The 117,500-nt window shown below is 43.6% G+C and overlaps 8 protein-coding genes, 2 long non-coding RNA genes and 2 other non-coding genes across 19 annotated transcripts; 5 read left to right on the top strand and 7 right to left on the bottom strand.

The window, feature by feature from the left end:
- Positions 1 to 625: 625 nt before the first annotated feature.
- On the bottom strand, positions 626 to 2,528 carry LOC130369665 (G2/M phase-specific E3 ubiquitin-protein ligase-like). Its single transcript, XM_056575175.1, has 4 exons — positions 2,496 to 2,528; positions 2,036 to 2,208; positions 1,597 to 1,814; positions 626 to 920 (listed from the first exon to the last, which is right to left on the bottom strand). The coding sequence occupies exons 2-4, from the start codon at positions 2,167 to 2,169 to the stop codon at positions 670 to 672; spliced, it is 603 nt and encodes a 200-aa protein (XP_056431150.1). The 5' UTR covers positions 2,170 to 2,208; positions 2,496 to 2,528; the 3' UTR covers positions 626 to 669.
- Positions 2,529 to 3,109: 581 nt separating this feature from the next.
- LOC130369656 (histone-lysine N-methyltransferase PRDM9-like) lies at positions 3,110 to 28,987 on the bottom strand. 5 transcript variants are annotated; one of them, XM_056575162.1, is made up of 11 exons: positions 27,630 to 28,987; positions 27,018 to 27,159; positions 22,787 to 22,846; positions 16,898 to 17,048; positions 12,358 to 12,437; positions 6,404 to 6,811; positions 6,104 to 6,238; positions 5,362 to 5,505; positions 5,201 to 5,265; positions 4,820 to 5,010; positions 3,110 to 4,401 (listed from the first exon to the last, which is right to left on the bottom strand). In XM_056575162.1, exons 6-11 carry the CDS (start codon positions 6,458 to 6,460, stop codon positions 4,097 to 4,099), a joined length of 897 nt encoding a protein of 298 aa, XP_056431137.1. In that variant the 5' UTR covers positions 6,461 to 6,811; positions 12,358 to 12,437; positions 16,898 to 17,048; positions 22,787 to 22,846; positions 27,018 to 27,159; positions 27,630 to 28,987; the 3' UTR covers positions 3,110 to 4,096. The 5 variants fall into 5 exon arrangements, with proteins under 5 accessions (XP_056431137.1, XP_056431135.1, XP_056431134.1 ...); XM_056575160.1 differs by lacking the exons at positions 22,787 to 22,846; positions 27,018 to 27,159; positions 27,630 to 28,987 and adding an exon at positions 17,268 to 17,318 and having other exon boundaries at positions 6,404 to 6,517; positions 6,685 to 6,811; XM_056575159.1 differs by lacking the exons at positions 22,787 to 22,846; positions 27,018 to 27,159; positions 27,630 to 28,987 and adding an exon at positions 17,268 to 17,318.
- On the bottom strand, positions 7,094 to 11,362 carry LOC130369644 (uncharacterized). 2 transcript variants are annotated; one of them, XM_056575135.1, is made up of 8 exons: positions 10,433 to 11,362; positions 9,657 to 9,771; positions 9,194 to 9,496; positions 8,922 to 9,085; positions 8,600 to 8,743; positions 8,268 to 8,502; positions 7,855 to 8,153; positions 7,094 to 7,733 (listed from the first exon to the last, which is right to left on the bottom strand). In XM_056575135.1, the coding sequence occupies exons 1-8, from the start codon at positions 11,180 to 11,182 to the stop codon at positions 7,377 to 7,379; spliced, it is 2,367 nt and encodes a 788-aa protein (XP_056431110.1). In that variant the 5' UTR covers positions 11,183 to 11,362; the 3' UTR covers positions 7,094 to 7,376. The 2 variants fall into 2 exon arrangements, with proteins under 2 accessions (XP_056431110.1, XP_056431111.1); XM_056575136.1 differs by lacking the exon at positions 10,433 to 11,362 and having other exon boundaries at positions 9,657 to 9,840.
- On the top strand, positions 18,795 to 19,755 carry LOC130369689 (uncharacterized). Its single transcript, XR_008892879.1, has 3 exons — positions 18,795 to 19,082; positions 19,518 to 19,606; positions 19,727 to 19,755. It is a non-coding gene; the product is annotated as an uncharacterized LOC130369689 (long non-coding RNA).
- LOC130369650 (uncharacterized) lies at positions 27,110 to 29,015 on the top strand. Its single transcript, XM_056575147.1, has 2 exons — positions 27,110 to 27,150; positions 27,572 to 29,015. The coding sequence occupies exon 2, from the start codon at positions 27,650 to 27,652 to the stop codon at positions 28,949 to 28,951; it is 1,302 nt and encodes a 433-aa protein (XP_056431122.1). The 5' UTR covers positions 27,110 to 27,150; positions 27,572 to 27,649; the 3' UTR covers positions 28,952 to 29,015.
- Positions 29,016 to 43,576: 14,561 nt separating this feature from the next.
- trnai-uau (transfer RNA isoleucine (anticodon UAU)) lies at positions 43,577 to 43,672 on the top strand. Its single transcript has 2 exons — positions 43,577 to 43,614; positions 43,637 to 43,672. It is a non-coding gene; the product is annotated as a tRNA-Ile (tRNA).
- Positions 43,673 to 52,398: 8,726 nt separating this feature from the next.
- On the top strand, positions 52,399 to 65,046 carry LOC130369651 (putative ATP-dependent DNA helicase Q1). 2 transcript variants are annotated; one of them, XM_056575148.1, is made up of 2 exons: positions 52,399 to 52,617; positions 63,438 to 65,046. In XM_056575148.1, the coding sequence occupies exons 1-2, from the start codon at positions 52,533 to 52,535 to the stop codon at positions 64,634 to 64,636; spliced, it is 1,284 nt and encodes a 427-aa protein (XP_056431123.1). In that variant the 5' UTR covers positions 52,399 to 52,532; the 3' UTR covers positions 64,637 to 65,046. The 2 variants fall into 2 exon arrangements, with proteins under 2 accessions (XP_056431123.1, XP_056431124.1); XM_056575149.1 differs by lacking the exon at positions 52,399 to 52,617 and adding an exon at positions 62,881 to 62,979.
- On the bottom strand, positions 63,864 to 69,682 carry LOC130369678 (uncharacterized). Its single transcript, XR_008892869.1, has 6 exons — positions 68,588 to 69,682; positions 68,371 to 68,447; positions 68,015 to 68,192; positions 67,772 to 67,846; positions 66,071 to 67,107; positions 63,864 to 65,944 (listed from the first exon to the last, which is right to left on the bottom strand). It is a non-coding gene; the product is annotated as an uncharacterized LOC130369678 (long non-coding RNA).
- A 205-nt stretch (positions 69,683 to 69,887) lies between these two features.
- Positions 69,888 to 70,007, top strand: LOC130370551 (5S ribosomal RNA). Its single transcript, XR_008893045.1, has one exon. It is a non-coding gene; the product is annotated as a 5S ribosomal RNA (ribosomal RNA).
- A 26,965-nt stretch (positions 70,008 to 96,972) lies between these two features.
- On the bottom strand, positions 96,973 to 98,283 carry LOC130369657 (zinc finger protein 239-like). Its single transcript, XM_056575164.1, has 2 exons — positions 98,233 to 98,283; positions 96,973 to 98,105 (listed from the first exon to the last, which is right to left on the bottom strand). The coding sequence occupies exon 2, from the start codon at positions 98,026 to 98,028 to the stop codon at positions 97,132 to 97,134; it is 897 nt and encodes a 298-aa protein (XP_056431139.1). The 5' UTR covers positions 98,029 to 98,105; positions 98,233 to 98,283; the 3' UTR covers positions 96,973 to 97,131.
- A 77-nt stretch (positions 98,284 to 98,360) lies between these two features.
- LOC130369663 (uncharacterized) lies at positions 98,361 to 102,520 on the bottom strand. 2 transcript variants are annotated; one of them, XM_056575172.1, is made up of 6 exons: positions 102,185 to 102,520; positions 101,282 to 101,342; positions 100,391 to 100,674; positions 99,433 to 99,499; positions 98,715 to 98,827; positions 98,361 to 98,435 (listed from the first exon to the last, which is right to left on the bottom strand). In XM_056575172.1, the coding sequence occupies exons 1-6, from the start codon at positions 102,347 to 102,349 to the stop codon at positions 98,364 to 98,366; spliced, it is 762 nt and encodes a 253-aa protein (XP_056431147.1). In that variant the 5' UTR covers positions 102,350 to 102,520; the 3' UTR covers positions 98,361 to 98,363. The 2 variants fall into 2 exon arrangements, with proteins under 2 accessions (XP_056431147.1, XP_056431148.1); XM_056575173.1 differs by having other exon boundaries at positions 99,433 to 99,496.
- Positions 102,521 to 115,789: 13,269 nt separating this feature from the next.
- Positions 115,790 to 117,476, bottom strand: LOC130369655 (uncharacterized). The gene is made up of 2 exons (XM_056575158.1): positions 116,771 to 117,476; positions 115,790 to 116,663 (listed from the first exon to the last, which is right to left on the bottom strand). The coding sequence occupies exons 1-2, from the start codon at positions 117,404 to 117,406 to the stop codon at positions 116,271 to 116,273; spliced, it is 1,029 nt and encodes a 342-aa protein (XP_056431133.1). The 5' UTR covers positions 117,407 to 117,476; the 3' UTR covers positions 115,790 to 116,270.
- Positions 117,477 to 117,500: the final 24 nt, after the last annotated feature.

Below are 117,500 nucleotides of genomic sequence, written 5' to 3'. Positions count from 1 at the left end.
CCAAGTCACTGAGAAGTCTGTCTGTAACATTTGGAAGATACAGTTCAACCATGTAGGACTTTTGTAATTCCCCATTGTACTTTACAGAGATAGAGCACTTTGTTGCAGTCAGACATTTGTTTTTGTTTACCTTTAACATAGTGAGCTGGAACACAATAGTTTGACCTGGCTTGGTGGAAAGCCCACTCACCACGTCACGGTGCAGGTCATGAGTGGGAAAAAAGGTGTGTGTGTGTGTGTGTGTGTGTGTGTGTGTGTGGGGGCACTCCAAGCGTCCTTCCCTGTGTGTGTGTGTGTGTGGGGGCACTCCAAGCGTCCTTCCCTGTGTGTGTGTGTGGGGCACTCCAAGCGTCCTTCCCTGTGTGTGTGTGGGGGCACTCCAAGCGTCCTTCCCTGTGTGTGTGTGTGTGTGTGTGTGTGGGGTACTCCAAGCGTCCTTCCCTGTGTGTGTGTGGGGCACTCCAAGCGTCCTTCCCTGTGTGTGTGTGGGGGCACTCCAAGCGTCCCTCCCTGTGTGTGTGTGGGGCACTCCAAGCGTCCTTCCCTGTGTGTGTGTGGGGCACCCCAAGCGTCCTTCCCTGTGTGTGTGTGTGTGTGTGTGTGTGTGTGTGTGTGTGTGTGTGTGTGTGGGGGCACTCCAAGCGTCCTTCCACGGGGTTGGGCACCAAATTAGGCCACGCCAAAGGTACTCCCACAGGAGGTTATTCCTTCCTCCATGGCCTCCTTAAATCGATTGTACTCCGGATACACCGGTAGCCTGAGGACCAGGGAACAGGTATTGGCCGTGGGGAAAAGGGCCGGTCCATCTTCCTCATGGAGGAATTCAAGCCGGGGTCCGATGGGAAAACCCACAGCAGGAATCCTTTTGAGGCCCGTGGCAAACGCCAGAACCGCCCCCAGGGTGAGACTCGTATCTCCATCTGTTAGTACATAAGAGATAACTTGTAAGAACGACCGCATGTGAACATTAACAGGAATTTTAAACTGCCTGACATGTGCCAATCTTTCGTCGTCCTTAGTTAAGATAAGATATACTTTATTAATCTCAGCAGAGAAATGTAGGTTATGTTTTATGTTGGTTTATGTTGCATTTCTCAGATCACAATAGAAATGTTCAAAAGTCCTTGTTTAACCCTAAGTGTGCACTAATAAATCAATGTGTCATTCTTTTGAAAAAAATATAAAATGTGATATGCTGGTTCTGTCACAATCGGTTCACTATAATTCCCTATGCAGTGCTGTATTTACAGGTATGCCTAGGTTCACAAATCAAATAGTAAATATTTTTCATGTGTGCATTTGTTCATTCATGCAGAGCTGTAAACAGTCTTGTATTTTTCCTTTGTGTATTGTGACCCATTATTGTTTGTGAAGACTTAACTTCTACAGGATGCCCCTTTTATATCCATTCATGATAATATCACCTGTTACCAGTTACTAATGTTGAAACAGTTGAACATTGTTGTTTTTTGAGCATTCTACAGCTTTCCTCTTTGGTGGTCCCCTGTTTTGAATTGTGCATCAAATTCAGAATAAGCATATATTAACAAAGAACAATTAGATAGATAAGGGTTGTAGATAGAAACACTTCCTTACCCTCCACCTCGATCAGCCAGTCCCTCCAATATATAAGGGTCCTGGCCTCCTTCCTCCTCCGATTGGAGCCCGGCTCAGACAGGTAGGACGTCATGAATGTGGACTCCAACCGGGAGGCCAGCAGCGGCTCAGGTGTGTCCATGAAGACCCCCTTGAGCTCCTCATGGTGGATCCTCAAAAGAGCTAGAATCCCGAAGGTCTCCAACCCTTCTTTGAATCTGTAAAATCAATGAGATAATAGATCATAGAAAATATAAGGTCTGTTGCTCTGAAGCCTGTTCTAGCCTACTCCATTGTACATAATGTGAAGATAAAAATCAATTAGACAAGGAATCCTTTCAATTAATATAAATTTAGATTATTTTGGAACACATGATAACTTTTCACTCCAACACAAAGGTCTCAGTCCATTAAATAGTCAATTCCCAGCTCCACTTACTGATTGAGAGCAGTCAAAATACGGCCCTCTGTGAGGAAGTTGAGGGCTGCCCCCAGCAGCTCATCCCTATGCGGGAGGCTCCGCACAAAGGAGAAGGAGCCCATGAGGGAGAGCTCGTCTGTGGCCTCCTCCATAGCCTCCCTGGCACCTTCCACATGTGTGGCATCTGCAATCTAATATCATACATTAGGAACAATAATCATTATTTGGGATTTCTAAGCACTTTCATGGCACAAATCAGTAAAGAATGCATTGACATATGTGTATGACATAAATCATACATTGAAATTCAACATCAGTACACTATAGAGCACACCACACAGTATCTTGACACAAAAACACTTCTCCAAAAAGTGGTTTCAATTAACATTAACCATTTACTTGCCTTTTGGAGCTTGGTCCTCAAATTGTAATCTGTCACCGCTTCCAAAGTGGCAGGAAGCGGTGACAGATTACAAACCTGTCTGTAGAGGCGCTGTGATAGGAATCTCGGAGAGACCTGCCCCTGCTCCAGGCAGAGGGCAATCATCTTCCCCACCAGCCTGTACTGTCCTTTCTGCAATGCTGTGATAAGGGGAAAAGCACAAGGTTATTAAAGTTTGTTGCTCATTTTAAATGCATGTTAAAAACTCTAAATTGCAACGCCCAATACCATCAATTAAATTCAAAGCTTACCAACACTGTTCAGGGCCAGGGTTGTGTTGCCCTCAGGACCTTCAGATATAAAGTTCTGTATTTGGTCGATGAGGAGGGTACAGAACTCTCTGGTCGGATTGTGGCCTTCTTGGCTTTCCATGGGCTACCTCCAGGTACCCCCTCCATGCCAGGGCGCCCTGAATTTATGTTTATTAACAGCTCCTCCACCGGGGTCAAGACAATTTGAGGGCCAGATCCAGTCTGCCGACTGTCGGCCTTTTCACGATTGGCTTAAAAAAATGGCTTATTTAAATTTAAACCAATACGATGGTGGGAAAAGCTTACCAGTTTGTATGTTTTTTATACTTATAATTTTTCGCAATTCTGGAACCCCCCCCCCCCCCCAAAAAAACAAAACTCTCCGGTTCTACACGATTCACGTGAATGACCAAATAGACCAAGAAAACGGCGATTGTCGCAGGAAAGCGACAAGTTTGCAGCTTTGTATATTGAAGTGAATATTTCACGGAGAGGCGGCGCCCTAGCGCCCTCTATTGACCCACCGCCACTGGTTGATATATCGATCATTTGTTCACTGTATTAGCCTACCAAATCACAGGCCTCTTCAACGGTTTAAATCAGACATCCTTTTTTTCTCACTTCCATTGAAGGACGGTGAATAGTAATTATTAATGGGAGATTGAAACATAATTATCAATAATTAATTCAAAATGTCACTGAATCCGGGGAAGGGGAACATCTTCGTGGAGCTGTGGTTCCCTCTGGTGGTCAGTAACGGGACCTCAGCTCATCCTTTGAATTCTACGTTATACATAACAGCATATCAAATATAATTCACCAACATGTCGGACTGCTTCTATTCTATCCAGACAAAACCAGACTTCTCCACACTGCATATCTGATTTTATTTGAATTTCTACAGGATAAATAAATAAATACATACAAATGAAATAAATATAACAATGACGTCAGAGAATAATTCAGTTAACATTATATCTCTCAAACTATTTTTCTTCTGAACATTTTTCGGGTAAAAACCTTCACTCATACAGACACAGAATATAAATAAATACATAAAGTTGATAAGATAAACAATTAACCGTTCATGTGCCCTTTTAACATATAACAGCAAGAACCATGTTCGATTAGATTTGAATAACAGATGTCTGGGAACCATTTAGTTTCTTCACATGGTTGTTTGGGTGGAGACTCCTCTGTGAAGTTGTGCGTGACTCTTGAGATGACCAGATTGACTAAATGTTTTCCCACACTGTTTACAGTGGTATGGTTTCTCTCCCGTGTGGATCCTCTGGTGACTCTTCAGACTACCAGATGTACTAAATGTTTTCCCACACTGTTGACAGTGGTATGGTTTCTCTCCCGTGTGGATGCGCTGGTGTACCTTCAGACTATGAGAGCGACTAAAGGTTTTACTGCACTTCTCACATCTGTGGCGCCGGCTCCTTCTGCTGGAATCTGGCTCGTGCTTTGGATGGTTCCCGGGGAGGCTCCGATTGGTTCTTGATAGGAGGCTGCGACGTATGGGAGGAGACTAGGCTCCACCTTGATTTCTCCACTCCTCAGCAGTCGGCCGTACAGGTCGCCGTGGCTCCTCTTCATGTGTTTGTGGAGGAAGATCTGAGACGTGTAGGAGTACGGACACTCGGGACAGGGGAAAGCCTGTGCTGGTGTCAGCTGGGATCTCCCTCCTAGGATAAGGAGGGAGTCATATGCATTTTATTTTGAGATTGCTGCTGATGGCTGGTTTAAGCAGCCTCACCTGGCCAGAGTCAGGTGCTTTAGGCTTTGGGGCTTGATAAGGCTGCACATCCTAATCAAGCATACCTGAATTTGTATGATTGGATGTTTTTTTTGAAACCTCCATGGTACTGTATATTTTGCATTTAGACATTTTTCCAAGTAAGAATATTTTTCTATTATGTTGTCATCTTTTGTTTATTATATTTAAATGTATGGTAAAACTTTACTATTTCCTGTATAATTTCTTAACTGCCTTGTTAATGTAGATGTTTATTGTCCAAGCTCTTTGAATTAAAATGAGAGATGTGGTCATGAAGTGCCGCATAGAAACCAAACCCTGACAGAAAGACAGACTTGAAGGCAGACCTTTAGTAGAGCTCTTGTTGTTCCACAGTCGATCAAATCCGATTCCCAGATGTCTGGCGTATTCGTCCCCATACCAGACCAAGAGCTCTGCTCCTGAAGTCACGAGGCCACAGGTGCGATAAGGAATTCCTCCTTTGTGCTGAAACGCTATTAGGTTCTGTTCCTCTTCATTACGAGCACAATTGACGTACCTAACACACAGACAGGTACGTCAACACACCTTTACAGTCTATCTTCTGCACATGTCATAGCAACACAGATGTGGATCTAATCAGATAACAGACATGGAGAAATATAAATGTTATCAATAAAGTAATGTAAGTAAGAAAATTGTGAACATTATTCATGCAGTAGATGGTATAAAAGTGAATAGGGTCCTACCTCATCCAGTTAGAAAGTGTCTCTCTCTTTGCATCAATGTAATCATTGTGTCTGCTCTTGTAGATCTGGAGAAATGTGTTAATCAGACTCTATGCCATCCAATAAACACACAAGCACACACACAAGACTAGATCAAAATAAATGAATACAAACACACTGACCTCCCAGGAGTATCCACTCTCCAGGGCTCCCTCTTCATCTGTCCTGTGTCCTTCGTAGGGTCCAAAGTGTGTTCCAATGGGAAGGCCACCGTCTCCACAGTAAAACACCCCTAGACCGGCCCCAGGGATCCCAGAATCTCTGATCTACCCCACATGAGACAGAGATGGAGAGAGGAGGAGAGTCGTAGAGTGAGAGGAATACATAGAGGGAGGGAGAGGTGGAGGAGGGAGGAGAGATAGAATACAAGAGAGGTAGAGGAGAGCGAGATGGAGACACATGGAGTAGAGAGATGTAGAGAGAATGAGGCAGGGAGAGACAAAGAGAGGTGAGAGGAATGGAGAGAGGAAGAGAGGTGGTGAGATGGAGGGGGGGAGAGGAAGATAAGATATGATAAGAAATTAATGGAGATGTGTAGTTGGTAAACAAGTGAGAAAGAGAGATTTAGACAGGAAGAGGGAGGGAGGAAAGGAAAGAGGGGGTTGGGACAGGGGGGGGGAGTTCAGAGAGGGAGTCACAAAGAGAGGCAGATAGAGGGAAATGGGGGGAGAGAGGGAGAGATAGACGAAAAGCACGATTCAGGAAGAAGAACCATTGGGGGAGAGATATATCCATCTGCTTTGGCAATATAACTGTTAACATTACTGTTTTTATATACATTAGCTGGGAAATGTATTAAACAATGAATGTTATACTGTCTCATTGGACGGGGAGAACTTTGTTGTGTTAAAGTACGACATCTACCTCAAACCCAGCGGGCAGCGTCTTCTTGGCTCGGTCTTTCTCTCTGACAGCAACGGGGCGATCGATCAGCCACGAAGACGATAGGACCGTGGACCTCGCACTCTTCGAGGAAGAAAGTCCTACACTCATCACAGACTGGAGAGAGTTCATTTATTTATAACGTCCAAGAGAGCTTCAGCTACAAATCTATATTAAATAGACAGAAACAGGAAGATTAAAAATTGGTTTGTGAATGAAAAAGAGGTGGGGAAAAAGAGGTGGGGAGAGAGAGACAGAGACAGAGACAGAGAGCCCTCTTACAGAAGTAGTCGTCATCCTTAGGTACTTCCGGTTCTTGGTAGTTAACTCTGAGAACATTTCTCAGGTTCGTCTCTCTTGAATAAACACTTGAGCCCTTCATATGTTCATGGATAACTGATTCACACACACACACACACACACACACACACACACACACACACACACACACACACACACACACACACACACACACACACACACACACACACACACACAGTTACAGACTATACGTGCACAAAAAGGTGTTATTGCAGGGAAGCAGTGGTGGGATCAGAGCTAACCCAATGAGACCTCCTCCTGGACTGCAGAGCCCCTCTCTACTCCTCCTCCGGAGGGGTCAATCTCTGGATGAGAAGGAGTGGGCCCTCCAGAGACCTCCTGGTCACTCCAGCCCCGCCCTGAGAGACTCTGACAGACAGAACGACTAGTTAGGAGTACTCACTGTTTTATTAATGTGGGTAGGTACTAGGGCTGTACGGTATGGACTAAAATGTATATCACGGTATGATTTGAGGAATAGACGGTAACGGTATTATATCACTGTATGTTAATTTTATCTTCTAATTTCGATATAAATGCCTCTGAAGGGGAAAAATACTGGAAAGGCAGCAAAACCACATCAAAAAAATTAAATTATTTTCTGAAGTTACTTCCATCTCTGAAAACACTAATGTTTAATAGTATCAGGGTTCCTACAGGTTTGTTCAAGTCAAATTCAAGTCTTTTTAAGTCCCTTTTAAGACCACTTATATAAAAAATTAATACCTATTTCACGGCCTATTTCACAGACCTACCGACAACGTTTGTTCAAAATTTGTTAATTTATTTCAACAAATGTGAAAATGTGGACTGTAAAGCATTATGGAATGATGGAACATTACAGCATAGTGGTGAGTACTTACGCCAACAGCACAGACTCCTGAACAATAAACAATGAAAATCAACTCAACAATAAATAAAATTATGATCACAGTCAACTCCTAAGTTCTGCACTCTTAGCAGCGATCTCTTTATCAAGGAGAGCCAGTTCTGCCAACTTCTCCTTATGGCCTCTCCGCAGGATGTTTGACCTGGTGATCAGGCCAGCCATCTTGCTCCCTGCCTTCGCTTCAGCCTCCTCAGCCATCCTGTCCGCATCCCTAGCCAGACCCTCAGATACCTCCTGTACACGTCTCCTCTTAACCTTCAGCTCCTCAAGACAGTCCTCTGCTTCCCTCCTCTTGAGAGCCTGCTCTTTTGCCTCCCTGTTCCTTCTTTTGGTCTCCAGATGGGTACGATACCATGTCCTTGCCCTTGCTACACTTTCCAGTAGTGGTTTACTGAGTGGAACCTGGGTATCGGGTTGGGGAAAGAGAACCAGATTCAGTGACAAACTCAAGAGACCAACTATGTTGATTCTATCAACTTTTAAGTCAACAGCATATTACTAGTCCAGAGAGGAGTCATCTTACCTTGGTAACACCTCCATGTTGTATGATGAAGTCACACACCAGTCTCCGTGTGACCACAGTATCCTCCTCCAAGTTATCAGACTCCACCTCTTTATTGATTGAGAATCCACGCTCAACTGTAGCTTGACCGTGGGAGAGGATGAGCAGCTTCTTGCAGAAGGCCCACAGCTCGGGATAAGGCTCCATGGCGCTGCTCAGGAAGATGTCCAGCCTCTTCTGCATGGGTTGAAAGGAGAGGAAGTCCTCACTCCGGCTCTCCAAGGACAGGAGACTGTCAAACTGCTGCAGTATGACATCCCCTACGACAAAACAAATGAGAAAATAGAGAAAAACATTGATAAATCATTGGGCATTACCAGCAAAGTAGATTGAGGATAAATTCATGTGTAGCCTATAATTTGCCTTATTCTTACCCAAAGAAGTATCAGTAAGCTGTTTGTCCTGGAGAAACCTTTGAACCAGCCCTTTCATGTGATTCCTGCCTCTATCTGGTTCTCTATACATTACTGACGGATCCAGGCACACCATCTGCCTAACAGTCAGATACTTGAGGGGGCTCTTGTCCTGCACTTTCTTGATCATGTTACTCAGTCCCTGCATGCACTCTCTCTTGAACTCGAGCACCCTGAGTTCTGCACCTTTGATTCTCTAGAGAGAGAAATTAGCCATGAATATAGAACATGTCTTCAATGACCTGGTTCACCCTAACCATTTGTAAAATGATCTTTTGAAAACATCACACTACCTTAAGGACTGACTCTGCACCTAGACCAATGCTGATGTCTTGTGGGCTGAGCCAGATGGTCTTGTCTGTGACATCCAGTTTGGTCAGCTGCAGGGCAGTGATATCGTGTAGTACTTCTCTTTTTATGAAGCGTCTGAGTAGACTCTGTCAACAGACAAACACAAAAATGTCTGGTGCGGAGCATTAATCACCAACATCAAATTATCTTATGATGATGCACAATGTAGCCACTATTTTTTACACATCCTAACCACAAACCCCATTTTGTCATAATGGATCAATTGAGCCCAATCAGGGGTTATAACGTTAAGTAAATTGTTACCATCATCAACTCGGTCAGGTCCTTGGGGAGGAATGGGAGCACAGGCTCATCCGTCTGATATTTTTTCAGGAAGGGATTGAAGGTCCTGGCAATTGCTGCGTAGAACTGCAATTTGGCCAAGACGAGTGGATCCTTTATGGCTGCTGCAAGTGTGTCATATGATGCTGAGAAAAAGACATACAGACAGTCAGACATTTCAACTATGACAAGGCCACACCACCACCAGGGTTAGGACACAGTCACAGACCTATTCACATTTAAGAAGGGCCTACCTGTTCCAGGGTTCGGGAGTCTCTTTGTTTTCACAGCTTCCATGTACAGGAGAAGTGATGGCCAGACTGCCAGGGCTCTCTCCACAACCGGAAGGTTTTCTACCCAACGATGGGCACAGAAAGATAGAGGGAACACACTGGACTTGGTTACGGTGATGTAATCCTCTCTCCTGGCAGGCGTATTGTGAAACAATGTGTGCATTGCTCTCAGCAATTTGTCCAGCTGCCATACAGTGAACCCACACTTGAAGGAGTTGTGTAGCGTGTGTAGGCCACAGCTCCCCACACAAACGAGCTGAAGACCTAAAGGTTTCAATGCAAACTTGATATTAGAAACCAAATTAGAACTTTGAAAGTGTTTATTCAATGTTAAGTGCACTACAAATAAAATACATTTTTATAATTACTAACGGATCAGAAACACTCACCCACACACACAGTAATAGCATTATAAACTCCTCACCTCCGTACTGCTCAGCTTGATCTTTCTGGAAAAGGTCGAAGAGTTTCCAATTCACATTGGGCCCATCCATTGAAATAGACACCAAGTTCCTGAGGTTCAGTTTGTCCATACATTCCTGAAAAAAGGGCTGCATTTCATTACTCAAAATAAGAGGACTAGGTGAGCATCACATATTGACACACACACACACACACACACCACACACACACACACACACACACACACACACACACACACACACACACACACACACACACACACACACACACACACACACACACACACACACACACACACACTTGATTCGGAACGGAACAACAGCTGTTCGCTTCCACAGGGAAAAACTAAGGAACTTCAACCTACTTAGGCCTACTAATTAACGGTAAAAAGCTATTAAATCTTCAACAAAATATGCAGATACTGTCATAATCGGTTCCAGGGAGTATATAGGGATTATTAATGTTATTTTTGGTGGTGTTTTTTTTCTGGAACGAGTATTCGATTAATCGCTCGGAAAAACCAACGAGTATCCGAAGCCTGAAAAATGGCATTCGGGCCAGCCCTAATGGTAATTAAACATTAAAACACCTGCGGCTTATAGTCCAGTGCGTCTTATATATGTACACATCATTCAATTTAGCTGCTGCGGTTTATACTCCGGTGCGCCTTACAGTGCGGAAAATACGGTATTTGCTTTGGACAAAAGCGTCTGCCAAGTACATAAACACATAAACAAACATTGTTAAGGAAAGTAGAGTAAAAAGGGTCATGCTTACTTTGAGATGTGACAGCAGGTCTTGTGCAGTGGAATGTCCCATAAACTGGGAGCCCAGATATCTGGACTGAACCTGTCCCTCGTTCCAGAAGCGGACATGCACATCCAGCTGTTTGTTTTTCGTAGTCTCGTTGAGACTCTCGTCGAACATCAGAACGAACAGCGATTTGTTGACTTGGGACACCAGTTCCTCTTTTATATAGACAGCTAAACCAAACTTGGCTATGTACGCCGTTTTGTCAGGACCACAAGTAAATGTGGTAGCGATGTCGGAATCTGGGAACATGCATTTGAACAGCTCTGAAATACTGTCATTACCATTGTAAGACTGGTGTTTGGAGATGGTATTAAGAGTCCACAACACCTCTGCCTTCATAGTGGGTGTGGACCCAAAAGATGTGCGCAGATCCACTCTAGTCGTCGTAACTGGAGGGGCTGCTGTATCACTGCTAGTGCTAGCAGTTGGCTGGTTATCTGCTTCTGCTTCTGATTCAGGCACAACAGCTGGCTGGCCAACGCTAGCAGAAAACACTCCGGCGATGGAAGGAGTTTGATATTTCCCTTTTATAGAAGAAATGTGCTTGGACGACTTGGCATGGGACTCTAAAGCCTTCAAGCCCATCGTACCAAGCTGAATAATTTTTTTGCATACGGTGCAAAAAGCCGCGAAAACATTTTTGTCCACCGGTTTCAACCAGTGGCAAAATGCCTGTTTATCTCGCCACGCGTCATTAAACTTACATTTCCCCATAACCCCAGCATAAAATGGGTCGCTAGATAACCTAAACAAACGTTAAAAAAAAAATTGCGCACTTCTGCTTGGCTTGTTGTTGGTGTACTGTAGCAAAGTGACGTGTGGGAAGCGGGAACCATGGAAATATAAATGGGACCCGCGGAAGCGTTGCATTCATTATTGGTTCCGGTGTTTTGACTTTTGAGGAGGAATGCGCTACGGAGAAGTTATACTGCCGATTTTTTAAGACCCAGATATCAAAATTCAAGACTTTTTCAAGTCTTTTTAAGGTATTAATTCCAAATTCATAAATTCAATGCTTTTAAGACTTTTTAAGACCCCGCGGGAACCCTGAGTATGGATTTGTTTCTCCACTTGCTTGCGGACCTTGCCGTATAGTTTTGGCATCTCAATTTGGCTGAAGTGTGTGTCGGCAGGAAACGCGTACCTGGGATCGAGTGTTTTGACCATCTCTTTAAAGCCCTTTCTATCGACATTTTGAAAGGGAACCATGTCCTTAGACAGGTAAACAGTGACAACGTTTGTCAGCTCGTTCCGCCACTGGCATTCAAAATGCCTGCGGAAGCAATGTCTGATTGCAGCGACGGCTTCACGCTTCCAGCGTCTGTCTCGTACGTTGTGGAATGAGAGCTCGTGAAGGGACTATTGCGCGAGCACGCAGGAGCGCTTGCTGCGTGCTTGCATACTGCCTTCTCAGGCAGTATGCAATAGCATACTGCCTGAGAAGGCAGTATCGCTGTCAATCTGTCCCTGGGAAAAGTAACGTGGTGCCGAATTGAAAAAGGAACTATGTTTCGTTACCTTATTTTCAGTAGTTGCTCGTAACTTTACTTTTTACATGAAAAAGTAGTTAGGGAACTGTATTAACGCATTACTTACTTTGTTACGCGTTACACACAACATTGTCTCCCGGTCACTCCGGTCTCACAGTAACGTCAAAATCTATACCGTAGCGCAAATTCACACCGGTATACCTTCAGCACCGTTTATACCGTACACCCCTAGTAGGTACCTTACCTCCTAGCAACAATACGTCTAAGGTTATACATCGTGCTGGTGTAATTAATACCCTTAATCCATGAGTCTGCTGTCACACGGACATGAAGCAGGTCTCGTACCATAGAGGACAGGACATGGTAAGGCTGCTGAAGGTGATGTGTGCTGTTTTATACCCGTAAAGAAACTGCATCTGACGTACTGGGCTGTTGTAGAGACCCCTGTCTGACTGTTGGTGGCTTCCACACTCGAGCACCTGCTGACATAACTGGCTTTAGGTTAGGATGTAACCTGCTAACTATTACCAACTGACTATATGAGTTAGGATGTGACCTATTAACTACAACAAACAGACCATATGTAAGGATGTACTATATTAACTGTGACTAACTGACTAAAAGGTAGCTTAGAAGCTATTAACAACCAAGTTACTATTAACTTACTATAAGTTAGTATTTAACTTTCTGACTTACGATCAATTAATATTTAACCAAATAACTACTTACTGAATCTAAGTAAGGAAGTATCCTACTGACTACTAACTGACTAAAAAGGTAGTATAAGCTACTAACAACCAATGAAGTATAAAACCTAACTTACATACTATATCTGACTAACTATAAGTAAGGATGTATGCTACTAACTCCTACTAACTGACAATAAAAGGGACACTTCTTGTTGCCATGGCGCTGTGGGAGACGGCTGCCTCTCCAGTAGCTCTCCCGTTTTTTAACTTCTTTCTACTTAGTGTGTGTTTAATATATACTGTACTATACTAAACTATATACTATATACTATAGATACTTCTATTCTATTTATTTTTTCTAAAAATGCAACCAAGAGCCAGCTCTCTCACTCAAGAGAGGAACTACTGGCTTTGCAAACAAACGGACTAACGGACAAAACAAACAACAAACAAACAAACAAACGGACGGGCTGGGATACGACAACCAATCCCAGCGGAGCTGAGGAGGAGACCCAGGGGCTGCAAGGCTGGAGCTAAGATAAAGGCTGAGCTTGCGGATAATCGTAGGCGCTACAAACCATCTATTCCCTCCGTAATCATGGGGAATGTGAACTCGCTGCCGAACAAGATCGACGAGCTGTCCGCGCTGAACAACCAACGGATCTACCGTGACAGCAGCTTGTTCATCTTTACGGAGACATGGCTTAACCACCTTGTACCGGATGCTAACGTGGACCTGCTGGGATTCACTGCCGTGAGAGCCGACAGAGACACTAAAGCGAGCGGAAAAAGCAAAGGTGGGGGTCTCATCATGTATGTCAACAACCGCTGGTGTAACCCAGGACATATCTTCATAAAGACAGTCTCATGTTGCCGGGACCTCGAGCTGCTAGCTGTTAGCCTGCGGCCATATTATCTGCCGAGGGATTTTAGTCATGTGATCACCGTCTGTGTTTACATTCCTCCGAGAGCGGACGCAGCCACTGCCTGTGAGAAGATACACTCCGTCACAGCAAGGCTGCAGACACAGCACCCTGAGGCATTTATGATCATCTCTGGGGACTTTAATCACGTAACTTTGGATTCTACTTTGGCAGTTTTTCACCAGGTTGTAGACTGTACTACCAGAAACAACAGGACAATTGATCTCCTCTATGCTAATGTGAGGGATGCATATAGAGCGACTCCCCTCCCCCCACTGGGGAAGTCTGATCACAACCTGGTTCACCTACAGCCACTGTACATCCCCCTGGTCCAAAGACAGCCGGTGACAACTCGCACCATCAGGAGGTGGTCCCCTGAGATGGAAAGTGCCCTGAGAGACTGTTTCGACACCACAGTATGGGATGTGTTGATCGACCCGCATGGTGAGGACATAGAGGGGATGACACACTGTCTGACGGAGTACCTCAACTTCTGCGCAGACGTGGTCTCCCCTGTCAGGACTGTCCGCTGCTACCCTAATAACAAGCCATGGGTAACGCGGGAAGTCAGGCTGTCCTCAACAAGAAGAAGGCTGCCTTCAGGAGCAGGGACAGGGAGGCCATGAAGGCAGCACAGAAGGAGGTTGAAACACTGTGTGAGGGAAGCTAAGGACAGCTATAGGAGAAAGGTGGAGCAGAAGCTGAGGGAGAACAACATGAGGGAGGTCTGGGAAGGTGTGAGGACCATCACAGGTCACAACACAAAGACCAGAGCTACAGGGGGGACAATGCAGACAACGGAGAGGGCGAACGAGCTGAATGACTTCTTCAACAGGTTCAACCAGCCCTCGTCCCCCCCACCACCACCACCACCATCACCACCACCACCCCCACCCTCACCACAGCCATCTCTCCTTCTTCCCTCTACACACCTCCCCCCAGACACCACAACATCCCCCTCCTCCCCCCCACCGCAACACAATCCCCGCCTCACATCCCCATAGACCAGGTCAGAGGACAGCTGAGGAAGCTCCAGCCCAGGAAAGCAGCAGGCCCAGACAAAGTGTGTCCGAGACTGCTGAAGACCTGCGCTGCAGAACTGGGAGAGCCGCTACAACGGATCTTCAACCTTAGCCTGCGGCTAGGGAGAGTGCCCACGATCTGGAAGACATCCTGCATCGTTCCGGTTCCGAAGAAGAACAGGACCAGCGAGCTGAATGACTTCCGACCGGTGGCACTCACTTCACACCTGATGAAGACGTTGGAGCGGCTCTTCCTCAACCTCCTCAGACCCCAGGTACAACACGCCCAGGACCGCATGCAGTTCGCGTACCAGCCAGATGTTGGTGTGGAGGATGCCATCCTCTACATGCTACACCGAGTCCACTCCCATCTGGATAAGGGAAGCGGCACAGTGAGGATTCTCTTCTTGGACTTCTCCAGTGCCTTTAACACCATCCAGCCCCCTATGCTTCACGACAAACTGAACAGGATGGGAGTGGAACCCTATCTGGTGGACTGGATTGATGATTACCTCACTGACAGGACACAGTATGTCAGGCTGAAGGACATCACGTCTGACACTGTGGTCAGCAGCACTGGAGCCCCCCAGGGTACAGTGCTGGCCCCTCTTCTCTTCACCCTGTACACCTCAGACTTTGCTACAACTCTGAGCTATGTCATCTACAGAAGTACGCCGATGACACAGCCATCGTTGGGTGTATTAGGGGTGACAGAGAGGAGGACTATCGGAGTCTGGTGGGGGACTTTGCTCTCTGGTGCCACACTAACCGGCTACAGCTCAACACCTCTAAGACAAAAGAGCTGGTCATTGACTTTGGAAGATCCAGACCAAGTCCGAGACCAGTCCTGCTAGACGGAGCTGAGGTGGAGGCTGTGAATTCCTACAAATACCTCGGGGTCTGGCTGGATAACAAACTGGACTGGAAAACACACACCAGCTACCTGTATGGGAAGACACAAAGCAGGTTGTACTTCCTGAGGAAGATTGCGGTCATTCAACATCTGCAGCAAATTGCTGTGGATGTTTTATCAGTCTGTGGTTGCCAGCGTCCTCTTCTACACTGTGGTGTGCTGGGGAGGCAGCATAAACAAGAGGGACACCTCCAGACTAGATAAACTGATCAGGCGGGCTGGCTCTGTGGTCGGCATGAAGCTAGAACCACTGGTGACGGTGGCAGAGAGGAGGACACTGGACAAACTGCTGGACATTATTGACAATGCCAGCCACCCCTTGCACACCGTCATCAACAACCAGAGGAGCCTGTTCAGTGGAAGGCTGCTCCTTCCCAAAGTTAGGACCAACAGACTAAAGAACTCCTTTGTCCCTCATGCCATCACACTATACAACTCCTCACTCGGAGGGAAGTAGGAGGAAATAGAATAGAAGTAATAGAAGTAATAGAGTAATAGAGTAAAGAGGAGAGATATAACCTATTCCACTGCTTAATTTGAACTGCTAATTTATTTTATTTAATTTAACTGTCAGCCACCCCTTGCTCACCGTCATTTCATATATGATATGATATTTATCCACAATGCCGTATGTGTATATGTGTATGTGTGTATGTATGTGTATGTATGTGTATGTATATGTATATGTGTATGTGTGTATATGTATATGTGTGTGCATGTGTATATGTATATATATATATATATGTTTATTTATGTTTACATTTATTTATTTATATTTATTTATTTATATTAATCCTCTATACAGTTCTCTACATTTATCTTTTATTTTACTTGAATCCTGTTTTACTTCTATTATTATCTACTTTCTATATTAGCTAAGAGTTTATTGTTTACTGTTTACTGTTTTTTGTTTACTTTTTATAGTTAGTTAGTTAAGAGTTTATTGTTTATCTTATATTATATTATAATTATTGTTTACTGTTTACTTTTAATTTTACTTTTTATAGTTATCTAAGAGTGTATTGTTTATCTTATATTGTATAAAATTTAATATTGTGTTGTGTTTCTTTCTGTAAAATACTGGACAATCAATTTCCTTGAGGGAGTCATCCCAAAAGGATCAATAAAGCCTAATCTAATCTAATCTAATCTAATAAAGTAGTATATAAACGACTCACTTCAACTAACTGACTAAAATGGGTAATATAACCTGCTAATTTACTATGAGGTACAACCTATTATTAAAATGTTTATTACAGGTTTTCCTTTTTTCAGATGCAATAAATCCCTTTAAATCAATAAAACCCCTTTTTGTTGCTATATCTTTGGTCAAATGATGCGGGCTAATGTATCTTCAGGGCTTTGAAAGGGATAATGTTCACTGCACATTACCCCTTCCAGAAATGTCTTGTAAATGTCTTTGTACCGGTCAATCCAGAGGTCCAGAGCTGCTCCTCCTCAGAGTCTGTCTCTTCAGGTGAGCAGACTCTCACCTGGCCGGGCTTCTCTCTCCTCATGAAGGCTGGAGCCACAAAGGACAGGCCTGACACACACACACACACACACACACACACACACACACACACACACACACACACACACACACACACACACACACACACACACACACACACACACACACACACACACACACACACAGACACAGACACAAAAGAAGCAGTGATGTGTACAGCAGCACCACCTGTGTCTGTATGTAGAGCAATGTACTCAGTAAAATAGTATTTAAGTATGAGTGGTTTACCAAGAGACGACATAACCAAATGGTTTTCCTTGATCTGCAGGAATCTTTTTTCTCTGCCATACAGAGGCGGTTCCATTTTGTTGTGGAAAAGTAGGCCCTGATATCCGCAAAGTCCTCCTTCACCACAAACAGACAACATAATGTCCAATACTGTTCATCTACAACCTTACCACTTCGTAGATAGACAACCTTAACACATTCTAGGTAATACTGAATATATCAAAGTCAACAGTTGCTATAGAGCAGCCAATTAACTGTTGTAAATCCCACATATTTTGCATAAATAAAGTAATATCGTTCTCCTAAATTGCCATTCTCTCCATGGAGGGTCCCTTTCATGAACACATTGGTCTTATCTGATCGTCTGATCTGATTTAATGGTGATTAAGGCTGTGTCCCAATTCAGGGGACGCATCCTTCGAAGGCTGCATTCGAAGGATGCGTCGACGCCGATTGCGTCACAGCGTCGCGCCAAGTGCTGTCCCAATTCCAAGGGTCCTTCATATGCGGCCTACGAATGCAGCCTTCTTTTCCCGGATTTGAAGGATGCATCGGCTGTATCCTTCGCGGCCCAACGTATCCCAAGATCCTTCACGGCCCAACGTATCCCTCCCAAGATTCATTGCGCATTCAATCCAAAAAATAAAACAACAATGGCGGAGAATGTGGATTTGACTTTTTCATTTAAATTAGGGTGACCAGATTTGAGTTTGTGAAAAAGAGGACACTTCGTCGCGGGGGGGGGGGGGGGGGGGGGGCAAAAACATGGGTATTTTTTCTTTAGTTCGTCCGTGAACTTACATTTACGTTTAGGCATGGCTGCAGACAGTGGCGATCCTAGGTCCAATTGCGCCCCGGGCAAGATTGTTGACGGGGGGGGGGGGGGGGGGGGGTACTTCAGTGGGGGTTTCATTCCGTCTATACACGGCACCTTCTCAACGACCACATGAGATCGGTCGCCCAATGACACACTCTCTCTACAGTCAGCTCGCGCAAGAAGGTGGAACGTAAGGGAGATACCATTTCCAGAACTTGAAAGGCCGTAATAACCATAGACATATACAATGGTAATAACTAGTAGGTTATGTGAAAGACCCAGAAACACAAATATGCGACGAGGCAAAAATAAATAAAAAGATAATAATAACAATAATATATATATTTTATTTTTTTTGCGACGAGGCAAAATACCGGACGTTTTTGGAATCCCTGCCGGACGCATTTTTTAGGTCTCGAAAAGAGGACATGTCCGGGAAAAAGAGGACGTCTGGTCACCCTATTTAAATGTAAGTATTTGGTTTCCAGTCACTCGAGTATTTAACGATACAAATGTTAAAATACTAATTTGTATCGTTAAAAACACAAATAAGTTATCCTTAAAACTTATTTCATTAAAGTAATAGGCAATATAAGTAAGGTAACGTTAGTTAGTGAAGCTGTAACGGTAACTAAGAACACACGTTAAGCCCTATTGTTTTAAATTTAAGCGGTCAAAATGGTTTTTATTTACCGAAATTGGGGCGATTATATAGATAATTTGCTATTCTGTAACGTTAGATAAATGGACCAACGCGAACACAGGTTGTGGACCCTGGTTTTCAGACCGTAACGTTACAGACGTTGGGATTGATTACACAGCTAACTTGGTTATTTTGCTATTTAAGCTGCTTTTGTTTGTTAGTGTAAAGTAAAACTAATTCTAACATTTGGTTTTGCTTTAGGGAGCAAGGAGCATACTGCTCAATTTATCAAACTCAGGGGGGAGAACGACGAGCTCTTCACCGGGGTGAAACATTCGGCGAGTGTGGCTTGGGGGTAAGGAAACAATCGTTTATTTATATCGTAAGTTAGTTTATAAAAATTATTATAGGCCATTTGTATATCTACATTTGACCATCTTGTAAAGGTTAGTTAAATTAGCCCTCATTGAAAAGCAGGACAGATACAACATCCACAGAAATCGTTTACTACGATGTCCTATTTTGGGTTATTAAAGAAAGACAAAAAAAAGTCACAGCTCGCATCAGTACTAGACAGCACTCGAAAAACACACAAAGAAAAAGGGTGTTTTGACTTCTACTGGTTGTCTTATTATTATGGGCGTCATATAGGATGAGGGCTAATTTAAATGTAACCTTTACAAGATGGTCAAATGTATATATTATAATGGCCTATTGTTAACATGGGCTATTAACATGATTGATAAATGTGTCTCTTGTTTTCTCTGATTAATAATCTCTCTGTGTTTAGGACAATTCTGGAGAAAATAGGCCTGCAGGGGAATGTGACTCCCCTGCAGGCAAAGAAAAAATGGGATAATTTAAAAAAATATATATAAAGTATGTACAGGTTATTTTATACATTATTTGTTTTAACCATGCAAGTTAATAACACTTTGCTGAAATTTGTTCGATACTGCTGTTGTTGTTAACTGCCATGATTGATTTCCTCTGCCTTAGGATTGCAAGTATCCAGGGTCAGGAGAGGGTGTAGGTGGGAAACCCGCTGCTGCCACTGGCCCTGGTTTTGTCCTCATGGATGAGGTATTGGGACAGAGGCATTCCACCAACCCCCCTGTCCTAATTGCCTCCATCCCTGAGGACACACCAGGGCCAAGTACGGCAGTGGTGGATTTGGAGGTGGAGGAGAAGGATGAGGAGGAGAGCAGGTCCAGGAGGAGGTCCAGAAAGAGGGACAGAGAGGACGAAATGTTCGAATTGATTAAAGAGGGCATGAGGCTGAACAGGGAGGGAGAGGAGAGAAGAGCCCAGGAGAGCAGGGAGAGAATGGACCGTTTTTTTTTCAATTTTGGAGCGTATTGCTGACAAATAATTTCAGTTCTGTTAACATTGTTTATTATTATTATTTAACTTATTTTACTATTTATTATTTAACTTATTTAACTATTTATTAACTAACTTTTTTATTAACTATTTATTATTAACTAATTTATTTGTATAAAACTTATAAAACATGTATAACACAATAAAACTATTTACAACAAACATTCATGTGACTATTTACAACAATTATTATAAAACTACTATATAAACTTATATATATATACTATATACTTGGAAAACTACTATATACAAAACATAATGATTCAGTAGAGCAGGGAGGCCCCTGGTGGTGCTGCTGGACCCGGATGGGCTGCCACATTAAAGACCCTGGTGTCTCCTGTCCGTGGGACATCCAGGGTTGGTCTCCAGAGTGTACTGGATATGCCTCTCTCTACTGTCCACCGCACCGAATGGGTTTGCAGGGCTGACTCAATCGACGGCTGCCATGTCACTAAAATATGTTTGGAAAAGGGCAAGAATAAGAGTGCATACTAAATACTACACAACCTTATTTTGACAAAGAAATCGGGTAAAACTATTCTGCAAAACATTTTAAATAAATAGAAATAGCTTTTCAATTATATTACTTGCCTGTATATATTGGTGGTCAGGGGGGGCCTCCTCCAGGGCAGACACCTCTGCAGACAGCTGGTCCGCCAGGAAGCACACTAACTGCCTCCAAACCATCGCCCCCCTCATCCTCCTCTACAACGTCATCAGGCTCATCCTCCTCCTCTGGGGCCATGATGTCATCGGCCCCAAGGCAGATGTTGTGGAGGATGGCACATGCTGTTATGACCTGTAATGGTAAAGAAAAGAATGAAAAAATGATATATGCCTCCTGAGAAAATAATAAATGTTTTTTTGATTTACTCTTAGTATTCTAAAAAATCCTGTTGAGTGATTACTACGTGAGGTACGAAGGTGTGGTGCACCTCTCAGCGCTTGCAGGAAGATGGCCCTGAACCTGGTCTTCATCATTCCAAAAGCACGCTCTATAATGGAGCGTGCCCTGGAATGATGCCAGTTGAAGCGCTGGGCTCCCACACCTCCCACTGGCCTCTTGTAGGGAGTGATGAGGGGTAGTGGGTGTTGGATGGCAAGGGTACCCGCCGTCTGCAAGGATGAAGTGCCCTGGAGGAGGGTAGAGTGACCTGTACAGTGGGCTGTGGCGGAGGACTCTGGAGTCATGGACTGACCCAGGGCCAGCCCACGTACGTATCAAGGAAGCGGCCCTGATGGTCACAAACAGCCTGCAGAATTATCGAGGAAAACAGTTTCCTGTTCCTGTAGCAGAGTGACCATCAGGGCCGCTCGGTGGCTTGATACGGACATGGCAGCCGTCGATTGCTCCCGCTGCTTTCCAAAAGCTGCGGTGTCTTGCCAGCCCTGCAAACCCATTGGTCACTGCCGCCAGGTCTTCAGGGGTCTTCGGGAGGTGGATGACCTTAAGATAGGATAGGATAAGATCAACTTTATTATCCCACACAGGACATTTATTTGTTACAGCAACTCAAGAGTCAAAGATAGAGGAAATTAGTGATAAAATAAATATATATATACTTTGTGGCGAATGGCCACCACCTCCTCAGTGACCCTGTGGACGATGCGGTGGACAGTGGAACGAGGCATCCCGAACACTCTGGAGACCACCTGTATGATGTCCTACTAGCCAGCCAGAATAGAAACACCAGGGTCTCAATGGTGGCACCCATCCATGTCTCCGCTCCTGGCCGAGAAGGTCCAGCAGCACTGCCAGGGCCTCCCTGCCCAATCGGAAATCCGTTTTGGTGTCCTGGCCATTAAAATAACGGTCCAGGACAGGAACAGTCGGATTGATCCGGCAGTACACGGGTCTGGGCTGTTTAGTGAAAGAAACAGAAGTAAAATTGTTGAACAATAGCTGGATATTAAGTGTGGAGAGTTTAGATAGATAATGCTTAAATATATATGTATATATCTATCGTTATCTATCTATGCAATATATATATATATATATATAATATAGTTAATAGTTATATATCAATCTAAGTTACTCAACCTTTATTTAGCTGATTAATGACAGAAACATTTTTTTTATATTAATGTAAGGTTGAGACTATTTTAAATATGTAATTATATTGTCAAAGTTCAATGACATTTACAATTTACGCTAGCCATATAACACGATGATGTTAACAATACTGCTGGTTAAAAGTAAGGTAACACAGCTTTAACCAATCTGTGGTCGTCTCTTGCTCGGAGCCGAAGATATATCCCCCGTCGGCTCCGGCGGTGAGTATTCCCCAACTCCTCCCAAATAAGATAAAAGATACAAAATAAAATTATGATTTTCTGGCTCCATTTTTGTTGGTTTATTGGGTTTTCTTTGTTTTGTTTTTTTCCGCGCTGTCCGGTATAACTGCTGTTTACGGTCAGGTCAGCTGTCAGGGTGGCGGTGACAGGAGCAGCGCGTGGTGGGTCACGCAAGGTAAAGGGCGGTAACGGTTTGTTACGTAAACCGGAAATGCTCTAAGCTAGACCGTCCCATTTCTTCGGCCTTCGGAGTGTCCTTCGCGGTCTACGTAGACCGCATCCTTCGAAGGACGCGGTCTACGAAGGATGCGTCCCCTGAATTGGGACACAGCCACCAATGTTGCATGAACAGATGTTTAAAGTATTGATATGGTGTCTCACCTCCTCCACTGAGTTACTCATCTGACTGGTAGGCCTACAGCTTGAGTCCAGATCAATCGTCTAACAATGAAACATAATTAGAACATCTGGGGTAAATATCGACGGCTAACATCCCTTTGCTAAGTTAATAAGAGTTACTTAACGTTGGTTAGTGAATTGGCGCTGACTAGTCAACACGATGATTGGAGGGATTCTGACCATAAATCACTTACGTCGTCCACTTATGCTTAGTTATGTTAGCCATTAAATTATATAATAACCAAACAAGTTTAGAATATAATACATTTCAGATCATAATATGCCTTACCACATGCACTTGAATGGCACTAAAATGGAGATCCGAGATTCTATTGTTCAGTTTGATTCGGCCCCAAACTGAGAAGAAGCGGGAAAACTTGGGAGAAGTCCCGCCCCTTCTGCCGTGTTCCAATACCCGTACTGTCCGTACTTACTAGCCAACATTTGAGTACGCAGTACGTTACAATTCAGATCCGGCGAAAAGAAGTATACCTCAAGGACCCGGATGCCGTACTCAAAACGGGCTAATCGTGAAGTGTGGATCCAAGGACACTCCCAGGCCCCCAGGATAGGCGCATACTTCCGCAATCCACCAGTGCTCAGAGGCCAAGCCTGGTATTGCAGCTGTTTAAGCTGGCTGTGGACGGGGGTCCGTCATTTCATGTGGCCCAGAAGTAGATATCGCCGTCCACTCCAATACAAGTGGGGAACAGGATTGTGTCTCCGCAAAAAAATTCTGGATATCAATCAAAGGCTCATAATTATATTTCTACGCTGTTCTAAAAAAATGTAAGTTTTTTCTTTTCAAAACGCCTCCTCAAGCGTTTTATTAGCAGTTTATGTTGGGTGGGCAGCTGAAAGGAGTCGTACTGAAACAAACGGCTCCTTGCTATGGACCTATTTTGAAGTGCACGGCTCCATTAACTTCCGAATTAAATTAAATTCCGAATTAACTTCCATCAACTCCATTAACTTCCAAAGTCTGAGATTTGTCCTTTTACTTAACATGAATGGCGTTGAACACGGATATATAACACACATATCATTCAAATAGCTGTAACAGGCACGGGCGTATTGATTACCTGAATGATTATGGGAGACCTACGTAATTTTCATAATATTGTTAATTGTCTAATATTAACATTTCAGTTGCGTTGGTAGGTATTTCATTTTCATTGCTTGTTTAGCTATGACAGGGTTATGGTTAGCTATGTATGACAGTTGACAATGTTTGGTGTATTACAATTCATTATTTGGGTAGGCTACTCCAACTTCGTTGCTGGTCGATATGTAAACTTTACTTTTATATAAATTATTGATTGCATTTTTCGTAAATAGTTAGTTGGAAGGAATCTGTTTCTTAAGCAATAACATTGAACTGAATTTTTTAGGCCTCCATACGTTTACTATACATGTTATTATGGTATTATATGGAGCAATCTTACATATTTATGAAGTTTCCAGATCAATAAAGTTCTATCTCTTCTTATTTGAACTGCATGTATGTCCTCTTGATTATAGTATTACAGTGTGTACCTTGTTTATCAGCTATCATAGAATGGTGTCCAAATGGCTGCATGTGTAAGAAATAGGATTTGAACCAAGTGTTACAATAAAAAAAGCTTTTATTACAAGACCCCCCACCCCAAATTTTAACAAAACACTTTTTTGTATATACATGTTTCATGTATTTATATGTTTTTTACATGTTGTGACTGTCTGAGTTTGTGATGTGAGTCTTTGTCTCGTATTTATATGCATGTTTCATGTATTTATGTTTTTTACACATTGTGACTGTCTGAGTTTGTGATGTGAGTCTTTGTTCTATTGTGTCTCGTATTCATATACATGTTGTGACTGTCTGAGTTTGTGATGTGAGTCTTTGTTCTATGTTCCCACTCTTGGCCTGCACCTTGACGCGGTGAGTGGGCTTTAAACTAAGCCAGGCCTTTTATATTTTTTCGTTTGTTATTCACAGTCTATCTTATTAATGATACAAAGCCTTAATTAAACCCCTTCTCTTCTGTTTGCAGAAACTGGAAACTTCAGAGTATATTTTATCTTAAGTTAGATAATCTTTTTTTGTTTCCTCATCAGATCCCAGTCCATCATGCTCCTCTACTTGTCTGCCATGCCACCATCATGCCTCATGCATCACCTCTCAGCGCCTACCCAGCTGCATCTTATTCCATTTCGAAAAAGCGAGCATCTCACCAAGCAAAGTTTTGCTAATGCCTGCTCAAGTTATTTAAATACTTCATTCTATGGATATCTGAAAATATTTACAGATGGTTCTAAGATCCCAAAGGACAATGTGGTATTGGCATATATATTCCAGAATTTGAAAAAGGATATGGATATAGAGTGGGTGACTTTATCATACTCAATCGAGATGGCCACAATAATAACCGCTCTTAGATGGGTTGTAGATACTAAGTTTTATAACAGATAATTCAATACGTGAAGATTTGGTGATAGAGGTAAAGCATCTTCTTTTAAATATTATAAGCCTTGGTTTAATTATTCAGTTCTGTTGGATTCTAGCCCACCATGGAATATATGGCAATGAAATTGCTGATAAATTAGCTAAAAGATACTAACCTAATTAGAAGAATTTAACCTTAAGTATATATATTTTTTCTTTACTATTTTTATTTATTCATTTCTTTTGTTTGTTTGTTTTATTTTGTTTCGTTAGTTTCGTTTTTTCGTTGAAGTTATTTTTATGATTTAAAGTATCATTTGCCAACGTCCTTGTCACACACTCCTGTATAGTAGTCCAGTAGGTGGCGGTATATGGGGAAAAAACTATGATCCGCCACTAAACAAGAAGAAGAAGAAGATCTCTGCATCCGGTAAGTCACGGACTAGGCCACGTGTCTTGGCCCCATAACGCGGAAGCAAATCGTTCCTGTATGTTACCCTGCGCCACTGAGCAGTTTGTATCAATGGTGGATTCAATGATTCGTTTCCGTGACCCAGTTCGCGTGATTCAGTTCGCCACGAGGAGTCGTTCGCGAATCGTTCGTTCGTTCGTTCGTTCAGTCGAGTTTCCGGTAGCACTAACTCCACTGAGTCTGACTGACTCAGCTGAGAACCGTGCAATGGGGTCCATTCCATGATGCGATTTACCGCTTCCGGAAACCAGGCTGAACGAACATACGATTCGTGAACGACTCCTCCACGTTCAGTCGAGTTTCCGGTGAATCGATTCACCGGAAACTCGACTGAACGTAGAGGAGTCGTTCGCGATTCAGCCTAGTTTCCGGTAACGGTGAATCGCATCATGGAATTCACGCCATTGCACGGTTCTCAGTTGAGTCAGTCAGACTCAGTGGAGTAAGTGCTACCGGAAACTCGTTCGTTCGTTCAGTCGAGTCGGTGAATCGAATGGTGAACGAGACGACCGAACGAACGAGAGAGACGAACCGGTTCAGTTCGTTCGTCCTAAAGACTCGGTCATTCGAACCGGTTCGCGAACGAACGAGCCAACACTAGACCAGCCTCCACACTCAGCATGGGGGGGGGGACTGCTGCTGCTGCTGGGGCTCCTCTCCGGGGGGTCTGCAGGAAGGACCCTTCAGAGCGTCTCGGTCCCAACTATATATAGAACCGGAACTAGAACTATAGTGGTCCCGCAGCAGTGCTTGGTTTTGCTGTCTTTCCTTTTGATGTGAAAATGCGTCCACCAAAAGTGCAAAAATCCTTAGAGTAAATATAAAACAAAATCATGAAATAACTACAGCAACAGCTTTTAAGTGTTGTATTATGAAGACAAGACATAGCGATGGATAGAGGATATCTCTCAGATAGCACTTGTTCTGATACCATTATGTCTGCACATTATCATGGCTCCTATTGCACTCCTACCATCCCTGGAGAGGGATGGTAGGAGTGCAATAGGAGCTTCTCCAGGTTCCCTGATATTAGGGGGGTTTCCCTGCCCTTTGGGGGGCTAGGGTCAGGGGGTGTCCTTTAAGAAGCGGCCTGCGAAGCCCTTCAGATCTCTGGTCCAGGGTGTTCTAACCTGTTTGACCTGATGGGGATGTGGTGTTTCAAGGCTGCTTGGCTGGGGGGGTCTATAACGGATTGTGTGCGTGGTAGTGTGGCTGTGTGGTGTTGGTGCGATTGGTGTAGGTAGGCCTCCAGGGTGAATACATTTCAAAAAAGAGATATCTATTTCAAAAGGGTGAAGCTGTGAGGGGGCTCTGACCTGCTGACGGTGACGGTGGTGGTCCCGTGGTGGGTAGCCGGAGAGGGTGGTGGTCCCGTGGTGGGTAGAGGCGACAGCAGGACGGTCCCTGGTAACTGCTGACGGTGACACAGCCAACGGGCCCATAGATTTGGTAGGTGACCTTTTTAGAGCATTTAAAAGAAATAAACCACTCAAATAAATATTTCCATCTATTATGTTTATATATTACTGTATAACTGTGTGTATGAATGTATTACTGTGTAACTGTATGTGTGTGTACATGTTAATAATCAGTGAATAATAACAAGTATGCTGGAAACCAGTTGTTCTGCTTGAGTGTGTTCATAATTCAACACGAGAGCTACAGTACTTCTGATGTTTCTTCTAGATGGGGAGGGATTCTGCAGACCGTAGGAAGACTGTCTGGACTGTGAATGACAGCCATGCAGTATGAATATATCCCTGTGTACATAACTGTGTGTGTGTGTGTGTGTGTGTGTGTGTGTGTGTGTGTGTGTGTGTGTGTGTGTGTGTGTGTGTGTGTGTGTGTGTGATTTCTAATGAAATTCCAGGCAATCAGAGAAGTCGCTCTTTCAAAAATCCAACACCTGTTTGCAAACATCCATATACCTCAGAACATCCTCACAGAGATGACAAACAAGACGGTGAGCCTGGTGAGGAAATGGCTTGGCTTAAACACCCACTCGACCCGTGACATCATCTTCCAAGCCCGCGGAGATGGAGGTCCCGGAGTCCCAAACATTGAGTGGGTCTACACCGCCACCAGAACCAACCACCTCCTCAAGATGCTCAACTGCGACGACGTGACAGTCCGGGAAATGGCCCGTGAATCACTCCTCCTGCATATGCAGCGACGCAAAATCCCACCTGCGAAGGAGAATGAGCGGCAATTCCTCGGATTCAAAATAAAAGATAATGGAAAACTGGACATCAGAACTGCAGGCTTCGGTGTGCGGTCAGACTGGATGGATCTCAATGACCTGTGCCACCGCTCAGGAATAAATCTGAAGTGGGCGGGGCCCGATGGTACACCTGTTGCACTGAACTCTGTTGTCATGGACCCGCTCATCAATGTATGCGCGACCTTTGAACAGGAAGATGGGCAACACGAGCTGTCAATCAAAACAGCGAGAGCCACAATGCTAAGAATGAAAGTAGAAGAGAGTGCGCAGCATTGGACTAGCTTAAGCCTGCAGGGCAAACTGGCACTGCTACCCTTTGCAAACCACTCTGTGTCCCACTCAATCCTCTCAAACACGACCATTGGAGAGGACGTCCTTATCTTTTGCATTAAGGCCCGCTTACAGGTATTGCCAAAAAAATACAACCTGGCAATCTGCTATCCATCGCAACACAACCCACACTGCATCCTACATCCCACCCCAGACAATAAAGAGACAATGGCTCATATCCTAAACGGCTGTAGCTTTTACAAAGGACTGTACATCGCCAGACATGACCGTCTGGTGGACTTGGTCTCACAAGAACTCAGACAAGTACAGGACAGAACAACACACATGTATAAGCACAGCACTGTGAAATTGAACTGGTTTGATCATAATTGTACTGATAACAACATACTGTATAACATCCCAAACACCCCGGACATTGTTTTCATTAACCAAGCCAGAAAATCAGTTACCATCTTTGAAATAGGCTGTGCGTTTGATCTGTATATGGACACTTGCTTCACATCCAAATTCATGAAATACCAGCCATTGGTAGAATGTATCACAGCTCTAGGATATAACTGCCAATTAATCATAGTTGTGTTCGGAAGTCTGGGGCATGTACACAAACTTGTGCTCCGAGGTTTGCAGATGGGTGGACTGCAAAAGGCTGATGCGAAAAGAGTTCTAAAATTCTGCTCAGTCTCAGCGACCATAGGCAGCCTCCACATCTGGAAAAGACGTTGTGTTGTCTATCCCTGAATGCCATATTGTATGCAATGCAATGCTTTAACCTCAGCTAAACCATCATAATTTCATCTCTACTCCTCTGCGTGCTTAAGCATTTTGCACATTCAGTGTCTGGTTAGTTTTCAGATTGAAACCTTCTAATTAATGTTTGAAAACTTTGTTTTGCTTGTAGATCCAAATAAAATAATTTGTTAAACCTGTGTGTGTGTGTGTGTGTGTGTGTGTGTGTGTGTGTGTGTGTGTGTGTGTGTGTGTGTGTGTGTGTGTGTGGTTGTGTGTGTGTGTGTGTGTGTGTGTGTGCATTTATCTTTTGAGTTTTATACATCACCATAATCACGAAACATTGACTGAGCGTCTCTCTCACGTCTCTGACAGCAGACAGGGTCCCGAGAAAGGACCGGTCCCAGGTATTGGGGAACGTGAGGGTCCGGGTGAGGGCACTACGAAAGAAACCACCGACGCACCCCTGAACAACCCTGAACATCAAGATTTAGTCGTTGAGGCTGAGAAGGAGGGGGAAAGCCACACAGAAGGCTGAGGGGACGGGGCCTCAGGCCTCGGTTGAAGAATGACACTCTCAAACTTGTGTTTGAGTATCAATAGAATTGATCAGAGACAAAACTAATGACTAGTCTTTCTTGACCCCACTGTGAGTGTTAATGCAAATGTTTGGGTATAAAACATGCATAGATTTGGAAACAGCTGATGGACTTGGGAGAACAAATTTCAAATGGTGACTTTGTAAACACGACTGTGTTATTGTCACTTTTTGTATTAAAGTAATATTCTTATTTCAGTGGTTTCCATTTGAGTTATTAAAAGGCCTATTTCGGTAGATTGCAATAAAAACAAATCCAGTTGCCTGCGACGACGAATCAACATCAGGTACCACCTCTGGCCGGTCGGAACCCGACGGGCCGCTGTGACATCACCGCCTCTATATAAGTCCCCGCTCCTCAGTCCAGTCCTCAGTGGTGATCAGAGAGCAACGACTGAGCTGCATATCAATAACCAGCGACAGCAACAACTGAGAGATCCACTATGGTGAGGAAGAGACAGGAAGAGAGACAGGAGGGAGACCAGGAGACCCTGTGTGGGGACCCCACGTCGCCCCCCGGAGAACAGCGTCCGGCACAGGTGAGGAAGGAGAGGACACCACGCCAACCGCACACGCACACTTTGAGTCTGCAGACGCACATTTGTATTCTGTAAAAAGCTTGTGGTTGTACATGATTATATTAAGTTAGGGTCCAACTGACTTTCTTTAAAGAAGTGCAGGCAACACACACACACACACACATACACTCACACACACACACACACACACACACACACCCCCACACACACTCAAATACACACACACACACGATTGTACACATTTAATATCAGTGCTTTATAAAAAATATACATGATATATATGTATATGATCTATAAATACGTTTATGCATGTTTTTCTTGAACTTTTCTATTCGAAAAAACATCAAAATTATTGATTTATGCTTCAGCATATTTTTGCCATTTTCAAAAGAATGTATACCCAAACATTCCGTCCCCGTGACGACGCCCCCTTGACGACGTCCCCGTGACGACGACACCGCGGCGGCCCTCTGACATCACGGAGCCACGCTCCTCGATATAAAATAATAATAACAACTAGAAAATGCATTTCCTGCAGAAAATGAGTGCTTTAGTGCAAAGTGAGGTTGAAAATATTATGAAAAGCGCTGTGCTGTATCTGAAACGTGCCGGATGGCCGTAGCGCGGCGAACTCTGTATGGGATTGTGCTTTGTGGGGTTTGTTTAACGGCGTTGCTATGGTTACCTAAATTATATAAGCAACTGAAAACGATGCCGGTTTGAAACTAAAACTGTGACTCTGAAGAAAGTATAATGCTATTGAAATTCCGTTGGGATAGTATTGAAGATACAAGTGTGTAGATTTGTTTAATGGTTTGAACGATGATAACGGTTGAAAAAGGATTGAGTTACGAAGTTATAAGAAGTAGGTGTATCAGAATGGGCATTGACGTCTTCAATGAAAACAGCTGAAAACGAAGCGGTATGAAACTAAAAGTGTGATTCTGAACAAAGTTTAAATGATATCGAAATTCCGTTTAGATATTATGGAAGATACAAGTGTGTAGATTTGTTAAATGGTTTGAACGAAGATAAACGGTTGAAAATTGATTAGTTACGTTCAGGGCTGTAGTGGTCAAATTAGAGGTAGGTAAACTATGAATTTTTTGATCAGACCGACCTCGACACAACGCAACGCAACGCAAAGTGTTGCGACTCTGTAAGGCTAGCCTGGCTATATTCCATTATGTTATCAATTAAAGTCATATTAAATCAATCGATGACAGTCAATGAATGTGTTTGTAGTTTATTCAAGTTATTCAAATTTCAACAGTAAAGAAAAGTATGTGTAGATTAAGAACTATCTATCTATGGCATGTGTGTATGTGTGTGTATTAGTATGCATGCTTTTCACAGTAGTACCCAGAGGGCCTCCTTGTCCTCACGTCAGGGTCCTGCCTTGCAGGGGCGTGTTCTGGAGTTCATGGCTCCCTGTGCTTCACCAGCCAGGACTTCACATACGTGTTGGATTGAACTTTGTGGTTGCTGAGTGGTGGGCCATTCAGTTGAATAAACATCAAGGACGACACTGTGACCAAGTGCAGACTGCATCTCAGGGGGCACACTATGATGTTCATAAGCTGAACCCCCTCTCACACTCAGCAGTGCTAACTGGAATGAGATGGTCGATATCAGGAGTGGTGCAAGGTTTTCTGGAATGATGCTTGAGTTATCCTTAAAATCCCTATAGCCTTCAAGAATTTTTCTGTCATCAAGTCTGAACCTTTGGGCAAGTTGTTTCAACTTGGATTCCCCATACGGTTCCTCTAGGGGAACAGGCCAGTTTGGTGGGAAAATAACTTTAAAGAAAATAAATAATAAAATAAAAATATTTATAATATATAAAATACAAATATTTATAAATATTTTTTTTTTTATTGGTTTAACCGCCCGAATTTAATTAAAATATATTTTTTTGTCGCGTCATCCGCCCGATCCACGGTTCAGCCGCGGAGCCCACGGCTGCAACCGCCAACCTCGCATCTCCAAATTGAGGCTTTAACATAGCGACCAAGCTATAGCGAAGTTGATACGCCGAAACCGGAGTTTAATATGGATAGTAAAACTCTGAATGACTTTCACTCATTTTGACGTGGGCAGTACACGGATAGCATGACTACGCATTGGCCAATCTGAATGCTCGTAGTCACTTAATAGTTCGTCAAGTAAAATTGATTTATAAATCACAAAAACAACTCATGTGAATTGATCATCTTCAGTCTTACTTTGTACTTGAGGCCTTTTTCGGGCATCTGTTGGAGTGGGAGCACTCGAAGGTCTCTTCAAAAATCGCCTGATATCCATGGCTAATTAATGACAGGTAGGCAGGCATGATAATCCACAACGCGCAGGGCCATGTGTTTACATACTTCCTGTTTACATATTTTCCTGGATCCTGATTGGTGTCGCTGCCGCAGCCGCAAGGCACTGATTGGAGGGTCACAGACCATAATAGCATAGGCCTAGCGCAGATGAAAATGATTCAGATTACAGCGTTTGTTTGTTCAACAATATGAAACCTAGTCTTAGGTGTTTTTAAAGTGATGCTGAATTATTTCCGATTATTCCAACGGCAGAATACAAGGCACAGGGAACTTAGAGGTGCGTAAACGCTATTTAGAGGTGCGTAAACGCTATTTCCTAAATTCCAGAGGTGCGTAAACGGCGTTTACGTGCGTTTTACCCTCCACTACAGCCCTGGTTACGTTACGAAGTACCAGAGGACGGCTCTGCCGTCCTCCCATTGACTCCCATGTTATAAAAAAGAAAATATTTTAAAAGTAGAATATCTCAAAAAGTATAAAATATTTTCAAAATCTGAAAAGAAACGCGCGATTCCAAGCTATTCTGAATATTTAAAATTTGAATGGAGTCTCTCGGTGAAAATTGAGTGAAGGAGATAGGTCCCAAAGTTTGTAGAGAATAAGAAAGAAAGAAAGAAAGAAAGAAAGAATAAAACTTATGAAGAACAATAGTTGAGCGCTGCATTCAGCACTCACCTAATAACCTTATTTATGCATTGCTTTTCTAAACAGAGCTACAAAGTGCTTTACAAATAAAAAGAAAGACAGCAAAACAACCAACAAAAATTAATGTCTAAGAATAACTGTATCACAGGTCTTTTTTTTTTTACAATTATAAAACCAAAATACCATCAATGAAAAGTGTACCAGGCAAAAAACATAAAAAATAACATTTAAACCTAAATAAACTCTTTAAAAGCTTTGCGGTACAGGTGAGACTTAAGGAGGGACTTAAAAGATGTCACCGAATCAGCTAACCTTATTTTCTCAGGCAATGCATTCCAAAGCTTTGGGGCTATCACAGAAAAAGACCCGTCCCCCTTTAGCAGCTAGCCGGGACTCAGGAATAGTGAGTAAAATATAAGTCACCGCTCCTCAGTGCCGTGCTCAGTGGTGATCAGAGAGCGGAGCGATGAGCGTTACCTGGTGATCAGAGAGCGAGCACAGCGGCCAGTGAGCCAGTTAGCAAAGAGCGAGGGAACTATGGAGAAGAGAGGGCGAGGAAACATTAACGGTGACGATCTCCTCCGACAGGAGGAAGAGGCCACCCCCGATCCGGACTCCTCCTCCCCCTCTCCGGACCCCCCCCAGCCCCATCAGGTCTCCCCCTCGTCACAAAAGAAAGAACGCCTGAGACAGGTGAGGAAGGAGAGGACACCACCACGGACACGGAGCGACTGAGACGTCTTTGTGTTTCCTGTCGTGGGTCTTCAGTGTCGGTTCGTGTTTGACCCGAAGAGTTCCTGATGCCGTGTGTTTGTGTCCTAGGTGGTGATCAGATGGATGGAGACAAATGAAGAGGCGAATGACCCGGACCAAGGCCAGACCGCCCCGGACCACGGCCAGACCCCCCGGACCACGGCCAGACCGCCCCGGACCACGGCCCAGACCACCCCGGACCGAGGCCAGACCGCCCCGGACCGAGCCAGACCGCCCCGGACCGAGGCCAGACCGCCCTGGACGAGGCCAGACCGCCCCGGACCGAGGCCAGACCGCCCCGGGACCAAGGCCAGACCGCCCCGGACCAAGGCCAGACCGCCCCGGACCGAGATCAGACCGCCCCGGACCGAGGCCAGACCGCCCCGGACCGAGGCCAGACCGCCCCGGACCGAGGCCAGACCGCCCCGGACCGAGGCCAGGACCGCCCCGGACCGAGACCAGACCGCCCCGACCCAAGGCCAGCCCGCCCCGGACCAGGGCCAGACCGCCCCGGACCGAGGCCAGGACCGCCCCGGACCACGGCCAGACCGCCCCGGACCAAGGCCAGACCGCCCCGGACCGAGGCCAGACCTCCCCGGACCGAGGCCAGACCTCCCCGGACCGAGACCAGACCGCCCCGGAACGAGGCCAGACCGCCCCGGACCGAGATCAGACCGCCCCGGACCAAGGCCAGACCTCCCCGGACCACGGCCAGACCGCCCCGGACCGAGGCCAGACCGCCCCGGACCGAGGCCAGACCGCACCGGACCGAGATCAGACCGCCCCGGACCGAGGCCAGACCGCCCCGGACCGAGATCAGACCGCCCCGGACCGAGACCAGACCGCCCCGGACCGAGGCCAGACCGCCCCGGACCGAGATCAGACCGCCCCGGACCGAGGCCAGACCGCCCCGGACCGAGATCAGACCGCCCCGGACCGAGGCCAGACCGCCCCGGACCGAGATCAGACCGCCCCGGACCGAGGCCAGACCTCCCCGGACCGAGACCAGACCTCCCCGGACCGAGATCAGACCGCCCCGGACCGAGATCAGACCACCCCGGACCGAGACCAGACCGCCCCGGACCGAGGCCAGACCGCCCCGGACCGAGGCCAGACCGCCCCGGACCGAGACCAGACCCCCGATGAACCTGGTGAGTTCGCTGCATTGTTGTTTTTACCTGTTTGTGTGTGTGTTTACCTGCTTGTGTGTGTGTGTGTGTGTGTGTGTGTGTGTGTGTGTGTGTGTGTGTGTGTGTGTGTGTGTTAGAGCCCGACAAATATATCGGCGGTCCGATATTATCGGCTGATATTAGGCATTTTCCAAACTATCGGTATCGGCTGATTAATAAATTTAAAAAAATTTAAAATATATACATTGTTTTAAGTTATTGTGGTTTGTTCAAAGGACATTGATTTTCGTATCTTAAGTTTGTATTTTTATACATTTATTTATGAGAAATTTAATGAATTTGGAACTTGACTTTTCTGTTTTGAAAATAAAATATTAATCAATATTAAAAAAAAATATATGTATATATTTTTGTAGTTATTGTGTTTTTGTTCAAAGGACATTGATTTTCATATCTTAAGTTTGTAATACATTTTAATTATGAGAAATTTAATACATTTTGATTTTGACTTTTCTATTGTGACGATAAAAGAATAAAATAAAGTTTATTTTTAAACTGCATTACCTCATTATTTTAGTAAGGACTCATAAATAACTACAAATAACCATGTTAGGGAAATCTGTTTATGTTTTGTTACGCGTTTCTGGAATTCCTTTTATTAATAATATCGGCCGATATATCGGCCGATATTATTTATACCTTTATTGGTCGGGCTTTAGTGTGTGTGTGGTGTGTGCGCCGTACGTGCGTGCTGTATTGCATGCATTTATCTTTTGAGTTTGATGTGTCAGCATAATCACGAAACATTGACTGAGCGACTCACTGTCTCCGACAGCAGACAGGGCCCTCAGAAAGGACCTGTCCCAGGTCACGGGGAACACGAGGACCCGGTTTGAGGGACTCAGGGAGCTCTGGGGCTGAGACCCTTACCATCGCCCTGCTGGATCAGGAGGAGGAGAAGCCTCTGGGCCGCCCCTCAGGCCTGAACCCCGTCCCTGGCCAGACCGCCCCGGACCGAGGCCAGACCGCCCAGGACCAAGACCAGACCCGCCCCGGACCAGGGCCAGACCGCCCCGGACCAAGTCCAGACCGCCCCGGACCAGGGTCAGACCGCCCCGGACCGAGTCCAGACCGCCCCGGACCAGGGCCAGACCGACCCGGACCGAGGCAGACCGCCCCGGACCAGGGTCAGACCGCCCCGGACCAAGTCCAGACGGATCAGAAGGAGAAGCCTTTGGGCCGCCCTTCAGGCCTGAACCCCTTGGGAGACATTAAGACGGCCACACAGCAGGCTGAGGGGAAGGGCCCCAGGTCTTGGATGCATGTCCTGTAAAAAAATAATATATATATGTATATAATAATAATAATAGCATACAAAAAACCCAAAAAAATAAAAGCCCCATAAAATGTATTACTGCACCATTGTACAGACAAAGTATGTGCATCAAACATCTGATGTCACCCAACCCATCATCAATGTGGACTTGGGCGGGACCCATCCGATGTTTGAGGTCCATACTTTGTCTGGGCCCAGGTGAATTTATAAAAAGTATGTACGTCAACATCTGATGGCACCCGACCAGGACGACATCAATGTGACATCACACAGGAGGGAAACCCCAGCCCTGTCGGAGCCCGGGTGAATTTAAACAAAGTAGTCAAACATCTGATGGGACTCAACCAAGTCCTCATCGGTGTTGCATCACACTGAGGTGTGTAATGCTTTGTTTAATTCACCTGCGCTTGGACCCAAGCTGCGGTTTCTCTCCAGTGTGAAGTCACATCGATGTGGACCTTGGTCGGGGTCCCATCCGATGTTGGACGTACACACTTTGTTTCAATTCGCCTGGGCCCAAATGCCAATTCTTGCATATAAAATCGAATAAAAATATGTTTGCCGGCGGTTGTTCGAGGGAAAGTAATAGCTAAAACCTCTAAATAAAGAAACTTAAAGCAGAGGCGTACCAGAACCACTCTTAAGATTAAGAGAACTGGAACAGCAATATCAAAAGACAAACAACCCGAATATATGTAAAAAAAAATTAGGGATACCAAAACTAAGATAAATTATATATTAATGGACGAATATGGAAAAAAGAACATATTTATGAAACAAAATTATTATGAAATTGGCCCAAGAGCAACTAAACTCCTAGCAAAACGTATACGAAAACAACAAGCAGTTAATACCATTCATACAATTAAGGATCCATGCACCAATGAGACGATAGACGAGCCGGAAAATATAGAAAAAGAGTATTTAGGGGTTCTATGAAAAATTATATACACAACCGGCTGCTGCGAACGAGGAAGAAATTAGAACCTTTTAAACAAATTGGATTTACCGTCGATTGGCACTTACCAAATGAAAGATTAACAGCAGACATTACAAGGGAAGAGATTATTTATGCTATAAAACCATTGAAAAAACGATAAATCTCCAGGGAGCGATGGTTATCCTGCAGAGTGGTACAAGATTTTTAAGGAGGAACTGCTACCAGCTCTCCAGACTTCCTTTAATTGAACTCTAAAAGAAAACAAACACACCACCAACATGGGCAGAAGTAATTATATCCAGTCATTCCAAAACCGGGCAAAGATAGGATAGATGTGAAAATTATAGACCGATCTCAATACTAAATTTAGATTATAAACTATATACGTCAATTATCTCTAAAAGAATAAATACCTTCATTACAGAATTAATTGACGAAGATCAAACGGGATTCATATCGGGCCGCCAAACCCAAGATAGTATACGCCGAACTCTACAAATATTGACAATGCAAGAAGAGAGAAACAAAGCACTGTACTGGTTAGCATTGACGCGGAGAAGGCATTCGACTGTGTGAATTGGAAATTCCTTTATCAGGTGTTGGAACGATTCGGATTTAATACTAAATCAGTTCAATTGATTAAAACACTTCATCAAAAACCCTCTGCTAGAATTACAATTAATGGAAGTTTGTCCAAGAAAGACAAGGATACTGTATGTCGCCGATCCTGTTTGCGATTTTTATTGAGCCCTTAGCTCAAGCAATCCATCAAAATAAAGAACTTAAAGGGGTCACGATTAAGGGTATAGAACATGAATTGGGACTTTTTGCTGATGATTTAATAGCTTTCCTCGATCAACCCAACACGTCGCTCCCTAATTTGATGAAGCTACTACACACGTATGGCCATCTGTCAGGATATAAAATTAATGTTTCCAAAACACAGATTTTATCGTTTAATTATACCCCACCAAAAGAGATCATGGAAATATATGACCTTAAGTGGAACCTAAAGTCAATTCAATATTTGGGCGTTACGATCACTAAAAACTCCACCGACCTATATAAAGCAAATTATAACAATTTAGATCAAGAAATAAAAAAAGATATAGCAAGATGGTCTACCCTCCCCTTGATCTAAACTCAAGAATTGAGATAGTTAAGCTTAATATATTGACCAGATTTCTCTATCTATTCCAATCTTTACCAATAGAGGTCCCCAGGGGTCAATTTGCTAATTGGGACAGAATGATTTCCAGATTTGTCTGGGGGGGCAAAAGACCTAGAGTCAGATGCAAAACTCTTCAGCTAAGGAAAGAGAGGGAGGTATGGGTCTTCCAAAATTAAAGGAATACTATTATGCTGCTCAATTGAGACCTGTGTACTGTTGGTGTAGGTCAGAATTTAGAGTAAAATGGAAAGACATAGAAAGAGATGTAAACCAAATTCCAATTCAACATTTCATTGGAGATAACAAACTATACAAAGAACTAAAAAATAAAATGGACCGTACAACAGTACACACGCTAGGTCTATGGTTTAAAATTTTGAAAGTATATAAGATTCAGAATGACATTAATATATTAAAATGGGTAGCACATGATATACATTTCAAACCTACATTGTATGATCCAGGATTCAAGCACTGGGTAACAAAGGGAATAACAACTTGGTGTGTTTTGGTAAAAGCTCATGAATTCTATAGATACCTTCAAATGAGGGACTATTTCAAAGGGAAATCGGTCAGATTCTCCCAAGGAGGTGAACGGTGTCTCCATATGAGGTCCCCAAAAGTAGTTTGGTGCTCTATCTATGTAAATTTCAGGAAGAGGAATATTATTGCGAGTGATATATATTTGATAAAAATACTGCTGGTAGCGAGCAAGAAAGCTATCACCAGACCATTGGTGTAAAGAAACACCACCAACGAAGACTCATTGGTTTACTATTGTTGATAGCTGTAATGGAGAAACTGACACACAAACTGAGACTTCCAGAAACACAATTCGACTGTAAATGGGAAAAATTGACACTTTACAGGACTCAAAATGAAGACATTGGATTGGAACAGTAGTAGATAATTACAAACTCAGGATATGAGAATATGAAGGTACTTCCCAGGCAGGTTTTTTTTTTTTTTTTCTTGTTTTATTTTTTATTTATTTTTTATTTCTATTGCATTCCATTTGTTGATGTTGATATAATGTTGTCATGTTACTGTGAAAACTGTCAATAAAGATCTAAGTGACAAAAAAAATAGATATATGTTTGCCAAAATCTTCATCCTCTTGTGTCTTTTTATAGATGTATACGTATGTCTTATACTTGGTGGCAGACACACACTCTATGACACGCACGTGTGTGAGTGCACACACACACAACAATAGCAGGTGGTGGAAGAAGAACCTGAAAGCCATGAGTCTTCCCAGAAAAGGGCCCTGGTAAAAGTAAAAAGCCCCCAATAGAATACGACTTGAGTAAAAGTCTTCCACTACTATCTGATATTAATTGCACTTAAGTATCAAAGGTAATTTTCAGATATTATATGTACTTGAGCATGGAAATTAAAAGTACAAGTATTGTTAATAAAAAAAAGCAAACCAATAAATGTTTTCCGATTTGAGATTATTGGAACTTTGACAATAACACACACACACACAGAGAGAGAGAGAGAGAGAGAGAGAGAGAGAGAGGAGAGAGCAACAGAGACAGAGACAGAGAGACAGAGACAAAGAGTAGGCACAGCAATTGTCACCACATTGCCTGTGTCGTTTCACGTCGTATTCACCGTGAAATGGAAAAATGACAAGCAAACTTCACACAAAACTTTACCAGACTCGCCTTGCACTCGTTTCACCCAGGGAAAGATAGTTTCCCAGTCTTTATTGTAGCTGCATTCCTGTTCTTAGCCGTACGAGTCGTGCTTTCCTCCGTCTTGTGCTGAAGGCAGTTTGACCTGAGTTGCATTTTTTCTTGTTGGTGGGCATGCCCTTAACCTGCGTCCGCGTCCCATTTTGATTGACATGATCAATCGGCCCGCCCCGCCCCTGATGAAAGCCCTCATTGAACAAAATTGAGATTCTGAAGCCCTGTTTACAGGAAGGGAAAACGCAGATATTTCCACGCGGTTTGGCCTCTCATTTACACGAAAACGCAGTTTTTGTCACAGAAAACGATCATTTCTAAAAACTCCCCAAAGATTTCTGAAAACGCTGGTTATGTGTTGTCGTGTCAGTGGGCGAAACGGGGTTTTAGGTTCTGATGCGTCACATTATGCGCCAGGAAATGCTTAACGTCATATGAGCGCCCTATGTCAAGTAGGTCTATCTGCAGCCGGAGCCACTTGCCAAACACGCCCATTGCTCTGCCAGACACGCCCATTACTTTGCCAAACACGCCCATTGCTCTGCCAAACACGCCCATTGCTCTGCCAAACACGCCCATTGCTCTGCCAGACACGCCCATTACTTTGCCAAACACGCCCATTGCTCTGCCAAACACGCCCATTGCTCTGCCAAACACGCCCATTGCTCTGCCAGACACGCCCATTACTTTGCCAAACACGCCCATTGCTCTGCCAAACACGCCCATTGCTCTGCCAAACACGCCCATTGCTCTGCCAGACACGCCCATTACTCTGCCAAACACGCCCATTGCTCTGCCAGACACGCTCATTACTTTGCCAAACACGCCCATTGCTCTGCCAGACACGCCCATTACTTTGCCAAACAGGCCCATTGCTCTGCCAGAAACGCCCGTTGCTCTGCCAAACAGGTCAAGTCTATTTTCGTAAATGTAGGGGGATATATGAGTGGCCCCACGTCGAATGGCATGACCCAAGATACGTAAGACAGAGAAAGCGCGCAAATTCGTGCAAAATATGTTTGACAGTGGAAGGATTTACATGGTTGCTTGGGTTATAGACTTCAATACTACCCCCCCTCTTTCTCCTTTAAGTTTGGCGCAGAACAACTCGGCCCATACCAAGTGTGACGGGATATTGTTGGTCAATGAAATGATTGAATAAATGTTCAACATGCATGCATGTAGCCTATTACTTTGACTTTCTAATGTTCTGGCGAAATTACCCAGTTTAAGTTTAAATATTAAGCATATATAAAGCACATACGTGCCTTTTTTTTCATAAATATCCTTAATACATAAAGCGGTGCAGTAAGAATTAAATGACGTATTCCAAGTAGCTCTAAGCACTGCTTATTAATATTAGACCAAACAAGACTCGTAATGGTAGGTAAAACAATACTTTATTAAAGCATGCAATTGTGTTGCAGAACAAAAGAAAAAGAAAACGTATGAAGTGCTTGCATGATATTGAAGCCTACAGCGATCATTAGTTAACGTGTGTGGCGGACGGTATTGTTATTTGTTATTTGTTTACCCAGGTGCCATAGCAACACCATTGCTACCTTTCATTGGCTGAATCTTTGAGAACGTTGTAGACTCAATCAATATAAGGTCGCGGGGAGACGAAGCTCTGTTCGTTTGTATATTTTATTTACGTGACCATATTTTAGTTTTATGTTAAAAAAAAAATGAATCAAAGAACCAGTTCTCTTGTTTTGGGCAACCAGTTCTTGTCGTTCACCTTCGGGATTCGTTCGTTGTGAACGGATCGGTCGCGAGATTCGCGACCGACTCATCCTTAATGGCCACCATTGAACGAGCAATGGGTGTGTTTGGCAGAGCAATGGCCGTGTTTGGCAGAGCAATGGCCGTGTTTGGCAGAGCAATGGGCGTGTCTGGCAGAGCAATGGGCGTGTCTGGCAGAGCAATGGGCGTGTCTGGCAGAGCAATGGGCGTGTCTGGCAGAGCAATGGGCGTGTCTGGCAGAGCAATGGGCCTGTCTGGCAATGGGCGTGTCTGGCAGAGCAATGGGCGTGTCTGGCAGAGCAATGGGCGTGTCTGGCAGAGCAATGGGCCTGTTTGGCAGAGCAATGGGCCTGTTTGGCAGAGCAATGGGCCTGTTTGGCAGAGCAATGGGCCTGTTTGGCAGAGCAATGGGCCTGTTTGGCAGAGCAATGGGCCTGTTTGGCAGAGCAATGGGCCTGTTTGGCAGAGCAATGGGCGTGTTTGGCAGAGCAATGGGCGTGTTTGGCAGAGCAATGGGCCTGTTTGGCAGAGCAATGGGCCTGTTTGGCAGAGCAATGGGCCTGTTTGGCAGAGCAATGGGCGTGTTTGGCAGAGCAATGGGCGTGTTTGGCAGAGCAATGGGCGTGTTTGGCAGAGCAATGGGCCTGTTTGGCAGAGCAATGGGCGTGTTTGGCAAGTGGCTCCGGCTGCAGATAGACCCTACTCCCCTATGTTTACAGTTTGTTTGTTTGTTACAGGAAGACGCTCGTGTTATTCGTTGTTGTTGATTCTGCGGATTCTGATTGGCTTGCATGGCTTTAATTGCACTCGACGGCGTATTTATGCGTTTTGATGTAAACGACAACTTTTTTGAAAACGATATTGTGTGCACAATGTTATTTTTGAAAACGGAGGGGGGGAAACATTCGTTTCTATGAATACGCTGCTACGTATAAACGTGGCCTCAGTTCGAAGAACTTTGCATTGCATTCATGTCTTGAGAGCAGCTGAAGGGATGACCACGAACCACCAGAGGGCAGCAAGCCCATTAGAGCTCAGCTCTTTCAGAATGAAATATGATCACATGAATGATCACATGAACACACACGCATTCAATGTACGTTACCTTATATGTATGGACATATTCACAGCTGTTGATTTTTGGTTTAATGTTTAGATTAACATCAAATCACCTTCGAATAATCATCAAGTCTATATCAAAAGCAGTTCTCCAGTGGCGCAATCGGTCAGCGCGCGATAAGACAGTAACCATGTTAGCTTTGTACAAGATATTTTAGGATTAATCAACTCATTAATTTCTAATGTAAAGTAATGCTCTATGTCTATGTAATATGTTGACATGATCGAGTGCCATCTGATTTAAAATAACTTGGCTGAAACAAACCCAACCTGCTCAGAGTATTGTTGGATACGACGAGAAAGAGAGGCGGCCTGGTGGGAGGTACTTATAAGTCAAGCAGCAAGTCATGCGAGTTCGAGCCTCACCTAGCGCATCGTAAAAATAAGTTAGGCTTCTATAAACTCAGAATCTGTTGACATAAGCAAATTATCACTGATTTGCCAAAGCTTGTCTTAAGCCAACGCTCACTGTTTGATTTGAGGCCAGAGTCAAAGAGATCTATTCATTGACTTGGAACCAATATTAATAGATCTGACTCACTTTCTCTCTTCTCTTTGTGTAAAACAAAAGCTGTTGACCTAGTAGGTTTTGGTTTAATGCTTAGAATAACCTGAAATGATCTTCAACTTGTGAACTGCTGTGCTCCAGTGGCGCAATCGGTCAGCGCGTGGTACTTATAAGACAGTAACCTGCACCAAGTCATGCCGAAGTTGTGAGTTCGACCCTCACCTGGAGCAAGCTTTAGCTTTGTTAAACATAGTTGAGGACTTGGATTTCCGCTGTAAAGTAATGTGCTTTGTAATCTGTCGACATGAGCAAGTGCCGTCTAATTTACAATAGCTTGACTAAAACACAGAACAGCATCCTGAAATACAATATTGTTTGATTTGATGCCAGAGATCAACAGAGATGTAATCCAAGAGTTGGAACAGATAACCAAAGAGAAGTTTAAATATTTCGAATTTACATTTTTTGACTTTGTTGAAGACAGAATCAGTTTAATCAGTGGCGTGATTTGTTGAAAGAAGTAAACGTGACATTTCCAGAGATTACATTATTTCACAGGCAGCCAATCAAAAGTCTAAATTATAATTTCTCTTTGTCTTTAACACTAGAACAACCATCGAAGGGGTCAAATAACCCCTGTGAGTTAAAATAAAATATATCTTTGCACTCGATCACATTCCAAATCCCTACTTTCTTGACTTTCCCTAAATATGTCTGTTGTACCACCCTGTGTTCATAATTTATTTTATTCAGACCGGGAGAGCTATTATAGAGCATTTTTTTATGTGTTCCGATGTAATTGTTTTTTTTCCAAGGATGCAAGGCTCTTTCTTTGTCAGCAGAGGTCGCCAGGGGACATTCTGAAGTGAATAAGATTTATATCTATAGGTAGATATACACAGACAGACAGACAGACAGACAGACAGACAGACAGACAGACAGACAGACAGACAGACAGACAGACAGACAGACAGACAGACAGACAGACAGACAGACAGACAGACAGACAGACAGAGGTGGCCAATACGTCGACTGCAATCGACTGTACGACCGCAAGAGTAGTGCAGGTCGATTTTTAATGCGTGACATTAAAAAAATAATAAATAAAAGTTGATATATTTTTTATTTTATTAATATAATTTAAAAATAAATAAAAAAATATAATTATAAGAAGGATAGAATAATGAGTGGACACACTGTTCAAACTATTGCAACGTATAATTTGCTACTATCAAATGCAAATTGTTACATTATTTTTGAATGAATAGATAAGTAAGTACCCTAGCATAGACAATAGACACTGTGGGTGTGGAGAGAGAATTAGACATGTATTCCATGTAGTATATGAACCAGCCGTTGGCAGAGTGGTTTACCATCTGCCCTGCAATACGGGCGACCCGAGTTCGCGTCCTGGGTACATCATGTAATTTTTGCCGTTGGCTTATTTTTGTAATTTCTTTTATATCAGAGAAATTAGGCCTAACAACTTACTTTTTATATAATAAATATGTCTTACAATATAACCCAAATATACCTTGCAAAAACTCGTAAAGTTCGTAAAAGTCGTAAAGTTAACGTTAATATTAATGTTACTGATAAGCCTTCGTTACAATGACAAAGACACTGCATGGGAAATTGCAGCCACATTAATTCCATTCAGGTGAGTTTCGCGGCAGGCAGCCAAGAAACTCACCACTGACCACTGACCACTGACCACTTCTGTTGAGAAAAAATACTATGGTCAGTCAATTTAGCATATTCAAAGAAATGGAAAATAAATGACATGACATTTTTTTTTTTTTTTCGCCAGTATTCCTTCCTAAAACACTGATTCGGTGGGGATTGAACCCCGGACGAACGTTCTCTGCCTCAGTCTCAGACCGATCACTAGGAATTAGCTGGAAGAGCCTATACTTTTCCCTGGATTTAGAATGATACAAACGTGCAAAAACATAATTATATATTTATGTGGCATTCAGTGCAATGCTGTTTGTCCCTATAAAACAATAATAGTAAAAAAATAAATACAAAACATGAGGATAACTCTACAATCAAACCCTGCAATCCGAAGGCTCTTCTTCACCACTCCCCCTTCTCACTTCCAATGCAAAGCGAATAGAAGTGAGTAGGGGATCGAGGGCGTAGCCTAACTAGTTTGTGAACGCAAATTCGATGAGAACATGTTTCAGGCTTTAATAAAATCCCGGACAATTTTGAAATTCTGCCCGGACACATTTTTCGGTCTCAAAAAGAGGACATGTCCGGCAAAAGAGGACGTCTGGTCACCCTACTGTACGGAGAACCCACTTGAATCCTACCTGTTCTACTGTTATAAAAAGATTGCGGCGCAACTTGGTGGGCGTTATACTATCAAATGCAAATTGTTACGTTCTTTTTGAATGAATAGATAAGTAAGTACCCTAGCATAGACAATAGACAATGTGGGTGTGGCTGTTATGATAATTGCATTCCCTGACACAAAGAGCTATAAATTGGTAGAGCAGTCTGTGTCTCTGCAATGCATCCATTTTTTACAATGCATCCTGGAGGCAGAGGCAGACAGAGGCACTGGACGCCAGAGCAATTATTGGTCGAGTTACAGAGTATTTCAGAGGGGGAATCTGATGGAGAAGCAGAGGAACTGACATGCGAGCTAGAGGGTGATGATGAGAGAGCTGATGATGGAAGTGGCGCTGTTATAGAATCTGATTCAGGTTCAGAATCAGAACCTGAGGCGACCACATCCATGGAAGAGACATCACCATCCATGCAAGAGAAAGCACGAGATGGTACCATACGGATTGAACAACCCCCTGGCCGTTCGAGAGGCAGAGCAACAGAGGCCAATGTCATGAGAGAACCTTCAGGGCCCACACCTCGTGCCAAGGAAAATATCACAGATCCACTGAGCAGTTTACTGTGTTTGCTTGACACGGAAATGTGGGAACAGATTCTAAAGTATACTCAGGCCGAAGCTGACCGAAACAATGCTGATATGTTCAATGCGACAATGGACCAACTACAAGCATTTGTTGGTCTCGTTTATTTGAGAGGTATTGCCGGCGGGAAAAGCCAGAAACTGTAGGACTTCTGGTCTGCTGAAATGGGAAATCCTGTTTTCAAGGAAACAATGTCTCGCCAGAATTTCAGAGATATCATGCGCTATCTGCGCTTTGATGACAAGAGCACAAGGGCTGCCCGCCTTCTGGAGGACACATTTTCCATGATATCAGAGACATTTGATCGATTTGTGAAAAACAGCACTGCTTCTTACACGCCTGGGGAGAACATAACAGTCGGTGAACAATTGTTCCCCACCAAGGCGCGCTGTCGTTTCACACAGTACATGGCAAATAAATTGGATAAATGTGGCATAAAATTCTGGGTAGCCGCGCTGATGTTGAAACCAAATACATGTTGAATGCCCATCCCTATCTAGGGAAAGAGAACAGTAGGCCATCCGGACAGCGCTTATCAGACAATGTTGTGCTTCGTCTGATGGAGCCATTCCTGGAGAAAGGAAGAAATGTAACGACAGACAATTACTTTACCTCGTTACCACTGGCAAACACTCTTTTGGCGCACAAAACCACCATTGTTGGCACAATGAATAGAATCAGACGAGAGATGCCCCCGTGAACAAAGGCACAGATGGAAAGATTCTCCTCCAAGGTGCTGGAGGCTTGGGAAGCCACACTCACCATTTACCAGGGAAAACCACGCAAAAACGTCAGCCTCCTCAGCACAATGCACCAGACAGTTTCAACTGACAATGGCCCCAAGAAAATGCCCGTAACTGTTTCCCACTACAACAGCACTAAATATGGCATTGATTGTATGGACCAGATGGCACGCTTGTATTCAGTAAAGGGAGGGACCAGGCGTTGGCCTGTAGCTGTTCTTCTACAACATCCTAGACCTGGCTGCAATCAATGCACACATTCTGTACAAACGTCAACATGACCAGATAGAGATTTATTCTGGAGCTTGTGAAACAGCTGTGTGCGCCTCAGAGAATGGCCAGGACTGTGTCATCAGGGGCAGCATCAGTGGCACGTAGGCGACTTCTGATTGAAACTCCTTCCCCACCTACCAAAAGGAAAAAGTGTCAAGTCGCCAGATGTAGTGGGAACAAAACTAGTGACGTCTGTGAGTCATGTAGGCGACTTGTCTGTGGGAAATGCAGTGAGCCTGCTAAAATAATCTGCTGTGAATGTTGATTAGACTTTGCTGAAACCGAAAGATAAAAAAAACTGCTGTCCCTAAAGACATTTATTTTTCATCCAGGTCCTAGTTCATTCAAAGTCAGCCGTATTTTTTTTTTTCTTTGTTTACTGACTTACTGAATGTCAATGTACTCTATACTCTAATAAACTCTAATACAGCCGTTCTCAATCTGTGGTACGCGTACCACTGGTGGTACGCGAGCGCCCTCTAGTGGTACGCGGAGTATGAACGATTTTTTGAAGCAATTTTTTGAAGTTGAAGCAACCGTTTCTGATATCTGGGGGATCGATAACTCGAGTACTACTCGTTACAAATGAACTCGGTTGGTGGACAGGCAAACTCGAGTTTGCATTCACACAAACAAACAAAGTTTTCTGAAGCAAATGTATCAATTTTCTGTGCGGCGCCACTAACGCATGCCGTGGGCACAAAGCAAATTAAATGTATCCATTTCTGTGTGGCGCGTTCCGTGCCGTGTGCAGGCACGCCAGAATTCAAAAAGTTAAGAGATGGCGGTTAAAGCAAAGCGCAGCGAAGAATTGAAATAGGCCTACTTTAAAGAAATAGGAGATCATAAGGTGAAATGTAAAATATGCCAAGCGAAATCGAGCTACCAGAGTAGCTACTACAAGTAGGCTACTAGGCGGCAACATATGCTCCTGAAACACAACGGTGAGTTCGGGAAAGCAGACCCGCAGCAACCAAGTGTGTCGGCTATGTCGGCTACGCAGCCGTAATCCCGGCCGTGTAGAGAAGATCACAACGCGTAATCCATAGTCCATTTGCTGCCGTTTTATTTGCATCTTTAAATTATTTGCAATGGTTAGGCTACTTGTTTCGTTTTAGTTTTTCGTTTAGTCGGAGAAAAGTGGACAGAGTTGCCTGCGGAAGCGATGTCTGAGATGCAGAGACCGCTTGCTACCAGTGTCAGTTTCGTACGGTGTGGAATGAGAGCTCGGGAAGGCACTATTGCGCAAGTACGCCTGCGTGCTTGCGCAATAGCATACTGCCCGAGAATGCAGTATCTCTGTCAAATCTGTCCCTGGGAAAAGTAACGTTGCTTGCGCCGAATTGAAAAGGAAACCGCTATAATGAAATAGCGGTAATATTTCCACATTAATTGATAAAATAACAGGGGATGGGAAGGGGGGATGGCTGTTTCAGAAGGGGGATGATTTTGATCATTTTAATTCCAAAGGGGGATGCCATCCCCCCTCATCTCGTGTGCTGGAAGCAGGTTGGATACTGAACCAAGTCTGAGGCTAAAGCTAACCTCAATCGACCCAGACATCACACCCCTCTCACTAAGCATGATAGGCCTCATTTTCAATGTGTGCCTGAGTACATTCTCCTTCAAACCTAAACATAGTTTATATTCTGACCTTATGGCACTTACTGCAGTATTTTTTAATACTGAATACGTTGTTTTTCTATGATACACTTGTTCTTACTCATGATAGTTTGATTACAGTGTTATCGCAGTACACATGATTTCTCTCTTTGCTGCGCATGATTACTTATAACAGGATTGTTTGACTCCAGTATTTAAATATTCATGTTCAATTCTTTGAATGTTTTGATGCAGTACAATTTACCTCACATGATTGGTTGACTGCAGTTGTTAAAATTTATATTCAGTGCTCTGAATGCTTTAATGCAGTATACTTGTTAATAACCTCACTAGATTGACTGGTATGTTATATGCCAGATGATATCCCCATTTGCTGGGTAGCCCTATTGAGGCAGTTGTTCAATTGTTAGTATTATCCCGTTGCAAGTGTTTAAATACAATACATGAGTTATAGACAGTTGGTTGCTTCAGTCAAGTCAAGTTATGTGAATAATAAATCGTGTTATTAATATTAATGCCTTCTTTGTAAACTCTATGTAGTTATAGGATAGGCCTACGCACTTTATTTTAGTTCCAGTGGTACTTGGAGAGCCAAATCATTTCTAAGGTGGTACTCATGGTAAAAAGTTTGAGAACCACTGCTCTAACACACTCATTTAAAACCCAAGTCATTTGGTTATTTGCAGCGTTGGGCAGTAACGCATTACAAAAGTAATGAGTAATAAATAATGCATTTCACACACACACACACACACACACACACACACACACACACACACACACACACACACACACACCCTCACACACACACACACACACACACACGTTGTCTCACTCATTGTTTAATAAAAAAAAATACTATTTCATTCATCCAAGCGTAATGATTTGCTATTCTTTAATATATTTGATACTTTGTGTATGGCTTAGTCTTAAAAGTATCATGTTTGTGTGGTCACCTCCTGCCTCATGAGAAGAAGTTGCCTGGGAACTGAATACTAAATGGTCTGTTTTCACTGCTTTCTCAATCGCTCTCTCTCTGCCACACCTCCCCTCCCCCAGCCAGTACATTTGCATTTGAATAGATAAGTAAGGCCACGAAGCCGATTTCAGGCCATCTGGCCGTGGCTGTTGGCCTTTTTCACACCTAACCGTGCTCAACTGGCCCCTATTGTTCTCTGGCCTGTATTCACACTAGGCAATCGCAACTGTGGCCTGGCCACGGTAGGCTCTTGTACATACCACACAAACATGATACTTTTAAGACTAAGCCATACACAAATTATCAAATATATTAAAGAATAACAAATCATTATGCTTGGATGAATGAAATAGTATTTTTTTGTCATCACGTCGTAATACTTCACCATCAAGCGTCCGCTTAGTAGAACAACACAGACAACACAGTTGACACGTTACTGACTTTGTTGCTTATTTGGAGCAGCACATTTTTATATTTCCGCGTGTGAGAACATCACCCCAATTTACCCTCCCGGACCCTGCACACACTGGTGGTTTATTGGGTTTCATTCTGTTGTAAATGCGACGGCTTCGCTGTTCCAGGGGTGGATCTCCACAGAGATAACGCAGCGATATGATCATGAGCAGTTGACCTCTAACTTGATAAAGTGAAATGTGAGAGAGAAGGTGATGCAGTTGTATTAAACAAAGACGTTGAAAGATGTTGCGATCTACGAGAGAGACGCAAATTATTCTAAAACCCGTTCGTCCGGGGTTCAATCCCCACCGAATCTGGGCTTTAGGAAGGAATACTGGAGAAATAAAAAAAAAAATTCAAGTCATTTATTTTCCATTTCTTTGAATATTCTAAATTGACTGACCATAGTATTTTTTCTCAACAGAAGTGGTCAGTGGTGAGTTTCTTGGCTGCCTGCCTCGAAACTCAACTGAATGGAATTTATGTGGCTGCAATTTCCCATGCAGTGACTTTATTATTGTGACAAAGGCTTATCAGTAACATTAATATTAACATTAACTTTACCATGAGTTTTTGCAAAGTATATTTGGATTATAGGGATATTGTAAGACATATTTATTACATAAAAAGTAAATTGTTAGGCCTAATTTCTCTGATATAAAGGAAATTACAAAAATAAGCCAACGGCAAGAATTAAATTACGTACCCAGGACGCGAACTCAGGTCTCCCGTATTGCAGGGCAGATTCTAAACCACTCAGCCAACAGCAACGACGCGATCGACCCACACTACTCTCGCGGTCGACCAGTCGATCGTGGTCGACATATTGGCCACCTCTGTCTGTCCGTCCGTCTGTCTGTCTGTCCGTCCGTCCGTCCGTCTGTCTGTCTGTCTGCCTGTCTGTGTATATCTACCTATAGATATCAATCTTATTCACATCAGAATGTCCCCTTGCGACCTCTGCTGTCAAAGAAAGAGCATTGCATCCTTGGAAAAAGAACAATAACATAGGAACACATAAAAAAATGCTTTATAATACCTTTCCCGGTCTGAATTTTTTTTTTATGAACTCAGGGTGGTACAACAGACATATTTAGGAAAAGTCAAGAAAGTAGGGATTTGGAACGTGATCGAGTGCAAAGATATATATTTTTTTAACTCACGGGTCATTTGACCCCTTCGACGGCTGTTCTAGTGTTAAGCCCTTGTCTTTCCTTTGTTCCTTGTCGGATCATTGTAGTTTGTGGTGAGTTCTGTCCTGTGTGTTCCTGTGTTCCCTGTGTTACCCGCGTCACCCGTGTTCCTTGCCTTTTTGAGTTAATAAATTATCCTTTTACCTGAACTGTCTGCGTTTGGGTCCTACCTGCCTGCCTGCCACCCGCTAACCGTGACTCAGCATCTGCCTCATCAGAAGAAGTTGCCTGGAAACTAAATGCTAAATTGACTGTTGCTAGTCTGCTTTCTCAATCGCTCTCTGACCACGGGTAAGTGAATCGGAATTACAAGCAAAATCAAGAAAATTCAATAGTTCAGTTGCGCTAAAATGAACATCTTGAATCGTCTTTGATTTCAGAACAGATGTAGCAAGGTTAAGCCACTAAAGTCAGTAGCCTAGTGCTACCCATGCTAACATGAACGTGAAGCTTTCCCTCAAACTTAACGTATCTAAGTAGCTTGCAGTTGTCACCCTACCACTCCAATTTAAAACTGACGTTTACAAATATGCAACAATGGTCAGAAAAGTACTTGTGTTTTTTAATTTATATTTACCATTCAATATTGCAATCGCTGCGGTCAGTCCCATTGAAGAACACAGCAGCGTGGCTTGGAACTATACAGGCTTACATGAACCACGTGACCACCCTGCCGGCGAGATCAGAGAGTGTCGCAACTCTTCTCTCTCTATGGCTCTGGCAGCATCTTTAGACAGATGAGGAAGCCGGAGCCATTGGGTCATAGGCCACGCCCACTGGATACAAACGCAGCGCGGGAGTCAGATGAGGTCAGGAACATATGGCCGTCCCGTTGCTAGAACACGGCAGCGCCAAACATTTCACTGCTTCCTCAACTTGGGCCAATGAAGAGCTGGACTTGCTCAACGTCTGAAAATCAAGTCTGGATCAGTACCAACTCTCCTCGGCTCAGCTACAAACCTCGAAAAAGTAAGTTAACTAACGCCATATCATTGTGTTGCTTTACTGTATATGGTTACCTTGTTAGCATTATAATGCACTTTAGCATTAGCGCTACAGCTAACAGCCAAGTTATTGTCGCTAATGTTAAGGTAGATAGCATCAGTTATGTGTGTAAATACCATGGACCTATTATAGAGAAAGGACAGTGGACTAATACATGGCTGCCCATTCATAACTATAAATACACGCACTGTAAGTCGAGTGTGCATCTCAGCAAGCATGGGGCATCACACGAGAATGGGCACAATTCAACAAAGGGGGCACTGATCTCTACTGCTTGGATACCAAGGGAATGCAATGTTTTACAATGTCTGCTCACCATACAACAAACAAATACAACTGTATTTTACCGGCCACTGGACTGCAGTAGTTCTAGCGTTTTACTGATGAGGAGATTGACCTGTTCAACTCATCCTAAATACATATGGTGTGTTAGATTTCAGCTTATTTCTAAACTGTTCGGACAGACTCTGCGTTGTGTATTTTCAGTCGTAGTAGTAATTCTTGAAGTCGAAATCAAAGCAACTTGACAGGTTGGATCAGAGGGTTGAATAGATGGTTTATTCCAGGATGTAATACAGCGAGATACAGACTTAGGTTGAATAATCTATAGTGGACCCATTGAGGAGCCGTTTGATGACTTGTTCCTTGGCTGTCAAACCCTCTTCTCGTCGAACCAAAGGGTTGGGGCGAGTATTATACAAAAAGGGGATACATGAATAACACGTGAACAGACGCACTCTCAGGCTCAGCCTTGATAAGGTATCTGGCCCTGGCTATGTCCCGGAGGACCAGGTCGGTTCAACCTTTTTGAAACATAACAATGGCAGAATGTTGGGGATAACACCTTGTATCAATATGAGAGGCCCTGGCCTGTTCCTAGACTAGAAATGTGAACCATAGAGAGACACTAAAATACACCAACATTCTACATTCCTCCCTCTTGATCATACTAAACATAGTTTAAAGATCACCCGCAAAATGAGAATTCAGTGTATTTTCTGGTGACCCATTAATAATTAACTAAATCAATGAAAGAAAGCATAAAAGGCAATAGACAAGTAAATTCAAATCATACACAAGTAAACCAGGTGTAGGCCACTATAATAAAGAAAATAACAAACTCATTAGGTTACTCATGATTAAACCAAAACATAAAAAAATTAAAGAATCAAGAAAGTCGACTGTCCAGACACCTCCCTCTGCTTGGCACAACAACATCACAGACAATACTGCATGACTCAGTTGGTTTTGAGTAGCAGTTGCAACAGAGTTCTTTTCAAGTTCTTGGCCACCGCAGGTGTGATGGGGGATGAGGATGAAAGTTCGTAGTAGGGCGTCAGGACAAACACAGACACAGTTCAGTTCAAGGACTCATCCCAAGGACACAACAAGTGTCCGTGTCTCCTGGATCTCCCAGGTACGATGAAACATGAAACAAAGAAAAAGTGCAGTATCAGTCATGGGGGAGGCATTGTCACAGCCTCAAACAGTACAAAAAATAAATCGCTTGATTCGAAAATGGTTATATCAGTTATCAGTAATCAGTCATCATAGTTCTCAATAAACCTTGTGTGAATGAATGAATGAGTGAACCTTTGTTCAAAAATAAAACAAAACAAATAAAATGTTCTAGAGCTGAGCAGTTGTGTCAAGAAGGAACCAACATGAATTCTCACTTAAATAGGCGATAAAGGTGACAAAAGTCCTAGCATCTTTCGAAGACTAACCTCTCGTGAAAATAAAGGAATGAAAATAACAAACACTCAAACACTCCCTACTCTTCACCCCGTATCAGTCATTTTGCGTGCCAAATCTAACGAGTGTCATTCCAAGTCGGTGTATTGTTGGTTTCCGACATTGAATCGCATATGCGGCTGAGTTCTTCAGCACTCTGCGCTTGTAATTTCTTCCATCGTTCCCTCATTTTGTTTGAGCGGTCCCGGTGCATCTTTCGAGGGGCCTTACATTCTCTATGCCTGTCGGACTGAATGAATCGTTCTCTATCCCTGTTGGACTGGGGGAATCTTTCTCGGTCCTGGCTATTTCCTTCTTCTCATCTGTGGTCTTCATGTGTGGTTGTATGTTGTCATCAAATCCTCCATTGAGTGACTCATTCTTAGTCACTGCTCCAGACCTCTCCGCGGGGGTTGTTGTACCTGGGGGTTCGGATGTAGACATTGTTGTGGAAGAAAGGAATGTGGTGGGACAGGGGTGAATTGGGAAATTGTTTGGGGTCTGGGTCGCATCATAATTAGCATAGTCAGGTGGGGCAGATGGATTTCCCTTCCGTGGCACGTGGGGGGTACTGCAGATGACCGGGTACTCGCCTATAAAGCTGTTGATGTCTGAAAGAACACTGTGTCCCGACTCCTGTAAACCACCAGGGAAGATGTATTCCCCATCTGGGCCACACGATGGCAGTGTGGGGTACATGCGACCATAGACTCCCAAAGCTCCTCCTCCGTTGCCTTGGTCACCCCCCCTTGGGGGCCCTGAGTCGAGGGGGCGGGCCGCTATCACTCCTTGTCTGACTAGCGTCTGGTGTAGGTCTCTCTCCCGAGTCAATTCATCCTTTAACAAACGAATTTCATCGGCAAGCAGTTTGACTTGCTCTCTTGTCTTTCCCAGAGCATCTTCATAGTGAACAGTTGTCTTTTCCAATTCATCTCTCTTTTTGTTGCTGACATGCTTGATAAAGTAGCGCTTACACTGAGACAATAGTAACAACCCAACTGGTTCACTTCGTATAGTCTTCTTGACCCAGTCTTTGAAAACCATCCAGATCGATTCCTTTGGCCAGCGTTTAGTTTGGGGGTCCATCGTTATCTCATATGTTATGCGAAGTTTATCTTCGGTTCCTTGCAAATCATGTCTGTCGTTGAAGAATCTAGACAGAGTCTCGCTAATTGAATAAATATCAATCTCTCTAACCTCCACTTCAAAAGAATCTTGTTCTTTTCGTTCGGATTTGATTGCTATCTTTTTCCTCCTCCTCTTCCTTCTTCTGCCTTTACCTTTCGGCATTTTTTCTATCTTTTCTATCTGTAAAGTAACTAAAACTTGCGACCAATCGCTGCTTAGAAAGAAACAAATAGACGCCTCCCACGGAGCTCGGTATGCCAACAACAGATGATGGCACATTTTCCTTCTTCGATTAAAAACAATATATGTGATTCCTCGGCGGGGATCAAACAAACAATATCTGATTCCTCGGTGGGGATCAAAACAACATAGCACAAACAAAAACTCTAGCGATTCATGTAACCTCACCAGTAATTCAATACAAATACAGTTTCACTCCTTGTCCAACAAGTCGTAAAACAAAAGCCCTGAGCAAACCAGACGTCTTAAGTTATATTCAGGACACGTATCAACATTGACAAACTAGCAAAGATGAACAAATCACTTGAATGACATGCTTACAATATTCTAGGACTCAATCCCAGCTCAAAGGCCTTATTCAACAAACAATATTCTAGGACTCAATCCAGACCAAAGGCCTTATTCAACAAACAATCAATATTCTAGGACTCAATCCCAGACCAAAGGCCTTATTCAACAAACAATCAATATTCTAGGACTCAATCCCAGACCAAGGCCTTATTCAACAAACACATTTAATAGTTTCATATGGCGTATATTCAGTGATTATTAAGCAACATAGCACAAACTCTTAATCACTAATACAGGTCCTCACTCGTCAAGCTCTTAATGACACAACTTCATTCCTCAGCAAATGTAGTGCAGCCTAATAGTAAAACAAATAATAATAATCACAGTTATGTGTGGTAGATTATTTTAAGATTACTTTCTTGTTCTTTTCTCTTGGTCGAGAGAGTGTGGAATGAGATTCAGTCACCGTTGATTCCCACGTGGTGCATAGAGATGCGCTGGTTCAGCCGCGTTGTGGATGCGGGTCCTCAGCAGGGCAGGCGTTGATCAGAGTCTTCCCAGGCAGGGCGCGCGCTCTTCTCGGTCACAGGGCAATCTTCAGAGGCAATCGTCTTCTCACTCCTCTCTCTTCAAGACGGTGTCACGGCACCAAATGTTAGATTTCAGCTTATTTCTAAACTGTTCGGACAGACTCTGCGTTGTGTATTTTCAGTCGTAGTAGTAATTCTTGAAGTCGAAATCAAAGCAACTTGACAGGTTGGATCAGAGGGTTGAATAGATGGTTTATTCCAGGATGTAATACAGCGAGATACAGACTTAGGTTGAATAATCTATAGTGGACCCATTGAGGAGCCGTTTGATGACTTGTTCCTTGGCTGTCGAACCCTCTTCTCGTCGAACCAAAGGGTTGGAGCGAGTATTATACAAAAAGGGGATACATGAATAACACCTGAACAGACGCACTCTCAGGCTCAGCCTTGATAAGGTATCTGGCCCTGGCTATGTCCCGGAGGACCAGGTCGGTTCAACCTTTTTGAAACATAACAATGGCAGAATGTTGGGGATACACCTTGTATCAATATGAGAGGCCCTGGCCTGTTCCTAGACTAGAAATGTGAACCATAGAGAGATACTAAATACACCAACATTCTACAGGTGCGTTCCTGGGAACCGTGTTTTCGCACCCTTCTACCCTCTTGTACTCCCAGTTATATCTGGCTATTTACGGCATAGAAGTGTACCTGGAACGCACTATTATAGGCATGTTTTCCCCTTCACACCTGATTCAAATCAAATGGTTATTAGCCGATTTCTGCAGAGCTTGATGTCATGGTATTGAGATGATGAGATGAACTATAAAATATGTAAACAAATCAAGGATGCAGGGCTGGCGCTCGGCATAGGCGAGCTAGGCGATCGCCTAGGGCATGGTTTCTCAACGGGGGCGTTGGCACAACCTAGGGGGGCGCTGGGAACGTGATTCCATTTTTGGGGGGAGATTTAAAAAATTATTTTTAGCCTATTTTCATTTATTGTTTTCTAACCCCTCTACCGTCTCAGCTACTTTTTACTGTCTATGCGCAGTGGAACAGTGATAGTACAGCGCGGTTCGGTCCTGCACACGCCCGGACTCCCGTTACATCAGCTATAGTAACGCGATAACATAACCCAAGTTTGCGGGGTGAACAGGTCAATAACCAACACAATCAAACATGGCCGATAGCAGAAAAAAATACACATTTGTTTCATAGCCCGTTTCCTTCTTCCTCTTTTTCAGTTCCAGCTGCTCTGAGCGTAGTCTCCATAAAAAGGCTGTGCATTTCAAATACAAAATATATAGGCCTTATTAGGCCTTTGCTTGCAATCTGTTTTCGTGGAGTCCGCGTTGCCCCGGGCCGTGGTGGCCGTGGTTCCCGGGCCATTCATTCATTTGTTCACGGGGCATGGCGGGAGTCGCGGGAGACGTGGGACGTGGTCGCAGTGCCCAAGGTCACGGTGCCCAGGCCGCAGGGTGCCGCGGCCGGGGCACGACGGGAGAGTGGCGGTCGGGAGTCGCTGGGAGTGGCCGCACCGCGGTCACGGTGAAATGAATGTTCAAACATCCAACATTTCTTCCTCAACACTTCATTCTTGGTCTCTCTCTTTCTCTCTCTCTCTCTCTCTCTCTCTCTCTCTCTCTCTCTCTCTCTCTGTTGAATTGCATGTCATGAAGATTCATTAATATTTTTATATTTTTTGCACCAAAACCGACTCAGAGGGCATTCACTGCTATTAGTGACCAACGCAAAATCAATGAAAAACGATGCATTGATAACTTTAAGCAATATAACACGAGTGTGAGTGGGTTGTTAGTTTATTTTTATTTTTATTTTTTTCACACACACACACACACACACACACACACACACACACACACACACACACACACACACACACACACACACACACACACACACACACACACACACACACACACACACACACACACACACACACACACACACACACAACCAGATAAGATAAATGTATAAACCCCACAAGATGGAAATTCAGTTGTTCCAGCAGATCAAGAGTCAAAAGAGCAAAAGAAAGATTAAGTGAGGAATACAAAATATGAAATGCTAAATAGATTAAAGAATTAAGTAAGGAATAATCACAGAGAGGCCGGGCAATAAACAGTTTGATATGCCCGGCTCGTGGGCGGCTTATTTTAATTTAAAAAAAAAAAATGTTTAGGTCAGGGGGCCGTTTGCTCAAAAAAGGTTGAGAACCACTGGTCTAAACCATGCTGACATCAGATGTGACCAATGGGGAGGATGTACATGACGAAGTGCAGGAGATCTAGCACAGAACCCTGGGGAACACCATGTGAGAGGGGTGAGCTGGGGGACCTGAAATTACCTATGGAGACATAGGTAATCCTAGCATAAACCTGTGAGATATGACGTAAACCAGGTGAGCGGAGTGCCAGTGATACCCAAAAGTGTTTCCAGCCGGGTGAGCAGTGTGATGTGACAGATCGTGTCCAAGGCAGCTGTGAGGTCCAGCAGCAGGAGAACGCTGACATGGCCTGAGTCAGCAGCAATGAGAAGGGTGTTTATGGATATGTCCAGTGCCTTCTCAGTGCTGTGCTGACACGCACGCACGCACGCACGCACGCACGCACGCACGCACGCACGCACACACACACACACACACACACACACACACACACACACACACACACACACACACACACACACACACACACACCACACACACACACACACACACACACACACACACACACACACACACACACACAACCAGATAATATAAATGTATAAACCCCACAAGAGGGAAATTCAGTTGTTCCAGCAGTTCAAGAGTCAAAAGAGCAAAAGAAAGATAAAGTGAGGAATAGACCTTTTGACAGCCAACGTCATCAAATAGTTGCGTGCGCATGCCGGCAACAGAAGTGGTGTTGTTTCCCAGTCGTTCTGACTCACACACGAGGTAGCAACTGACTAGCAAGAGTTTAAAAGTGGATCAAAAAAGTTTCCAGCATCAAAATGTCTGGTTGTTGCGTATATGGTTGTCAGAATCGATATTCCACCGGCGGACTAAAGTTGTATAGGATTCCGACAGCATCACAACCATTTAAGAGCAACCGGCGGCGTCTGTGGCTGCAGGCGATTAAACGTGTTGACTGGAATGAGGACATAATACAAAATTCTGATTTCACCACATAAAACTCAGAGTCTTTGTCATGGTATTTGACGTTCTGTACATGACCACAGACAACGTATTCATAAGCATCATCCAGTGACTTATAGGCTCGTAATTTCTGTGGTGTACAAGCTCGGTTTCTCTATTAAATACGTAAGGGATAATGTATAGAACGCCGGTCATTATCGAGAAATAAGCCCCGACAGGGCGAACAGGACACCGACGCGCAGCGGAGGTGTCCTGTTCGCCATGAAGGGGCTTATAAAAATAATTCACCGCCGGAAGTTGTGAAGTGCCCATGCAAGTGAACGGAACGTTGAAAAGACTCGTGTAATAAGTATATTTATACCACGGTCTGCGGGAATACTCGATTCTGATTGGATGCAGGGTGTGCATTAACTCCTGATATACGGACACCTGGACAAGTAGTTCCGTCAAATTGTCTGTTTACCGTTCTCAATTAATGCGCTAGCTGGCGTATCGGCTCTAAAATAGTAGTAACCATAGCAACGGGAAACAAAACAAAGCTCAGCGGACTATAATACCTCCCGCTACCTCCCGTTCTAAAGTCGTAGCTATGGCCCGTCCTAATTACTGGAGGAGTGAACACGTTTCCGTTGCATGAGAACCCAACGGGCGTGTAATGGTGGTTCCGGGTATTAGTCAGACCCTCAGGCGTAACCAGGCAAACAAATGTATGTTTTGTGGAAAACTTTATATTCGGATTGTAAAACGCATGAAAATATAAATTAATGGTCTTAATTTGGTCACCGTTGGTAAGTGACCGTGGTATAAGCGGGATAATGCCCTTCGAGGTGTCCATTATCAGGAATTAATGGACCTCCGCGAAGCGGAGGCAACCTCCGCTTCGCGTCGGACGGTTCACGCCTCCACGTCGTCAATTAATTCCTGATAATGGACACCTCGTCGGGCATTATCCCTTACATATATCTGGCCACTGTATATTCGGCCACTTGCTGACGTCTTCAACCCACTCATTAATAGTACACGGATCTGGAAGTCGGACACCATTGTCAAAGTCAACTTGTTGAAGTAAAATTCGCGATCTTGTGTTGATAATTCCCTCGCATAGCTTGACAAGCTGTTTATCTCTGCCATACTTCTGTTGCCGGACTGCGCGCGCATGCGTTCTACGTCATCATTGTGTACAAACAGTAAAAGGGTCTATACAAAATATGAAATGCTAAATAGATTAAAGAATTAAGTAAGGAATAATCACCGAGAGGCCGGGCAATAAACAGTTTGATATGCCCGGCTCGTGGACGGCTTATTTTAATTTTTTTTATTTATTTTTTTTAGGTCAGGGGGGCGTTTGCTCAAAAAAGGTTGAGAACCACTGGTCTAAACTAGCCTGGCTCCGCCCGCCTAAGTACTTCCGCTCAATTTGAATTTCCCTTCAGTACTAGGTCTGGACTAGCCTGGCTCCGCCCGCCTAAGTACTTCCGCTCAATTTGAATTTCCCTTCAATACTAGGTCTGGACCTGCTGTATGTAATTTGGTTTTCTGGGGCCGCCACAGCGGCGCCCAATCAGCGAACAGAGGGCGTGTCTGAGAAAAATGACAATGGCGTGTTGTCAACGATTAGACCAGGCCCCCAGGATAGGCGCATACTTCCGCAATCCACCAGTGCTCAGAGGCCAAGCCTGGTATTGCAGCTGTTTAAGCTGGCTGTGGACGGGGGTCCGTCATTTCATGTGGCCCAGAAGTAGATATCGCCGTCCACTCCAATACAAGTGGGGAACAGGATTGTGTCTCCGCAAAAAATGTCTGGATATCAATCAAAGGCTCATAATTATATTTCTACCCTGTTCTAAAATTGTTTTAGTTTTTTCTTTTAAAACGCCTCCTCAAGCGTTTTATTAGCAGTTTATGTTGGGTGGGCAGCTGAAAGGAGTCGTACTGAAACAAACGGCTCCTTGCTATGGACCTATTTTGAAGTGCACGGCTTCCGAATTAAAATTAAATTCCGAATTAACTTCCATTAACTCCATTTACTTCCAAAGTCTGAGATTTGTCCTTTTACTTAACATGAATGGCGTTGAACACGGATATATAACACACATATCATTTAAATAGCTGTAACAGGCACGGACATATTGATTACCTGAATGATTATGGGAGACCTACGTAATTTTCATAATATTGTTAATTGTCTGATATTAACATTTCAGTTGCGTTGGTAGGTATTTCATTTTCATTTGCTTGTTTAGCTATGTATGACAGGGTTATGGTTAGCTATGTATGACAGTTGACAATGTTGGTGTATTACAATTCATTATTTGGGTAGGCTACTCCAACTTCGTTGCTGGTCGATATGTAAACATTTACTTTTATCTAAATTATTGATTGCATTTTTCGTAAATAGTTAGTTGGAAGGAATCTGTTTCTTAAGCAATAACATTGAACTGAATTTTTTAGGCCTACATACGTTTACTATGTTACTATGGTATTATATGGAGCAATCTTACATATTTATGAAGTTTCCAGATCAATAAAGTTCTATCTCTTTTTATTTGAACTGCCTGTATGTCCTCTTGATTATAATATTACAGTGTGTACCTTGGTTATCAGCTATCATAGAATGGTGTCCAAATGGCTGCATGTGTAAGAAATAGGATTTGAACCAAGTGTTACAATAAAAAAAAGCTAGATATAGAGTGGGTGACTTTATCAGTATACTCAATCGAGATGGCCACAATAATAACCGCTCTTAGATGGGTTGTAGATACTAAGTTTTACAACAGATAATTCAATACGTGAAGATTTGGTGATAGAGGTAAAGCATCTTCTTTTAAATATTATAAGCCTTGGTTTAGTTATTCAGTTCTGTTGGATTCCAGCCCACCATGGAATATATGGCAATGAAATTGATGATAAATTAGCTAAAAGATACTAACCTAATTAGAAGAATTTAACCTTAAGTATATATATTTTTTATTTTTTATTTCTTTTATTAGTTTGTTTTATTTTGTTTATTTTGTTTCGTTAGTTTGGTTTTTTCTTTGAATTTATTTTTATGATTTAAAGTATCATTTGCCAACGTCCTTGTCACAAACTCCTGTGTAGCAGTCCAGTAGGTGGCGGTATATGGGGAAAAACTATGACACAAATTTGTGATCCCCACGCCCAATTACCAGCCTGCTGCATAAAGCCAGCAAGTCAGTTGCTTGAGGAGAACAGACCCGGCAACACCTTTGTCCCACAGTGCGAGTTGTTAAATAGCCTTTTCTTTCTGTAATCTTTGATCTAGGCCTGGGGATGGCTGGCGGTCCTACTTTTCCGTTTAGTTCTTAGTTTATGATTTGGTTTGGTCAGGCAGGGAGGGGGGCCAGCCTCGACGTCCCTATAGGGGGTGGCCTGGTCCCCCCTCCATTTTGCTGAGTTTGTCCGGCATCCCCAGGTCCCCTTTGGTTTGCAGTCTTCTTTATTTGTTAAAGTATTCATACTGCATTTCAGCTATGGTTTCATTTGGTTAATAAAACCCGTTAAAACATCTTATTTCATGGTGTCCTTCCTTTATGTTGGGGTCTCCAATTCGAGCCACTGGGTATCTTATTCAGTTATGTGGAGGCCGTAACAATATTAAACAAACACTTGACAACTTGTTGGGTATGTTATAAAATGGGGCATGTGTTTATCTTGTCATATTTCTACTCTCCCAGGTACACCTGTTTTGGCACTGACTGCCTCCGCTGACATCAAGTCAAGAAGCAGAGTCATCAGACTACTCCATATGGACAATGCTGTTCAAATCATCGCTAGTCCCAACAAGACAAACATCCGTCTTGGCTTGTGCAAGGTGCCCACTCATCACATGAACTGCCTAGACTGGATAGTGCAACATGCCAAAGACGAGGGCTCAGCAATGCTACCGATATTAATTTACTGCCAAAGCCTTAAATCAGTGGGGAGAGTTTTCGCATATTTAAAGGCGGAACTGCAAGGACATGCCTGGGTGGGCTGTGATCCGGACTGTAGAAGTGAGAACCTACTGATTGGCATGTTCCACAGCAAAACCCTCCCCCAAAACAAGCAGAGAGTGTTGGCTTCTCTGAGGGGGGAAGGGAATTGCCGGATAGTTGTTTCAACAACAGCTTTGGGGATGGGGTTGCATTTTGCTAATGTTTCACACGTGGTAATGTACGGGGCTCCAGGTGACCTAGAGGCCATTTTACAACAGGCGGGCAGGGCTGGAAGGCATGGTCAGCCATCACATGCCATCCTCTACAACACCGGGCAGTACTTCAAGGTGGATGAAGAGGTAAAGAAACTGCTTGCTGTTGGAAAAACCACATGTTTCAGGAAATCTCTCCATGCACATTTTGAAGCAGAACCCAGCCATGTAGAGCCAGGCCATCTCTGTTGTACATACTGTCAGACTGTTTGCGCTTGTTCATCTGGCACATGTACAGAACCCATGCCCAATTATGAACAGATTGAAGCTGAACCAACTCATCAGAGATCTAGGCATGTGGATGCAAATGACAAGTCTTTAATTGCAGATTTGCTGAATGACTACAGAGATAGTTTGATCAATTCATCCAATCCACTGTACACCTCACATGCAGCCTGCACTGGATTCAGTCAGCAACTGGTGGATGCAGTATTGACCCACTGTCAATACATATTTGACCTGGCATACATTAGTGCTAACCTTCCTGTGTTTAGATTGGACCATGCAAAGGAGATTTTAATTATCATCAGTGATGTTTTTGGGGATATTGATGGGGATCTGCAATATGATTCAGAGAGGTATTTAACTGACCCAGATCTCTATTTCAGTAACTACTTCGACAATGTTGATGATGATGTTGAAGATACACTCACGAGCCATGTCAGTAGCTCTGAGTCTGAACAGTGAATTCTGTGATGCTTGTGATGTACAGAACACTTCAAACCCCTTTGTGTACTTGTGCAGGAACATGATTGGTGTCAGTTGTATATTGTTTTGTATGTGTTTGGTTGGTATTTGTGCAATTCTACAAAACTAAATAAAAGTGTACAAAACACATACTTGTAAGACCCTAATTAAGTTATAATAGAAACGAGACGTACTATGAAAAAGTGTTTTTTTTTTTTACTAATTCAACCAAAAAGTACTTGCATAACAATATGAACTATTTACACATTCATACAAATAGGCCTTCTATAACAGCTTCAAATGAAATAGTCTGGCAGGACAAGGCTAGGACCATTACAGACCAGGTAGGTAATTGATTAAAGAACAACAGTCCTCCAGTCTTTCAGCCTGCAACGCATCCATCGCCACACGTCATTATAGTTTAGCTTGGACAGAATGTTTGTTAAATTTAGGGAATGCAGAGAAGTGTCTTCCCGGTTGCTGGTTGAAAACCTCAGTGTTCCTTAATACCTGAAGCACCATTAAAATGTTGTTTTTTAGATCTGCATGGTGGATGCCACTGGGCCGGGATAGCTGCAGCTCTCCGTCTGTTGTATCCATCAGGGTCTTTAATAAACCAACAGACCTGCTGACCCTGTCAGCTGTTTTCTCTGCCAGGTTGGTGCCTTTATTCCTCAAAAAAGATTTCAGGAAGTTGTTGAGGTGCTCGAGGTGCAGATCAAGAGGAACATTTTTCCCTTTCCCGCCGCTACTATTCCAGAATCGGTTCCAGGTTACATCATGTTTAACCCTAAGGGGACATTGTTGCATTGATTTGTACAGTCAAGAGGAAAGTGCTGTAGGCATAATTAGTGTGCCCGTAAGCCTTGTAAATCAGTAGTGCCACCTTGTACAGCCTTATCAAGCGCTCCCCATCTCCCTCTTTCACTGCATCCAACATATCGAATAGCAGAAATCCAAAGCTAAGCCTGGCCTCAGTATGCTGTTTTTTGTGGTCAATCAGACCAGAGGAAGCCGGCTCAACAACTGGCATAGATGCCACCACAAAACTGTGGACTTTCTCTTCGTGGGTCTCTCTGGCTTTTCGATAAATGAAAACTTTCTTGCAACCTGGCTCACGACAAGGGAGCTTCTCCTTCTCAGTGCGTTGGGCTGTTGCCGCTTCAGTAACGCCAGCTGTCAGGTCAGCAATGTCTGTAGACATTAAAAACTTGTCAACGACCTCTGCCACAGAGTCATGGAGCCAGGTCCTCTTCTGTTCTGCAGAGCCTTGCTGGATGTGGTCTGGTACTAAGCCGTCTGGAGTAGCTGTGAGAAAACAAAAAAGAAATATATCTATAAAAATTGTATTCATACATTGTACCTTATGCCAAGAAAAGGTAATGTTTGATTCCTTGATTTTAATCCTTTCAACACAATGTAGCAGATACAGACCTGTGACATCATCCAAATGAAAATGTTCCATTGCTGCCACAAGGAAAAGTGCTGTCGTGTCAATCTGCACAAACTGTTTGTAAGCGTTGTACGCAGCATGTGGGCCTTTCTTCGCATTGCTGCACCAGTAAATCACATAGCAGTTATTTAAATGGCTGCATAAAACATCTGCTTGTGAGATTATATTCATAGTTCATAAATTCATGATGGTGTGTGTTTGTTAGTAGTACCAATCAGTGTTGGGCAAGTTACTTCAAAAGAGTAATGCATTATTTATTACTTGTTACTGTCATTTCAAAGTAATTAGTTACATTGCAATATTACTGTCTTTGAATTGTACGGCATTACACTACTTTTACCAAAATAACTAAAGGAAGGAAATATGGATTTGTTGTTCTCAATAGATCTTCCTGTGTTCAATGCAGCTCATTGCACAGCAGGAGGTGATGTGGTATGGCATAATGACTGAGCTAGGCTTAAGGCTAACAAAAGTACAATATAATGGTCGCAGTTATGGCTCATGGTACAATACATTTCATAATAGAAATATTGTAACTTTAGGTATTCATATAAATCAATAGAGCTAGAGCCTACTAGGGAAGATGGAAAAAAACAAAACACATTGAGCCCCCTTTTCTACTACAACCAGGTTGTAGTCTTTTCGCTCTGTTCTAGCCCTACTGTTGATATGGAGAACCAAGCTAAAAGACTACAACCAGCCTCCCTGGACTGGATTTTTTTCTCCTCTGTGAATCTCGCAGTGTTGGCGAATTTGTATAAAAACACACAAGTTAATTTCGGGTTTAAAACGTATTTCTGGGTTAGTCGGGTTAGGGTTAGCCAAGTAAAATATTACCTTTTTTTGTTGGGAGTAACGCGTTACTTTTGTAACGCGTTACTCCCAACACTGGTACCAATGACCCACTTTTCCCTTAAATCCCCAATGGAAAGCAGCCGAATTCATGGTGGCTGTGCTTTCTTGGTAACATGCACACAGTTCATAAGTCCACGCCAACTTCATGGTTGGCGAAGATACTCTTTAGGGGAAGAAATGTAGAGAGAAAAGAATTATACAATAAGATACATACACAGTAATGAATGTCAATCTGACATTAATCTGAAAACACATGGGCTGCATCCGAATACTTAGTACATACTATTTCTGTCCAGTGTCTACTACTTGACAATACTACACTTGACTGTGTAGTACGGTCTACAGCTATGCGTAGAACGCCTCCGAACTCTTCCGAACATCGCCGAAACTCCACCGGAAGTTTGGAGATGATGTATCTCCCCTCAGATGCCGGCAAAATGACCTTGATACGTTACCTGTTTTCCGTCTTGTCATCGTTGCTTTTAAATTTAAAATGTCTCTTTTTACTTAATTACTTACTTTACTATTTTACTCTTTTTAATGTCTCTTTTTTTCGCCGCTTTCTACGATGTCTTTCTGGTGGTGACGAGTCAGCCATCTTTTCTTCGTTCATTACTAGACTCCTGTTGCATTGTGGGATAGCGTAGTGTGGTCCGTGGTTCACTTTGGCGGTAGTACGCATTCGGAAACGTCTTCCGTACTACAGAATGCATACTAAGTATTCGGACGCGCTATATTTTTCGCATACTACAAAATGCATACTATATAGTATCCAAGTATGAGTATTCGGATGCAGCCATGGTTTCTGATGTTTAGTGATTGATTACCTCAAGAGATTCATGTTGGCGTTGTGTGCCATGGTCTTTGGCAGATTCTTCACTAAAGAAGATCTGATGATATATCTGTAATGCATATCAAAAACATCATGTTTGAACCACTTAGAAAACATCATTACTTCTCTATGCCTTGGAAGGCAGTGTATTGTAATCATAAAAAAATCAACATTATGTGCTTTTTGTAAATATAAATTGTGTATCAGGGTGCATGTAGTTAATGATTACAATACCGACCTCAAAGAGTTTTCGAATTGCGTGCCAGTCTTCATATTTGACACAGAGGCCTTCCAGGCGGTCCTCCTCCGTCTCCCCATCAGCAAACGCCAACTGGATATTCCGGGAATTGGCCTCTGTCAGTCTGTCACCCCCGATCAAAATCTTTTCAAGCCCATCAGGACATCTTGGCACATACCTAGAGAGGACTTACAGTTAGAATATCAATTTAAACACAATCGGTCCATTTCTCTTACATGGGTTTAGACTATTCTCAGACTTGATTTCTCCTAGCGCTTTCAGCCAATGGTCTAATTCATGTATGGGAAACTGTCCCAGGGTACACAAAGTAATGATTGATCTTGCATGATATTTACTCCTTTTGAAGGTGCTGGAGCACATCCACCAGGTCGGCAGTTTGTGTTTCGTCCTTGAATAGAAGTCCAAGTGGATACTACAAAAGTGTAATATTACAATTATGTGTCAGTGTGTGAAACACTTAAAGCATGAATAAGTGCATTACATCTGCAACTTGCACTGTGAATTTACAAATGTATTTGTTTCATTTGATATTTAAAAGGACATGAAACTTACATGAGTGGATGGCTGGGCCATTTCTTCAGAGAACTGGTGGGGGATATGTTGAACAACCACACTGGAGAGGGTCTTGAATGATTCCAAATAAGCTGTCAGGATTCGGCTCCCCAAAACAACGAATTCCTGACGCATACTGGCTTGTGTGTCTGGTCCAGGAAGTGAATTCCCGAGATCATAGTCAATCAAAGAATTTGTCGGTTTCAACTTGTCAAGGTGTAGTGAGTTGATTCTGTTGATGACACACATGTGGTGGATCCAGTGAATTGACTTGTTGGTCTGGCTGGTGGACTGATGATGCGTCTGAACGTAAAAGTCCAGGTTGTCGAATATGATGGAATATGTTTGAGGTGCAGGTGAGGTTGGAAGTGCTGAGGCAGACAATGGAGCAACACCCAAATCGGCCATGTCCAAGTCTGACAATGTACTGAATGTAAAGTCATCAGCGGCGTCCACCTCCTTGCTTGGTTGAACAGTGGTCTCTGTGGTAGTGAAGAAATAAATACAATTTATTTATTTCCAGCCCAGGGCACACATGCCCGGGCTGGCCTGGCGCCCAGAGGGCCCCCACTCTCCACGGCCTCCAGTACAAGACCGAGGCACAGACACCTCCCCAGGTAGGCCTCATAAGCCTGCTGTCTATTAAAGGTCACTGAGGGTCACACAGACACACACAGAGCACCAAACACTGCCCTGTGTATTGTATTAAGTCACTGACAGGCCCAGAGGCACAGACACCTCCCAGGTAGGCCTCATAAGCCTGCTCTCTGTTAAAGGTCACTGAGGGTCACACAGACACACACAGAGCTCCCAGCACTGCCCTGTGTATTGTATTAAGTCACAGCAAGGCCCAATGGCTCACACTCGTCCCCCTTTAGGCCCCAGAAGCCTGCCTGCTATTGGAGGTCACTGAGGGTCCCACAGACATACACAGAGCTCCCAGCACTGCCCTGTGTATTGTATTAAGTCACAGCAAGCCCCAATGGCTCACACTTCTCTCCCTTTAGGCCCCAAAAGCCTGCCTGCTATTAAAGGTCACTGAGGGTCCCACAGACACACACAGAGCTCCCAGCACTGCCCAGCACTAACACTAACCCTAACCCTAGCCCACACACACACAGAGCTCCCAGCACTGCCCAGCACTAACCCTCACCCTAACCCTAACCCACAGACACACACACAGAGCTCCCAGCACTGCCCAGCACTAACCCTCACCCTAACCCTAACCCCCAGCACTGCCCTAACCCCCAGCACTGCCCACACCTGAGCTTCATGAGGCTGACTTTCACAGGTAACAATTGCTTACGGCCATACCACCCTGAACACGCCCGATCTCGTCTGATCTCGGAAGCTAAGCAGGGTCGGGCCTGGTTAGTACTTGGATGGGAGACCTCCTCAGAAGCCCAGGTTGCTGTAAGTAGTGACGGGTGTCACCAAAAAGAAAAAAAAAAAAAAAAACACGCCCGATCTCGTCAGATCTTGGAAGCTAAGCAGGGTCGGGCCTGGTTAGTACTTGAATGGGAGACCTCCTCAGAAGCCCAGGTTGCTGTAAGTAGTGGCGGGTGTCACCAAAAGAAAAAAAAAAGCACGCCCAATCTTGTCCGATCTCGGAAGCTAAGCAGTGTCGGGCCTGGTTAGTACTTGGATGTGAGACCGCCTGGGAATATCAGGTGCTGCAAGCATTTTGGCTCTGCCTCCTAGTGGGCCCCTGCTGCCCGCAGCACTCAGCACAATTCAGCCTGTTCAAGTGCAGGCTGCAGTGGTGCTCTCCATGGTCCTGAAGTCACACAGACACCGGTGACTCCCACAGTCTGCCTTATATATATATATATTCACCTGTCATCGAATGACTAAATGTTAACTTGGTGTATTATTGCCGTGCCATGTAAACCGAAGTCCGGAGGTTGTAGCTTGATAGCATTATCAATCGCTAGCATGCTCGCTAATAATAGTTAACTGGTAAGTCCTAATGTAATATATTATCCGTTCAGATACCATCATATGAGTCTGTGTGGCATGCTAGCAAGCTTCGCAATCAAAACGTATTTTATTTATCTGTGTATATAAAAGTATTACTGGCGTTTTTAAAAGCTGAATGGTCAGGGGCACAGGAGAGACGTTCCCTCCAGGGCCGATGTTCTCTCGGGGTAACACCCTTAACTTTGACAGGCAGTGGGTCTGCTTATAGGTCGGAATGAATCGGACACGATTATTGACGGGCTGGGTACTTTATTCGTAGTTCCAGTGACTTAACAGTACACACAACCGGACTCGTTCGTTCACTAAACTGACATGCGCAATCGCTCGCTCTCCTTGCTTGTCCGCTCACTCGCTGAAGTCAACACACGCTGCCATTCTCACGCACACACATACGAGAGCGTAGTGTGTACTGAATGCATCGTGATGATGACACACTTCTTATATTGACACGACACCGGCTTCCTCTATCTTCTTCGCCACCTTTTTTTAATAAATCGCCGTTTCTCGTTTTCCGACGGCGACAACCATAGATATATATATTAACTAGATGCCTAATACTGTGGCGTCTAGAACGTTACCATAGCCGGTCATCTTACCACAGTCAGCTGCTCACTCATTACATTGTGTTGGTAGTGGTACATTTACTTTTTAAATAACAATAACTTGCTAAATTTTCAACTGATTTACAAACGGTTTGGTTTATTACAAACGTTATTAACGTGGTTATGATATTGTACATATTTTAGAACATTATTCTGTTTTTCATGATTCTATCAAAAGTATGCAGAGTCATAACTACATCTCTGATGTTTATAATGAACCAAACCGGTTGAAAATCGGTGGAAAATTGAGCAAGTTGTGGTTATTTAAAAAGTACATGTAGGCCTACCACTACCAACACAATGTTATGGGTGAGCAGCTTACTCTGGGAAGATGGCCGCCAGTGGTGACGTTCGACTCCATTGGCCAGCAGCGTGGACGAGGCATCTATTTAATATTTATATATATGGCGACAACATCATGACTATCTCCTTATGCTTCCGGCTCTCAGATATTTTGAAATATTTTTTAATAGCCTGAATAACACAATTATTTGTCTTATATATATTTGTATTGTTAGTCTATGCATTGTTATTTATTTTTCTTTGTTTCCCTCTTTTTCTGGGTTGCAGTAACTTACAAGAGGTCCCCACTTGGACTTGTAGGATTCACTGCAAGCAATATACAAGTAAAAGTGAAATGAAAGTGCACCGTGTGTGAATAGGGAACCACCCTTCACAATCTCTCAAGTTTGCCAACTCGATACAACACTAGCTTCCCATGTACCTATGGAAAATGAGCATATAGATGGTAGTGTAGATGGCAATGATGAAGTTGAATCAGATTATGTACAAATGGAAAATGATCATACAGATGGTAGTGTAGCTGGAAGTGATGGAGATGAATCTGATTCTCACTCTGACAGTGATGAGCATCAACCTAGTCAGGATCTGCTTATAAGGAGCCTAAGATATTGGGCAACATCCTACTCCATCAGTCTGGTTGCTTTGTCTGCTCTGCTGTCCATCTTAAAGCTATTTCACCCTAGGCTTCCTAAAAATGGAAGAACTCTGCTTGGAACACAATCTCATGTTGCAACCACTCAAATGCAAGGTGGCGAGTACTTTCATTTTGGATTGGTGCAAGGAATACTTTCACGATTGAAATGTCTGAGTTTACCAGTGAACCTCACAACTCTTACTTTACAGTTCAACATAGATGGTCTCCCCCTCTTTAAGAGTTCAAGACTTCAATTCTGGCCTATACTTGCAATCCTGAAATGTGATTACACTAAGTCCCCATTTATTGTCGGCATATTTTGTGGTTTAAGCAAGCCAAAGTGTTTTGTTGAGTATCTGAAGCAATTTGTTAGGGACCTTAAAAATGTACTGGCTAATGGCATTATTCATAAGGGTAAGCTATTGAATGTAGAGGTTTCCTCATTTGTGTGTGATGCTCCCGCCAGAACCTATGTTAAGAATGTTAAGTCACATAATAGGTATTCAGGATACGACAAGTGTGATCAAGAGGGTGTGTGGAAGAACAAAATGACGTATCCTGAAACAGATGTCAAGCTGAGGACTAGGGATGGGAATTGATAAGAATTTCACGATTCCGATTCCGATTCTGCTTATCGATCCGATTCTTTATCGATTCTCTTATCGATTCTCATTGGGTGAGAAAATAAGTATAAATGTGTTTGTTTGCATTACATCTCTTTAATATCTGATCAGAAGTGCTTCTAGTATTAGGAAATTGTACATTTTCAAATCAATTGGTCTAGACGAAAAAATATATGTTTCGCTTTTTAAGCCCAAATGCCATCATTATGTGCCATACAACTAAAAACACAGACTGAAAACAGCCAAGTAAGAGCTTGTGCCCTTTGGAATTCTAAGTGCTCATTTGCATTCAACTTGTAACAAAATTAAACTGACATAAACAAAATGAAGCATTGATTAGACAGAGATTTATTAGATGGGCCTACCTAATGGCGCGTTTCCACTGCAGGGTGCGGAACGGATCGGATCGCAAAGGTGCGGGTCAGGTCGCGTTTCCACCGCCAAAAGTGGGCGTGACCCGGACTTTGCCGTACCCGTTCCGGCCCCATTCTCGGGACTCCTCCGTTGCGGTACCCAAAACGAGACCAGACGCCTGAAAGGGTCCCGTGAAATTCTAGCTACACCCCCCCTCCGTTGATTGGTCGACAGAATCGTCACTTCCGGGTGACGCAGGGATAAAAACAAACAAACAGTAGCCTCGAGGTATTATTCTTTACAATTAACATGTCGCGTAAAAAGCTTGCTTGGGCGAACAAGGAGGTGGAGACGTTCGTCTGCATTCTTGGGGAGGAAGACGTTGTTTACGATGTTTACGTAGCTGCCGCGGCGATCTACATCCGGCCTACCACCAAGGGTACTGTCGGCAGTGGAAACGCGACCTCGGAACTGAGCTGGGCTATACCGCCCCCTCCCTACCGCACCTTTGCGATCCGATCCGTTCCGCACCCTGCAGTGGAAACGCGGCATTATAAACCGTTGGAACACACAAGACCGGAAACCATAGCAATGCCGGTAAACAAACCCCGAGAAGCCCAATCCCTATGAGGGCTCCCCACGCTACGGCCATCCGGAGGCGACAGAGCTGTTGGCCGTGATATTATATAATATATATACAATTATAATATAGTATATTATATACTATTATATATAGAGCTCCGGGAGTCGCAAACTGCAACAATCACTTTCTCCTCCATTCCGCGGTTCACCCGGACTGCACTGCACTGAGTTTGACGGCTGAACGCGGATTGGCTGTTACGTTACACATGTCACTCAGTTATCACGCTGTTGAACGCTGATTGGCTGTCATCACGACAAAAACTTGTCATCGGTTTTCTCCCGCGAAAAACTCGCCCTTATACGCGTCTCTACGTTCACTTTGTATGGGATCTTGTCGCCCCGTCGCGTTTGGTGTGAACGCACAATGCGATTCTTCCTCGGCGGCGACATGTTTGCTTCTGAACCAAATCAAAGCAGCGTGTGTGTGACGTCACGACGCATTTGCCGCGACCGGAACCGATAAGCGGAATCGTTAAGCAGGCTTGCTAACGATTCCAAGGAATCGGTTGACTCGGAACCGGTTCTGAACAAGAACCGGTTCTCGATTCCCATCCCTACTGAGGACTGACTCGAGTTATTATGATATGATTGATGAGGAACATCACTTGAAACAGACACTCAGTCCTTTAACGGGGATTGTAAAGATGGTTTCTTCATTCCCAATAGATTATATGCATCTCTGTTGTCTTGGGTTGATGAGAAAACTGTTGAATATGTGGTCAAAGAGCAAGCTAGCCACTAGGCTTCCTTCACAAACTGTTAACAGTATATCAAGCAAACTGCTGGTGTTACATTCCCACACCCCTGTTGAATTCAATCGTAAGCCAAGAGGTTTGAATGAGCTTGATTGTTGGAAAGCTACTGAGCTCCGATCCTTTATGTTATACTGGGGTCCTGTAGTTCTGAAGGGTTGCCTTCCCAGTGAGTTTTATGACAATTTTATGTTCTTTTCTGTGGCCATGTATTTGTATTTGTCACCGGGACTTTCTGACCAAATGGTTGAATTTGCACATAGATTGATGATTTCCTTTGTGAAACACTTTGGACAGCTGTATGGTAGGGATGAGATTGTGTTCACTGTTCATCAGCTTATACATTTAGTTGATGAATGCAAACAATTTGGACCTTTAGATAATGTTTCGGGATTCCCTTTTGAGAATTATCTAGGCCAAATTAAGCATCTTTTACGCAAGCCACACAAACCTCTACAGCAGGTTGTCAAAAGGTTGTCAGAAATGCCACATGTTGAGCGTCCATTAGCAACAGATGAACCAGTCTTACAGAACATCCATACTGATGGACCACTTCCTCGACATTTCAATGTTGCTCTACAGTCCCAGAAAGGGATAATTGTATTGAGGTGGGAGATACAATTGCAGTAGTGCAAAATATAGTCCAAGAAGAAGATGAGGTCTATGTGATATACAGAAAGTTCAGACACCAAGAATCATATTACACTTATCCCTGTGAGTCCTCATGCATAGGTACATATAAGGTTAGAGAGTTGTGTGATGATATCGGCGTTGGTAAACTTGGCTGTATTAAACGTAAATGTGTTCTGTATCCAGAGTCAGAGGGAAATAGCCTCATAGCTATTCCAATAGCTCATATGCAGTAGCATAGCAAGTTTATGACTTCTTACGATTCATGAGTATTTTTTTTTTTAATCATTTATATTCTAATGTAATTTATTTTACACAGAATGGAAAGAGAGGTGGTGCTTTGGGCCGTTGTTCTATTTCCAAATGGCGGAACTGCAACAGTTCTTTCCAGCTGGTTCAATGCAAAGGAAGGTACATTGTCCTGGCCCCCAAAAAACATAAATTATTCAAAGGCCCTAAAAGAAAACATGATGCCCCGTAAAGGATGGACCGCGTATGAGAATGTTCGGCTCTTAAATACTTGTGGTAAGTAGTCACTACATCACTATTGTCTGATGTGAATTATTCCATATCTAAGCCTGTCAATCCCATTTGTGACAGAATGAATGGCATTACTTTTATATCGGTCACAAATGGGACTAGTCAATCAGGTTAATTGAAGTGGCCACCTTGATGTTATTTTGTTCTCCTTTCTAGTATCTAAGGAGAACCATTACTCGTGGGTGTTTGGGTATAGTATAACATATATTGGTAGTTAGTTACCTCATTTGGCAGATGGAAACTAAACAGATATGTATTTGAATTAAAATCGAATTGCCATTTGCAAAACCCCGTTTATATTACGTTGTTTATCATACTTCTTAAAAATGGCACTGTATTTTCTGCCTGTTCTTTTACAGCCTCGTTTGAAAAGGCCAAGCAACATGAAGAAAAGTATGTCACTACTGGATGTCCGACCACAGATTTGGAATCAGAGGTGGAAGCAGATGTACGTCGGAAAAGAAGAACAAGGTACAGTTGAATTCCTCAACCAAATGTGCTGGGTAAATTAGCCTACACCTAGACGCCGCTGCCTTGTGGTGAGTGTCAACCCAGAGATTATAAGGTCAGGGTTCGATCTCCGGACGAGTCATAACAAAGACTTGAAACTGCTTGGCACTCAGCTTTGAGTGTTTGATTGGATATCTGTCCTGTGTTATGTCTATGTGTACTTGTATGTCAATCCGCCTAATTTCACAGAAACGGGCGATGGGCTCCTGACCCGAGAACAGTCTTTCTCAAGACTTGCTCATTTAATGTAATTATATTTAAAATTCTTTCAATTGCTGGGTATGTTTGATTTATATTTTTCAAGAACAAATACTGTGTATGCGAAGTCAGATGAGGAGCCAGAAACCAGCAGTGTTAAGAGAAAATTTGCCAAGCCACCTGCTATTCACTTTCCAGGTACAGTGGTGACACTGTCAGTTATGATACTACAACTACTTTTGCCATGTATAATTCAACTTATTTGTTAATACAGTGCTGCCAGTATCCAACCAGTACCCCTCTCTACCAACCCCAGATGCAAGCAGTGGTATGTCATTGCTTATTACAATGGCATATGAGCTTTAATTTAGTTCCTCTGGCAATACATGCAAACATATCAGTCATGTGATATGTGTTGAAAAGTTACAGCTCTATTCCTTTCTTGTGTTCCCTTCTTTTAGCCTCTGGAGGAAACTATTCTGAGGATGTTCAGTCATTTGACCAGCCTAATAATGGTAAGTGAACCACTTCACATAACTAAAAAACTATCAGGTCGGACATATTTTAAATGTGCTTTGTCTGAGTTATAGCAATCATAGTTTATGTTTTGTGTTCTCTCATTTTAGACTTTTGTGGAAACTTCTTGGCAGAGCTAGAGTCAACAGATCTCTGTAATGATGGTAAGTAGACAAATAGGCTCCATGGCTATGTGATGCCCTCAGTCACTCTTATTGTGTCTAGAGTCTGTTTATTCAGTGTCTCCCTATCTTGCAAGGATATAATTTGATTGTCCTCTTTTAGACTTTCCTGGCAATCACCATCAACACCCCCAGGGCTATACAGGTGAGTTAACTAACATTTTTTTTATATATATATTTTTTAACACCAGACATGCCAACCAATCTCAAATGCTGCCATTCAATGGCCAATCAATCGGCATCCTTAGTTGCTATATGGTGCTCATTCATAACAACTTTGATAGTACTTATTTACCTTATTTTCTTATTGCTGTCTGTATGTGAATGCAAATGTATAACTCAAGCCCCTACCACACTGTGCCATCAGAGCAAGCAAGGAATTAATGGTTACTATCAGTTAGGGGTGCAAACATCAGTGAGTTGCTGAGTGTCATTCTAAACAATTGAAAATGGTCAATCTATCCTTGAAATGTAATGTAAAACCAATTGCTTTTCTTCTAAGACATTGCTGCCAACCAAAACACCAAGATGCTAACGGAGCTACTCATGGAGGTGAAGCAAATGTCACGGGACATTCAGTTCATAAAGACTGAAATTGCCAAATCCTCCATGAGTATTCCTGGAGCGGGATCACAGAGAGAGGAGCCCTTCCCCATTGTTCTGCCACTCGCCAATGAGGAGCAGTTTGATGAGGCTGAAGCTGCACTGAAGGAGGAATTAGTCCTTCGAAATATGGTGAACCATTTTTTCAAGTATTTTCTTACATTTTGTCAGGAATTGTAGGTTTGGAGGCATTAAAGGGATAGTTTGGATTTTTGGACAAGAGGTCGTATTACATCCTCATCAGCGGTGTCGGGCATCAGCAGTGCCTTTTCCCCCACTGCGTCCCGTGAGCGGAGTTCTGGCCCGGTTTTTGCGCTGCAGAAAGTAGTTTTGCTTCAAAAAATAATATGCATTCAAAAGAGTAATACATTTGCATCACGAATTGTTGGCCGTGAAAAAGTCTGACCTCATCCGGCACTATTTTCCCTCCCTTCATATTACTGGGCGTACCTTTTCATCAGCTGAAGGAGGCAAAAGGAGACTGCTACGACGCTTCTCTCGCTGTCCATTTGACATGGCACATTGTACACTTTAGCAAACTAACCATTTTCTCTCTAATCTGTTAAGATTACCCGCTTGGCATTAGTCGGAGGGACCAATGCCGAAAATATGATCCGGCGAATGCTATCCGCTACCATGGCAAACCGTGTAGCATGCATCTTCAACTGGGCGGGAAAGGGACCGAAGAGGGCCTTCAAGGACACGTTAATGCAGGACTGCATGTTTGGTGAGTCTGCAAATCAAAATACTACGGATTTTGGCATTTTTGATGATGGATGTTAAATTTATTTAATATTTAATATTTATTTAATTCATAAGTATTTTAAACTTCTTCTGAAGTCAATAAGAATGGATGCATTTTCCTCATCATGGAGGGAGCCTGATAAATATGGAGGGCCAATTCTGCCATAATTAAAAATAAATAAATCACTCAATACCTAAATATACCACTTCTGTCTACTCGCTCTGCGTTTCCGGCCTACCAGTGACATAATTTCAAGCATTTCAGTGCCCTTCTCTGAGACACAGAGTAGACATAAACTGTGCCATTGTTTTACTATATGAATATTATTTTTTTCTTTTTGTTTCAATTTGACCGCAAGTTGACAGAATTGCAGTACAGGGGTGCCCTGCAGAAGTGGCTGCGTTACGCACCGGAGAGGAGTGGCGGGGTACCAAGAAAAGGCAAAGATTAAGGACTATTAAGGACAAATGTTACTGTAATGTTCTAATTACAGGGTTAATTATAGGGTTAATGTTCATAATTCCTTAAGATGTTTGTTTATAATTGCTTTTGAATATTTATTAAATAACTTTTTGAATAATGGTCTGTTTTGTTGTTGTAGTTTTTTTGTTCATAGAGCATTCAATAAAGCAGCTGTTCTAAACCTTGGTTTCTTAAAAAGAATGGAAATAGCCAATCTAATGAGGTTTATAATGAGGCATATTGTAAACATACAAAGCAAGGTTGAAAAGTGTTGAAATGGCCCTTTAATAATAACATTGTTTCAATGTATAATGCAATGCATATATATAGTTGAATCAATGTTGTTCAATTCTACATTGTTTCAATGTTGATCATATCATAATTGAATCAAGGTTGATTCATTGTCAGAATTGATTGGAAATTCAACGTTATTTCAATGTTGATCATAGCGAGCACTTTCAATGTATATTTCAATGTCTGACATCAATATTGATCACAACCTTCAGCCTGACCATATCTCAACGTTGATTCAATCAAGTTTTGCTATCTGTGCAGGGACAGATATTTACCATAAGCATTACAATTGTACACCTACAAAGTCAACTATATTCCTGAAGACCCTCTTTTCAAACCTTCTGCTCTATTTACATTATTTCAAATTGCTCAAGCTCATGTAAGTTCGCTTTTTTCTCCACTTCATATTTTTAGACACTGCTGCTGTCACTACCATAACATGTCAACACTGTCACTTTTGTATACAAATATTAGAATATTAGATTATACCATAAATGTTTGCTTTCTAATTAGAGGTCTGAAGTAGCTAGCAACAAAGTGGAAAGAAGTTAGCTAATTTGAACAACTCATGCAGATCATGTTGGTAGTTTTTTGTCACCACCGCCAGGTTTTCTGACATACTCATAGACATACACATTTAACATATAGAAAAAGATAAAGTAGACATTAATAATAATAATATAATACACAGAAGTGATAGCAGCATATCAGTGATAGCAGCGAAGTGATAGCACTTTACCAAAGCAGCGCTTTGCAGGGTCTCCACGGTGCCCAAAAGTGATTTTAATACCTCCAGAGGGTGTGTGAGGAGCCTCGGGGTAATCCGGGAAAAGGGCATCAAAATCGGACTGACCGGAGCTCTCCAGGGTGTGTGTGTGTGTGGCCTTTTCCTTTTTATTAACTCGGCCATTCATGACTAATTATACAAAACTTAACCACTATTTTTTTCAGATGGCCGAAACTAGTGGCTACACGACGGGGGGGGGGGGGGGGGGGGATGTCGGAGGACTCCAACATCATCCTGTCCAGAACTGTAAGTTACACCCTATTGCCACATTTTATGTTACAAGTCTCAATGTAAACTTATTTCTAAATACATTATATACATATGTACAATACAATGCATACAATGTTTTTTTTAAAGGAGGAGGATTTATTTTCTTTATCTGGGGAGGCCCCCCCTCCCCAGCTGGCTCCCCAGCTGCGTCCCCAGCTGCGTCCCCAGCTGGCTCCCCAGCTGCGTCCCCAGCTTTCTATGGGTTTGTTTTAGAGTTATAAAACAAGTAACTAAGTCTGTGGAGCCACCTGAGGGCTCCACAGACTACAGCTCTTTTTAAACGGAACCTCAAAACCCATCTCTTTAAAAGAGCATTTAGCTAAACTTTCTTTGAGGTTCCCCCTTTTTAATAGTTTTTTGGTATTTTTTTCTCTGAAGCACTTTGAGATTCTTGAATATAAAGTGCAGTATAAATAAAATTTATTATTATTATTATTATAACAAAGGAAGCCTCTCTTTTGGAGGGTGAATGAGAAGATTATTTCCAACCTGCACACTCAGCTCCTCACGGCAGACCAGCCGCTCGCCGCGCTCCTGGCTCTTGGCCGCGCTGTGGTCCGCAGACAGCGAGTTCAGGGCCTCCACTTCTGACGCGGTGAAGAGGGTGTCATGGCCGTCCTCTGCCAGTGGGCCCTCCCCTTTTCCGTAGACGCTCAGAATCTTCAGTTCCTCACTGTGGCTGGACATGTGGGAGGAGCCAGGGGCGACCACACCCAGACTCTCTGAGGTGGCGCCGCGCTGAGTGCTACGGTCTCTGAAGGCATCACAGTCTTCTGCAGAGGGAGAAAAAAAGGAAAAATCAATTGTTTTGATACATTATTTGCATAAAGGGAGGCATTGTGTATTTGTACACGTGAAAGAAACTCTTTAAATGAATGCAACATTGACACAGAGGGTTTAAAATGTGTACTGCAGACACAGATTCACAGTTTTGGAGAGGGCCGTCACCTCCAGCACCCTCCTCCCTAGACTCAAAGCTCAAGTGGTTGGCCAGGTTAAGGACACTCAACGAACACCAGCGCAAAGTGATCTGAGCACCACATGACAAGCGAGGCAAGCACAATAATTATATTTGGACACTAAAAAGCAACAACGTGTCCTTCCCTCTAAGCTGATCAGCTGACATTCATGCATTATGAATTCAGTGATGTTTGAGAATGGTAAACCAGCTCATATGGCATCCGTCTTGAAACCCTTCTGGGCTCTTGACTGATTCCATCTTTGAAATGCAACTCCCAAGTTTGACTCATGTTTTAGCAGGGCGCTGGTCATGATGCTTTTCCAAAGAGGACCAGGCTTTTTAGCGCAGGTAGAATCAAGTACATTCTCGGTTGATCAAGGTTGTTTTCTTGCATAGATGCAATGTGTATTACTAACCTACGGCGGGCAAGCCTCCACCAATATCCTCTTCAACCTTGATTGAAATGGTGTCGGGGGTCTGCTGCTTTCCACATAAAGAAGGAAACAAACACAAGACATATTCTTTCATTTTCACAGAATAGTTGTCAATCCCCACTACTGACAGATTAGGCGTTTTTACACTGCCAAGCTGGTTCGTTCGCGGCTTGGCACGCCCTACAATTTCAATGTCTTGCCTGCGTATTTATTTTTTTGGATTCAAGACCCTCGCATGCAAGAATGAGTTCACATCTGAATGTAGGCTAAAACGCGATTAACTATTTAAGTGCAAAAATGCCAACATATTCTTATGTGTGCCTACAAGTATGCGTTTCCAGGTGTTCTGTCTGGCAGGCAACATCCCTTGAGAGAAGCTGCTGAATGGAAGCACTTGATGAGCTGGGCTGCGTAGAGACAACAAAGTAAAATAGGTACTCAATTTGTAACATTGTATATAGTCCATGTGCAAGTTGCAAAAAGATATAAGATAAACATGTTTAGTGAATTACATTAGCCTAATACTTAAAATTAGTTCTATGAAATGATATTACATCCTTGATTTGTTTACATATTTTATAGTTCATCTCATCAACTCAATACCATGACCTCAAGCTCTTCAGAAATCTGCTAATAACCCTTTGATTTGAATCCGGTGTTAAGAAGGGGAAACCATGCCTATAATAGTGCGTTTCAGGTACACTTTTAGCCCGTAAACAACCAGTTATAACTGGGAGTACAAGAGGGTAGAAGGGGGCGAAAACAAGGGTTGCCCCGAACGCACCATATGTATTTAGGATGAGTTTAACAGGTCAATCTCCTCATCAGTAAAACGCTAGAACTACTGCGGTCCAGTGGCCGGTAAAATACAGTTGTATTCGTTTGTTGTATGGTGAGCAGACATTGCATTCCCTTGGTATCCAAGCAGTAGAGATCATTGCCTGTAGCCCCTTTGTTGAATGGTGCCCATTCTCGTGTGATACCCCTTGCTTGCTGAGATGCACACTCGACTTACAGTGCGTGTATTAATAGGAATGAATGGGCGACATGTTAGTCCACAGTGCTTTCTTTAATAGGTCCATGGTATTTACACACATAACTGATGCTATCTACCTTAACATTAGCGACAATAACTTGGCTGTTAGCTGTAGCGCTAATGCTAAAGCAACATTATAATGCTAACAAGGTAACCATATACAGTAAAGCAACACAATGATATGGCGTTAGTTAACTTACTTTTTCGAGGTTTGTAGCTGAGCCGAGGAGAGTTGGTACTGATCCAGACTTGATTTTCAGACGTTGAGCAAGTCCAGCTCTGTATTGGCCCAAGTTGAGGAAGCAGTCGTCAGTGAAATGTTTGGCGCTGCCGTGTTCTAGCAACGGGACGGCCATATGTTCCTGACCTCATCTGACTCCCGCGCTGGGTTTGTATCCAGTGGGCGTGGCCTATGAAGTAATGGTTCCGGCTTCCTCATCCGTCTAAAGATGCTGCCAGAGCATGGACATAATAAAGGATGGACCACGGACTGGCCGCCCATTCATTCCTAAAAAAACTGCTCAGTGGCGCAGGGTAGCATACAGGAGCGATTTGCTTCCGCGTTATGGGGCCAAGACACGTGGCCTAGTCCGTGACGTACCGGATGCAGAAATATAGAACGCATGCGTGCCCACTCCCCCACTCCGGTCCAACAACAATATAAAATGATACCGTAATGCACCTGTTCTTTGTCTTTGGATCTTTTGAATAAATGGATCAATACATGATGAATCACAATGATCGCAAGCAGAGGACCGTGAGAGTTATTGAGCAGCAGATGAACCAGTCCAAAAATCGGACACGTTAACGGAGCACTGAACTAGGCCCTCTCGGATGCCATTTGTTTCACTACGACTCCTTTCAGCTGCACACCCCTCTTCACCAGCGAGATAACGGCTAATAAAACGCTTGAGGTGGCGTTTTGAAAAGAAAAAACTTAATTTTTTTTAGGACATGGCATGAAGGTAATTATGAGCCTTTGATTGATATCCAGACATTTTTTGCGGAGACACATTCCTGTTCCCCACTTGTATTGGAGTGAACGGAGATATCTACTTCTGGGTCTCATGATTTGAGGGACCCCTCCACAGCCAGCTTAAACAGCTGCAATACCAGGCTTGGCCGCTGAGCACTGGTGGATTGCGGAAGTATGCAGTGTTCCTGGGTTGCGACCAGGTTGCGACACTCTCTGATCTCGCCGGCAGGGTGGTCACGTTGTTCATGTAAGCCTGTATAGTTCAAAAACAGGCCACGCTGCCGTGTTCTTCAATGGGACTGCCAGCAGCGATTGCAATATTGAATGGTAAATATAAATTAAAAACGCAAGTACTTATCTGACCATTGTTGCATATTTCTAAACGTCAGTTTTACATTTGGAGTGGTAGGGTGACAACTGCAAGCTACTTAGATACGTTTTTAAGTTTGAGGTAAAGCTTCACGTTCGTGTAAGCATGGGTAGCACTAGGCTACTGACTTTAGTGGCATAACCTTACTACATCTGTTCTGAAATCAAAGTCGATTCAAGATGTTCATTTTAGCGCAACTGGACTATTAAATATAAATATTTTTAAATATTTATTTATGTTTATTTTTATTTATTTTTTCCCACAATGTCTTGTTTTTTAAACGATTTATGATGACTATATGCTCTGTAAGGTGACCTTGGGTGTCTTGAAAATGCGCCCCTTAATTAAATGTATTATTATTAAATGTTCTTGATTTTGCTTGTAATTCCGATTCACGTACCCGTGGTCAGAGAGCGATTGAGAAAGCAGAGTAGCAACAGTCCATTTAGCATTTAGTTTCCAGGCAACTTATTCTGATGAGTCAGGAGCTGACCACACAACCATGCTACTTTAAGACTAAGCAGAACACAAAGTATCATATATTAAAGAACAAATGAAAGTATTTTTTTATTAAACATTGGGTCAGACAACAAGAATATGTGTGTGTGTCCAACTTGAAAAACAACAAAGTGAAGGAACAGGGATGAATATTGTATATATAAGTGTTGACAAGAGAGGAATACGGTGAGGAAAGGAGACAATTAAAAAAGCAATACAAGTAAAAATGGACCACTGGTTATAAAACCCTGCAGCAAATGCAGATTCCACTGCCTAACATCTGCACGCTGCAAAGGAGTAGGCGCCAGGTAAAGCTGGAACCAGTGTTTGAGATGCCAGATATATCAGGCTGAGGTTTGTGGAACCAAAAACAAGTGGGAACAAGGACTAAGCACAGCAAAGCAAACAGTAAGTGAACAAGAACAGCAAAGTAGAGCCAGGGGGTATCAATGAATAAAACAATGTTAGTCATGTGTGCAACAAGAACAACAAATGTGTAAACAGGTGTGCGTGTATGTCTAACTTGTAAAACAAGAACAAAGTGAAGGAACAGGGAGGAACATTATAAGTTATTAATAAACAAAGAAAATACTCCACAAACATCAGGCTGAGGTTAAGGATAGTAAAGTGCATCAGGTCGAAAGGAAGGACAACAATCGCAGCAGTCGCCGCCGCCACCACCACCAACAGCCGTCGCCAGCACAAGCCGCCACCACTAGCAGCAGAAGGCGACACCACCATCATCGCCACCACCAGCCAGCTCAAGCAGCCATCGCCTCAAGCAGCAGCGACCTGCAGCAGCAGTGTTACCCGGCACCAGCCAGCTCAAGCCACCAGCAGCAGCAGCATCCACCTTCAGCAGCATCCACCTTCAGCATCCACCTTCAGCAGCAGCCACCATCAGCAGCATTCACCTTCAGCAGCATCCACCATCAGCATCCACCTTCAGCAGCATCCACCATCAGCAGCAGCCACCATCAGCATCCACCTTCAGCAGCATCCACCTTCAGCATCCACCATCAGCAGCCACCTTCAGCAGCAGCCACCATCAGCATCCACCTTCAGCAGCAGCCACCATCAGCCACACACACATAACCGCTATGTCAGTGACACAATTAGGCATAGGCATTTTTTATTCTACAAATTCATATTATAGCTGTGAGAATTGTTCAGAAAAATCCCCTCCATAGTCGCCCTGGAGTCACAGGCCGACAGTCTCCTGCAAGAATCAGGGAAACCTATCAAAGGACATTCTGTCCAGAAATTAAACATTTAGAAGAATACGTGACACTTTGCTTTGATAGTTACATACCTCGGATTGGAGATTGATTGTCGGCGGCCCCTCCAAACTAATGTCTGTACCTTTAACTAAAAATAACAATTAATTTACACTTAATCATTTCACATTTGATTAGCAAGACCATTATTGATGTCCATTGCCAATAAATGAATACATACTCATTACAAACGCCTTGGAAGTCACGGCAGTGGGGTCAGAGGACACCCCCTCTTCCACTCCTACCATCATCGGCCGACCTTCGTTATTGGCGAGAGCCAGCTCCTCCGAAGTGGTGAAGGGCGGGGGAGCGGTCCTCCTCCCAGTCGTATTAACTTTTTTTTTTTATTTGCTGCAGGTAATCAACATGTGACTAAAGGTTGGAGCCTAGGCCAATGCAAATCATAGGCTAGATTCACCTGAAATTATTCAAATGGATGCTTACAACTTACCACGTTGAATATTATTTTAATATTTATTTTTGACTTGGCCCCATGTTCGTAGGAGCGTGCTGGCACCACATCTATGGGAGTAAAAGGCATGATGATGCATGATATTTTTTTAGACAATATGCAGAATCTTTTCACTTCCGAATTAACACGGACGGCTATTTTTTGCCAGCCCTCTACCCTAGCCATATTATGGGCAACCGTGTTCCCCTTGACTGTGATTTGGACTTTGAATTCCTTGTAGGAATTCATAATAATACACCACGCACGCTCGATTCACTTTGCATAAGGGGGAGTCAATTGACGTGATAAACACACCTTTTATGTGAACACGCATTGAACCTAAAGCGGAAAACCTGGTTTGACTAATTTAATCTAAAGAGTGTGTCGTGGAACCATTTAAAGGAGAAATCCGGTTTAAAATGGATCTTGGATATGTTTAAGATGATAACGAGATGGGATGTTCGTTTGGGAGCACAAAAGCGCATGTAAACGCATTCTTAAATAGGCTGTTTTTAGCCGATTCTACCAAAACGCTATAAACTGGGAACCATGAGGGCATCTTGTCATGGTAAAAAACGAAATCGTTATTTTAAACAACTTAAAAGGCTAGAAGTAGCCCGACGTCACTCACACACACATACGCAGACTGCCATTCACGCAGACACACACACACACACACACACACACACACACACACACACACACACACACACATGCCTCGTTATTGCGAATCAGACGTTCATGTTTTTTCCCCATCTATTTGAAAGTTAGGCTATTAAACATGTTGCATTCTATACGGCCTGATTATGTAATTAGTTAAGCTACATAGCCTAATAAGAATCCATGATAGGATCTTTGACGAAACCATAAAACTAGGTGAGGGTTTTTGCCTACCTGCAAGCATCCTCCAACTGCAATCTTTGGTTATTTATTTAGCGATACATTAGTAGTATTCTTTCGGTTCAAATCTGATCAGTATTCCAAACATTTTTTTATTAAATGTAACATTAAGTTTATTGTTATACAAGTGTTGTTTAAATAAAATGCTTTTTAGATTAAAAAAAATTGTGGGATGTATCGAACCGTGGGCCAAAAATCTTGATACAAACCGAATCGGGAGTTGGTTTATTGTTACAGCCCTAATGTTTATGTAACATTGAGACAGAGGGTTTAAAATGTGTACTGCAGACAAAGATTCAGAGTTTTGGAGAGGGATGTCTCCTCCAGCACCCTCCCCCCTAGACTCAAAGCACAAGCAGGGGCTAGGTGGAGGACACTGAACGAACACCAGCGCAAAATGATCTGAGCACACAACATGCGAGACAAGCGCACTTATTCTATTTTGACGATAACAATGCTGTGTTCCAATATCCATACTATCCGTACTTACTAGCCTTAGTATGAGTACGTAGGGCGTTCCAATTCAGATCGGGCGAAAATAAGTGTACTGAAAGGACCCGGATGGTGTACTCAAAACGGTCAAATAGCGAAGTGTGGATCGATTTACACATTTAGATTTCGTACTCAACAACGGCAGCACTCTTAGCTACGTAGCGGAAGAGGGCGGAACCAGACTAAGCCAAAGTCTGCGCATTTTCCACATAGCCTGCATTAATGGAGTCATTTTGTAGTTTTTATAGATTTTCATAGCTGCTAGGCGTAAAGAGTTCACCGTTCAAAGCGGGATGTTTATTGCGAGGGAGGAGCCGCGGCCGAAGTCGTGATCGTAATTTCGAGTTAGTGCACCACGGAGCATTCGATTTGGAACAACACTGACGTCTGAAAAATAAGCACTTAGTGAGTGAGGATAGTGTACTACGTTTAAGGGTACTCATGGAAGTATGGTTATTGGAACACAGCACAAGTGACAACGTGTCCTCCCCTGTAAGCTGATCAGTTAAAGAGATACTTCACCGGTGGGAATATGAAGGTTTTATGAATTAAATAATTCAATGTATTATGAATGTGAAAAAAAAATTGAAATCTGTTCATCCTAGCCTGAAAAAAGGCAGAAAGAGTGTTTTCATGGTCTCTCTGGCTCAAAGTAAGAAAACCTCCAACTACCACAGTGCATTGCGCTCGCTGCCCCGCCCACCTGTCGGTCTCCCGTCCCCCTCATTCGCCCTCAGTACGCGAGCTCCCGCCCCCTCTCATTCCTTATTGGTGGAAAAATTTGCCACCAAAAGTGGGTTGTAGTCCTCGGCCCTTCTACCGGGACAAGAGGTTTCTCCCGAAATGACGTCAAACGCGTCATTTGACGTCATTTCGGGAGAAAATTAGATGAGAAAAAATGGGCCAAGGGGAGACTGGTTTAGACTGATATTTATTTATATATTTATTTATATTACAATAGCGATTTTATAAAGATAGAACGCCGGTTCTAAATGGGTGAAGTATCCCTTTAACATTCAGAAATTGTGAATTCATTGATCTTTGCGAATAATAAACCAGCTCATGTGACATCGGTCTTGAAACCATTCTGGGCTCTTGACTGATTCCATCTTTGAAATACAACTCCCAAGTTTGACTCGTGTTTTAGCAGGGCGCTGGTCATGATGCTTTTCCAAAGAGGACCAGGCTTTTCAGCGCAGTTAGAATCGAGTACATTCTCAGTTGATCCAGGTCGTTTGCTTCCATGGATGCAATGTGTATTACTAACCTACGGCGGGCAAGCCTCCACCAATATCCTCTTCAACCTTGATTGAAATGGTGTCTGGGGTCTGCTGCTTTCCACATAAAGAAGGAAACACACACAAAAGACATTCTTTCATTTGCACAGAATAGTTTTTAATCCCCACTTACGACTCATTAAATCATAAAGGATTGTGCTTTATAAGGGTGTGTGCTGGAGTTGTAACAGAGGAAGCCTCTCTTTTGGATGGTGAATGAGAAGATGATTTCCAACCTGCACACTCAGCTCCTCGCGGCAGACCAGCCGCTCGCCGCGCTCCAGGCTCTTGGCCACGCTGTGGTCCGCAGACAGCGAGTTCAGGGCCTCCACTTCGGACGCGGTGAAGAGGGTGTCATGGCCGTCCACCGCCAGTGGGCCCTCCCCTTTTCCGTAGACGCTCAGGATCCGCAGCTCCCCGCTGTGACTGGGCATGTGGGAGGAGCCAGGGGCGTCCACACGCAGACTCTCTGAGGTGCCGCCGCGCTGCGGGCTACGGTCTCTAAATTCTTTGCAGACACAGAGGGTTTAAAATGTGTACTGCAGACAAAGATTCAGAGTTTTGGAGAGGGATGTCTCCTCCAGCACCCTCCCCCCTAGACTCAAAGCTCAAGCGGGGGCCAGTTGGTGGACACTGAACGAACACCAGCGCAAAATGATCTGAGCAGCACAACACGACATGCGAGACAAGCGCAATTATTCTATTTTGACAATAACAAGCGACAACGGTAAACTGATCAGCTAACATTTATACATTTTGAATTCATTGATGTTTGAGAATAATAAACAGCTCATGTGGCATCTGTCCTGAAAACCTTCTGGGCTCTTGACTGATTCCATCTTTGAAATACAACTCCTAAGTTTGACTCAAGTTTAGCAGGGCGCTGGTCAGGTCATGATGCTTTTCCAAAGAGCTTGTTAGCGCAGTTAGTGTCTTGCAACAGCCTAGAATCTATGCAGAATCTACTACATCAAGTAAATGTACTCAAAGTGGAAAGTACATACCTTCACTTGTAAAATGGGGCAGCAAAGTCTTTAAGGATAGCCGTGTGGCTACAGTGTGTGTTTCCAGGTAGTCTGTATGTGTGGTGAACCTCAGTAGGGGTTGTGAATGCAACCCCATCTAAGCTCCTCCTCCTGCACCCAGGTGCAGATAAAAGGGCCAAGATGGCTAAAGTCAGCCTCTGTTGGTTTCCTCCTAGGGTGGTGAGTAGGGTCCCCGCTTTCTAATAGTTGTGAGTTCCCATTTGAACTTTTATTAATTAGTGTCTCTTGTTTTTAGGATCCCCTGCTGCTGTTTTGTATGGTTTTAGTTGTTCTGGTTAGCTGTTTTGTTTTGTTTTGGTTCCGTTTGCTATTTTGTTTTGGTTGCTTTGCTTAAGTTTGCTTTTGTGTTATTTTCCCTTTTCTGTTTCATTGTTTGACCTTTGGTTTGCTGGGTTACTTAACCCCTGTTTTGCAGTTTGGTTTGGTTTTGATCCTGTTTTCTTTATTTAGTTATTGTAATAAAAGAAACGGTTAATATAGTTGTCTCTGCCTCTTTAGTTCTTGAACCTGTGTCCTTATTATTTCTGTAATATCATAGTTTAACTTTCTTTGTTCTCTATTTCCTGGGGTGTAATTCCCCAGGTGGCGTTGTCGGTCCCTCTTTAGTTATTTCCCCCTCCCCTCGTTAATATTGACTGTTTCACTGAGCCCCGTCACATATGGCAGGCAACATCCATTGAGAGAAGCAGCTGAATGTAAACACTTGATGTGCTGGCCTGTGAAGAGACAACAAGGTCAAATTAGTACTCAATGTATTACTTTGTATGTATTCCAGGTGCAAGTTGTAAGAAGACATAAGTTAAGCATGTTTAGTGAATTATATTAGCGTAATACTTAAAATTGGATCTATGAAATGATAAAATGAATTTATATAATTTATTTGTTTGCATATTTCGTTTATCTGAAAAGTTCATCTCATCATCTCAATAGAATTACATCAAGCTCTGCAGAAATCTGCTAATAACCCATTGATTTGAATCAGGTGTGATGGGGAAAATATGAGTGGGCCCTGGAATGGCAGTCAAACCCGCAACTCACTACCTGTGAACTCAGACCAGATCGATGTATAACATTATGCTGCGTTCCGGGGACACATTGTAGACCGTAATTTACGAGCTGTAACGGAGTTCATTATTAACCTTTATTTACCCATGAGAACAAATTAAAAACAAAATTCTTATTTTCAAGTGCAGCCTGAAAAGAGCTAGAAGCTCTTTGAGGGGGAGTGCTCAAAGTGAAAGTAAGGTTATGGTAGAGGGAACTTGTGACAACGCTAGAACTACTGCGGTCACGAAGCTGGAAAAAGACAGTTGTATTCGTTTGTAGTATGGTGAGCAGAAATTGTTAAAGATTCGGGACATTGCATTGGTATCCAAGCAGTAGAGATCATGATCTCTACTGCAAAGTTCAGCAAAGGGGGTACAGACACTGCAGTGTCTGTACCCCCTTTGCTGAACTTTGCCCATTCATGTGTGATCCCCCTGGTTTGCAGAGGTGCACGCTCAGTCAGAACAGTTATCCAAATACCAAAGAAGTGTACAACACTCGCATTACAGTGTGTATTCACACACATACCTACCTGATGCCATCTACCAGCGGACTACTCAACGGGGGACTAGGGACTGCTGTGTCTGTGTTTTTACAGAGACATGGCTCAACGATCGAGTCCCGGATGCGGCCATTCAGCTAGACGGACTAACCTCGCATCGAGCCGACAGGGACTCATCACTGTGCGGCAAGACCCGAGGTGGCGGGCTGTGTGTTTACGTCAACACTGACTGGTGCAACAACTCTACCCTAGTCTCAAAGTACTGTTCATCGCTGGTGGAATACGCGGTTGTGGGATGTAGACCCTTTTATTTGCCACGAGAGTTCTCCTTCCTGCATGTGGTAGCTGTTTACATTCCCCCCAGTGCAAATGCTAAGGATGCGCTGGCCGCACTTTACAGAGCCATTAGCGATCTCCAAAACTCTCACCCAGAAGGACTGCTCATTGTCGCTGGAGATTTCAACCATGCAAATCTCAAAACTGTGCTTCCTAAATTTCATCAACATGTGGATTTTGCGACGAGAGGGGCGAGCATGCTGGACCTTGTTTACACCAACGTAATTGGTGCGTACCGGGCTGAGCCCCGCCCCCACCTCGGATACTCGGATCACATCTCCGTCAAGCTGATCCCAGCATACAGACCGCTCGTCAGACGCTCCAGACCAGCCAAGAAACAGGTGAAAACCTGGCCAGCAGGAGCCATCTCTGCCCTCCAGGACTGTTTTGAGTGCACCGACTGGCATATGTTTAGGGAAGCAGCAACCACCGACGGCTTCATTGACCTGGAGGAGTACACAGCATCAGTGACTGGTTACATCAGTAAGTGCACTGATGACGTCACTGTCACCAAGTCCATCACCACACGCTCCAACCAGAAGCCATGGATGACTGCAGAGGTACGTGCACTGCTGAGAGCCCGAGACATAGCCTTCAGAGCAGGTGATAAGGAGGCTCTGAGCATAGCGAGGGCAATACTGGCCCGGGCTATCAGGGACGCTAAGCGTGCACATGCTCAGAAAATCCACGCCCACTTCAGAGACAGTGGAGACACACGGCAGCTATGGCAGGGCATTCAAGCCATCACCAACTACAGGACATCTACACCAGCCTGTGACAGCGATGCCTCATTGCCTGATGCGCTGAACGTGTTCTACGCCCGGTTTGAAGCAAAAAATGATGTGGTGGCGGAGAAGAACATTCCCTCTCCCGAAGAACAAGTGCTACGTCTGACCACGGCTGAGGTGAAAAAGTCACTGCGCAGAGTGAATCCGCGTAAGGCTGCTGGCCCAGACAACATTCCCGGGAGTGTGCTCAAAGGATGTGCAGACCAGCTGGCAGATGTTCTCACGGACATCTTCAACATCTCCCTGAGCAGTGCCAACGTCCCATCGTGCTTCAAAACTACCACCATTGTCCCTGTGCCGAAAAAGTCACCTGTGTCCTGCCTCAACGACTACCGCCCCATAGCACTCACTTCTACCATCATGAAGTGCTTTGAGAGGCTGATCCTGAGGCACATAAAGAGCCTCCTGCCTCCCACCCTAGACCCCCTGCAGTTTGCGTATCGAGCAAACCGCTCTACCGATGACGCCATCTCAACCACCCTCCACCTAGCACTCACCCACCTGGAAAAAAAGGTGGGTGGGTCCCCCAGCACCTGATCACGAAGCTGGGCTTGCTGGGCCTGAACATCTCCCTCTGCAACTGGATCTTGGACTTTCTGACGGGGGACCCCAGACAGTCCGGATCGGGAAAAACACCTCCAACACCACCACTCTGAGCACAGGGGCCCCTCAAGGCTGTGTGCTCAGTCCACTGCTGTTCACACTACTGACGCACGACTGCACGGCGCTACACGGCTCGAATCACATCATCAAGTTCGCCGACGATACGACCGTGGTGGGTCTGATAGAAAAGAACGACGAGTCAGCTTATAGAGAGGAGGTGAAACAACTGCTAACCTGGTGCAAAGTCAACAACCTGTCCCTGAACGTAGACAAAACCAAAGAGATTGTTGTTGACTTCAGGAGAGCACAGAGGGACCACGAGCCGCTGGACGTTGATGGCTCCCCGGTGGAGATCGTGAAGAACACCAAATTCCTTGGTGTCCACCTGGCCGAGAGCTTAACCTGGTCCCTCAACACCGGCTCCACGGTTAAGAAAGCCCAGCAGCGCCTCCACTTCCTGGGAAGGCTGAAGAGAGCCCACCTCCCACCCCCCATTCTCACCACTTTTTACAGAGGGACCATAGAGAGCATCCTGGGTAGCTGCATCACTGCCTGGTTCGGAAACTGCACCAAACTTGACCGCAAGAAGCTGCAGCGCGTAGTGAGGACAGCTGAGAAGATCATCGGCGTCTCTCTCCCCACCATCTCAGACATTTACACCACTCGTTGCATCCGCAAGGCAACCAGCATTGTGGATGACCCCTCCCACCCCTCACACAAATTCTTCTCCCCCCTTCCGTCTGGCAGAAGGTACCGGAGCATCCGGTCCGCCACAACCAGACTACAGTACAGCTTCTTCCCCCAGGCCATCCGACTCCTCAACTCTAAGGGACAGATCTGATAATCTCTGTTACCCTTGGTTTATGCACTATTGCACTATTGCTTTATATTCATATTTATTATATTCATATTTATATTCCCGCACTACTCAGACACATAGTCATATTTATATTTATATTCCCGCACTACAAATTCCACACAGTCACTTTACTGGTTTGCAGTTATATGTAGCATGTTGTTGTTGTTGTTGTTGTTGATTTTTTGTTATTATTGTCGCTCTATGTTGCACCTTATGTTCTTGGGAAACGCTATTTCATTTCACTGTATACTGTGTATATGGCTGAAATGACAATAAATTATCTTGAATCTTGAATCTTGAATAAAGCAACACAATGTTATAGCGGTAGTTGACTTACTTGTTCGAGGTTTGTAGCTGAGCCGAGGAGTGTTGGTACTTATCCGGACTCCATTTCCAGACGTTCAGCAAGTCCAGCTTTGTATCGGACCGAGTTGAGGAAGTCGGCGAAATGTTTGGCGCTTTTCCAGAGAAAATAGTCTCGGATGGAGGAACTAAACATAGAGTTTTGTGATCATTTGTACATCCCAACACTGAGCAACTGCCATGCTTGCAATATATGATGTCTCTCCAGGAAAGAACTGTGTGTGTGCTGAGCCCACGCGGTCGTAGCTCCTTTTCTCATGGGCGGTCGGGACAAATTGTGGGCGGGCAAAGCAGAGAAAGGGGAGGTAACCTTTCCCCGTTCTATTATCCTTTTATTGAACATGTTTAAATGTACATTTCACCCATTTTCATTAATCTTTGTATCGTTAGAAACCAAGTCATATTTTTTAATGGTAAAGAACATATTTCGCTATCTGTGTGCTCAATGTTTTGTCTAGACAATATCGCCTAACAGCCTATCGAGACTTTCTGGAATGGGTTCTGCAAGGCGAGAGATTGGGCCGAGGCTGTCGTGTGGTTTTACCTACTTGCGTCGTGCAGACCATCCGACTAAAATATCCAGCTCCAGACGGCCAGTAGTGCGGGCACCAAGAAGCTGACGACCCTCAGGAGGAACTATAAGTTTCATTGTTTACATATATTTTTGTTTATATTTCTTGAAATAAATGGTTCGAATTCACGCTGTTGTAGTAGTAGTGTTGCTCCAAGTGTATATTCGAGAAATAATATTATTGGACGACCAACATTTCACGAGTGGAGCTACTAAGCTACTGTTGCCTTAGATGAAAACGAATAACGGTCATACATCAATTTAATTATGTATCATAAGAATAAATTGCACTATAAGTTAGCTGCATAACAGTTACCTCCTTCTTAGTTTATAATGTTGAACTCTGATGTAGACAAAGCAGGAGTTACATTATAATTTTTATTCACAAATGAAAGAATTGTGTCATGGGTAGACAACAAATTAAAATAAACAGGGTAAAACTAATTCAATTATATATATATATATATAGGCCTACACACACACAAAAATAATTAGTGAACAGAAAAAGAAGAGACCCGACACAAACCCAACCCCTGTACATGACCATACGACATAAGGAACGATTAATCATGGTAGGTTTGTTATCCTACCAAGAGTATTAAAGAAACACTTGACAGTACACTGTGTCTTGTGTTTCAACTCATTGTAGTAATTTGGAGCTGATTGGACAATTCAGCCAATGAATCAAATACCTCCCTCAGCAGCATTCGTGCATTGTGCAACATAACTACATGCAGAGAGAAGTGACAGATAGTTAACTAGCAGAGAGTTGTAAAGGCACTTTCTACCCACTTCAGTGGAGGAATTGGACTCCTCATGCAATGTTATACTGAAAAGGAACGAGTAAATTACATATTAATTAAGTCATTTGACATGCAGCATATAAAAAAACCCCGATACAACGGCCCCAAACAGCATTTGAAATTTACCTTGAGACTCAGGTAAAACACTATAGGACATTGATCATGATATGCCTCAATATCAGAATAACAACCATGGGTCAAATAGCAATGGCTAGTGGAATGAAAGTGAAAGCAGTGTAAGCTTGTCCAGGCCCTGCAAGTCAGGATGTAGGCAATGAATCAGAATACATTTTTAGCTAGTGGGCTTCCCAGAAACCAATTCTATATTTTCTTGGGGAGGACCCCCGTCCATTACTGCACCCCACCCACGAATTGAATCACCAGCCGCTGCTGCAAACAGGAAGTGAAGGGGGACCAATGCTAGGAATCTTCTGACTTTGTCCCGTTAGAATAATGCTGGATTCTAGAGGGAGGACCGGCCAAAACTGAGCATCACTGAGATCTAGACATTTAACCAGGGACCTTTTAAAATGGATCATCTTCAACCATTATCGCCTATTATGATACAATCCATCCAAGGTAGTTAGCATTAAGCGCACAGAATGGAAAGGTCAGTGGAATGAACACAATCATGTATAATGTGGGGTTCAATCGCAGTCTATTTCACAAGTGAACTTTGCCGGCTTTTTGTAATAACAAAGATAACGGTAATGACAATGTCGTGGCAATGTCAAGCATAACTTTAATATACAAATTATATGAACCCTGTTTGAATAATTAGTCAATTTCAATGAATTTCTATCCATTCTCCATGGGCCTAGAGATACCTCCCGCCCTCTCTAATTGAACGGTGTTAAGATAGTTTGCATTTGCAACTGTGGGCACCAAGTTTGATACTGAGGCCAATCCAGACTTCTTTGTTGTGTAGATTCCTTTAACTGTCTTGCAGCCATGTCCACTTCACCCATATTGTGAATTGCAATTTAACTTGGTCTCTCCTCTGGCCAATCCTAAACTCCACGAAGGCCCCTCCCCCTGACCTTTGTTTCCTTTGTATTTACCCACGATGTGAACGTTTCCTATAAGAATCATACACCCATCGTCTCATTGACTGTATGCTTGGTAACCTTGCTGCCTGTATCTTCCCCTGATCAAGCTCTACATTAAATCAAATATTTTGCTGTCAGAAGTGTCCTAGAAATAAGTTATTCACCACGGACATCAATTAATAAAAACAGAAAGTGAATCGAAATTTCGAAGCGTTTAATCGTGATGAAGAGAAAAACTAAAAGCAGTAATTTCAACCAATACAGGACAGAGGTCTCAATCAAAGCGTCCCGTTACTCCGTGCCAAAGTGTGCTTGAGCATGTGCAAACGAAAATTGCTTGGGTCGCTGTAGCTGGCGTTGCAGTGCAGACACACGCAGGGCTTCTCCCCAGAGTGAGTCCTCAGGTGGATCTTCAGGTTGCCTTTCAGACTGAAGCACTTCGTGCATTGGTCACACTTGTAGGGCTTCGCCCCGGAGTGAGTCGTCATGTGGTTCTTGAGGATGTTATTCTGACTGAAGCGCATCGTGCATTGGTCACACTTGTAGGGCTTCTCGCCGGAGTGAGTCCTCATGTGGATCTTCAGGTTGCCTTTCAGACTGAAGCACTTTGTGCATTGGTCACACTTGTAGGGCTTCTCCCCGGAGTGAGTCGTCATGTGGTCCTTGAGGATGTTATTCTGACTAAAGCGCATCGTGCATTGGTCACACTTGTAGGGCTTCTCCCCGGAGTGAGTCCTCATGTGGTTCTTCAGGTTGCCTTTCAGACTGAAGCACTTCGTGCATTGGTCACACTGGTAGGGCTTCTCCCCGGAGTGAGTCCTCATGTGGTTCTTCAGGATGTTATTCTGACTGAAGCGCTTCGGGCATTGGTCACACCTGTAGGGCTTCTCACCGGTGTGAGTCCTCATGTGGACGATCATATTGGCATTGTAGGGAATAACCTTTCCACACAAGACACCGGGCCGGCCCTTGCTGCAGCCCTGATGCCCAGTCAGCTCCTCAAGGCGGAAGAGCCGCACACTGCAGTTCAGGCTCTTGGCCACGCTGTGGTCAGCTGACAGCGAGCTCAAGGCCTCCGCATCTGACGCGGCAAAGAGGGTGTCATGGCCGTCAACCGCCAGAGGGCCCTCCCCTTGTCCGTAGAAGCTCAGGATGCGCAGCTCCCCGCTGTGCATGGAGCCAGGGGCGTCCACACGCAGACTCTCCGAGGTGGCGCTGCGCTGCGTGCTGCAGTCTCTGATGTCATTTTCTTCTTCAGAGAGGAAAACAGAAAGAGAGAAAGTGATGTTTTTAATTAATTGTTTTCACAAAAGGTATACAGTATGTACTTTGTACACACTTGTGTGTTGGAAGAATTATATTTTGACATTCTTTCTAACTTCTATTTGTTGATTATGCATTTTCCTTGTCGCCCTTTGGATGGTCAAGATGGATGGCTCCTGCTGAGAAGGCAGAATCAAGTACATTCTCAGTTGATCAAGGTTGTTTTCTTGCATAGATGCAATGTGTATTACCAACCGACGGCGGGCATGCCTCCACCAATATCCTCTTCAACCTTGATTGAAATGGTGTCTGGGGTCTGCTGCTTTCCACATAAAGAAGGAAACACACACAAGACATATTCTTTCATTTTCACAGAATAGTTGTCAATCCCCACTACCGACAGATTAGGCGTTTTCACACTGCCAAGCAGGTTCGGTCGTGGCTTGGCACGCCCTGCAATTTCAATGTCTTGCCTGCGTTTTTTTTTTTTGATTCAAGACCCTCGCATGCAAGAATGAGTTCACATCTGAATGTAGGCTAAAACGCGATTAACTATTTACAAGTGCAAAAATGCCAACATATTCTTTATTCTGCTAACCAGCAGTTCCTCGCTGTGACTGGACATGTGGGAGGAGCCAGGGGCGACCACACCCAGAATCTCTGAGGTGGCGCCACACTGAGTGCTACGGTCTCCGAAGGCATCGCAGTCTTCTGCAGACGGAGACAAAAAGGAAAAATTAATTGTTTTGATGCATTATTTGCATAAAGGGAGGCATTGCGTATTTGTACACGTGAAAGAAACTCTTTAAATGTCATATGTCATATTGACAGAGGGTTTAAAATGTGTACTGCTGACATAGATTCCAAGTTTTGGAGAGGGACGTCTCCTCCAGCACCCTCCTCCCTAGACTCAAAGCTCAAGTTGTTGGCCAGGTTAAGGACACTCAACGAACACCAGCGCAAAGTGACCTGATCACCACATGACGAGCAAGGCAAGCGCAATAATTCTATTTTGACACTGAAAAGCAACAACGTGTCCTTCCCTCTAAGCTGATCAGCTAACATTCATACATTATGAATTCAGCAATGTTTGAGAATGGTAAACCAGCTCATATGGCATCTGTCTTGAAACCCTTCTGGGCTCTTGACTGATTTCATCTTTGAAATGCAACTCCCAAGTTTGACTCATGTTTTAGCAGGGCGCTGGTCATTATGCTTTTCAAAAGAGGACCAGGCTTTTTAGCGCAGGTAGAATCAAGTACATTCTCAGTTGATCAAGGTTGTTTTCTTGCATAGATGCAATGTGTATTACTAACCTACGGCGGGCAAGCCTCCACCAATATCCTCTTCAACCTTGATTGATATGGTGTCTGGGGTCTGCTGCTTTCCACATAAAGAAGGAAACACACACAAGACATATTCTTTCATTTTCACAGAATAGTTGTCAATCCCCACTACCGACAGATTATGCCTTTTCACACTGCCAAGCTGATTCGGGCACGGATTGGAACGCCCAGCAATTTCAATGTCCTATGTAAAACCGAGGGGTAAAATCCCCCTTCGTCTTGGAGCTGGCTTTCTTGGTAGACCGGAGAAGGCGGGCCTACACACGGAGAGTAGGACTCTTTACAATGAATGCAAAATATATTTACATATTTTTTGATTCAAGACCCTCGCATGCAAGAATGAGTTCAAATCCGAGTGTAGGCTAAAACGAGATGAACTATTTACAAGTGCCAAAATACTGAAATATTCTTTATTTTGCTGACCACTTTGCTGACGAAGCATTGTAAGGAAAGTTTGGCAGGTACTTTCTCTTAGATCGACCATCTTTCGTCATCTTTAAATGCGACTGCATCACCTTCTCTCCCATGATGGTCAGCATCTTGCGGATTTCACCGTCTCTCCAGTTACAACTATTCATGTTGATATCGCTGCATCGTCTCTGTTGTAGAGACAATGCAGCAACACCTCTACCCAAGCCTCGCCCCTAGAACCGAAAAACTGTCTTATCGCATTTACATCAAAATGAAACCGCCAATATGTGTAGGGTCAGAGAGGGTTAATAGGGGTGCAAAATAAAGCCTGTAAATTACCTCGCTCAGTGTAAACATGCGGATCACACAGGGGAAAAGTTGGGCATAAGACGGGCATATTTGGAAGTGTAAAAACGTTTGCTGAATCATAAAGGTGTGGGCTTTCAATGGGATTGTTTTAGAGTTATAACAAAGGAAGCCTCTCTTTTGGAGGGTGAATGAGAAGATTATTTCCAACCTGCACACTCAGCTCCTCACGGCAGACCAGCCGCTCGCCGCGCTCCTGGCTCTTGGCCGCGCTGTGGTCCGCAGACAGCGAGTTCAGGGCCTCCACTTCTGACGCGGTGAAGAGGGTGTCATGGCCGTCCTCTGCCAGTGGGCCCTCCCCTTTTCCGTAGACGCTCAGGATCTTCAGTTCCTCGCTGTGGCTGGACATGTGGGAGGAGCCAGGTGCGTCTACACCCAGAATCTCTGAGGTGGCGTTGCGCTCAGTGCTACGGTCTCCAAAGGCATCGCAGTCTTCTGCAGAGGGAGAAAAAAAGGAAAAATCAATTGTTTTGATACATTATTTGCATAAAGGGAGGCATTGTGTATTTGTACACGTGAAAGAAACTCTTTAAATGTATGCAACATTGACACAGAGGGTTTAAAATGTGTAATGCTGACAAAAATTCACCGTTTTGGAGAGGGCCGTCTCCTCCAGCACCCTCCTCCCTAGCCTCTAAGCTCAAGTGGTTGGCCAGGTTAAGGAAACTCAACGAACACCAGCGCAAAGTGATCTGAGCACAACATGACAAGCGAGGCAAGCACAATAATTATATTTTGACACTAAAAAGCAACAACGTGTCCTTCCCTCTAAGCAGCTGATCAGCTGACATTCAAACATTATGAATTCAGTGATGTTTGAGAATGATAAACCAGCTCATGTGGCATCCGTCTTGAAACCCTTCTGGGCTCTTGACTGATTCCATCTTTGAAATGCAACTCCGAAGTTTGACTCGTGTTTTAGCAGGGCGCTGGTCATGATGCTTTTCCAAAGAGGACCAGGTTTTTTAGCTCAGGTAGAATCAAGTACATTCTCAGTTGATCCAGGTTGTTTTCTTGCATAGATGCAATGTGTATTACTAACCTACGGCGGGCAAGCCTCCACCAATATCCTCTTCAACCTTGATTGAAATGGTGTCGGGGGTCTGCGTAGAGACAACAAAGTAAAATAGGTACTCAATTTGTAACATTGTATATAGTCCATGTGCAAGTTGCATAGAGATATAAGATAAACATGTTTAGTGAATTACATTAGCCTAATACTTAAAATTAGTTCTATGAAATTATATTACATCCTTGATTTGTTTACATATTTTATAGTTCATCTCATCAACTCAATACCATGACATCAAGCTCTTCAGAAATCTGCTAATAACCCTTTGATTTGAATCAGGTGCCAAGAAGGGGAAACCATGCCTATAATAGTGCGTTCCAGGTACAATTTTAGCCCGTAAACAACGTTATAACTGGGAGTACAAGAGGGTAGAAGGGGGCGAAAACAAGGGTTGCCCCGAACGCACCATATGTATTTAGGATGAGTTTAACAGGTCAATCTCCTCATCAGTAAAACGCTAGAACTACTGCAGTCCAGTGGCCGGTAAAATACAGTTGTATTCGTTTGTTGTATGGTGAGCAGACATTGTAAAACATTGCATTCCCTTGGTATCCAAGCAGTAGAGATCAGTGCCTGTACCCCCTTTGATGAATTGTGCCCATTCTCGTGTGATGCCCCATGCTTGCTGAGATGCACACTCGACTTACAGTGCGTGTATTTATAGGAATGAATGGGCGGCCATGTATTAGTCCACTGTCCTTTCTCTATAATAGGTCCATGGTATTTACACACATAACTGATGCTATCTACCTTAACATTAGCGACAATAACTTGGCTGTTAGCTGTAGCGCTAATGCTAAAGCAACATTATAATGCTAACAAGGTAACCATATACAGTAAAGCAACACAATGATATGGCGTTAGTTAACTTACTTTTTCGAGGTTTGTAGCTGAGCCGAGGAGAGTTGGTACTGATCCAGACTTGATTTTCAGACGTTGAGCAAGTCCAGCTCTGTATTGGCCCAAGTTGAGGAAGCAGTGAAATGTTTGGCGCTGCCGTGTTCTAGCAACGGGACGGCCATATGTTCCTGACCTCATCTGACTCCCGCGCTGCGTTTGTATCCAGTGGGCGTGGCCTATGACCTAATGGCTCCGGCTTCCTCATCTGTCTAAAGATGCTGCCAGAGCCATAGAGAGAGAAGAGTTGCGACACTCTCTGATCTCGCCGGCAGGGTGGTCACGTGGTTCATGTAAGCCTGTATAGTTCCAAGCCACGCTGCTGTGTTCTTCAATGGGACTGACCGCAAAGATTGCAATATTGAATGGTAAATATAAATTAAAAAACACTTTTTTAAAGTACTTTTCTGACCATTGTTGCATATTTGTAAACGTCAGTTTTACATTTGGAGTGGTAGGGTGACAACTGCAAGCTACTTAGATACGTTAAGTTTGAGGGAAAGCTTCACGTTCGTGTTAGCATGGGTAGCACTAGGCTACTGACTTTAGTGGCTTAACCTTGCTACATCTGTTCTGAAATCAAAGACGATTCAAGATGTTCATTTTAGCGCAACTGAACTATTGAATTTTCTTGATTTTGCTTGTAATTCCGATTCACTTACCCGTGGTCAGAGGGCGATTGAGAAAGCAGAGTAGCAACAGTCAATTTAGCATTTTTTTTCCAGGCAACTTCTTCTGATGAGGCAGATGCTGTGTCACGGTTAGCGGGTGGCAGGCAGGCAGGTAGGACCCAAACGCAGACAGTTCAGGTAAAAGGATAATTTATTAACTCAAAAAGGCAAGGAACACGGGTGACGCGGGTAACACAGGGAACACAGGAACACACAGGACAGAACTCACCACAAACTACAATTATCCGACAAGGAACAAAGGAAAGACAAGGGCTTAACACTAGAACAGCCGTCGAAGGGGTCAAATGACCCGTGAGTTAAAAAAATATATATCTTTGCACTCGATCACGTTCCAAATCCCTACTTTCTTGACTTTTCCTAAATATGTCTGTTGTACCACCCTGTGTTCATAAAAAAAAAAATTCAGACCGGGAAAGGTATTATAAAGCATTTTTTTATGTGTTCCTATGTTATTGTTCTTTTTCCAAGGATGCAATGCTCTTTCTTTGACAGCAGAGGTCGCAAGGGGACATTCTGATGTGAATAAGATTGATATATATAGGTAGATATACACAGACAGGCAGACAGACGGACGGACGGACGGACGGACGGACGGACGGACGGACGGACGGACGGACGGACAGAGGTGGCCAATATGTCGACCACGATCGACTGGTCGACCGCGAGAGTAGTGCGGGTCGATTGCGTCGTTGCTGTTGGCTGAGTGGTTTAGAATCTGCCCTGCAATACGGGAGACCTGAGTTCGCGTCCTGGGTACGTAATTTAATTCTTGCCGTTGACTTATTTTTGTAATTTCCTTTATATCAGAGAAATTAGGCCTAACAATTTACTTTTTATGTAATAAATATGTCTTACAATATCCCTATAACCCAAATATACTTTGCAAAAACTCATGGTAAAGTTAATGTTAATATTAATGTTACTGATAAGCCTTTGTCACAATGACAAAGTCACTGCATGGGAAATTACAGCCACATAAATTCCATTCAGGTGAGTTTCGCGGCAGGCAGCCAAGAAACTCACCACTGACCACTGACCACTTCTGTTGAGAAAAAATACTATGGTCAATCAATTTAGAATATTCAAAGAAATGGAAAATAAATGACTTGAAAAGTTTTTTTTTATTTCTCCAGTATTCCTTCCTAAAGCCCTGATTCGGTGGGGATTGAACCCCGGACGAACGGGTTTTAGAATAATTTGCGTCTCTCTCGTAGATCGCAACATCTTTCAAAATCTTTGTTTAATACAACTGCATCACCTTCTCTCTCACATTTCACTTTATCAAGTTAGAAGTCAACTGCTCATGATCATATCGCTGCGTTATCTCTGTGGAGATCCACCCCTGGAACAGCGAAGCCGTCGCATTTACAACAGAATGAAACCCAATAAACCACCAGTGTGTGCAGGGTCCGGGAGGGTAAATTGGGGTTCTAGCTCACACGCGGAAATATAAAAATGTGCTGCTCCAAATAAGCAACAAAGTCAGTAACGTGTCAACTGTGTTGTCTGTGTTGTTCTACTAAGCGGACGCTTGATGGTGACGTATTACGACGTGATGACAAAAAAATACTATTTCATTCATCCAAGCATAATGATTTGTTATTCTTATATTTCATAATTTGTGTATGGCTTAGTCTTAAAAGTATCATGTTTGTGTGGTATGTACAAGAGCCTACCGTGGCCAGGCCACAGTTGCGATTGCCTAGTGTGAATACAGGCCAGAGAACAATAGGGGCCAGTTGAGCACGGTTAGGTGTGAAAAAGGCCAACAGCCACGGCCAGATGGCCTGAAATCGGCTTTGTGGCCTTACTTATCTATTCAAATGCAAATGTACTGGCTGGGGGAGGGGAGGTGTGGCAGAGAGAGCGATTGAGAAAGCAGTGAAAACAGACCATTTAGTATTCAGTTCCCAGGCAACTTCTTCTCATGAGGCAGGAGGTGACCACACAAACATGATACTTTTAAGGCCATACACAAAGTATCAAATATATTAAAGAATAGCAAATCATTACGCTTGGATGAATGAAATAGTATTTTTTTTTATTAAACAATGAGTGAGACAACGTGTGTGTGTGTGTGTGTGTGTGTGTGTGTGTGTGTGTGTGTGTGTGTGTGTGTGTGTGTGTGTGTGTGTGTGTGTGTGTGTGTGTGTGTGTGTGTGTGTGTGTGTGTGTGTGTGTGTGAAATGCATTATTTATTACTCATTACTTTTGTAATGCGTTACTGCCCAACACTGCAAATAACCAAATGACTTGGGTTTTAAATGAGTGTATTAGAGTTTATTAGAGTATAGAGTACATTGACATTCAGTAAGTCAGTAAACAAAGAAAACAAAAAAATACGGCTGACTTTGAATGAACTAGGAACTGGATGAAAAATAAATGTCTTTAGGGACAGCAGTCTTTTTTTTTATTTTTCGGTTTCAGCAAAGTCTAATCAACATTCACAGCAGATTATTTTAGCAGGCTCACTGCATTTCCCACAGACAAGTCGCCTACATGACTCACAGACGTCACTAGTTTTGTTCCCACTACATCTGGCGACTTGACACTTTTTCCTTTTGGTAGGTGGGGAAGGAGTTTCAATCAGAAGTGGCCTACGTGCCACTGGTGCTGCCACTGATGACACAGTCCTGGCCATTCTCTGAGGCGCACACAGCTGTTTCACAAGCTCCAGAATAAATATCTTTCTGGTCATGTTGACGTCCATGCACTGTTTGTACAGAATGTGTGCATTGATTGCAGACAGGTCTAGGATGTTGTAGAACACAGCTACAGGCCAACGCCTGGTCCCTCCCTTTACTGAATACAAGCGTGCCATCTGGTCCATAACATCAACGCCATATTTAGTGCTGTTGTAGTGGGAAACAGTTTCGGGCATTTTCTTGGGGCCATTGTCAGTTGAAACTGTCTGGTGCATTGTACTGAGGAGGCTGACGTTTTTGCGTGGTTTTCCCTGGTAAATGGTGAGTGTGGCTTCCCCAGCCCTCAGCACCTTGGAGGAGAATCTTTCCATCTGTGCCTTTGTTCACGGGGGCATCTCTGGTCTGATTCTATTCATTGTGCCAACAATGGTGGTTTTGTGCGCCAAAAGAGTGTTTGCCAGTGGTAACGAGGTAAAGTAATTGTCTGTCGTTACATTTCTTCCTTTCTCCAGGAATGGCTCCATCAGACGAAGCACAACATTGTCTGATAAGTGCTGTCCAGATGGCCTACTGTTGTCTTTCCCTAGATAGGGATGGGCATTCAACATGTATTTGGTTTCAACATCAGCGGCTACCCAGAATTTTATGCCACATTTATCCAATTTATTTGCCATGTACTGTGTGAAACGACAGCGCGCCTTGGTGGGGAACAATTGTTCACCAACTGTTATGTTCTCCCCAGGCATGTAAGAAGCAGTGCTGTTTTTCACAAATCGATCAAATGTCTCCGATATCATGGAAAATGTGTCCTCCAGAAGGCAGGCAGCCCTTGTGCTCTTGTCATCAAAGCGCAGATAGCGCATGATATCTCTGAAATTCTGGCGAGACATTGTTTCCATGAAAACCGGATTTCCCATTTCAGCAGACCAGAAGTCCTCCAGTTTCTGGCTTTTCCCGCCGGCAATACCTCTCAAATAAACGAGACCCACAAATGCTTTTAGTTGGTCCATTGTCGCATTGAACATATGAGCATTGTTTCGGTCAGCTTCGGCCTGAGTATACTTTAGAATCTGTTCCCACATTTCCGTGTCAAGCAAACAGAGTAAACTGCTCAGTGGATCTGTGATATTTTCCTTGGCGCGAGGTGTGGGCCCTGGAGGTTCTCTCATGACATTGGCCTCTGTTGCTCTGCCTCTCGAACGGCCAGGGGGTTGTTCAATCCGTATGGTACCATCTCGTGCTTTCTCTTGCATGGATGGTGATGTCTCTTCCATGGATGTGGTCGCCTCAGGTTCTGATTCTGAACCTGAATCAGATTCTATAACAGCGCCACTTCCATCATCAGCTCTCTCATCATCACTCTCTAGCTCGCATGCCAGTTCCTCTGCTTCTCCATCAGATTCCCCCTCTGAAATACTCTGTACCTCGGCCAATAATTGCTCTGGCGTCCAGTGCCTCCGTATGCCTCTGCCTCCAGGATGCATTGTAAAAAAAAAAGATGCATTCCAGAGACACAGACTGCTCTACTAATTTATAGCTCTTTGTATCTCAGGGAATGCAATTATAATAACAGCCACACCCACAGTGTATATTGTCTATGCTAGGGTACTTACTTATCAACAATTTGCATTTAATAGTATAACGCCCACCAAGTTGCGCCGCTATTTTTTTTATAACAGTACAACAGGTAGGATTCAAGTGGGTTCCCCCGTACAGTAGGGTGACCAGACGTTCTGACCTGTCCTCTTTTTGAGACCTAAAAATGTGTCCGGGCGGAATTTCAAAATTGTCCGGGATTTTATTAAAGCCTGAAACATGTTCACATCGAATTTGCGTTGCGTTTCTCTGGGTCGTTCACAAAGAGAAGGGGGAGTGGTGAAGAAGAGCCTTCGGATTGCATGGTTTGATTGTAGAGTTATCCTCATGTTTTGTATTTATTTCTTTACTATTATTGTTTTATAGGGACAAACAGCATTGCACTGAATGCCACATAAATATATAATTATGTTTTTGCACGTTTGTAACATTCAAAATCCAGGGAAAAGTATTCATATGGTTCATCTACGTCACGTTTTACTGGAAGGCCGCCATTTGCACGACCAATCTCGCCAAGTATGACCGCCCACACCGCTCATCTGAATGTTAGAGAGAGACAGAGATATTATCGATTTTAGGCTCCGATCCATATTTGTTATCCCTAGTTTTTTTTTAGTCCATTAGTATGCTTGCCTCAAATCAATCTTCATGACATATTTATTTAGTCCACAACCCCTCCCCATACAGTGGAGATATCTTGAAAGCGTTCAAGAGCACTGATGCCTACCACTATACTGTGGCTGGATGGGTGAAGGTCGCTAAAGTGAGGCACTTTGCCACCAATAATCTTTATCTGAAAAGGGCAAAGTTAAGTACTATATATTTGTGACTTCTTGTGAACAGTTTGTGGTGGGTTACCATCATTGATCGTTGAAATCAGTCATCAAATCATAGACGATAATTTCGCCGGGGACGCTTGGGACGAGTTTTCTTCAAGATTAATTTTGTACCCACAACAAAACCCGATTTTAATTATTATGGATTATTTTGGACAATGAATGACGTATTAATACCAATAGTCTTTGGCTGGGACGATGTCAACAATGGGCATATGGAGCAGAACATAGTGGGTCATATGTCAACGTTTTTTGTATGCATTTTATTCATTAGTAAGCTACGTGGATATGCCACAGAGATAACGCAGCGATATGATCATGAGCAGTTAACTTCTAACTTGATGAAGTGAAATGTGAGAGAGAAGGTGATGCAGTCGTATTAAACGAAGACGTTGAAAGATGGTGCGATCTACGAGAGAGACGCAAATTATTCTAACACCCGTTCGTCCGGGGTTCAATCCCCACCGAATCAGTGTTTTAGGAAGGAATACTGGAGAAATAAAAAAATACTTATCGTGTCATTTATTTTCCATTTCTTTGAATATTCTAAATTGACTGACCATAGTATTTTTTCCTCAACAGAAGTGGTCAGTGGTGAGTTTCTTGGCTGCCTGCCGCGAAACTCACCTGAATGGAATTTATGTGGCTGCAATTTCCCATGCAGTGTCTTTGTAACAAAGGCCTATCAGTAACATTAACTTTACCGTGAGTTTTTGCGAGGTATATTTGGGTTATAGGGATACTGTAAGACATATTTCTTACATAAAAAGTAAATTGTTAAGCCTAATTTCTCTGATATAAAGGAAATTACAGAAATAAGCCAACGGCAAGAATTATATGACGTGCCCAGGACGTGAACTCGGGTCGCCCAAATTGAAGGGCAGATACTAACCCACTCAGCCAACTGCTGGTTCATAAGGATAAAGGAATGGAGTGTTATTGATAAAATATCCACGATAACAATATAGGCATATCTCAATTAATTGAATTACTTTATTTGCATCATTTAATCTTAAACCCTTAGTGAAAATATAGGCTGTTTGTACTTCATATATGTACATTTATGACAAAATCGTGAGGACTAGGCTTGTGACAAACACACACATGTGGCGCTCGCGCGGTAATAGCTCATTGGCGCCACATAGTGATCATTATGTGCAAATGCACAGCCTCTCATTCAAATGACTTAGGGGTCATTTGTCCCCTCTTGTGGCGCTAGTAGTAAGTAAAAATGGCCTGGCGTTTCTAGTGTTAAAAGCCTTTCATCTTGACAGCTATTTAGGTTTTGTTTGGTGTACAGTAAATATCAGGGATGGTAGCAATGATTTCATGGATTTCTGCGTTGCATAATCAATGTTTGTTCTTTTACCCTCGTAGGACTAGGGAGAGTGTCCCTGCACTCTTTTCCCCCTTCAAGCCCTAGAAGGGGGTGTTGGCTTGGGGAGGGGCTGGAGTCCTGGAGGGCCCTCAACAAAAGCTCAAATGTAAGAGTAAGTCAGTGCCTGCACATGTTGTCCCTGACGTGATGTCGTATGAATTTAAGGAGCATGATGCTGTGCTCCCAGACGAGGAGGGGACCCGTGACCAGGAGTCAGGGAGAGACGGCGGGGGAACTGGCCGGTCGGACCACTGCTGGTGTTGTTTTCTGAAACTGGTTTGCTTCATCTCTGGTGATTGCACTGGAATGCACATGGCTTCTTGTGTTATTTATAAATCATCTCTGTCATTGACAATCAGTGTTTTTTTTGGCCGTGTGTGTGTGTGTGTGTGTGTGTGTGTGTGTGTGTGTGTGTGTGTGTGTGTGTGTGTGTGTGTGTGTGTGCGATAGAATAACATGCATGTCCAAACTCCTATTTCCACAAGGTATAGCAGTAAGTAATCCTATTTCCACACAGTATGCACATAACGGTGTTAGAGAGAAGCAGTGCCTGCATTGAACTAGTTCCCAGAGGGACACTCTCTTGCTCTCTTCTTCCTCCATCATCCTACAATTGTCTCCGCTTCGCTCTCGCACTCTCAAAGATAATGTCATGTTCTACAACTGCATCACCTTCTCTCTCACATTTCACTTTATCAAGTTAGAAGTCAACTGCTCATGATCATATCGCTGCGTTATCTCTGTGGAGATCCACCCCTGGAACAGCGGAGCCGTCGCATTTACAACAGAATGAAACCCAATAAACCACCAGTGTGTGCAGGGTCCGGGAGGGTAAATTGGGGTTCTAGCTCACACGCGGAAATATAAAAATGTGCTGCTCCAAATAAGCAACAAAGTCAGTAACGTGTCAACTGTGTTGTCTGTGTTGTTCTACTAAGCGGACGCTTGATGGTGACGTATTACGACGTGATGACAAAAAAATACTATTTCATTCATCCAAGCATAATGATTTGTTATTCTTATATTTCATAATTTGTGTATGGCTTAGTCTTAAAAGTATCATGTTTGTGTGGTATGTACAAGAGCCTACCGTGGCCAGGCCACAGTTGCGATTGCCTAGTGTGAATACAGGCCAGAGAACAATAGGGGCCAGTTGAGCACGGTTAGGTGTGAAAAAGGCCAACAGCCACGGCCAGATGGCCTGAAATCGGCTTTGTGGCCTTACTTATCTATTCAAATGCAAATGTACTGGCTGGGGGAGGGGAGGTGTGGCAGAGAGAGCGATTGAGAAAGCAGTGAAAACAGACCATTTAGTATTCAGTTCCCAGGCAACTTCTTCTCATGAGGCAGGAGGTGACCACACAAACATGATACTTTTAAGGCCATACACAAAGTATCAAATATATTAAAGAATAGCAAATCATTACGCTTGGATGAATGAAATAGTATTTTTTTTTATTAAACAATGAGTGAGACAACGTGTGTGTGTGTGTGTGTGTGTGTGTGTGTGTGTGTGTGTGTGTGTGTGTGTGTGTGTGTGTGTGTGTGTGTGTGTGTGTGTGTGTGTGTGTGTGTGTGTGTGTGTGTGCGATAGAATAACATGCATGTCCAAACTCCTATTTCCACAAGGTATAGCAGTAAGTAATCCTATTTCCACACAGTATGCACATAACGGTGTTAGAGAGAAGCAGTGCCTGCATTGAACTAGTTCCCAGAGGGACACTCTCTTGCTCTCTTCTTCCTCCATCATCCTACAATTGTCTCCGCTTCGCTCTCGCACTCTCAAAGATAATGTCATGTTCTCTTTTATTGAGGTCACCCCTTCGGCGGCAACGTAGAGACGGTGGACGGCGTGGGGTTCTGCGCCTGGCCCAGATCCCATGATCTGGGCCAGGCGAACCTGCTCTGGAACCTGAGAGACTCTTCAAACCTGACCTCAGTCCACCACAGAGCAACAGGAGACTTAAATAAAGAAACACTTTGAGCTACTGGGCGGACTAACTCCTTGACTGTGAAGGTTTGTAAATCACTCATATTTTTCATAACTAGTTGAGAAAACACATTGCCATGGTGCTGAACATTTTTTCTTTGCAGGAGGTGAGGCTGCCGTGTCTGTGGAGGAAGTTTTGATGTCCGCAACTGGACTGAATTCACTTCCCCCATCTGAATTGGAACCATCACCAAGAATAGAGTTCCTGGATGACTCTCCATTCCCAATGGCAAATACATGTTGTGAGGGACCGGCGTGGTCGCCCCACGTATCTGGGATACGGCCAACCAGATTCAGAGAGTGTGGTCAAAAACGAGGGCAATTGTCTCAGGACAAGAAAAGTGAATCTTTATTTTCTCTCTTGTACTGGCCTCCCATCAAGCCAGCACCACCTTCAGCCCCAAACACCAAATGAGCCAGCCCTTAAATAGGGAAATTAAGTGGACCAATCAAGGCCGTATGGGCCAGACCATTAGTTGGGGGAACACTCATATATATATATACATATATTAGAGCTTTCAAGCGATTAAAATATTTAATCGTGATTAATCGCATTAATGTCATAGTTAACTCACGATTAATCACAAATTATTTTTCTATGCTAAATATCCCTTGATTTTTTTGTCCCATAATTCTTCTCATTTTAATTCTCTTATCAACATGGTGAAGTGCATCGGCTTGCCTTGTGCAAAAGATTTTTTATTGATAACATTGGCATATACTGATCAAAACAGGACGATACAAAAAGAGCCTATAGTGCAATTAAACGACTGCTTTGAACAAATGTAATTTGAACATAGCAGTCAGGCTACTGCTTCTTCGTTTTGATAAAAAAAAATAAAAATAATAATAATTTTTTCAAGAAAATAATTGCGTTAATCGCGCAATAAAATTGTTAACGCCGTTAAAATTGGTTTGTGTTAACGCCGTTAATAACACGTTTAACTGACAGCTCTAATATATATATATATATACACACACATGTACACACAATATAATAATAATTTCTCTAATGCAAGACTGAGAAGGGGAAGGATTTCACCTTCTCACACATGTTCAAACACATTGAAATTTTCACTCCTAGACATGTACACTGTGTTTAAGACAAAAAAAAAAAAGGGACATTGGACTTCAAAATTCTCCAGGATTTGGATGTTTTTAAGCCATGAGATGACCCCTAGGGACGCTGAAAAGGTGGTTCTTTGTTGTTATTAAAGGTTAAGAATCTTTATAATGTAAAGATATGAGTGTTTTTCTCTCAGTTAACATTTTAGCCATTCTATTTCAGACAAAATAAACAAGGCCAAGAAGTTTTGTTTTAATACTTAAAATGTAATAAATATGCATTACTTTGCTATTATTTGATTCATTTATTTCATCAAAACACTGGGTGACATTCAGACAGACGGCAGTGTTCCACAGCTACAAATCAGATTTCAGGGCATATTAAAAAACATCTTAAACACTCTAAAAACAATAGCAGGAAGAAAAGAAAAGGGTTAGGGTTAGGAAGAGAAGAGGCAAACCCATTCACCTTTTGCGCTGAATTCACCCTTGCCCTCCCACGCCTCCTCCGATCACTCCTGCGGATGTTACACCTGCCCTAGCAAGGGAAGATCCGAGTCACCAGGCTCCATCTTCTCCTTCCCCCTCCTCTTCCTCACTACTCAGTTCTTCTTATCACCAGCCCCGCATACACCCCTACACGAATCGCAAAGCCACTATGTGGTCCCTCCCGATTAGAAAATCCATAATCATCATGGGCGATTCGAATTCAGCCCGTATCCCAAAAGTAAAACTGGACTAGATACAATGTTTCCCAGGAGCTAGGCTCAGACACATGACAGCCGTCCTACTTAGACACACGTCTCCCAGACCGGACACCAAACTCATTGTTTTATCGGTTGGCATAAACAACCCTCATTAATTTCTCACGTAATTTATCTGCACCACATCAGACCCTATTAACACGCCTTAATTCATTCATCACTATAAAATACACACTTTTCGAAATACACCATTCTGAATTTCACACAACTCATGACGACATACATTGGACAGCAGACACTGCATCACACGCACTTCAACATTGGCTGTGGGAAAAAGAGTTTCCTCGACGCACATGGTTGTTGTTAAAAAGCATATTTTTACTTAACACATAGCACAACCGTCGAGTCACTTGCACAACTCAAGCCTCCCTCAATTCTAAGGCTACGTTTACACGATGACTGTCTGAACAGAAGACGCAAAAGTGGCGTTGAGTCTTCACTTTTTATTCCGCGTTTAGAGGAGAGGAAATCTGCGTGCATACGGTGACGCAAAAGTGTCTGAGCCATGTCTGAACGCATGCGTAGAATCTTCCTTCTCTTATCCGTGTCGCCAAAAACCAAAAAGATCCTTCTCTGTTCAGTAATACTATCTGTAAATATCCTGTACATTTCGTGGAAATACTCCTGTATGCTTGTTAGAGCTGCCAGAGCAGCTTGAAGGTCCGATGCATGGAAATAATCTGACATGTTTGTTGTACTGGCACATGTATGTGACGTAAACGCGTACGCGACGTGAGCAGATCTGAGCAGTGTTTTGCGTCTTGGCCGTTTAGACGGAAACGCTAAGGCGGAGCGTATTCAACTTTTCCACCCTGGAGGGTGGTTTCAGATTTATGCGTTTTCATGCCCCAAAAACGCTGTCACCGTCTAAACGAAAGGCACTTCCGATAAAATATTTTGGCGTTTTCACCCGCAAGCGTCCTTGTGTAAACGGGGCCTAAAACTCTGGCCTTCTTAAGGAGCACCAGAATGGGTGTGGCTCAATTAGCCTATTAGACTATTATGGCTAACAGCCAGACAGGAATATGTGCATCTTTTAAAACATGGTTTAAAACAGTGAAGATGCCATTCACATCTCCTTCCCCCTCTTTTAAGCTTGCAAACACGGTTCCAAGCGCAGTAGATAAAAAAAGGTAAAATATTGTGCAAGTAATTTGTGTTAAATAAACAGTTCAAAGAGTCTCTCTGGTGACCGCCAATCTTCATTCCAAGATCACTCCTTCTTGGCCAAACACTGCACTCTTCACTGTACACAGGCCCAGCTCTGAGACTTCCTCCATCCAGACCTCCAGACCACCTGCAAAATCCGCTCAGGCCTCTGCAGTTCCAGCAAATAACTCGGCCTCTGAGCACTTTCCCTGGGCTGCAGACTGGTCCTCCACGGGATGTCATCAGGAAGTCCTCAGCCATTACTGTCCTCCGCCACTGCTGTTCTGCTAAGGCTTGGCAATAGCTCCCCACATGGCTCACGTCAGCAACAAGGAGTTCCCGAGCTATTCCTCCTTCAGGCATTGGCCAACCCCAAAGGACAGCAGTTCAACTCCACCAGTGATCTCCCCTCCCAGCAGGTCTCTTCGTCTACCTGCTCACCCTTCCCTGCGGCTTCCACCATGAAGCTCCTCGAACAATATTTTCCGAAATGTGGGTCCCCTCCACTCAGCTAGAGGAATCATCCAACCACTGCCACCAAATGTGAAAAAGAGTTTTCTCGACGCACAAGGTTGTTGTTAAAAAGCATATTTTTACTTTAAACACATAGCACAACCGTCGACTCACTTGCACAACTCAAGCCTCCCTCCAGTCTAAAACCCTGGCCTTCTTAAGGAGCACCAGAATGGGTGTGGCTCAATTAGCCTATGAGCCACAGCTGCAGACTATTATGGCTAACAGCCAGACAGGAATATGTGCATCTTTTAAAACATGGTTTAAAACAATGAAGGTGCCATTCACATCTTCACAGGCTGGATCAGTTAAACTTCGGGCGGGGACTAAGTCCCAACAGGGACACCCCCGTCCCCAGGAATCTAACATTCTGAACCTATCCACCATCTTCCATCTGTCAGAAACGGAAACTCAGCTGCTGGAGAGGGGCCTCAGTTTCACCCCCACCCCTCATATTTCAGATAAACTCAAATTCCGAAATGGGTCCCCTAATCGGACTGAGTGGTGCGGTTGGTCGCCAACGGTCTGGAAGTCTTCCCGGAGCTCCAGAGCAGCGGGACAACGTCGCGTCTGAGGCCGAAACGGGTGCCCTAATCGGACTGAGTGGTGCGGTTGGAGAATACACTAAGCCCCACCCCTTTAGTCATGTGCTGCTTCAGAAATTGTAAATGGGCCATTCAAATTGGTTTCACATCTTTTGTGGAAGGACCAGTCAAACTGGTTTCACTTGAAGAAATTATCCAAAAATGCATTGCAGTTCCACAGTTGCTCTGTGTGTGAATGAAATGCATCCATTTATGTACAGACACAATTATTATCTTTTCCAGACCTTGGGGAATGTGTGATTGAAATGATGAATCAAAATGTGAAGTGCAAATGTTAATAAAATATCTTGAAAGTGTATCTCTGTCTTTGGAAAAAGCAAGCTGGAAAAAGTCTGCAAGTGTGTTGAAGTTTACCAAAATGAGAGAAACCTCAGCAGTCCTCTAGAATGAATACGATTTTTAATTGATATATCTCTAAAGATAAGAAACAGGATATCACCACAGAACCTCAATTTAAGTTACACAAGCTAGAACAAGTTGCAAAACAGCTACACAACAAAAACAAAAATCAGCACTAAAAAACACATATGAAACATTTCACCAAAATGGGTCATTTCACGCTTTTGGAGTCCTCATCCCTATCCTTTAAAGAGCCATCAGCACAAACAAACACACAGATGAAACATTTCACCAAACAGGGACATGTCATATGTGTCTCTGAAGGCAGATGCCCTGTAAGCTTTAGGAGTCACCCGCCGCCCCACCACCCCCCAAAGGTCAAAGGCCACGCATCATATTCAGAAAGTTTATCCATACATGCCAAGAATTGTTCCACTAAAAAACATATGAAACATCTCACCAAACGGGTCATGGTACGATTTTGGAGTCCTCATCCCAGGTAGTCAGAAACTGCTTTCTTCTGAGGGTCATCCAGGCGGTTAGCTGCTGTCTCAAATACCCTCCGTACAACCTGGCTGCTCACCTGGGGGACGTTGCACTTTTGCTGGAGCTTTATCAGATCACCAGCTGCATTGTTAATTGGCTTACCGCGGGAGGACACAAAGAAAAAATCATCTCCATCCTTTTCATCCTGCTCATCTCGCTTACGTTTCCTTTCGCCAGCAAGGAGCTGTGGCCGCACTTTGTTGTAATATTTCTCAAACCACGCCTCCTCCTTCTTGGACAGGACAATTGAGACCACAAAATGTGCAGCCGTCTTGTGGTCCTTTACAAAAACGATTGAATCATCATCTGCGTGTTTCCGTTCAAGCCATTCCTTGACCTGTAACAAAAAGAGGATATGCCATTGATTAGGAAATGTAAGGCTAAAATGTCAGGGTAAATGTATCAATAGAGCACATAAGAGCACAATAGAGCAGTAACACTCACCTTCATGCTCTGCACCACACATGGCCGTTGGCAGTGTCTTAGTATGACAATTGCCTCAAGATAGTATAGCACAAATATGCACTCAGTCCTACTCAGGGAGGAAGAAGAACTGTCATCAAGTTGATTCATGATTTTCACTAAGTCACCTTCACCTTTATCAAGAACAGCTAAGCATTCACGAGGTGTGGGTTGACTTTTGTCAAACAACAAGGCATGCCTCTTTTGCACAATTTCTTTGCTCGCTTGCTTAGAGAGGACACTCTGTGAAGAAGTTAAAAAACTCAAATATAACGTGCACTGCTTGTAGAGCTCCCTGTCATCCTGTCTCAAGCCGGTCCTTGTCAAGTGGAACTCCAAGAACCTTTTCAAGCACTTGATGTAATTTCCTGATGTTTGTGCCTTATACCCTGCCTTAGCCTGTTGACCCAGGAAGTCTCTGAGCTTCTCTCTGTCATTGACAAACTTCAAAGATGGTTCCGTAGGATCAGCAAAATACAGGTACCGGGAAACAGTGTCAACCTCCTGTTGGTACTTTGCATTTTCGTAATCATTCTTTAGGTAGTCGGCAAAGCGCTTGAGCAATGGATGATCTGCTGAATGCTTTTTCAAAATGCCTAAATCCTTCGCTTTCACCATTTTGTCTTTGGTATACGTTTTCTCTTGTCTACATTGAAAAAGCTCATTGCTGCCGCAAGATTCCACATCAGATGGCGGTGCAGACCAATTTTTG

Source organism: Gadus chalcogrammus, chromosome 17, assembly GCF_026213295.1.
Source record: "Gadus chalcogrammus isolate NIFS_2021 chromosome 17, NIFS_Gcha_1.0, whole genome shotgun sequence".
NCBI classification, from domain to species: domain Eukaryota; kingdom Metazoa; phylum Chordata; class Actinopteri; order Gadiformes; family Gadidae; genus Gadus; species Gadus chalcogrammus.
This window is presented reverse-complemented; position numbering and strand designations above follow the sequence as displayed.

Coding starts and splice junctions, on each gene's coding strand:
- LOC130369665 (XM_056575175.1), bottom strand. CDS start 2,169: ATGGAGGAGGCCACAGACGAGCTCTCCCTCATGGGCTCCTTCTCCTTT. Junction 1,815..2,035: donor ATTTTGACTGCTCTCAATCA/GTAAGTGGAGCT, acceptor TTGATTTTACAG/ATTCAAAGAAGGGTTGGAGA. Junction 921..1,596: donor CTGGCTGATCGAGGTGGAGG/GTAAGGAAGTGT, acceptor ATGTACTAACAG/ATGGAGATACGAGTCTCACC.
- LOC130369656 (XM_056575162.1), bottom strand. CDS start 6,460: ATGTTCTCAGAGTTAACTACCAAGAACCGGAAGTACCTAAGGATGACG. Junction 6,239..6,403: donor TAAGGATGACGACTACTTCT/GTAAGAGGGCTC, acceptor AACTCTCTCCAG/TCTGTGATGAGTGTAGGACT. Junction 5,011..5,200: donor ACACTTTCTAACTGGATGAG/GTAGGACCCTAT, acceptor TCTGTGTGTTAG/GTACGTCAATTGTGCTCGTA.
- LOC130369644 (XM_056575135.1), bottom strand. CDS start 11,182: ATGGGGAAATGTAAGTTTAATGACGCGTGGCGAGATAAACAGGCATTT. Junction 8,503..8,599: donor GTGCAGAGTCAGTCCTTAAG/GTAGTGTGATGT, acceptor TTCTCTCTCTAG/AGAATCAAAGGTGCAGAACT. Junction 8,154..8,267: donor GCTTACTGATACTTCTTTGG/GTAAGAATAAGG, acceptor GTTTTGTCGTAG/GGGATGTCATACTGCAGCAG.
- LOC130369650 (XM_056575147.1), top strand. CDS start 27,650: ATGACAAACAAGACGGTGAGCCTGGTGAGGAAATGGCTTGGCTTAAAC.
- LOC130369651 (XM_056575148.1), top strand. CDS start 52,533: ATGAAGAGCTGGACTTGCTCAACGTCTGAAAATCAAGTCTGGATCAGT. Junction 52,618..63,437: donor CAGCTACAAACCTCGAAAAA/GTAAGTTAACTA, acceptor CTACTCTCCCAG/GTACACCTGTTTTGGCACTG.
- LOC130369657 (XM_056575164.1), bottom strand. CDS start 98,028: ATGCACAGCGGGGAGCTGCGCATCCTGAGCTTCTACGGACAAGGGGAG.
- LOC130369663 (XM_056575172.1), bottom strand. CDS start 102,349: ATGAGGTCAGGAACATATGGCCGTCCCGTTGCTAGAACACGGCAGCGC. Junction 98,828..99,432: donor TGGAGGCTTGCCCGCCGTAG/GTTAGTAATACA, acceptor CTCCGTCTGCAG/AAGACTGCGATGCCTTCGGA. Junction 98,436..98,714: donor GTCACAGCGAGGAACTGCTG/GTTAGCAGAATA, acceptor TGTGGAAAGCAG/CAGACCCCAGACACCATTTC.
- LOC130369655 (XM_056575158.1), bottom strand. CDS start 117,406: ATGGTGAAAGCGAAGGATTTAGGCATTTTGAAAAAGCATTCAGCAGAT. Junction 116,664..116,770: donor GTGTGGTGCAGAGCATGAAG/GTGAGTGTTACT, acceptor TTTTTGTTACAG/GTCAAGGAATGGCTTGAACG.